Raw genomic sequence first — 131,880 nt, 5'->3', positions numbered from 1 at the left:
ACAGTGTTGTTTTAAATTTGTTAGTACTGTGTCGGGAGGCACATCAATAAGCTGAGAAAGTGGCAGGGTTTCTGGCATAACATTAGCAATGTGTATTTGGTTGTAACAGAGCTGCAACAGAAGTGCATTCAAGGTTGTGCACAGAATTTAGAGCTGCCGTAGTTTACAGCCTAGTGCTGCAGTAGCTGCTGTGACACTGTGTGCTAAAATATGGGCTGCAGCAAGAGAATTGCTATCATTAGGATGGTGTGCACCTGCAATCTTTTGCAGTGGTTGCACTTATCACAAGTTGCAAAGGGTATTTGCAATGCAAGGTGCAAAGCATAGGTAGTGCAAGGTTTGTAAAAACTGGATGCACATGCTGCAATGTACTACTGTTTAGAGCACATTCTTGGGTGTATTTCTATTTCGCTACTCTTGGTATCATGGGGTCATAGTTATATGCCACAGCTTCCATCAGGTCTATTCAGCATGCAGAAGCGTGTCTCCTTGAAGGAGTGACTTCAATAAGTTCTTTTATAGTTTCTGCTTCAGTGTGGGTTTTGTGGGTGCCCCCCCCCCCCCAAATAAAAAGGCTTTCATACAATGTGCCAAGGTTTGTCTGCAAATGTTGTTTACTTACAATTTATAACAGATAAACTCAGTGTTGCGGATCTTGCTGTGTATGATATCGATATGCAATATGTAAACCTTTTAGATGTAGCTCAGACTTGTTTATTGAAACAGCACGAGGATACAAAAACCAGTGGCGCTAAAGTCCAGCTCTCTTGAATTGGCAAATCATTAACCTCCCTGCCTTTCCTTTTTTTTTCGTCTCTCTTGTGTTTAATTGGTTCTAGTTGTGGGTCCAGCTTATTTTAAGACAGCTTCATATTTCATTCTACTGATCCTATCTGATTCAGTTGGGCCTGTTGGAGCCAACTAGTGTAATGAATTCCAGTTATGATCGAAAAATGGTAAGCGACCCTAATCTTTGACTTGGGTGTTTCTTAGTGGCACATCGCACCTCGGCATTGGTGTTCTTTAGGTTAAGCAAACGAACATCTCTTCCCCGGCACGATATGCGGGCAAGGAACGAGGGAGACCAAGGAGGAAGTGCATCACATGCCACCTGGCAGGGCGCAGCTCCCTAAGGAGTGGAGCCAGTGGAGTGCAAAGCACAACTTATGCTCCCTTTCAGGTGCTGATGTCCGAGCATGTAACGAGTGCGTGTGCACAGCTATTGCGACCGAGCGAGCAGGTGAGCACCGGGAGAGAGAGAGTGATGTCACATCTCTGCTAGGCAGATGTTCAGTCTATGCCAGGCCACTTTGTTGTGTTGGACTTCATTATTTCCGCTTTCTACTTCCCGGTTTCCAGGGATTTCGCCAATATTGTGTTTATGTGGCAGGTCTCAAAGTCTACTATTCTGTGCTTTGTGGCTCTATTCTGGAGATTCCGCCATTTTCGTCGATGTGTGACATAGACGCGACGCGTATAAAATGGTGTTGTGGGCCTATTTTGCTTTCGTAACGTGACGTTTTGCCTAGGAAACTAAAATGAAGGCACTGAACCTAAGGTTCTCGGCAAAGCAAAACAGTTTTTCTCGCAGTAAAAATAGAGCAGCTAGCTCAAAGCGCATGATTATTCCGTCTTCTTCAAACGATGGGGAAAATGTGGCGATGCGCATTCCTTTCGGCCGCCATTGCATATGGCTGTTCATTAGCATAATTCGTGTGGCTCCTCGCACCACAAATTATGGTGGAAAATATCTGCAATGGAGGCCCCAGGGCAACGTCATGCAATGTCAAATTGACGTTTACGAAACGGCCCTTCCTGTGACGTTCCCCACGGCATATTCCTTCAGCCAATCAGCAAGCTGACACGGCGCCTATCTTGGATCGCCACCACCAGTGCCTCTGCCACCACATATTCACGAAATTGCAGATGCATTGCACTAGCTCCTGTACGCTGCCGCTCACTTTTTTTTGAAGTGCTAAAGTCGCAATATAGCTGACAAGGGTCAAAAAAGTGTATTAGTCAATAAAATTTGCAGCCCCACGTCGCGTTTTGTCATCTTGATGAAAACGCAAAATTGCATTTTGCAAAACTTCCGTTTCCCGGCACAAATTTTCAGACACATAAGCTCTCGACAGCCAATCAGAGTCAACATTGCTGATAATGGCGGCCGTGCAGCTGCCATGCGTGTCAAGAATAGAGCCTTTGGTGTGCAGTAATGAGTGTGTTCTAATTCTAATTATTCCAGACACTTCACTAACTCAACTTGTAACTCAGCGTATGCTCTTGATATATCTATGAAGAAACCCATGAATTTCGTATGCTATTTTTTTGTGATTTATCTTGAATTTCATCCCTGGCCGTCTTGAGAGGTGAACCGGAAGGGCTGCTCAAGAAACGAGTGTCACTCGGTGCTCATACCACTAAAAAAATTGGCCCTCTTGGAAATGTCAATGGGTTTTACTTTTTGTAACTGGGTTTGTTATTGCATCGCATCCATCTTATGCAGGGCGCGAGTATATGACTGCTATTTCATGGGATGGCTTGGTGTCGAGGCATGCGAAATAACTTGTGTAGCTAAGAATGTTGGCACAGCTCACGACTTCTTACATCACCCTCCCATGAGTGCCTCTATGTTCAGTCATATGGATAGACATCTAGCCATATACTCATGTCCATTGTGCATGAAGTCAAAACTTCAATTTCTGTAGCATACCTTCTACCTTAAACATACTAAGACCATTGTGACTGGAACCACAACTTGAGAGTGCTCGTGCTTGTTCACCAGCTTCTCGGATACTGTAGCGAGGTCACTTTGCTGCAATGAACAAAAATGCAGAAAAATATCAAGCATTAGTGATTATCTTCACCCTTCATCTGTTGTAGGCTTTCTTCAATTTTCATTTTGCTTCTGCCACATGCTCAAATGTAAGGCTTGATCTAGGGCTTCTGTAAATATTGAAGGTGTCGGGAACCAGGGGCCGTATTGTGAAACAATCCACTTCGGCGATACTATAACCTCGGCGATAGTTCGCTGTCAGGCGCACGCTTATTGATTGCTTTAACTAAATCGGATGAGCTACGTTATCCGATTTTGCGCAATCAGCGTGCACTATGACGGCGAGATATCGCCGAAGTTGATTTCAGAATACCGCCCCAGTGCAGCCTTTTTCTAAAATACACTGATCACTGCGTACATGAAACAGATCCGTGCTGTGGCACTTCCACTACCGTGTATGTCAAACACCCAGAGATAAAGCCTCGGTGATCCACCGTAAATATAAACAGTCATTGAATCAACTTTAAAACAATCTTTTTCTAAAGACCACTGCTAATCTGAAATCACAGACTTCTCAGAGTGTAGGCTTTTAAAAGTGGAGGGTGATGGCAGGTAGGTTTGTTGTCCAAAACTTTGGAGCGCTGTAGTGTCTCAAATCTTCAGCTGCATGTGAGCTCACCTGCCTGTGCTTTTGGGATGTGTACTATACATACTGTTAAGTAATTAGATAATAAGGTAACAACATAGCTATGATGACAACTGCGTCCTTGCGTGATGTGAAGTTACTGGAAGAAGGCTACTGGTGCTCGGCATAAACGTGTTCGGCCTTCACTCACGGCTTTTTGTCCAAGTTCAACAATCAACCTTTGTCTGAAGAGGTTCTTTTGGAACCTGGGCAGGACCCTCGGCGGCATGATTTTCTAGACTCAAATTCTTGCACAATTAAGAGTAGTCTGGATTTGAGATTTTGAGTCTTCACTGTTCATGTCCATTCAAAACACCATTTTTGTCCTCAGTTTGCCCCCCATTGTCTTTTTAGAGCGCAGCACTTATGCGCCCATTCCTGCGACGAGCGTCGGCGTCGTACTTCGCAACAGAGTGAACAAGCACAGCGAACGATGAAAGCAAACGCGGAGCCCAGCGGGAGGTGAAAGACGGCGATAGCGGAGAGCGCGAGGAGGAAGCGGAAGAGGAGGGTATAGCGAAAGTGCGAGCAAAAAAAAAAAATCGTATAGTTCGCAAGACGGGCTGTGCGCCGACATTGGCTACGAGACGGCACTTTTGAAATAAAGCGCTGCATGAGCGGAGTTCGTCTGCGGCGACTGCTGTGAAGCGCACCTACGTGTCACCCACGCGCTGCCCCTCGCGATCTCCCGAGAGGCAGTCGAGCCCCACTTTGCTCAATTTGCAACGTGCCGCGCGAGACAGATTGTCATCGCTGGTCAATATATCGCGAAATGAAAAGGAGTATATAGCCGCGCTCAGATTTCGCATTAGGGAGTATCATAGCCATCGGTGATTCTCACTCCAATTCTACTTCTCCAGTGCTGAGTAGCTGGTCAGAACTTGCCCGATGACGAAAGCATTCCTCACCTAAATTCTGCCACTAGTACTGAACTACTCGTTGCAAAAAAAAAATACTTGTATTACAAGATTAAATAGCATGCTACTTGTCCAGTTCTATTTCATTTTTAGAAAAAGAGGAACGCATTGAAATTACCCTTTACAACGACGCGGATGGTTGAATTAAGGTTTCGTTTTCGCTCGACTCTGCGCCGCCCACGCTTTCGCGTTTCGTTAGTTTCGTTATTGCATATAGTGCTGCGCTGGTTTTGCTGGCTCGCGAAAGTCGCACAGACTGCAAGTAGCGGAGAATTCAACTTCCACGTGATGTCACGGGATGCCCGAACAGTCTATGCCACTTGACCAAAAAGGAGCTGCAGCGTCGAATCCGAAAACCCCTCAATAAAAAACAAAAGTAGCGCCATCCTTTGAATATTGTCGCCGTCCTCCTCCCCTATGCTTTCCCTAGACGCTTGGCGCTCCTATTGGCCGAATGCTGTCAAGCGCTTTTTTTTGCTTGTTTTTATGCGAAGCATATTACGAGAGCTCAACCCAGCTCCTCAGGCGCGGCGGTGTCGCCATGAAATCACGTGACACCGTGACGTCACGACAGAGGAGAAGTGGCTTTGGCTCAACTCTTGCAAGACGGGCTGGGTGGGAATCGAACCAGGGTCTCCGGAGTGTGGGACGGAGACGCTACCACTGAGCCATGAGTACGATGCTTCAAAGCGGTACAAAAGCGCCTCTAGTGAATGCGGTGTTGCCTTAGAAACGAGCTGTTTCTAAGGCGTGCGTCTCTTGCTCAGGCGCACATTTCGTTGCCGCGCCGAACGCTGCTTTGCTCGACGCTCACCGCGTCCAATGCGGGGCGCGTAGTCGCTGCCCTGTAGCCCATTGTCTTACACCCCTTGGCGGGTCGACGGGAACGCTGTCGCGTTCCACTCTTGAAGGCGAAGAAGTAATGCATGAGTTGTTTCTTCGTCTAGCCGAACCAAATATAGCCAAGCAACAGCAGTTCACCAGGCTAAACAGTGGTTCAACAACTAAAATAAAGGCTAGTATGCTTCGCATCCTGGGCTTAACCTTACCTAAGCCACAGCCATTTTTTTCTTCTGCTGGCATCGCGGTGCCAAACATTGCGAGCGGCATACGCAGACGCCACGTTTCGCGCCTCCTTTGTGCTTTTGTAGCGTAGTTCCGTGTTCCTGGAGCCGTGCCTAGGATTCACCAAACGTGAAACTGACGGCAAGCGACTCTTCCGGATTCGAAGGACACATTCACACCGGCGACTTGCGGAGGTCGCGCGACCATTTGCGACTCGCAATCAAAAAGCGACTGAAGGTGACTGATGTTCACACCGGTAAGCCCGGCTGAGCGCGACCCGCAAGTCGCAATCCCGGAGATTATCGTACTCAGCGAGAACTCTCGGAATCTACGCGGAATTTGAATGCGACGCCGGAGGAGGCTGGATGTAGACACACGAAAGCTCACTTCCGGTGCGCCGCTGATTGGTTTATCAGTTTTGCGACCACGGTCGCGCGACTGAAAAATCGCGCAGAGAGCGACTCGCCCAAAATGGTCGCTTTTCGAGAAAGGCGACCGTTTGCGACCATTTGCGACTGGTCGCAAAGCGACCAACTTGGTCGCGCGACCTCCCCAAGTCGCCGGTGTGAATGTGCCCGAACACGTAACTACGCTACAAAAGCACAAGGGAGGCACCAAGCGTGGCGTCGTTCCACCGCGCCGCGTCTGCGAAGCGAGACGCGGCGGGGGTCTGGCTTCAAAGAATCAGCTGGGTTGATTTCAACCTAACGCAATGGTCCCGGCTATGTGAGGCAAGTGAGCGATTCTTCGCTCATTACTAATCTCATATGCTGCTACTTGTGTGCGGCTTCGTTAGTATTTCGCTCTCCTAGTGCGGCATGTTCGCGGTACGTTTATTTGTGACTTTCGTGGCCGACTGCCATCAAGTCGTGGTCAAACGCACGTGCTTTTTGTTGACTGGGTCATACATTCCATGGCGTTGTCTTTGTGTGTCCTAAATGTATGCAAACAGCACCTTTTTGAGTGTATCGCCGTACGTTACGAAGCAGTGACGGTGCGGCGACCGTAACTTGAAAGCGATCTGCGATGCCGAGCATTCAGAAGCCTTCAGAAATTCAACTTAATGGTATCTTCGACTGGTCGCCTGTACGCCCCGAAACAGAGTCGGGTAGATCGGGCGTTTCCCGAGCTCAAAGGTAGAGGACAAGCGCGCAAGCCGAACGTGCGACTCGCTCTCGGAGGAGGAAATTGTCGATGCGAAACCACGTGACTACTGCTAACGTCCGATGATTCGCCTATCCAAAGCTCCCGGCGCTGCCGGAAAAAGCGGCGGACGTGCCGGCGGGACGAGCGTTCGTCGAGACGCCAGCATGCAGTGGCCTAGGTTGCCAAGGTTACGGTGGGCCGTCGCCAACAGCAGCGACGCGGCGGTGCGATGACGTTTCAATCTCGATGACTGCTCCGACGACAGAGCTCGGAGCGCCTCAGAGCGCTCCAAGATGGAGGAGAGCAATCGAGAGGAACCAGCCGAACGCAGGGCGCGCACCCTGTTTCAACCAGCCGAAGACAACGCCGCTCGCGAGAGCGCTCCAGAGCGCTCAGAAACGACCAGCCGAAGATAGCATTAGTTGAAGCCCATATGCTTGACTTGATTTAAATGACTCCTGGAGTTCACGTGCCCAAAGACGCTCACTGCGTTTCCTTTGGCGCGTTCACGATAGGCGTCATTTAGATCAAGTCAAGCATGGGCTTCAACTTAAGTTGCATTTCCGAATACGAAGGTTAGTGCCGACTGCAGATATAACTTCGCGCTTTGTGCTCCCAACGCTTATTTAGCGTTAAAGAGAGAGGCGCGGGCCCGTATCTTGAAAAGCGATCTGCGAAAGTGGCTGAATGCGGCGTTGCTGAGACGCTGCTGAAACGCTGTGTTCTCGCCGCTTCGTTGGCGCTGAAATGAGAGGCAGTACGAATAAGCAGAGCCAAGCAAACGCAACGATTTTGATGTTTTGGCAGCCAGTTACGATACAGCGTAAAAAAAAATTGCGATTCAAATGGGCCTCAAAAGCGCGAGCGACACGTAGCGACAGCGTTTGATTCGGAGAGCGTCTGCTAGTTCGGCTCCTCGTACGGTGAGCTAACGCCGGCACAGGCGGAGTGAGGAGATGGCGCTACCTTTATCTTATTTAGGGGCATTATATGTCTTTAAAACCCCTTGATAATTTTAACCTCCCCACGGTACTTTCCTCCTCAACTCTCCTCGCGCGCAAGCTGCGCACGGCACGCTCTTTCTCCTTGGCTGCTGCGGACGGGCCGCAGTATTCGATGGAGGCGCATGATTTTGGACCAGTTGTGCGCCCCAGGGGTGTAGAAAATTTTGATTAATGGTGATAACTGCATCGAGAATGCTGAAGGTAACTTTTTGAGGAGGTTGGATTGTTCTTAAAGCTGTATGAATGGGGCATACTGATGTAAAATGAGCTTTGAGGCGAATTCTATACTCCAAACACTTTTTTCTGCCACACGAAAAGATGCTTTACTTTGTGCATCTGATATAGCATTGATTATGGCACATCCCTCTGTGTTTGGCTTTTTTTTTTTTGCCTGTGCGCGCATGTGCACCGCAAGTATTATATTCAGCGTGCCTTCGTACAATGAATTAGTCGCGAGTGTATCGTCCGTCCATGTGTTTGTCTTATCAATGTGAAAGTAGCTGGTAGGATGGTTGTTCAATTTCAGTGCATGCGAGCAAGCGTGCGCGATCATGAGAACACCACCCTGCACATTGCCTGTACCCATGAGAAAAATAATAATCGCCCCACTCATGCGTTCGTAGCAACCCAATTCAAAGCAAATTCAAAAACTGAAAAATAACGTAGAAACTACACTGGGGTTGTCTAAGTATTTGTAAGCATACACCCAAATTTCAGTTTGGCTTATCCCCAAATTTAAGTTGGCCCACCCCTAAATTTCAAGTTGGCTCGTCCCCAGATTTCAACTTGGCTTATCCCCAAGTTTATGTTGGCCAACCCACAAATATAAGTTGGCCGACCTCCAAATTTCAAATTGGCCATACCACAAATTTCAAGTTAGCCCACCCCTACTATAAGCTTCCTCATGCGTTTTCTAAAGAACCCTGTACCTCTACGGGTATTCTCTTTTTATCTATCTTTTGGGGGTTAAATTTGTTCCTTATGGCTTATAAAGCTACCCATCATCAACATTTACGCTATTATAATGACTATATAAATGTCTTAAGTTTCCAAATTACGCACTTCTGTGCAAATACAAGGCATTACACTATTCCCGTGACGGGGCTGCTTACGCAGTGTATACGCATTAAAAACGCAATTATTAAATTAGGGGGTTTCACGTGCCAAAACCACCATCTGATTATGAGGCACACCGTAGTAGGGGACACCGGAAATTTTGACCACCTGGGGCTCTTTAACGTGCACCTAAATGTAAGTACACGGGTGTTTTCACATTTCGCGCCCATCTACATACGGCCGCCGTGGCTGGGATTCGATCCCGCGACCTCGTGCTTTACAGTCAACAACAACATAGCCACTAAGCAACCACGGCGGGTTAAAAACCCATGTAGGTAAGCTAGCGCTCATCACCCGCAATGCCACCGTTATACTTGGATGGATGGATGGATGCGAAACTTTAATAAGGTCCTGAGGTACGCGACTCAGCGCGCTGCGGGCCGCTGCCACGTTGGAACAGTCAGGCCTTGCCCGACCGCCGCATCGTGGGCCCTCTGGACAGCCCATAGTTGCACCCCGACATCATGGCTCTTGATAGCGGAGAGCCACTTGTCTTCATTGATTTCTTCTGTGCCTCGTAACGAGGGGCAACGCCAGAGCATATGATCTAGGCTAGCGATGTCATTGCAATGCCTGCAAGAACTAGTGGCATAGGTGTCGGGATAAATTTTGTGGAATAAAGCCGGGCTGGGATATGAGCCTGTTTGCAGTAATCTGAGGGTCAATGCCTGCGCTCTATTTAACTTCTTGTGTGGAAGGGGAAACTCTCTCCTGCCCAGATAAAAGTGCTGCGCAATTTCGTTATATGTGGTCGGTTGATCTCTATTCTCCACCGCCGCGGGCCGGCGTTGGAGTTCTCCATGGTCGCGGAAAGTGAGACCTCGCGCCTTAGAGTGGGCCAGCTCGTTGAGGTTTGTGGGGCCTTCCGTGATGGATCCCATGTGAGCGGGGAACCACGTGAGAGTGTGGGTGGTGATGCTTTTGCCGTCGAGGATGCGACAGGCTTCCTTACACACGGCGCCAACGCTGAAGGCGCGGATGGCTGCCCTGGAGTCGCTGAAAATATTGGCATGTCCGTCATCCAGGAGGGCCAAGGCAATGGCCACTTGCTCCGCCGCGCGCGACGACGTGCTTCGTACCGAAGCCGCGTTAACGGTCGAACCCCTGTGGTTGATTGACACTACCGTGAAATTGTCGCTGTTGCCATACTGGGCCGCGTCAACGAAGCAGCTGCCGCCAGGGAGTTCTGTTGCGCGGCGTAGGAGCGCCACCGCTCTGGCCTTCCTTCTTTCTACGTTGCGCTGGGGATGCATATTGCGCGGGGCGGGCGATATGATGATGTTATCTTTCTGCTCTTTCGGTAGGCCTTGGTAGGCGTCTTCGACAGTGGCCGGGGGGACGCCCATCTCAGTTAGGAGTCGTCTGCCCGCCCTGGTGCCGGAGAGCCTGAGAATCTGTGCCCTTTCTTGTGCTTCTGCAATCTCTTCCAGGGTATTATGAATACCCAACTGCAGGAGTCGGTCGGTGCGTGTGTAGTTTGGTAGTCCGAGCGCGCTCTTGATCCCCCTCCTTATCATGGCATTTAGTTTGTCTCGCTCGGCCCTCTTCCAGACGTGCATGGCCGCTACGTACGTAAAATGGCACAACAAGAAAGCGTGGACTAGCCTTAACAGATTCTCTTCGCTCAGGCCTATCCTTCTGTTAGCTACCCGCCTGATTAGACCGATGACGCTATCCGTCTTCTTTGCTAATTTGTGAATGGTGATGCTATTTGTGCCTGTCCCTTCGAGTGTCATTCCCAAGATTCGAATGGACGCGACTTTGGGAATGGGATCTCCGCAACTGGTGTAGAGATTAAAGTCAATTTCAGTGGGGGGTTTCCAGTTCTGTGGCTTGCGGCCCTTTCTACTTGGGCTGTAGAGAAGGAGCTCCGATTTCTTTGGGGAGCACCAGAGTACCGTGTTGGTTAAAACGCGCTCTGTAGTGTCGACAGCTTCCTGGAGAGCGGCTTCGACTTGTCCGTCACTGCCACCCGCGCACCAGACAGTGATGTCATCCGCGTAGATCGTGTGACCGATGCCCTGGACCTTGCCTAGATACCTTGAGAGGTCAACCATTGCGATGTTGAAGAGGAGTGGTGAGATGACTGATCCCTGGGAGGTGCCTCTTCTACTCAGCTCCACTGTCTCCGATTCCAAATCTCCAGCCTAGAGGATGGCGCATCGTTTGCTCAAGAAAGACCTGACGAAGGCATGGAAGGACGAGCCCAGGTCGAGCTTGGAGATGGCGTCGAGGACGAACTCGTGACGGATGTTATCAAAGGCATTCTCCAGGTCCAAACCAAGGATGGCTCTCGTGCCCCGAGTGCAGCGTTCCAGGATTTGGATCTTGATAAGCTTCATGGCGTCCTGAGTGGAGAGGCCTGGCCTGAATCCTATCATGTTGTGAGGGAAAAGGTCGTTGGTCTCGATATACTCGGCAATTCTGTTATGGATGGCGTGCTCGGCCACCTTCCCTACACATGACGTCAGTGAGATTGGGCGGAGGTTGTCCAGGCTCGGCGGTTTACCGGGCTTTGGGATTAGTATGACCTTCGCCAACTTCCATTCTTCAGGTACAATTCCCTGCTCCCAAATCCGATTTATCTCATCTGTAAGAAACTCGATCGATGCGTCCTCTAGGTTTCTGAGGGCCTTGGTAATGTGATCCGGGCCGGGTGCTGACCTACCATTGAGGTCGTGTAGGCGCGGCGGATTTCACTGATTTTGAAAGGCTCGTCCAGCGCGGAGTTCGGCTTCCCTTTGTACACTGGGTATGCCGCCTCATCGGCCACAGTTTTGAGCGGCAGGTACTTCTTGGCCAACATCTCCAGCATGTCCTTGACGACTTCTTTGCTTCGTGGAGCGCTTTAGCGAGGACACTTCTCTGGTTTGACTTGGTGCCGGAGTCGTCGAGCAAGTTTTTGAGAAGATTCCACTTCCCTCCCGTGCGCATCTGCCCGTCGATTGAATTGCAAATTTCGTCCCATTGCTGCCTAGACAGGGCTTGGCAGTGCTCGTCGATCTGCTTGTTGATCTCGGCTATCTTTTTTCTGAGCTTGCGATTCAAGCGTTGGCTTTTCCACCTCTCGAGAAGTGATTGCTTAGCCTCGAGAAGGTGTGCTAGCCTGCTATCCATTTTGTCTGTCTGTAGATCCGTCTCTATGGTTTTGGTGGTGGAGCAGACATCTTGCAGAATTAGTGCGCACCACTGGACGAGACTCTCCGGCTTTTCTCCACGGGCGGCGCGGGCCTTGCGAACCTCACGGAATTTTTCCCGGTCGGGCACCGAGAACGCCTTCTTTCTTTTCTGCTCCACTTGTAAGCTGGTGACCGTGATGTAGTGATCACTACCGAGGTCTATGAGCAGATTCGACCACATGGCTGAGCCAGCGTTTTTAACAAAGGCGAGATCCGGGACAGAGTCCCTGGTCGAGGAGGTGCCCCGTCTGGTGGGAAAGGCTGGGTCCGTCAATAGAGAGAGTCCCGCATCTCCCGCCTCCTGCCACAGGCTTCTGCCCTTGACCGTGTCGTGCGTGTAGTTCCACGCGTGAAAGGGGGCGTTGAAATCGCCGGCCACAACCAGGGGAGAGTTTCCGGCGAGTTTCGTTGCCCTAGTGATGATGGTTTTGAAACGTTGTCTGTGACCGCTCGGGCTGCTATATACGTTAAGTATAAAAATGCTAGAGGTATTGGATTGGCTTGGGATGACTTCTACTAGGGAGGTCTCCGTCTTGCTAGGCCGGACCCCTAGATCGTGTGCGACGAAAGTGAACTTGTTGCTGACTAATGTGCAGATTCCTCTGCCATCCCCACGGAGAGTTAGAGCTTTGTATCCCTGGAGTGAAACCTCATCAGTCATCGTTTCTTGCAATAATATAACACGTGGCTTTTCTTTGTGAGTGCGAACAAACTGCTGCAGGGTGCATCTTTTATGGCGGAGTCCCCTGCAGTTCCACTGCCAAATCCTAAATTGGGTGTGTGGCGCCATCCTATAGCGCCTTCCGGCGTTGCTACTAGGGTCTCGAGGGAGGTGGTTCTATTAATCGGTCCGGGAATGTGCAGTGGTGGCGGCGTAGGTACCAACGCGCCATCCGTGAAGTAAACTGGACATACGTGGGTTGACGTCCTGATGTCCATTTGCTGCACCTTGGACTCTATCTCTGGCATTCTGTTTTCTAAGCATTGAATTTTGACATTTTGCGCGTCTAACTTCTGATCCACGACCAAGAGTCGCTGATCCACTGCAGATAGTCGTTCGGTAATCTTCTTGATCTCGTAGCAGATTGAATTCAACATTTCTCTGACTTCGGACTTGTCTTCAGCCGGTACATTTTCGGGCATGCTGGGAACGGCCTTTCTTTTGGCTGGGTTGCCCGAGTGGCTCGTATCCACGACCATGGGAACGTCTGCGGTTTAGGGAGACGGGGTCTCGAAGGGGATGAACTAGGGACGAACGGCGTGAGGTCCCCGAGGGGTTTGGGGAGAGGGGGTCGCCGAAGGGATTCCTAAGGGGGTTGAACTAGGGACTGGGACGTGGTGAGGTTGATTAGCCTTTCTGAGCTCTGCTATTTCGGCTCGCATTAACTCGATTATGCTGCGCATCTCGGCATTTTCTTTTCTAAGCTGAGCTATTTCCGACGAACCATGCTCTGGCGCCGCACCCCAGTTACCTTTACGGCAGTTCTCCCTCCACTCCGCACCCTGTCTGCCCAAGTGGCGCCTTGTTTCCCAGCACCGGCTGGCTCCTCGAACCGGATCCTGTTCTGTAGGCCCCGGGAGTGGCTTCCCGATCTGGAGCGGCCGCGGGACCTGGACCTGGAACGGCTCCTGGACCTGGACCGGGAACAGCTGGACCTCGAGCGGTTTCTCGAGCGGGAGCGCCTGCTCGATGTTCTAGCTGGTTCGCTGTCGGCGCTTGTCTGCGCTGGTGACGGGTCTCGCTTCCTGGATTCCGCATTTCTTTCCCTTCTCCTCCGCCGAACGATGTACGGGAGTTGGAACCTTTGCTTGCAAATCTTGTCCGCTGTGGCGTGCGGGCCCCCGCAGAGGCTGCAAGTAGGCGAGCAGGTGTGGTTGTCGTCGGGGTTGTTGGCCCCACATTTCCTGCATAGCTTGTCCTCCGGCGCTGGGCAGACGTCGGCTCTGTGGCCTAGTCTACCACAGGCATAGCAGCAGTCGTGCTGCCTGAGGTACAAGGAGCACTTGACTAGCGCCGAGCCGTAGAATACGAAGTTGGGGACCTTGTAGCCGTCGAAAACGATGACTACCGTTTCGCTATTCTTGATTCGCTTGGCTCCCAGGGCTAACGGATTTCTCTCGTTGAGAATGCTTCTGTCCAGGTCGGCCTGGCTCTCCGACACATCAATTTGACGTATGACACCCTTACACGTGGCGTGCGGTGCGGTTTCGTAAGTGCTGAGTTGGTATACTGCTTGATGCCCAGGGTGATGCAATTCATTTTTAGATAAGCATCTGCGCTATCGCGAGACGCGGTGCTGAGGACGATAATATTTTGTGTTGCGTTGGGGCAGACGATGTCATGGCTAGCTTGCTCGGACGTGAGTCCTGCCGCGGCGGCGACGGCCCGACCAAGCCGAGCGGAGCCCGTTTTCTGAACATCCAGACCACCCCTGGGGCGGGCGATAATCTTCCAGTGTTCCTTCGGGAGCTGAGGCATTCGCGACGACTTGATGATCTTGTGCTTTAGGCTAATGGGCTTTCTGCTGCCATTGAGACGCTCGCGGTGCCCCTGGCTGCTTGCCGCTTCACGGGTGCTGTCGCGACGAGAGACGCGCAGCGCGTTTTTCTTGACAGCGGCGGAGCGCCAGCCGTGCTCTTCACCAAATTCTTCCGGCGGAAGATCGTCTCCATCCGTTACAACAACCATTCTCTCTGCCATGACGAGGCGGGGCTAACCCTGCCCGGCGAGCGCTGGAGGCCTTGCCGTCAGACTGAGGGGAGCGCGGCGTCACGGAAGAGAAGCAGCTCGAAAAACCAACGAAAAGGCCACCCACTGTAGAAACGTTGGTATCTGTGGGTTCCTTTTTTCCTTATGCATCCGTCGGTGCAGAAATCATAGAGATTGAGATGAATTTCTCAACGAAAATATCGAAGAAAGCAGGAGCCGGTGTGGGCACGACCGTACTACTCGGCATCTTCTTCTTCCTTCACCGATATACTTGCCATTAATTTTTTCAGGGCCTACATTCACTGTATCTATGTGACTGACGCACACATCGAAGTAGACTGGAAAGAAGGCTGCTCTACAAGCCGCTATTTGGATTTTCAGTAAAACAGGCAACGGATCTTAACAATCACAAAAAGTACGATCAAGAGGCCATATCGTCGCACATAATTGTTCACAGTGGAAAGCAGAACCTATAGTGATGCATTTTCGACTAAATAACAGGTGACAACGTGCGAGGTGATGAGTCCCAGTAGAATATTCAGCATACTGAGGATACCCCATTTTTATGCATCGTACAAATTGTCGCCGTAAAACGCTAATGAGCAGGCTGGAAGAATAAAATAAAAAATAAATGAAGGATTGGGGGATGCGCAGTTGATGCGAGCAATAAGAAAAGCGTACCGCGACGAGAGACAATTTTTCGAGCAAGAAATGGACATTATTTGCTACGAACCGTTGACGTTACCGAGCATCTTAGGTCCAATGCCCGGCCCTTCAAAACAGCGACGTGTTTTGGATTTATTGTTCAAATACCTATCAGAAATTGGTCTAATAGGAAAGCTTTAAAAATTGCACCCTTCATATACAAAAGCCTAAATTTACCCGCCATGTCGCCTGTAAATATTAGTATCAGGTCCACTCGGACATTTCATATTTATTTTCATCCCCTTTTCTCCCACTCTCTTCTGGAATCTTTTAATCCCATTCCCCATCCCTATACAGAGTAGCATGCCAACGGTTATATACGCGCCGGCAAAATTCTCTGTTTTTCTAATAAAGAGCTCTCTCTCTCGCAAATAACTCCGTTCTTTGTAGGAACAAAGTTCTTTCGGTCAATGTGCAGCCACTGCATCTTGCGCAAGCCGTCACGCTTTCCTTATGGTATCATAAAAACTGTATAGCCATCTTCAGGCGCCTTGCTGCAGTTATGTGTGCTAAAGCACGGCATGGCGCTAGCGTAACACCGCAGGAAACAGCGTGCAACGTTCGCTGCACGGAGCCAGCCGCGAGCTAAGGAGAAAAATGGCGCCGACGGAAAACAAGCAAAACGCAAGATCCGCGTGTTTCTAAGAGCAACGGCAAGGAGACCAATCGCCGTGCCGAAAAACGGAGGCAAAACTAGTTCCTGCGGGGGGACGCGCAAGGGGCGAGGAGGAGGCGAGGAGGTCGCGCGGCGGCGGCAGAGTTCAAAAAGTGACGGTACTTTCAAATTATCAAGGGATACAGCACCTATCCATAGTTTCACATTACTATAAGTAGAGGGAAATCTGGCGCTGCGATCGTCCAACAATCATGGGAATGATGGGAGGTACAGGCTATGGATTGGCATTTTGTTGACTGGCGAACTATATAGTCTGGCTGTGCCTCTGTTTTCTACATTACTGCTGCAGGATTATGCATTTGTACAGTAAACTGTTTTGTACATTGCTGCTGTGGGATTGGCCACACTGGACAGTAACCTTTCCATTGCAGTGAAGTACAGTATATAGCCAACGGATTTTTCCGGCTCCAAATATTCGGGCTTGATGGATATGCCGTAGTTCATACATGCAACTGCAGGGTTCCCGTAGAGCTAATGCATTTTCACGACCGATGTTTGGGCCGAATACGGCCCCAAAGTTTGATTTTCCGGACTAAATAGCTCATTCTGAGCAACCTTGACATTACCCAATTGTTGAAAGCCGCCATATTGGATTTTTCCCTGGCTTGGCCAGGATCATAGAGTTTCCTACGAAAATTTTTGTAGGAAACTCTATGGCCAGGATGGCTTTCAGTGAAGATTCGGAGGCTCACGCCATATATAGTTTCTCTATGGCTCAGGCTATGAATAGAAAGCACGCGCCATCTTCTGGTCTTAGAGGCCATACCCACTCTTTCTTAGCTCACAAAACGCTCCAGGGGATGGCACTTTTTCTTTCTTACTTTCATTCTTCGGTCAGCACTATCGTCATGATCACTTTATGCACGAACAGTTTTCTCTCTCTTTTTTTGGGGGTTCTGTTGCTGTTCTGCGCGTGGTGAGTCCACAGAACGCCTACGATGTCTTCAGAGCAGGTATGTTTCGGAGACGTTGTCGCATCGTTATGCGTGTTTGTGCGGGTTCGTATTTGTGAGATCGGCGCCACCTCCCGTGCTTTCACGAAAGCCAAGTGGTGCGAAGTAACGTCGCTCGATTCTTCAAATTTCCATGGCGATCTCCACCAACGGAGGCCGCGAACGCGGTGACGTTCTTGTCTACTGTATACGGAGACGTTACTCTTGCGCAAAACCAAGCAAATATGATCGTCTCGAAGCTTAGTATGAGGCAAGGCATTATTAGAGATTTTTTTTTTGGGGGGGGGGGGGGGGAGTGAACGAGTTTTCTGGACTGTTCAATTTTTCAGATTCTTTTTCGGTCCCCGTGAGGTCCGGAAAATCGGACGGCAGCACGGGCACCATATGAATAGATTTAAGTCTCTCTACATGCTGTTCATGGTTATGTTTAGTCTGGATATATTGTTGCCTATTGGGCTTTGTTGGTGAATGTTGCATTTCTGGATTTCAGAACCAGCAAGGCATGAACTTTACCACCAAGCTGCCCGAGACTCATCCTGTAGTCACTGTGTCACAAGCCACTATACCTCCAGTCACAACTGCCGCAGCTGTGGCATCTTCAACCGCCATGCCTTTGGTTGTCACCACCGCTCCTACCACAACTTCGGTTTACATGCCTCTGCCGGATATGCCTACTGGGCCTGCACTTTCAACATGTGTGCCGCCTCCTGGCATCTTCTCAGCTGGCATGCCTACTGTCAGTATAGCTTCAGCCAGCACACTGCCATGTTGTACACCACCTACCAGCATAGCTCCAGTTTCCATGCCACATCTTGGAGCGCCACTGGCTGGTACACCTTCCGATGGCATGGCTTTACCACCCACGGGCATGTCTCAACCTCCCGCTGACATGGCTCCCCCACTTTCTGCTGGCATGGCTCCACCACCCGCAGGCATGTCTCCACCTCCTGCTGACATGGCTTCCCCACTTTCTGCGGACATGGCTCCACAATCTGCGAGCATGTCTCCACCTTCCACTGGCATGGCTCCCCTTCCCACCATCCAGGCTTCTCCACCCACTGGCATGGTTCCACCTTCTGATATGCCTCCACGTCTCACTGGTATGGGTCCTGAACCTTCTAGCACGGCTCCACCTCCTGCTGACATGGCTCCCCCTCCTGCTGACATGGCTCCCCCACCTGCTGGCATGGCTCCTGAACCTTCTGGCACGGCTCCACCTCCTGCTGACACGGCTCCCCCACCTGCTGGCATGGCTCCACCGCTTTCTGGTATGGCTCCACCTTCTGATGTGGCTCCACGTCCCACTGGTATGGGTCCTGAACCTTCTGGCACGGCTCCACCTCCTGCTGATACGGCTCCCCCACCTGCTGGCATGGCTCCACCGCTTTCTGGTATGGCTCCACCTTCTGATGTGGCTCCACGTCCCACTGGTGTGGGTCCTGAATCTTCTGGCACGGCTTCACCTACTGCTGACACGGCTCCCCCACCTGCTGGCATGGCTCTGCCTCCCACCGGCTCTCCTCCTGCCCTTACTGTGAAAGCTCTACACCCCACTAGTGCGGCTCCAGCTCCCGCAGGTATGATTCCATCTTGCAAGCCTTTTGCCACTGTGCCTCTAGCCACAATAACACCCTATGTCATGATACCTGCAGCCACTTCAATGGCCCTCACGGCAATGTCTCCTGCTGCCATGGCTCCTGCAGCTGCACCTCCTGGTGGCATGGAATCACATGGCATGCACCAAACTACGTTGCCTCCAGACAATCTGAGTCAAGCCGGCACGACTCCACCAGCTCTGCCACCAGTTACTGTACCTCCAGCTGTCCTTCCTGAAGGCGACACTTTTTGCATATACCTTTCAGTGGTGTTCAATCCATCGGAATTCTATGGCCACATAGTGGAGACAGCAAACCCTACAGTCAAGGTCAGAAGCTTACTTCCTTTATGTTCTGACTTTTTGTTACTGCACGACACTATGGGCATGTCATGCTGTAGTAAAGAAAGGGAATGTTCAGCCTTACTATTACAATATTTTTCTGTTTCCAAGTTTGTAGTGTAGGGTTTCGCTAGTCTCTGTTGCACTTAAGGCCAAGGTATCTATCACGGACCATTGACTGCGTACCTACTGCACATCATGGCTTAGTTGGGATGCGGTGGTGCCACCGAATAAGGATGCCTGACATCTCTTATGTAGGCTTCCTCCAGGCCATTCTAGTGCATCTACTAAGCAAGAACTTGATTTGCAAATAAATTTTATAATTACATAGTGCATCTAATTATGATGTGCATACTTGATTAACAACCTCCTAGTCACTTTAGTGTGCAAAAGAAATTCGGGTTGGCAGAAAGCATGTATGTTGAAGCAAACGAAAAAGAGCCCTAGAGCTTCTTCTGAAAGATGAGAAATGGGTGGTGTCTTTCAAGAAATGGAATACTGATGGACTTTTTTAAATATACATAATATGAACATAGAAATTAGGAGTTAAATATATTCGTCCATCCCTTTCAACTCAACTGTTCTCAGCGGTGGGGGTGCCATTAATAATGCCCAGCCTATCACACTCCGCCGTTCTTTCTTTTTTTTCTTTTTGCGGCAAGCTGATGGCAACTTTTTGAGGTGGGCCTCAGACAGAGTTCCCCAAGGGTGACAAGGGACTAGTGACAAGAAACTTGACATAGGCTAACAACTATCCTTTTCTCGTTTCTCAAGTATCTTTGGCAGATCTAGAAGGGTGTGTATGTGCATGAGCTTCTGCTTGCGCAAGTAATTTGTGGTCAAAAATGATCGCTCAATTACTAATGCTTTTGGGCTGCCACCACCTGACTTGAGCTGGCAACTAGCCAACTGTTTAAAAAATGGTGAGGAGGAGCCCTCTGTTCGCAAAGAAAGGAAGGTGTTCTTACCTGCCATTTGTTTGCAGCTTCAGCCTTTTCTCATGGACTGTGTCACCCTCCAAGCTGAAGGGGTGGTTTAAGGCACCTAAGTATGAGGCCAAGTTAAAACAAAATATTTTAGTAGAAGAGGAAGAATACAAATCATAGTCTACCTTACAGAACACATATTTCTACTTCACAATTGTTTCGGGGTGTGAAAAATAATTTTTTTATATGTAGAATTGTTAACAAATTCATCTCTCATGCCAGCACTTGTAACATTAATGGTCACAGGTGAGGCTTTGATCTGTGTATTAAACCAAAATGAAAGAGGCCAGAAGGTTCTTGAGAACTTAATGATGAAATAATTTTAGGAAATGCACTCTTACTATAGGATTGCTTTGCTATAATGGGGAACTACATCTGAAGTAGTTGTACAAGTTTATTTGTAGTGGTCCATGGCACACCCAAATATGTGTGAAGTAAGTGTGTAAGTAAGTAATCATAATTGGAAAATGAGTTATGCTTGTTGGTGTACAAAATTTTAGGTTTACTATTGATTTCTGAACCAAACTAGGTTACTGCTGAATTGATGGCCGCTGAGTGCCATAGGAACAAAGTAGTCACAAATAGGTTCGTAATTATATGGAATTGAAATTTGTACTGTCCATGGAAGAAGAGTACACATTGGCACATTTCGACAAGAGATGCACAGCGGATATCAGCAACAAATGCAGCCGGGAACCATCAGCCCAGGCAGTGGAGAAACATGACACAGCACAACCACCGACCACAGCAACTTGCCCCTCAGATGCCATAAAGGTCTTGCACGGCAACATGTGCATCTCAGAAAGGTAGTGTAGTTGGCATTCAGTCACAAACTGGACCCATAACTTGGTTGCGTGAGATCAAGTGCCCTTAGCAGAGAAGGTCCAAGTACGAAAACAGGGAAAAGGCCAATGTGAGTTAGTTGCTTGAAAACGGGAAAAATGGTAAAAAAAGATCAATTTGTTTATTAAAGCAATGATGCACTTGATGGCATATATTTGTTGCAGGGGGGATATTTAGGCAGCCTTCATTGTTGCATAATTTCATAGAGAGCACAGCTGGTGACTGATGCATCTGTAGCATTAGTACAGATGGCCATACATACACACTGACTCGATGTATGTTTGCTGTCCTGTGTTAAGCCATGTCAAACAATGACAGTTTCCATGAAACAGAAGCCTGCAGGAGACCTCAAGAAAAAATGGAGCACATTAGAGGCAAATATTAAGTTAAGGTGATATATTAGTGTAGGAGAATCTCTAAGGCATCAGTATTATTGGGAACAAAGCCTTAGTAGTAGAGAAATTGAGGTAAATGCAGGTTACGATTACAGGCACCTCCAGGACATTCAAATACTTGCCCGATGACGAAGGCATTCCTCATTTAATTTCTCGCACTGGTACTCAACCACTGATTACAAAAACATGATTGCATTGCTTTATAAGATGAACGAAAATGCTTCTTGTCTAGTTCGATTTCACTTTAAAAAAAAAAGGAACTCATTGACATTACCTTTGACAATGATGCGGGCAATTGAAAGGTTTCATTTTCGCTCGACTCTGCATTGCCTGCGCTTTTGCATTTCAGTAGTTTCATTATCGCGTAGTACTGGGCTGGTTTTGCTGGCTTGTGAAACTCGCACAAACTACATGTAGCAGAAAATTCCATGTGATGTCTCAGAATGTCCAAATGGTTCACGCCACTTGACGATAAGCAGCTGCAGCGGTTAATCCAATGATCTGTCTTAGCTCGGTCTCCCTGTGGCCATGCATTTGCAATTTGTGAAAAAAAAAACAGACTACTATTTCTCGGGCGTTGTTTTACACACCGACGGCAGCAAAGCGCAGTGATGATGTACGCAACATCACCACTCCCTGGTTGGGTGGACGGAGATTCGAATTGCAATAACGGTATTAGGACCCTTCAGATGATACAGTAAAAGCTCGTTAATTCGAACCGCAAGGGGAAGCCGCTTCAGTTCGAATTAACGAAAGTTCGAATTAACGAAAGTTCGAATTAACGAAAGTGAAGGAGGGCAACAGTACACTGCGATTTGGAAGCAGTAGGGCATGTCAGGAATTCGGCGTGTCAGAAAGTGATGGCGTGTGCCGCGGGCACACGCCATCTTCAAGTTGAAGCTCTGGGTCCGACTGTGCCACACCACCGATGTCCACCGAAACGAACGTTAGCCGAAGCTTAACACCATCACAATTAATCGCGACGGCCGATACCTCCTAAGCTGAAAACAGAGGTGCACAACCAATGAAGACTGCCGAGACAAAGACAAAGACGCTGAACATGTGAAGGTGGCGAAGGCCCGGATTCGTTGGTTCTTGATTGCAAGCGCAGCTGCGACATACTTGATCCGCTGTGTTTTGGAGCTTGCCGTGCCATCTCCGCACAACATTAGCAGCTGTACAAGATTTGCAAAGCCTCCGACATTCGTAATGGGCAAGAAGTCTCGGAGGTTACGTAGAACGGAGAGGCGGCAGCCGCCGCTGCCTTCTGGCTGACCCCTTCCGATTTTGCCTTCTCTCGCCGTTCTCTCCGTTTCGGAGGCAATACAGCCTTGTGTGTAGGCAGTAGGCGCGTTTCTCTAGACGTGTGCCAGGCGAGCGTAGTTCGAATTATCCGTGAGGGAACCTTCTTGCGTTCGAATTAACGGACTTTTTATACATAGACTTCTGTGGAGCTTGGCCGGACCAAATCGTACAGTTCGAATTATCCATAAATTCGAATTATTGAAGTTCGAATTAACGAGCTTTCACTGTATTTTCTCATAAATGAAGCCTTTTCTTGGTACGAAACAGGTGTTGCGAGGTTTCTAATATGGTATGTCAACAGTTCACGTTGACATATTATTTGCCTTTAGTGTGCCTTTAAAAGTGGAACGCGATAGCATTCAGAGATCTCCGACTGCGAATTCTGACTGCTTCTCGCGCTTACTAGCAACTGCAGCTTATCTCACCGCAATGTTTGCTGGGAAACGCTGGCAGCAAAAGGTATGCATGAAGGTGAGCTTTTTGGTGGACACATGGCTGAAGGTTGCGCACAGCCGTGGCAAAAAATTACATCTTTTTCAGGTTTATGTTATTCTTTCGCACTTCTAATATTTAGTCTGAGAAGATTTCACATAAAAGGCATGCACTGTCGGTGTTTGTTTCATGACATTTGTTTGTGGGCTGTCATGCTCAAAATTCCAAGGAATAACTTTGTCAAGAATGTAAGATAAGGTATGAGCAACTTTAGTGATAAAATGGTGTGACAATATAACCTGCATTTACCACATGTCGTTTTATTTATTTATTTATTTATCAATACTGTAGGTCTTCTGCAGACCCATACAGGGAGCGGGCTTTCATCATCATAGGCATGTAATAATATACATCAAGTTCTCAAAAAGACAACAGGAAAACATGAGGTAGATCAGAACACTTCAACAACAAGTGCATCAATATTATATTACATACATGGTTACGCCTCGCGTACACGAAAACAGAAAATCTAGCATTATGTATCGTATGCTATACATAAGAATAATGTACACACGAAAATAATACAACACTACAAGATACTTTCTGTGGTTTTACAACAGGAAAAGTAGTTATACAGGGTCAGGAAAACAGGAAAAGTAGTTATACAGGGAAAAATGTACACACGAAAATAAAACAACACTACAAGATACTTTCTGGGGTTTTACAACAGGAAAAGTAGTTATACAGGGTCCATTAGCTGCTCCACTAGAGAACAAAACTGATCTAAATTTGGATTATTTACATTTATAGCAAGATGTGGCATATGCGTATACCTAAATATATATGGAAACTTTCGCTCACTCACAACTCTACCGACACCAGATTTTCTACAACACGGGGCCCTTTAATGGTTCAAACTTTTTCTGCGATAAGAGTCATTCGGTAAGTTCGAGTGTTGATGCATAATAACATTCAAATAAAACCTGTAAAGTATGTACTGCATTTTCTCCTTCCCGTACTGGTTCACATTTATAACTTAGTCTTGGAAAGTGGAACGTTCCCTAGTGAAATGAAAAAGAGCAAGGTAGCTGTACCATACAAAGGCGGAGATAGAAATAAAGTCGCTAACTACAGACCAATAAGTGTTATCTCCATTTTTTCAAAAGGACTAGAAAAAAATTATATCAACAAGAACAAAAAATTTTCTTGAACGACAAAAAATATTATCAGATGCTTTATATGGATTTAGAAAAGGCAGATCAACTGAGACCGCATTATTAACCATAAAGGATCATATACTACGCAATATAGATAAAAACCACTATACTCTAGGTCTTTTAATTGATTTCACAAAAGATTTCGATTGTGTAAGCCATAACATTTTATTACAAAAGCTTTCACTATACGGGATACGCGGTAACGCTCTTGAACTATTTAATACCTATTTGATGAACAGAAGTCAGACAGTATCAATAGGTGAAAACCGATCTTCTTATCTCGCAATTAAGACCGGTGTACAGCAAGGCAGCGTTTTAGGCCCATTCTTATTTAACGCATTCGTAAATGACATTCCCGACATAGACACTTCACTTAATTTCGTTATTTACGCTGACAATAGCACTGTTTTGTTTTCTGGTCCAGGTGCACAGGTTTTGGCAGGAAAATGCAACATTTTTCTTGAGAAGTTGTTTAACTAGTCCCAACTAGGTAGACTTGAAGTGAATCCAACTAAAACCAAAATCATTATGTTCCCTGCAAGAAACAAACCATTGACAATCGATCGTGCCGTTTATTATGCAGGGCATGAAATCGAATTCGTCCACCAACACAAAATACTGGGCGTCACTTTCGAGGCCTGTTTATCTTGGTATACACAGGTGAACGTAATCTGCAAAAAACTATCTCATGCAGCTGGACTGATGGCACGTTGTCGCACAATTTTTTCAACATCTGTCAAAATTCAAATATATCACGCACTTTTCCAGGCACATATCAACTACTGCAGTCTGGTATGGTTAACAACACACTGTGACAAATAGGATGAAAATCCACATGTTACAAACAAAGATAGTTCGATATATTGCAAACATTCCATACTTATCAAACACTGACGATGCATTTCAGACCTATAAGATTATGGCCTCTCATCACATGTACAACTTTCGTATTTTGCGCTCGTTCTATTTTTCGGCTAGCTCCATTCACGATTTCCTTACACACACTGCATTATTAAATCCCTCAACAAGTAACATATGCATGCGAAACACGGACTTGTAGTTTACACCGCGCTTCCGCACAAACTACAAGTTACAAACCCTTGAACGTAACTTACCTAGTATCTTAAACAGGTACAAGAATACCATAGGCTTTACTTTGAAACAGCTTAAAGAATATTTCGGAAACTTGTAGCCTTATCATAATGTTAATAATCAGGATGCAATGCAGACTGCACAAGTGTATTTATTTTCAGTCACGACTAAACTTCGAACCTATATTGCTACGGAACAGTATTTGCGATCACGAAGAGGCGAGCAGTGTGAAGACGGCATAACGATGAGAGGCTGGCATGGGCTGTTGCCTCTTGGCCAAGTGCAGCGTATTTCCCTGTAAATATACTTGTATATAGCTTTTCGTCTGCGTCTTCCTACGTAACATATCTGGTGGAGGTGGACGTTCCCTGTATCTCGTCCCGGACCTTCGCAGTGGACGGCACGTCGAGCCTTCCTTCATGGCTCCCGGCGACGACAACTCAACCCCACCGGCTCCAACACCTGCTGCCACTTCGACGACCTACATCACTCTCCCCACACCCCGTGATCCTGGCTATTCTCGGGCAAAGATGCGGAAGACATCGAGGACTGGATCAGCCTGTATGAACACGTCAACCGCAATAATCAGTGGGACCCTACTATCATGCTCGCCAACGTAGTCTTTTACCTCGGTGGCACACATCGAGTTTGGTTTCAGACGCACGAAGATGAGCTCACCAGTTGGGATTCGCTTAAGCAAAAACTCAGAGACTTGTTCGGCAACCCCTACGGTCACAAACTTGCTGTGCGGAAGGCACTTTCCGGCCGTGTGCACATGTCAACAGAGCCATATATCACTTACATTCAGGAGGTCTTGGCTCTGTGCCGCAAAGTTGGCGCACACATGACTGAGTCAGACAAGGTTTCCCACATCCTCAAAGGCATTGCCGATGACGCCTTCAACTTGCTCGTTTTCAACAACGTGGTGGCGGTAGATGCAGTTATAAAAGAGTGCTGCCACCTGGAACTTGCTAAAAGCCGATGTATTGACCAGCAGTTTGCCCGTCTGCCCAACACCCCAGCGACATCTTCCTGTGCCGACGCTCCTCGTCCCAACAACACTAGCGATGTCACCAGGATCGTCCGGCGTGAGATCGAGGCCACCTATCCGGCTGCTTTCGACTCCAGCCCTACCAACCCACCTACAGTCACGGTTTCCCTGATCCAGGCAATTGTCTGCCAGGAGTTCGAAAACATGGGTCTTCACACCGTCTGCTCAGCCCATCACCCTGATACCCACCGGGCTTCTTCGATTCCGCCCCGTCCTGCATCTTCTTACCCACCATGTTTCCGCAACCCATCTGAATGGCGCACTGCTGACGACAAGCCCATTTGTTATCACTGGCATCGAATCGGGCACATTTCTCGGCACTGTCGCAGTTGCTGGAATTCCCTGACCCGGTCTACTTATGCTGCCTACTCTCACCCCCCACGTGGCCCTTCTCGTCCCTATGGTGCACGCTTCGATAATGCCGCCACTGATTCTCCTGCGCCGAACCGCCCCTATTTTCTTTCGCCTTCGCCCCAACGACGACAGTCTCACTCTCCCCAGCCCCACCGCTCCTATTCGCTGACTCCCTTCGGACGCCGCTCCCAGCCGGAAAACTAGACAACGCAGCGCCTCGAGGTGATGCTGCATTGCTCCCTACGCCGCCAAATCCTCTACTGACGTTGCCCACTCATCTGAACCTTCTTGACGAGCAAGTTGATGGTGTTTCTGTGTCTGCTCTTATCGACACTGGGGTGCATTTGGCGGTAATGAGCGCTGACCTTCGTAACCTCCTGAAGAAAATAATCACGGACGCCTGTTGTCCGTGTCGCCGATGGCAGAATAGCCCCCGTAATTGGTATGTGTGCCGCCCGCATCTCCTTCGCCGATTGCTCCACTATCGTGCTATTCACAGCCATCGCCCACTGTCCCCACGACATCATCCTCAGTTTAGACTTCCTCTCCGCACATTCTGCTCTCATCGATTGTTCCGCCAGTACTCTCCGCCTTGAGCTGCCTGTTCTGGATCCCGCTGAACCACACCCCAGTCGCTTCATTTCTGCCGACTTCGTTCGCTTGCCACCTTCGGCACTGACTTACGTTGACTTAGTGTCATCCCCACCAGTGCCCGACGGTCACTACATCGCGGCTCCTATGCGAGACATCCTCCTTACACACGGGATCACCGTACCTCATACAGTTTTATCTACTACGGCAAATTGCGTCTGCCTGCCAGTGGTCAATTCTGGCTTGACGACACAAGTACTGCCACGCAGGATGTCTCTGGCCCAGCTTTGCTCATTCGAAGATCACTCAGTAGCATCTATTGCAGTAGACTACAATTCAGCCAATCCTCCTCTACCATCGCAGTCGGCAACTTGTACCATCGCCGACTTACAGAAAATGATCGCGCCCGACATGCCGTCTGAGCACGCTCGTGAGCTCTACCGCGTTCTGTTTTCCTACCACGATATTTTTTACTTTAGCAATCGTCCTTTGGCCCAAACTACAGCTGTTAAACATCGCATTAATACCGGCGACGCCCCTCCTATTCATCGCCGCTGGTATCGAGTGTCACCGGCTGAGCGTCAAGTTATTCATGCCGAAGTTCGCAAAATGCTTGCAAGAACATTATTGAACTGTCATGTAGTCCATGGGCGTCGCCTGTTGTACTGGTAAAAAAATAAGGATGGCTCATGGTGCTTTTGCATGGATTATCGGCACCTTAACAGGGTTACCAAAAAGGACGTGTATCCCCTACCTCGGATTGATGATGCCCTTGACTGCCTCCTTGGTGCTCGCCATTTCTCCTCTATTGACCTTCGCTCCGGCTATTAGCAGATTGCCGTGGACGATCTTGACCGCGAGAAGACTGCCTTTGTAACACCCGACGGTCTTTATCAATTCAAAGTGATGCCGTTCGGGCTACGTAACGCTCCTGCCACTTTTGAACGCATGATGGACTCCCTTCTTCACGGTTTCAAATGGTCCACGTGCCTGTGCTACTTGGACGACGTTATAATATTCTCCCCAACGTTCGCTACCCACCTTGAGCGCCTATCAGCAGTGCTGGATGTTTTTCGTCGAGCCGGTCTGCAACTCAATGCATCGAAGTGCCAATTTGGCCGTCGCCAGATTACCGTCCTTGGGCATCTCGTTCGACGCGAACGTAGTGCCACCGGACCCAGGCAAGATCCAAGCTGTTAAGCCCTTCCCTGTTCCGAAGTCTGTACTGATGCCAGCGGTCATGGAATTGGCGCAGTACTGGCACAATGCCAGCGCGGCCACGACCATGTTATCACTTACGCCAGCAGGCTTCTCACACCCGCGGAGCGCAACTATTCCATCACTGAGCGTGAGTGTCTGGCCCTAGTTTGGGCGGGTTCGGAATTCCGCCCGTACTTATATGGCCGACCCTTTTCCATTGTCACAGACCATCACGCGCTTTGCTGGTTATGCTCACTGAAAGATCCTACAGGAAGACTTGGTCGCTGGGCGTTACGCCTCCAAGAATATTTGTATTCTGTCGTCTACAAATCTGGACGACTACACAAGGACGCTGACTGCCTGTATCGCTACCCGGTCAACAAGCCTGACGGCGCCGACAGTATTACCGCCAACGGCATTTTCTCTGTCTCTGCCTTCGCTAACATTGCCAATGAGCAGTACCGAGACCTATTGCTGCGAGCACTCATCGAGCGTCTGCGCTCTACACCTACCGATGTATCCGTTCGCCGATATGTCCTCCAGGGCGGCATTCTGTACCGAAGGAACTTCCTCCCCGACGGCTCTGATCTTCTTCTTGTTGTGCCAAAACATCTACGACAGACTGTGCTCTTTGAGATGCATGACGCACCCACTGCAGGACATCTTGGGGTAACCCACACGTACGACCGTGTCCGCCGCCGCTTCTATTGGCCTGGTCTCGCTCGCGCCGTCCGACGCTGTGTTGCTGCCTGTGATCCCTGCCAGCATCGGAAAACACCTCAGGTACTACCTGCTGGTCATCTCCAGCCGATCACCGTCCCTGTGGAACCGTTCTTTCGTGTTGGATTAGACTTCCTCGGTCCCTTTCCCACGTCATCCTCCGGGAACAAATGGGTAGCCATCGCAACTGATTACGCCACCCGATACACTGTCACGCCAGCTCTCCCTACCAGTTGCGCCACTGACGTCACGGACTTTTTCTTCCGTGACATTATCTTGCGTCATGGCGCCCCGCAACAGCTGCTTACTGACCGTGGTTGTAACTTCCTCTCAAAAGTTATGGCCGACATTGTGCGTTTCTGCTCCATTCAACACAAGCTGACTACCTCATGCTGTCCTCAAACCAATGGCCTGACAGAGCAGTTAAACCGTACTCTTACCGATATGCTGTCCAAGTACGTTTCCAAGGACCACCATGACTGGGACATTGCCCTTCCTTACGTCACATTTGCATACAATTGTTCCCGGCAGGACACCGCTGGATTTTCTCTATTTTATCTACTGTACAGTCGCGAACCGACCTTGCCCCTAGACACGGCTTTTCCTCCTGCTGTGATCTTAACAAGCGACTATGGGTGCGACGCCATCGTCCTCGCCGACCATGCACGCCAGCTTGCTTGTACTCGACTGACGGCCTCGCAAACCACTCAGCAGTGTCAGTACAACGCCCACCACCGTGACGTACAGTTTTCGCCTGGTGCGCTCGTGCTCCTGTGGTTGCCCTCTTGTCACGTCGGACTTTCAGAGAAGCTCCTTTCGTGATACACAGGGCCCTACCGCGTGCTGCGCCAGGTGACGTACGAAAAATCTCCCGTCAATTTAACCTCGTCCTCTACTCTGGCATCTAGTGATGTTGTGCACGTCGGTAGGCTCAAGGCCTACTACACTGCTTCCGAGTCTGGCCTTTCGTCGCTCCGGAACGGTGCTTTTGCCGCCAGAGGTAGTGCTACGGAACAGTATTTGCAATCACGAAGGGGCGAGCAGTGTGAAGACGAGGACGACGACGATTAGAGGCTAGCGCGGGCTGTTGCCCCTTGGTCAAGTGCGGCGTATTTCCCTGTAAATATACTTGTATAGAGGTTTTCGTCTGCGTCTTCCTACGTAACAGTATTATTGCTGGAAATGGATATGTTTTAAATTTTTTACTGTTAGTATATCTGTGAGCTGTTGTACTCCAATTTCGGTTTATTTTGTGTATTTACAATGTATGCGTGTGTTAGTATATATGTGAAAGAAAATGTGCATGTCACCTGTATGTGTTATTAATGGCTATGTTTTTTATCATTAATCTGTTTCATCTCCAGAATGTCACCACTGCTAAAGGTTTCCAGGTTGCCTGGGCCCAGGCAAGCTGTCAAAATACAGCTTTTGCCCAGGTACCCCTACCAGAAAAGTCTTTTTTTCTGGAAAATAAAAACTGAAATGAAATTAAGATAGCGGAGCATGTATGCTGGCATCTGCTACCTGAAATAAGCCAATGCGAGGCAAACGCAAGTGTGTGTCGTCTGCAGTGATACGGCTCAAAAGATGCCAATTTCTCAGTAACGAAATGGTAGTGCCATTGATTACCATGCAGTGTGTTTTGCCTTGTTTTGCCATGGCAGTGATAGATGGCACCAGCTAGCTAGATGGCTCCACTGTTTTGTTGCAATGACATCGCAAGCTGCCTGTGTGGCATCATAAGCTAGGCCTTCATCCCTTGATATTGACATTAGTCTCAGTAACACCGCTGAGAAAATGCCCGAAGTTTGCTGCCGAGGTGAGATAAAGCATAGTGAATGTCTACAACACCATTCACTTCCCACATTTTTAGTGAAGAGGGCAAACAACTTAGAAACGTCTGCCTGCTCAACCTAAATTGGGCAGGCCTGAGCAGGTCAGGTTCAGCATGTCAAGTGATGTCGTAAATTCCTTTTCTTCTCTGCAAAGAAAGTCAGTCTGTGAGAGGTCTCAAGAAAAAAAGCGCTTTTGCAGCAAAATGATTTTAAACTCCTGCAGTGCAAACAAAAACATTCATCAAAGCTAAACTCCCTTATATGCATAGCTTATCTTCTCATGACTCATGGCACATTGCGGCACCTTGCCTTTCTCCTCCTAGCTTTAGTTGCAGCATCTGTGCTTTGACAGGAGGCCTTCGCAATGAGTGACCTGTAATTTGTGACACGTTTTGACTGTGTAAGGGCCAGGTTCTATTCTAACTTGGCCTCCTAGCATGGTTGCAGATTTGGCAGTCATCTAATAATAAAAAGAAAGCGGGATACCAAATTTTTGTGTGTGCAGTCCTTTGATGAAAGTGCAGTCAATGCCTTTATAATAAGCACTTGGGACCTCCAGAATCACTCACCATACAGGTCACTTCATTGTAATAATTGCACGCCAGACTGTTCCTAAAGTCTATGCATGTTCCGTAAAAAAACACTTATGTAGCATAAATTCAAGAGATACTTGGTGCAAGATAAGCCACTCGGAGGTAACTGCGTAGAATCAAGCTACATGGCATGCTATTGCTGTTAAAGTGCAGTTCATCAAAGTGTTTAGGTATTAAGCCCACCCGAATTCCTTTGTGGGTGGTAAAGTGTTACCATATAGCTATTGTGGAGTTCGGACCCACCTGCACAGTCTTTGTTGTGGTATCAACTAGTACTCCCTATACGAACCACAGCTTGCAACGGCAGCTATTGAGAACATTTACAGTGCCAGTATAGTGTGTGTGTTGTAAAGCAACAGATCACCCGTCATGAATGCCAAATTCCTTCATTGTACAGGAAAATTCATTGTAGAAGCATCATAACACATACGAAAGACAGAAATTCAGCCTGGGTATAATAAATGCTTCATTATGCAAGTTATTTCTTTGTACAGGGATTTGTTTTAGAAGTGTTCAACTAATACTGCTTGCTGTCACCACATACATTCCCATTGTAATCAGTGATAATATAGCATCATGTGGCATTCTCTGTGCCACGGCTTGAGCTTCTTGAAACTAGTATGCAATGCTGCAGTTTTTAAAAAATACCTATTTCATAAGATCAACTTAAATGTATGACTAGAATACAAAGGATAGCTTCAAATATTGGGGGAAGCACTGTGCCATTTTGAGTAAAGCTCCATGCTTAGATTGAGAGGATGACTGAATTCAAGAAAATATGGCAATCTGCACAAAAGTCTATAGATATGAGTATTTGAGTGAAGTTTGTATACAGGGGCATAGATTGCTCAGTGTGCTAGGAAATAAGTTGTTTTAATATTTGCAGTTTGTATTAACCTGGGAACAGTGTACCTTACATGTGAACTACAACCACAGTAGCATGCTTGCTAAGGTGAATATACTAAGTGTCATAAAATTCATTCATTGTGTTCATTACATGTCATTCACGTGTGATTTTATTCAGCCCTGACATCATTTTAATTATGGCTTGCAGTTTCAAAAATGTTTCTACCACTGCCTAGCCTAATTCCCTGAATATTTGCAGAATTTTTATTTATTGTAAACATATGCACCATGCTATATTTGAAGTGCATCCTGCTTCATTATAACTTATTGTGCTATTGCGAAATTTGTTTGTTATAGTGAAATAGTTTGCTCCGATAAACTTTATCAGCGTATACTTGTCACTGGTAAGCTAGCCTTGGTGGGATCTATTCATGCTTTGTTTGAGCCAAGTGTGCATAAAAAATCAGGTAGTCTCTCTGTGGTTAAAAAGCTTTTGTTTTCGCCCTTGAAATGCAGGTCCTAGAAGAGCTTAATAAAAAGCTGAACACATGCGGCACCAAGAGTGAGGCGCCAACGGACGAAATGGTGAACAAGGGTTCCTTCTGGATCTGCCTCTTTGTGGGCGACAAAAACTGGTATCGAGTTCAGGTGCTTGATGTTCTTCCAGGACACACTTGTGTGAGTATGGCCAATGTGTGTGGCGTAATGTACAGTAAAACCTCGTTAAACCGTACCCGCTCCGCAAAGGCGTCTGCGTCAGCAGGCGTTTGGTGTGTTGCGACACCACGTGCCCGAGCACATGAGGGTTGAGCTCTCCCGTATTTAGCCATATGTCGCTTAGCTGTGTCCAGGGAAAAGGGGATCCTGGGGTTGAGCTGAGGCTGAGTGTTTGAACCTTTAAGGCCCCTCGGCAGAGGCAACACACACGTTTGGCCTCGGCTCCAAGTAGATGGCACCCCTGGACTGACCCATCAAAGGTAAATCAGTAGTTGCCTTTTCCTATCCTCCTCTCCAATCTTTGTCTTTCTCTCTCACTTTTAATCTTTCCTGTGTTCTCCTCTTTGCTGCATTACTTCCGATTTTCTAGGCAGCAAGGGTTAACCTTGTGTGAGTAGCCTACCTAGGTTGTGTCATATTCAGCTAGCGTTTGCAGGACCTGTTTTTAAAGGCCCTGTAGCGTCCTCTTGTAGGGCTTTATGGTGGGTGGCTGGCATTACTGCTGAAAAGTACATATTCATCTATGCTTACTTCCTTCCCCCACTCCCTGATCGCCCTCAGAAAGGAGGGCGCACCGATGAAGTCTTCAAGTTTTTGGTCATCAAGAAAGATTCTCTCCCCCATTTCCATGTCATTCAGTCTGAAAAACCAAACAAACCAATGCGAACAATTTCACCATTCCTTGTTTTGAAGTCTGTTACCGACGTTTTTGGCACCGTTAACAAAGTATCCATGATGGCAAACAGTGATCTCCTCTTGGAGCTCCGTGACCAGAAACACTATGAAAAACTGCCATCTTTAGTGTCATTTGGGGATGCCCAAGTAACAGTAACTTCACACCATACTATGAATACCTCCCGTGGTATTGTCTCGGATGATGATCTGTTAGAGCTAACTGAAGCTGAGGGCTTGGAGGGCTTCTGTGGGCAGAACGTCATCAGCGTTAAAGGAATTGAGGTGTGAGAGCAAAGAAATCCACACCAAGCACACGATATGTACATTCGGTTCAAGTATTCTGCCCGAGTCCATCGAGGCCGGGCACATCAATCTCTGTCTTAGGCTATACGTGCCAAATCCCCTCAGATGTTTCAAATGCCAGCATTTGGCTGCAGTTCACAGAACTGCCAAGGCTGTCAAACTTGTGTGAAATGCAGTGCCCGCAAAAACACCTCTGAATTTTGCGAGAACTCTCTCCACTGTGTAAACTGTGATGGGGAGCACACTGCATACTCATGGTCATGCCCATCATGGAAAAAAGAAAAGGAAATAGTAACAGTTAAAGTAAAGGAAAACATAACTTTCAAGGAGGCATGCAGTCGAGTATCCTACCTGTTCAAGAACACCTTTGCTGATGTGACGTGTGAGGGGGTGGCGACGCAACAGCGTCCAGCGGCTCTCTGGCCCACAAGCAGTGAGCCGGCGGTGACGACGCCCCCCCCCCCCCCCCCCGGCGGCTACAGCTAGCACTGTTCCGCCGTCCCAGAAGAAGGGACCATCGACCTCCGAGTCGGTGGCTGCAAAGGACGTGTCGAGACCCTCACGTCAAAAGCAGCACTCGGAAGAGTGCGTGTCGAGAGCCTCGCAAGAGGCGATGGACACAACAACCAGCCAGGTGGTGCCGCCAGCGCCTAAGGAGCGGTGAGACTCGTGCAATCGCTCCAAAAAAGACAAACCTTGCGTCATGGCAGCTAGAAAGGGACGTGAGTTAATCTTCATCTCTTAAACACATTTATCATAATAGAGACACAAATACTACATTGGAATGTTAGAGGACTTCTTCGTAACCTTGATGACATTACAGAACTCCTACACAAACATAGTCCGAAGTTGCTGTATGTTCAGGAGACACATCCTAAATCTACACAAACTTTCTTTGGCAATACGCTATTTTCCAGAATGACCTAGATGACCCTGCTGCTGCGTCCGGTAGTGTAGCAATAGTTGCCGAAAAGTCTGTAGCTTGTGAACATCTGGCCTTTCAGACGCCCCTTGAGGCAGTGTAAGTTGGGACAATTCCTTTCAATCATTTGGTAACCGTGTGTTCCATTTATATACCCCCGAATCATCACCTCGAAAAAACTGAGTTTTATAACCTCATTGATCAGCTTCCCGAGCCCTACATACTCGTGGGAGATTTTAACGCTCACAACACGATGTGGGGAGACTTACGATGCGACGCCAGAGGTTCACTCATTGAATACATTATTTAAACTGTGGTGCATGCTTCCTCAATAAGTAAGAAACAACATATTATAATCGTCACCATAATTCATACTCATCAGTAGTCCTTTCAATCAGCTTTCCTTCTATTTTCCTTGATTTAGAATGGCATACAATAAAAAATCCATTCGGAAGTGATCACTTCCCAGTAACGCTGAACTTAGTAACCCAACATGGTTCCCCTCCACATGTCCCTCGCTGGAAACTGGCCTCAGCTGACTGAAAAGCTTTTAAGGAATCCACCTACTTATCACGACATTTTATAAATAATTTTACTATAGATCATGCTGTATCATTCTTTACCGCTTTTATCATTGACGCTGCTTAAAAGTTCATTCCTCAAACAAATGGCACTTCATTCAGACGACGAGTCCCCTGGTGGAATGATTGTAGAGAGGCATGAAGGAGACAAAGCTTGCGGCAAGCTACGTCAACATCATGCGGTGGAAAATCTAATAGAATTTAAACATGCTAAATATGAGGGAAGAAGGACGCGATGACAGGCGAAGAGGGCAAGCTGGCAGAGGTTTCTCTCATTAATAAATTCGTATACTCAAGAGGCTAAAAGTATGGGTCAAGTTGAGAAGGCTAAAGCGACAATAAATTCTTCCAATGCCCCTAGTGAACGATGAAGTGAACAGCTTGGAAGACCAAGCTGACGCTCTTGACGAACACTTACGAGCGCGTTTCCAGTTCTAATTATTACTCCGAGGCATTCCTAAAGCACAAACAAATAGCAAAACGCAAGGCCATGGACCGCAAATGCCAACAGAATGAATCCTGTAACTTCCCTTTAATATTGCCGAGTTGAGAACCTCCCTGACTGCATGTCAGAGCTCTGCACTTGGACCTGACAGGATCATGTACGACATGATTAAACACCTCCCCAAAAATACTCAAATAACGCTACTCGCACTTTTCAATGCTATATGGACTGCAGGGTACCTTCCTACTGCATGGAAAGAAGCCCTTGTTGTCCCGATTCTGAAACAAGGCAAAGACCCCACATTAGTAACAACATTAGTTACTGCCCAATCGGCGTCAAAAGTTGTATGTGCTAACTTTTTGAAAAACTGATAAACCGTCACCTTTTACACTTCCTTTAGTAAAAAAAAATTCTTGATCCATACACGTGTGGTTTTAGAGAAGGAGGATCTACAACCGTCCATCTCGTGCGCTTCGAAGCAAACATTCACGATGCCTTTGTACATAAACAATCCTTGTCCGTGTTTCTTGATATGGAAAAGGCCTACAATACAACTTGGCATTACAGAATCCTGCATGACCTGTTGGTGCTGGGCATCCGTGGCAATAAGCTAAACACTATAGGAAGCTACCTTCACAACCGTATATTCCATGTAAAAATAGGTAATGCACTGTCGCATACATTCATACCAGAAACTGGGGTATCGCAGGGAAGCGTACTCAGTTGCACGCTCTTTGTCGTTAAGATGAACACGCTCCCTACATCATTACCACCAGCTATTTTTTATTCCGTCTACATAGACGACATACAAATAGGTTTCAAATCCTGCAGCCTAACGGCGTGCGAGAGACTAATACACCAGGGTTTAAACAAGGTGTCTAATAATACCTGTGTCACACGGGCACATTTGGAAGGCCTTCCAGTCAATTGCCTTTGAAATGCCACAACTCTATCGACTCAAAGGAGTTGTCGCGCTGCTACACGGCACTTTTGAAAGGCCGTTGAGTGGTTAAGGCATTTCTCGCAAAATTGTGTGGCGCTGTGGATCGTTATTTTTGTTTTCATGTCAGGAAAAGTTAAACAACATTAAAACCATTTAAAAGCACTATAATTTATTTTATGTTTGTTTATACATTAAAAAAAATTTGTTTATACATTGCCATACATATATGTTTAGTTTTTAAGTTGTTGAGTAGCGAAACTGTGGCAACGTTTGCCCGCTCCATGCGGCTGCCGTTTTGGTGTGTGTTCGCACATGTCAAGTGGCAAAAACATTTTATTGAATAATGAGTAACACTCATATATAGTATTTTTCGAGCATTTGGTTTAATTTGTTCTTTCTAACCATGAGTACGAGCACACTGTGAACGAGAGGGCATGTTTGCGCTGTTTCCGCTTCCGTTGCTCAAAGGCCATCGAGATTTCGATAGAGTTATAAGGTGCTCCGTTGACTCGATAGGCTATTGACTTGGCGACCTTCGAAATCACCCGTGTAGTAGCTCGAACTTGACCTTTGAGTCAACTGACTAGCGGTTGGAAGGCCTTCCAAACGCCCGTGTAACACGGGTATAAGTGGGCAGACAAAAAGGATTTAATATCAACCCACCCAAAAGTTCTTATATTCTCTTTACAAGAAAGAGAGGCCTGGTTCCAGATCCTTTTGAAGAACTGTGTCGACAACAAATACCTGTCAAGAGAGAGCACAAATTTCTAGGTGTTATACTTTACTGCAGGCCTACTTTCGTACCACACATAACCAATCTTAAAAGTAAAATGTCTAAGAACAATGAACTTACTTAAAATGCTATCCCACGCAACATGGGGTAGCGACAGGAAGCGTTTATTAAACCTTTACAGAAGCCTAATTCTATCACGATTAGACTATGGTGCCGTTTTATATCGCTCTGCCGCCCCAAGTGCGCTGAAGATGGTAGATCCCGTCCACCATCTGGGTATTCGCCTGGCCACTGGCGCATTTAGAACAAGCCCTGTCGTAAACCTATACGTAGAGCCAGATGAGTGGTCACTCCATCTTCAGAGAACATACATCAGCTTCACTTATTCTCTTAAAATGCACTCTAATCCGGAACATCCATGCTCCACAACCGTTAACTAATTGACGTCTGCAACACTTTTTCCTAATTGACCCTCTATGTGACACTACCTTTCTCACGGCGTGCGAGAGAACTTATCAAAGAAATGGATGTCCCAATTCGCAAACATTGCCTAATGCCTGCAGTTAAGCATTACCGTCCTGAAAGTGGCAGGCGATAGAATGTGATGTATCCATTGTAGAGGCCACAAAGCATGTTCCTGAGCTCGCAGTACCTTTGCACTGAATTCTACACAGACGCTTCAAAGTCACATGCTGGCGTATCTAGCGCTGCTGTTGGTCCCTCTATTTCTAAATCTGATGTATTGAATCCCCTAACAAGTATCTTCACTGCAGAAGACCATGCAGTACTGTCTGCGGTAAAACATGTAAAGAAATTAAAACTTGACAGAGTAATCATATTTACAGGCTCATGAAATCTTGTAGAAGCGTTAATGTCTTTGCAAAAGAATGCAAATACTGTTTTTATTGAACTTTACTCAATCTTGTGCAACATTTATCTCATAGACATGTAGTGATATGCTGGGTTCCTGGCCAAAAAGGAATCGATAGAAATGTGCTTGCCGACGAAGTCGCCAAATCAATAGCATCGCAAGGTATTCGTTTTGCTGATGTCCCTGCCACAGACATGAAGCCTTTCCTACTAAAGAAACTGCGAAGCCACTCGCAACGCTTGTGGGATGCTGAAACGAGCAATAAGCTTCACGTAATTACCTTAAAAACCCGCGTATAGTGCGGGGTGAAAGTTTCGGGACGCGAAATGGAAAAAAAAAAAGTTTTATCCGCGTATAATACGAGTTGGGAAAACTCGGGGAAAACATTTATTTAAATTGCACTCCGCACTTCAATCGCTGTCTTCCTCAGCTGCGCTCTCTACGGATAGTTCCTTGTCGGTCATATCTTCCCCGAGGTACTCATCCTCTGTGCCATCGAGCGCGTTCGAGATGCCGCACTTCTTGAATGCGCGACGCACAAGGTCCTCTGGTAGCTGAGACGTCATCCCACCCGAGGTAGCGACGAGTTCAGTGCCGGATTCGCGCAACAGCCTCTTCACTGAGTCGGCCAAATGACAACGAAATGCGTCCAGCACGAGGATGGACGGCAACGAAAACAGTGGGCCGGACTTTATCCAGTGGAGCACAAGGTTCTCGTTCATCCAGCCTTTCTCATGACATCTCACGACCACATTTTTCGGCAGCTCCTCACCTTTAGGCACTGTCTTGCGCTTGAAGACGACATAGGGCGGGAGCTTGCGTCCTTCTGCCGCGCACGACAACATGACGGTAACTCGCGTTTTCTCGTTGCCAGTGAGGGGCGATGGCATATGTCCAGATAAACCGGCGTTTGGTCAGCATTGCCGATTTGCCCTAGCTGGAAGTTCTTGGACTTGCGCAGCGAAATGACGCGGCGCTGGAAAACCACAAGCAGCTCTTCGAACGATTCTGGCAACTTTTGCGAAATCGAAGTTAGGCGGCGTAGAGAAATCCAGTGCTTGCTCGCTTTGAAGGCGGAGCTCGGTAGCCCTTTTTCTCTTGCAAGCTCCTTAGCTTTTGTCCGCATAAGTAAGCTCCACGCTCACAGCTAGAGCGCGGCTCGCTGTTGGCGTACGAACTCCGTCAGGGCGAGTTCTATTTCCGGGAATGTCCCACTCTTCGGGCCGCGAAAGCTTCTTCGCGTTCCGCTGCACGCGAAAAGGGTTTCGTTCTGTCGACGCCAAACTGCCTCCCGGCCGCACTGTTGCCGATGTCCCGTGCGGCTAAAAATAACCTTTCTCTTGAAAGCAGCCAAGTACTGTTTTCGTAGGGCCTTTTCGTGGTCCGGATATCTTGGTCCTTCAATGCGGAATAAAAAAGATGCACTTCGGGAAGCGTGGTTTGCACGTGTGCAGACAAGGTGCACGTAAGCATAAAGAAACGATGCTGCAGTCATAGAGTTTTTTCTTTCTTTTTTTTTTTGTAGGAAACTCTATGGCTGCAGTCACGCAGCAATAACGAAACCAAGCCGTAGCCACGCAGCAATAACGAAATCAAAACTTCTAGCCCAAATTTCTGACGAAACTTTTTGTTCGCATCCGCATATAGTACGAGGCTAAAATTTGGGACGCTAATAATAGAAAAAACTCGTATTATACGCGGGTTTTTGTGGTAAGCCGAAGTTAGGCTGCTGGTCGCCAACTATGAAGACACGAACCTATTCAGTGACTCAGAATAGGACACACATTTGGCACCCATAACTTTCTTTTGACTGGTAAGGAGCCTTCAACCTGTGGCAGATGTGGTGACAGGCTGACCGTCCTCTACGTCTTCCTGGAGTTGGGAAGCTGAAAGAGAGGGTAAGAAATATTCTCCTCTTGCATACCGCTATTGTGTCCCTCTACGTCTGGCTAAGTTCCTTGGTAAAGAACCGCTTTTTAAGACCAAAGCAGCCCTCACTTTCTTGAATGATGTTGTCCTACATGTTGTAAACCCATTGAATTCATAGTGCATCCTCTCACCAGAGGATGCCACTGTGATAGTTGTTTTGTATAGCACATGCCTCCAGGCCCTTGCATTTCAAGGGCTCTGGTGAGGCAGTAGTGCTGCTCTAGCCAATGCTAGCATCTGACGTATCTTGTATATCACATTGTTCTTTCGCAATGCATCTTAATGCTCATAGTACATATCATTAATCATTGCCATAATCTTATTACACGTAGATTTTACGCAATTTACAGCGACCATCTTTAGGGCCCTTTACAGCCACATCACTTCAACTTCATACAACTCATCACTCTACTGTGAACTCATTAAAATGGCATGGCACTCTTTGACCAGATTTGGCCCTTGCGCCACTAAACACCACACATTCATTCATACTATCCATACCCGTTTAAACAGTAGTCTCATTTTAAAAGTAGTAAAGTCAAATCCCTGACTAAGCGGCCATTGAACATAATGCGTTTTGTGTCCACATAAACCATACCAGCTTATTGTGTACATATTAGCTAACACGTAGTGTTTGCACTTTGCGTAGTGCAGTCGAGGCAGTAGGTCGGCCAGGCAGAAGAACGAGCGTCAGAGATTGGAACGGCCTCCAAACGCAAACGCAGAGGGTTCTTGGAAGGGTGAAGCCACATTAACATCAAGGTTGTTTCGGCGTCGAGCCAGAGAGCGTTGTGGCTTGCTAGGGGTGGCCTGTGTTGTCGCTAGAGTGTACTAGACTATATTTGAGTGGGCGGAACGGCACTCTCCCACTGAGGTGCCGCGTGTGAGTGAGTGAGTGAAACAACTTTCTTTGGTCCACAATAGACGCGAGCAAACTCGACGTCACCTGGCTAGGCCCACTCGGGGACCATCAGGTGAAACCTGACAGCCCTCTGGACTGCCAGGATTTGAGAGGTCCGGTCCTGGGCCCTAATAAACTTCATAATTTCCTCTTGGGTGAAAGGGGGACCGGCAGAGGCGCAGCCCCACAGAACATGCTCGAAATCCGCATAATCACCACACAGAGGGCAGTCCGGGCTTGGGAACCGTTCGGGGTACATTGTGTGCAGCACCGCGGGGCTCGGGTAAGTGCTTGTTTGCAGAAGTCTGAGAGTGACTGCCTGGGCCCTGCACAGGGAGGAGTGCGGTAAAGGCAGGAGTCATTTTGACAGGTCATTATGTTTGCAAATCTCGTACGAGCAGAGAGGCTCGGGTCGCCCAGGAGGTGACGCGTTACCCAGCGCACAGTCAGTCAAACCTCGTGCAGCCGAGTGCGCCTCCTCGTAGGGGTTAATCGAGACAACCTCAATGGTTCCAAGGTGCGCAGGGAACCAGGCCAAAGAGTCTTGATGTCTTTAACACTTTGGATGACACGTAGGGCCTGGGGAGCCACCATTCCCATCTGAAAGGCCCTGACAGCGGCCTTGGAATCTGAATAAATCGTGTCATGTACACTGTCCATCAATGCAAGAGCAATAGCGACCTGCTCTGCAACGCTGGAACTGGAAGTGCGGATGGTAGCGCGGCTAAGGACTTTAGAATCACATTCGATGACCACTGAGGAGAAGGCTTCTTAACGTACGAAGCAGCGTCTACGAAGCATGTTCGGTCCTTGTTCAAGCGGGCACTGGCGAGCAGAGCTTTACCCCTGGCTCGTCTTCGTCCTTCGTTGTAGGTGGGATGCATATTTCGTGGCATGCGGTGTGTGTAAATCTTGGATCTTACTTCGTTGGGCATCTTCACAGTGTCGGGACTGACGACCGTGGGGTTACGTCCCAGCTTGCCAAGTCTGGCTCAGCCTGCTGGTGTACACCAGAGAGTCTGAGAAACTGGGAAAATTCTTGGGCTTCATTGATTTCTTCGAACGGGTTGTGAATTAATTCCCAAATTGAGGAGGTCATTTGTGTGCGTTTGGACGGGAAGGCCGATGGCAAGCTTGAAGACTCTTCTGATTAAGGCATTGATCTTGTTGCGCTCCTACATGAGCCAGTTGTGCATAGCCCCTGAATAGGCGAAGTGGCATAGCACGAAGGCGTGGATAATCCGGATCAGATTGTCCTCCCTGATTCCGCAGTACCTGTTGATTCTTCGGATCAGGCCGAGGGCACTTTTGATCTGGAACAAATGCGTTTGAGGGCGGCTCCATTGGCCCCGTTCGACTCGATAAACATTCCTAGAACCCTGATAGTTTCTACTCGCGGTACTAGGGAGCCCTTACTGGTGAATAACGCAATATGGCTCTCTGTTGCTGGCTTCCAGGACCGGTGAGAACCGCCTCTAGGCCTCTTCTTGTAGAGCAAGAGCTCTTATTTAGTGGGCGAGCACCTTAGCCCGGTGGGGATAAGATACCGCTCCGTCACATCGATGGCCTCTTGCAAAGCACCCTCGACCTGACCCTCACATCCGCAAGGGCACCAGATGGTCGTCCGCGTAGATCGTGTGGTTAATGTTCGGGATCTTGTTCAAGGCCCTCGACAGGTTGATCAGGGTGATGTTGAACAGCGAGGTCCACTAGACTCAAGATTGACGGGTTTTTGACCGACGAAATTCAGCTTGGGCTGAAGGTGCCGCGCGTGGAAAAATTCTGCAAGGGCTCTGCAAGTGAACTGGCTTGGTGCAAAGACTCGCTTCATGGCACCTTCAGTGTAATTTCGCTGCAGGCACTGAGACCAATTATGCGCATACGCTCTTATAATCGTGCTTTATTTCATCTGTAAATTTATATAGCCACCTTTTTGCTACATGGGTTATACAACATGACGTTTGTTGCACGGACGCTGGCGGACTCCCAGTTTTTCTCGCAGAAAGTCTTTGCAGTAAAATTGTTTATGGTTTTACTTGCTTTAGTGTGCCCGCAACTCTTGTCCGCTGGTACCAACTTTAGCTTTAGCCAGTTGAATTGCCATTTTTGACATTGTTTTCTAAAAGTAATACATAATTTTTTCCACAGAAGTCACCTATCTGCAACATGAAGCTACGTAAGAAACCTCTTTTGTTATCGTGTCATTTTACGAGCGCTTCTTGTTGGTAATATCGATCAGGGACATTCATCAAAGAAAACAATATTGTCACGTGGTAGTGACGGTTGAGAACACAGCAAGAAAACTGTGAATGGCAAAAATTAACTTTTATTGGGCGAACCTGTGCCCAGAAAAACAGGCTACACTCAATGTTCAATGAAAGTGGCAAATGGCAGCTGTCTTCTGTGGGTCGGGGTGTACTCCAGATTTGCTGATGATGTGGCCTAGAAACAAGCTCATCGTAAGCGAAGCGGCACTCTTCCGGCTTCAGAGTGAGCCCTGAGGACTTGATGGCTTCTAATACTGTCGCAAGCCGCGCCTAAGGTGATCGTCGAAATTTCCGGCGAAGACAATGATGTCATCCAAGAAAACAAGACATGTCTGCCATTTCAATCCTGCTAACGTTGTGTCCATGACGCACTGAAACGTTGCAGGCGCCGAGCATAGTCCAAATGGCATGACCTTGAACTCGTAGTGGCCGTCTGGCATGATGAAGGTGGTCTTTTCACGATCTCTCTCGTCGACTTCTGTTTGCCAGTAGCCAGACTTGAGGTCCATCAACGAGAAGTATTTAGCGTTGCAGAGCCGATCCAATGCGTTGTCTATCCGTGGAAGGGGGTATACGTCCTTCTTTGTGATCTCGTTCATTCGATGATAACCGACTCAGAAACGTAGGGTTCCGTCCTTTTTCTTCACCAGGACTACAGGAGATGCCCACGGACTTTTCGAAGGCTGGATGATGTCGCACAGCATTTCGTTGACTTGATGCTTAATATCTTCACATTCTCGCGTCGAAAGTCGGTAAGGGCTCTGGTGGAGTGCTTGAGCGCACTCTTTGGTTATTATGCGGTGCTTTGCAACTGGTGTTTGTCGAATCCTCGATGACGTCGAAAAGCAGTCTTTGTATCGTCGGAGAAGACTTCCGAGCTGTTGCTGCTTACTCATGGTGAGACCTGGATTTACGTCGAAGTCTGGTTCGGGAACTATGGTCGTCGGGGTAGATACAGCAGAATCCGAGAAGACAAACGCATTGCTGGTTTCCAGAAGTTCCTCGATGTACGCAATCGTCGTGCCCTTGTTGATGTGTTTGAACTCCTGGCTGAAGTTTGTAAACAACACTTTCGTTTTTCCTCCGTTCAGTCGAGTGATCTTGCGTTGCAAATTTCACGGTCTAGCAGTAGGCGTTGGTCACCCTCGATCACGCCTTCTACGTCGGCAGGTGTTTTGGTGCCGACGGAAATGACAATGCTGGAGCGGGGCGGGATGCTGACTTGACTGTCGAGCACGCTCAAGGTATGGTGGCTATGAGCGCTTGGCGGTGTCACTTGATCTTCTGACAAGGTTATCGACTTCGACTTCAGGTCGATGACTGCGTCGTGTTGGTTTAGGAAGTCCATGCCGAGAATGACGTCGCGTGAACATTGTTGGAGGATAACGAAAGTCGCAGGGTAAGTCTGGTCATGAACGGTAATTCTTGCTGTGCAGATTCCAGTCGGCGTGATGAGGTGTCCTCCAGCAGTCCGAATTTGAGGGCCTTCCCATGCAGTCTTAACTTTCTTCAACTGGGCAGCGATGGGTCCACTCATGACAGAGTAGTCAGCTCCCATGTCTACTAAGGCGGTGACTGCGTGGCCGTCGAGAAGCACGTTGAGGTCGGTGGTTCTTTGTCTTGCATTACAGAGGTCTTGGCGTCGGATCACGGCTGCGTCGCGTTGACTTGTGGTTGGTACGTGGCGTCATCATGTTGCCTTTCGTCGGCGTATTCTTTGCGTCCAGACTTCGTCGGGACGGCGGCGTTTCGTTATGTCGTTGAGGCAGTCATGTGATGTTCCGGCGAAGAAGAAGAAGACAGAAGAGACAAGAACAGCAGGAGGAAGAGAAAGAAGTGATCAAGATGGATACCTGTAAATAAATGAGTGTATTTTAACTCGTACTTTATATTTGGCGCAGCCGACCATGTGGCTTGAAGTGACGTTGGCAAGAAGAACAGATGGGCAGATGACCGTGAAGACCTACCAGCTTGACGGCGAAGATCCAGTGCTTCTTCAGGAATCAGCGACTTCATCGGAATTGCTTCGCATCATCACTGAGAAGAGTCAACTGAACGAAGCGGCCCTCGTTGAGAAAGGTGTGGTAAGAATCAATGCTTCTATGTCTGAATTTGAGGTTATGTTTCCGGGACATTCAAGGATAGATTCCAAGAACGAGACTGAGCACACGCATAACGCCTTGTGGCAAGCGCTGTTTCAGCAGCAGACCACGCAGTATGAGCAACAGCGACTGATTTTCGAAGCAGTTAGCGACTCACTAAGAGCACAGAAACCACATCAAGAAGAGTTCAAGCCCGATAGTTTCGATGGGGTGTCTAATGCCGCCAACTTGTGGCTCAGATTTTATGAATATGCATGTGCGCAAAACCACTGGACGTCATTGGACGACAAAGTGTGTAACATGCGCCGTTTTTTATCTGGTAATGCCAGAAAATGGTGGGACATGCGAATCGCAAGTCAATGCCGTGATTCATGGCAGAAGTGGAAAGATAGTTTTCTTTCTGCTTTTGAGCGAAGTCCGGTTGACAGATGGGACGACGCATTAGCTTTCAGACACAGAGAAGGGACAGTCATGGATTATTTTTTCGTGAAGAGACGTTTACTCTACATTGCTGACCCTAATCTACCGGACTCTGCAATCCTTCCCCTGATAATTCAAGGCATGACTAACGAATCGCAACGAGAGGTTTGTGTACACCGTCCAACCTCCACGGATGACTTACTTGCTTGCCTTAAGTATGTGTCCAGTGATTTTCTGATTCACGGTCCCATCAAAAGGCATAGTACTCTACCACTGAGCATTGACGCACATGGCGAAACGGTAGAATATTTTAATACCGAGTCCGACCAATGTGACATGATGGAAAATGTATACCTTCTGAAGTAAAATCTCCTATTTGTTAAAATGATGGTAAATGGAAAAAGTCTGGACTCCCTGGTTGATACTGGAGCATCTGTAAGCCTGGTAAATCAGGAAATCATCCAACCGAGCAAGGTGTATGAAGGAAGAATAGTTAGTGTTCAAAGCTATGATGGAAAAACTAGAACGTTGCAACACTGGGCAGAAGTAGAGGTTGAATTTGGTGGACATCACCTAAAAGTCGATGCCCTTGTCATGCAGGGTGTTGATTTCCTGTTTATTTTATCTAGGCCTGATATGAAGCGATTGAAGATGAATATTTCTTGGAGAGACGAAGTGACTATTGACGGATCATTTAAGCCTAACTTGCGTGGAATTGAAAATTCACATCGAAGAGTTAGAAATGCTGATGAGATACTGACAAATTTTCCCGAACTTATTTGTGTTGAGACGTACCTGCCAGCAGCAGATGTCTTCGAGGTACCGTTTAAGCTTCGTGACGTCACAGTAGTGCATAAAAAGCCGTACAGTCTTTCCCATGAGAAAAAGACCTGGCTAAAGGCCGAACTGCAGCAAATGCTAAATGCCGGTATTATAAGGCCATCAACATCCACTTTCGCGTCGCCAGTCACCATAGTACCGAAAGACGATGGCTCATTTCGCCTTTGCACAGATTACCGGCAGATCAACGGCCAGACTGACTTGTTTCCTTTTCCCATGCCCCGAATAGACGAGATCATCAATGAAACTGGTGGATCAAATGTTTTCTCTCGGATCGACCTCTGTAAAGGATACTGGCAGGTGCCACTACAAGAAGATTACAAGCAGTACACTGCTTTTGTAACACCTTTCGATATGTACGAGTACAACCGCTTACCATTCGGTTGGAAGAATTCTGGAGCTTGGTTTCAGAAAATGATGAATGGCATTCTTGATGAGTTCCTGGGAAAGTTTTGTAACGTATACATCGACGACATCATCATATACTCGCGTACAAGAGAAGAACATGAAAAACACCTCTCGTGCGTGTTAGAAGCCCTCAGCAAGTCAAAGTTAAAGATTAACAAGAACAAGAGTGAATTTTTTCAGACAAATGTTGTCTTTCTAGGAAGAGTTTTTGACGGCAAAACTAAAACAACCAAAGAGGAGTCTATACAAAGGATGAAGAAGCTCGTCAAGCCATATGACCTACACTCACTCCGTGTTTTTCTCGGACTCGCTGGTCATTTTCGTGCGTTCATTAAGGATTACGCTGCAAAGACACGATGCCTCACCAAGCTGACGCAAAAGGATGTGCCATTTATCTGGAGTGAAGAGTGCGAGAAAGCGTACGAGTACCTTGTTGAAGCTATATCGTCGGATCCTGTGCTTGTGCTACCTGACTTCAACAAGCCTTTCGAGCTGTGTACGGACGCTTCACAATATGGTACAGGGGCCGTTCTATATCAACGAGACACAAAGGAACAGCAAGGACGCCAGCTCAAGGTGATTGGCTATTATTCTTCTACGTTCTCAAAAACTCAAGAACATTATACGACCACAGAAAAAGAGGCTCTGGCTGTTGTGATGGCACTCCGGTATTTCAGAAGCTACATAGAGGGTCGTCATTTCCGGCTTTTCACTGACAACCGAGCGTTAACCTACCTCTTGAGATTAACCCAGCCCAACGGCAGAGTGGCGCGTTGGATCAGTGAAATACAACAGTTCACTTTCGATGTAAGCCATCGATGCTTGTGGGAAGGCACCGAAGACCTGACTTGCAATAATGGCAAATTTTGTGTGCCAGGAACTTTGGTGAAAAAGGTTTTGAAGCTGTACCATGACAGCCCAGAGTCAGGAGGGCATGATGGATTCTGGAAAACTTATTGGAAGATAAAAAGTCGATTTATCTGGAAAAATATGAAGGAAGATATCAAGAACTACGTGCAAACATGTTACCAGTGCCAAATTAACAAGGCCAAGTATCATCCAAGAGGGAATCAAATGGTCATCGCTAATCATTCCCAAGTCCCATTTGAAGTAATTCATCTAGATTTTGCCGAACTAAAAAAGCGAGGAGAGGGAGTCAGTAAGACTCAGGCATTCCTTGTCGCAATAGATGAATGCACACGCATGGCAGCTGCAAAGCCAGGAAAGGAAGACGCCAATTCTGTTTTGACGTTACTGTAGCGGAATATGTTCAAGAACACCAAGGTAGTGGTCTCCGACAACGGGCCAGCTTTCCGCAGTAAGAAGCTTCAAGAATGGGCCCGTGATAGAGGAATTGCCCTGAGATTTGCCACACCCTACCATCCGGAAGGAAACGGCCTAGCTGAGAGGCTCATTCGGGATTTGAAAACATTCATCGCAATTTACCATGATTTCCATGGAGGATGGAAGTGTGCCTTGGAAGCAGCAGTCAGGCACCACAATCATTCTCATACCATGGGATTAGGATGCACGCCTAACTTTGCTGCATCAGGGGAAGCAACTTGGCTACCAGCCGACTACGACCTTGGAATCGTTGGGAAAGTAGATCTGCAGGAAAGGCGCAAGACGGAAGAGGAGCTTGCACGCTACAGATCAACAATGAAGAGACACTTCGATCTGCGACATAGCCCAAAGATGCCTGTAATAGAGCCTGGAGATACAGTTTTAGTCCGGAGGAATTTAGATGGACCGAAGTCCAAATTTTCTGGGCCCTACACAGTGATAAAGACCCGTCAAGCAACAAGGAATCTTGAAATCGCTACCCTATTTGGGACCGGAAGGAAAAACTGAAATAGCAACAGTGGGAAATGTCATACCCTATCATCCCAGGAGGGATGAAAACCGAAGTCCGAGAGGATGTGATGTTCCGGCGAAGAAGAAGAAGACAGAAGAGACAAGAACAGCAGGAGGAAGAGAAAGAAGTGATCAAGATGGATACCTGTAAATAAATGAGTGTATTTTAACTCGTACTTTATAAGTCTCTTCGGCATCTCCGTCGGCGGTGGAGGATCTTCGTCATTTCGACGAACAGCAACCGCACCTCCATCGGTTGCTGCTTTTAGTTTTCCGGATATGGGCTCGCAGAGTGGCCCCGGGCTGGGCCATTGTATGGTCGGCGCTGCGGCGACAGGTAGCGGCCTGGTCATGGTGAACGGGACGGCCGTCGAGGGCTCCACTGAGTGGCGGCGAGGTAGTCTGCGATATCGCGAGGTCGTTCGCCAAGCTGTGGTCTCAGCACATTAACGGCGAACCCTCGGAGTCCCATCTCCCGGGATGGGTATCGACGGTAGATGTGCCCGGCTTCTCCGCAGTGATCGCAAAGTGGACTAGAGGGGCCGGGGGCGCACCAAACGTCAGTCTTCCTTGGAATGCTGCGTGGGGTGACGGGTTGGCGTGCTGGCGGCGGGGGTGGTGGCGGATGACAGAACTGTGTCGTCACTGGGCCCTGCCGTGGGCGCGGAGGGGGAACGTGACGGCGGGCTACAGCGGCGTATGTCATCGCTTGCGGCTGAGGCTGCGGCAATTCAGGGGATACTCCGAGCTGTTGTTGGAGCTCCTCACGGATGGCGTCGGCAATTGAAGCTACTTGAGGCTGTGATGAAGGGAACAGCTTCTGTAGCTCCTACCGTACGACTGCTCGGATAGTCTCGCGCAGATCGTCGGTGGCAAGTGACTGAACTCCAGCGTAGTTTGTCGAGTTCGTGCGGCGGTTCAATTGCCGGTTACACTATTCCAGTGTCTTCTCTATGCTGGTGGCCTCGCGAAGAAACTTGTCGATGGTCTTCGCTGGGCTCCATACCATTCCGGCGAAAAGTTCATCTTATATACCACGCATCAGTAGGCGGACTTACTTCTCATCGGACATTCCCGGGTCAGCGTGGCGGAATAAGCGGCTCATTTCTTCTGTAAAAATCGTGGTGGTCTCATTAGGCAGCTGCACTCGGGTTTCTAGTAGTGCTTGGGCTCGTTCTCGGCGTACGACGCTTGTGAATGGCTCTAGGAAGCCGCTTTGAAACAGGTCCCACGTCGTTAAGGCGGCTTCTCGGTTCTCAAACCACGTCCTGGCGGTGTCTTCCAATGCGAAAAAGACATGTCGAAGTTTGTCGTCGCTGTTCCGGCTGTTAAATGCAGCGACCCTCTCATACGTCTCAAGCCAGGTTGTGTAATTGTTGTGTAATCAGATTGCACAACGTTCGGTCACAGACAGTAAATGGAACCATCGATAACATTCCAGAAACTTCCGATACATGCAGGCGCATCCTGCGCTGTGCGATAACATTTGTTAAGCGGTGAAACGTGGTCGCCTGATAAAGACAGGCAAGTACAAGTGTCAATATTGTAGTTAAATAAACCAGGTTTATTAACTGCATGGTGGGGAGAAATGCAGATGACCAATGCACTTCCGCATAAATCTAAGAGTACATAGACATATATGTCTACAACATATATGTAAGAGAATAAAATATCAAGTATTCTAAATGCAGTGATTGAAAAAGTGAGGACTCCTTACTGGAATAAGCTTGTCTTGGAAATCACGAGAATCTATTAAAAGCTGCACCAGCCCCATGTGAACCAGTTGACTTTCCGAGAAAAGTAATCAAAATAATTATTGAGTGTTAATATGAACAGCAGTGTTAGGGAAAAGATATTTCCTATGTACTTTGACTGGATCGAGGATACCCGAAGTCTTTACCAATGTAATCTCCGTGGCTTATCTGGCAGTCTCCTTCAATGTGCCAGCAAGCAAAATGAAGTAAAACATATAGTCTAATTGAATGGCGTTTGCTATTCAGAGCTTGTTCGACTTCAGAGTTCTCTATTCAAAATTATCGAATAGCTGTTTTCGTTCGAATGTAACGTATAACATCACTTTTCGGATGTGTGGGAAGTCTCGGAATTCTTGGAGGTGAGTGGCCGATGCAAGTGAGGACTCTTATTCCGAATGATTCGGCTGCTGGAGAGTTGTTGCTGTTGAGAGTATTAAGGCGCGGGTGCGGTTCGGTTCTGCTGAACAAGCTCCTAGCTGTCATTCAATATAAACGCCCCGTTTTGGTGCAGCCTGTAAATCTGCTAACTTGATTCAGGCAAGAAAAACATTTCTATTTTATTTTTTACAGTCTTACCACCTCTGCAACCCATTAGAACGGGATACCCAATGTGGTACCACACTTCTTCAATGAATACAGCAGATCTACAAATATATACGTGTATGTGAGACATTTTGTTTGTTTAATTGCTTCATTATTGTCCTTATGATAGTTCACCGGATAACTGAATGCAGCCGTTTATAATAAAGAAGCTGCTTAGTTGAGGGGACGTACAGTTGCGATGGCATATACATTTAGGTATGAAATATGAGGTAAGCACAACATGTTTTTCTCAGAAATCAGACTCGAGAATAATTTCTTTCGTTTACACCCATAGAAAAAAAGGAAGGACGTAGCTACATCCTTATTTTTCTTTTTTTTAATTAAACAAATTCTGCCGTTTTATGTCTGGCGATGTGATTATGAGGCACCCTGTTTAGTTCTCACCACCTGGGATTCTTTGACTTTCATCTGCACAGAAGTACAGAAGTGTTTTTTCCATTTGTAGTTTTTTTTTTCTTTAAGATTACTTCCCGTAAATCTGAGTACAGGGCACCAGATGGGGCAGATATGTATTATTTGTTTGAAGCAGCAAGCAGGAAGTTTACATGTGTTTTTCCATCTGCATTTCACAGGACCTACTGCTGGAAAACTATATGTGCAAAAATACACACAAGAGATGCATGCTGCTTGAAGAACAAGGAAAAAAAAATTTTTTTCTCCTAAGGGCATCATACAATAACATAGTAGAATGAAAGCTGACACTGCAGCTGCGTTGCACACTCAGTCACCGAGTGTCATTAACAAAATAAAATGAAATAAAGAAGAGAAAAAAAGGCATCTATTCCTAAGGCATAAATACATGTCATATGCAATTATGAACACCGTTTGAGCTGTCTGAACTCATATACCAGCGCGCGAAGTTGTACGAATGACCCTTCCGAGAAGTATCACCAGCAGTTTCTGACAGCGCGCCCTTGATGCGGCCCGATCCACTTTGATCGTAGCGCCGCAACAGTATTTTTAGTCGCCACGTACCTCACTGCAAAGCATGCTCCACTCCAGCAGCTCGTCCTGCTCTACCGTATTTTAGTGCACTCTAGTTGTGGTGTCATGCAAGCTGGGACTCGCGTTGTGATGAAGCTCGGACAAAACCGGGTGCTCAGCATAAAAGAAAAATTGGACACCATTTGTGCTATCGAACGTGTCACGAAGTCGGCGCTGGCATGCGAGAGGGCTCTACCGTTGACTATGGTGTGTGGCATTTGGAATACGAAGGAGAAGATGCTTAGCAGTGCTGCTGGGACAGCGAAAAGATGTCGGCTACTAGGTTCAACTTGTCGAGGTTCAACTTTTCGCCATCATTGCCTCTGTTATTGCTGAAGTGTTGCCTAACGACAGTGATGAGGACGACGCAGAAAGTGACAGCACGCGCGAGTCAGGCCCGACAGTAGCAGAAGCTGTGCGTTATGTCAGCCTCATGGGGTGTTTGCTACGAAAGGGGGCTGGTGGAAAAGCAGGCTTGCAGCATAAGGGAGTTTGAGGCCGCTGTCGTCACTGCTAGGCCACCGCAGCATCTGCTTTGTGAAGGTAGCAGTCAGCGGCAAGTTGTCAACTGGGTAACATAACAGCAAGCAGCAGCCAGAACCTACAAAGTAGGGGAAAGAGGCAAATAAAGCTTTGCTGTAACTACATAAATATGACCCTGCATTACCATCGGGTGAAATTTCCCAATTTGTCCACCACAGTGGCTGGAGTGGGAAGACTGGAAGGATGCAGGCCAGGTCTCCCCCTCACTTCTTGCTGTGCCTCATTTTTGCTGCAGCAACAGGCAGAATGGTTGAAAATTAAATGAAAAAAAAAAGAAAGATAAGATTGCTTGGGGGTTGCAGGCTGCGGGCATATCCTTGATCTCACCAGGCTGCTTGTGTTGGAGCACATTTACGCTTGCAGTGGTGCTCCACTGCCTGCCCTGTAAATTCACTTTCACTGAAGCTTTTTGGTTAAAACCGACTTCCTGAAAAAAAAAGTAGGGATGCATACTTTTTTCTCCGGTTCTAATTGAAAATGCTGCAGCCTATTTATACGGTACCATTCTGAGGCTGCAGTACTAATTGCAGTTGTGAATTGGGCAACTTGAAGCGGTACTCTAAAACAGTACCAAAATGATATGACCAAGAAACACATGGCATTTAGCCACCTGGCTGAAAATGAAACTACCACAGGCCACTTCAACTGGCAGAAACATGGTACTTATCAATACCATGGAAAATCTCTTGTCATCTTGACTGATACTACAGTATCTTCATACATTCCATACAGTCTATGCCACACGTACAGTGTGTGCCGCTGCTTTGTACATGTGGTGATTCGCCGAAGGTATAGTACACTGGGCCATTGCACCAACATTATGTGCATAATGCATGAACCTTATTATTTTGCTTTATAGGGGAAAACAAATTATAATAGGGGCCTTGATACGTCGGTATTTTTTTTCTTCTGGTTAGTGTTTGTTAGTTATAACTGACTGTGTTTGCCGTTCACTTGATAAAATTATGTCAGACCTTGATCTAAAAGGCTTATCTTGTTTAGTAGGTTTAGTTTAGTTAGCTCATAATGTTCCGACAGCATCTTTACCCTGTCGAACTGTTCCACAAATCCAGTCTTTTGGGTGAGAATGTGCCATTCCATGGCAGAGATGCTACTACAGTGTAATTACTTGTTTTATTTTAATAGATATGCGAAATTTATCGAAACCACTAGTTTGTTCATATACATATAATGTAGATCATTGTACTGTGTTTGAATGATTAAAGCTCTACATCAGCGGGTGTAATTGGAATCTGAAATACTAATACTACATCATTTATCTCTGCTGCTGGTGAGCAGTTACTGCTATTTTGTTTCTGTCAACAAACATCCTCCTTCCCTGAGCCTGTGGAGATGGGTTTGCACAAGGCTCACCCGATGAGTGACGGTCAGGAAAGGGCACGACGCACCTCCGCTCCGCAACACACAAAGGCGTTACGGCAAGGTTTATCAACTCTCTGATACCATGCAGAGAAGGCTTTAGAGTCATATCACCAACAAGTATGGGTTTATTCACCCAAGATACAGCACAGTGTGACAGTCACGGCACTTATGGGCAAAAGCTCACTGTAAGACCGCTTGAGTACGTGCACCCGCTGCACCAGGGCTAACCGGGTAGTGGTCCACAAAGTGTGAGAACGAGAATTCGCGGAAGCAAAGGTCCCATATGACCACCTCATTGCAGGCCTGTGAGAATTTGCCGCATCGATGAAGAGCTCGGGGGAGAAAGCTCGGGTGAAGAGGGCGCCCAGGGGCCGCCACTCGGGAGGCCAACCAGGGCGCATGTAGGTGACACTTGGTCACGCGGTGACTTGACCCCAGAAGAAAGAAGCACAGTTTGCACGTGAAATTACCTCCAGTGCATTAGTGGTGTCCACCATGTTGCCGTTACTGTGGCGGTTCCCGGAGATCGAGCTAAGCACAAAGCACGATATGGGGGACAAGGCACAGGAAGGCACCTGATCCCCACAAGCCTTAGTCCTGTATGAAACTTATGAACTTAGTTTTTTGCTGTGTTTAAACAGTAGCTTCTCAGTTGGTTCCAGTTATGTTCAAAAGTGTATTTCTCAATCATCAAGAGGACAAAGGCTAGAGTTGCTTTAAAGTTTGGTGTCACAAGACACATGCTGTCAATTATGTAAAGGAGGGCTGGCAGAAAACTTTTGTCTTATTCTTATTTGTTTACTTGAAAGCTGTCAACCCAGTAGTGTTTACAAAAGTATGGAGCCTCAATTCCTTGAAATGGCAACAATACAGTAGAAACCCTGAAATACATTTTCCACGAGACTGCTAGAAAAATATGTAATAGCCAGGAAATGTATTAAGCAAACATGCTGTTAAAATGATGAGAATGAGCTCTTAAATAAGCTATATATTAAAGGAAAGACAGTATGAATGCCAGCAGCCAATTCGAACTTGACGGGGATTGTCTAAAAGTAAAAGTAAGCTGAAAAGGTATGTCATATTCTCAGATTATCACTTTCGGGTATACATTTACTTTTGCCAGATTTTGCATGACTAGCGTCAGATGCATCGGAAGCTTGCAAATGCACGCAAAGTACCTTGATCAGCCAGCTGCGCTGTGATTTTGCATGTATTCGCGGAATTTCATGCTTGAAAAAACACTTTTATGTAGCACTGGTATTGAGCAACAGAAAGGTGTATTGGGAGTTTTTCATGTTGCTCTGCAATTTTCTCATTGACACTTTCTTCTAATTATAATATTTGAGAAGTTGAATAATTAATCATGCCTAGTGTCTTAAGAATACCTAGTGCCTATGCCATATTCCCCAAAGGCAGGGGGGTAATATGGCATAAGCAGTAGGAATAGCATGAGAGAGTTATTAGTAGACCTTGCAGAACAGAATAATATGCGGATAATGAATACCTTCTTCTGCAAGCGGGATAGCCGAAAGTGGATGTGGAGGAGCCCGAATGACGAGACTAGAAATGAAATAGACTTTATACTCTGCACTAACCCTGGCATCATAAAAGATGTGGACGTGCTCGCCAAAGTGTGCTGCGGTGACCATAGGATGGTAAGAACTCGAATTAGCCTATACTTGTGGAGGGAACGGAAGAAACTGGTACATAAGAAGCCGATCAATGAGTTAGCGGTAAGAGGGAAAATAGAGGAATTCCAAATCAAGCTTCAGAACAGGTATTCGGCTTTAACTCAGGAAGAGGACCTTATTATTGAAACTATGAACAACAACCTTATGGGCATCATTAAGGAATGTGCAACAGAAGTCGGTGATAACTCCATTAGACAGGATACCAGTAAGCTATTGCAGGAGACGAAAGATCTGATCAAGAAACGCCGATGTATGAGAGCCTCTAACCCTACAGCTAGAATCGAACTGGCAGAACTTTCGAAGGAACTATCATATGGATAGAATTGAACATGCTCTCAGGAACGGAGGAAGCCTAAAAGCAGTGAGGAAACTAGGAATAGGCAAGAATCAGATGTATGCATTTAGAGACAAAGCCGGCAATAGCATTACTAATATGGATGAGATAGTTCAAGTGGCTGAGGAGTTCTATAGAGATTTATACAGTACCAGTGGCACCCACGACTATAATGGAAGAGAGAATAGTCTAGAGGAATTCGAAATCCCACAAGTAACGCCGGAAGAAGTAAAGAAAGCTTTGGGAGCTATGCAAAGGGGGAAGGCAGCTGGGGAGTATCAGGTAACAGCAGATTTGTTGAAGGATGGTGGGCAGATTGTTATAGAAAAACTGGCCACCCTGTACACACTATGCCTCCTGACCTCGAGCATACCGGAATCTTGGAAGAACGTTAACATAATCCTAATCCATAAGAAAGGGGATGCCAAAGACTTGAAAAATTGTAGACCGATCAGCTTATTGTCCGTTGCCTACAAAGTATTTTCTAAGGTAATCACAAAGAGAATCAGGAACACCTTAGACTTCTGTCAACCAAAGGACAAGGCAGGGATTCGTAAAGGCTACTTAACAACAGACCATATTCACACTATCAATCAGGTGATAGAGAAGTGTGCGGAAAAATAACCAGCTCTTATATATAGCTTTTATTGATTACGAGAAAGTGTTTGATTCAGTCGAAACCTACGCAGTCATGTAGGTATTACGGAATCAGGGTGTAGACGAGCCGTCTGTAAAAATACTGAAAGATATCTACAGCGGCTCCACAGCCACCATAGTCCTCCATAAAGAAAGCAACAAAATACCTATAAAGAAAGGCATCAGGCAGGGAGATACAATCTCTCCAATGCTATTCACAGCGTGTTTACAGGAGGTATTCAGAGACCTGGATTGGGAAGAATTGGGGATAGGAGTTAATGGAGAATACCTTAGTAACTTGAGATTCATTGATGATATTGCCTTGCTTAGTAACTCAGGGGACCAATTGCAAGGCAGGCTCACTGACCTGGAGAGGCAAAGCAGAAGGGTGGGTCCAAAAATTAATCTGCAGAAAACTAAAGTAATGTTTAACAGTCTCGGAATAGAACAGCAGTTTACGATAGGTAGCGAGGCACTGGAAGTGGTAAGGGAATACATCTACTTATAAGGCAGGTAGTGACCGCGGATCCGGATCATGAGTCTGAAATAATCAGAAGAATAAGAATGGGCTGGGGTGTGTTTGGCAGGCATTCTGAGATCATGAACAGCAGGTTGCCTTTATCCCTCAAGAGAAAAGTGTATAATAGCTGTCTTACCAGTACTCACCTACGGGGCAGAAACCTGGAGGCTAACGAAAAGGGTTCTACTCAAATTGAGGACGACGCAACGAGCTATGGAAACAAGAATGGTGGGTGTAATGTTAAGGGATAAGAAAAGAGCAGATTGGGTGAGGGAACAAACGCGAGTTAATGACATCTTAGTTGAAATCAAGAAAAAGAAATGGGTATGGGCAGGACGTACAATGAGGAGGGAAGATAACCGATGGTCATTAAGGGTTACGGACTGGATCCCAAGGGAAGGGAAGCGTAGCAGGGGGCGGCAGAAAGTTAGGTGGGCGGTTGAGAATAAAAAGGTTGCAGCGACGACATGACCACAATTTCTACATGACCGGGGTAGATGGAGAAGTATGGGAGAGGCCTTTGCGCTGCAGTGGGCATAACCAGGCTGATGACGATTATGATAAATAATTAAGACTAATTATGTAATTAGACGGAATGAAAAAAATAATCTGAGTGGTATCTCCAAGTGACGGCAAACATTACCTTGGTTCTGTCCAGCTACGTGGCATTTGTATATCTTTAAGGTTTGGCTCAAGTTACGGGAGACAGCCTATATAATTGGGCATATATTGTTTTAGACACAGTTTGAAGTCCCGAGGATTCTTAATTAACATAAGTTTATTGTGTTGGGATAATACACGGAAAGCAGGAAATGAGTGGCATAAATTATGTGAGAATTATTAAGTGTACAAGGTGTGCAACTTCAGCCATATGTAAGTGTTCATTTTTCTTGGTAACGTGAGCTGATAGGTCTGCATTAGTCACTTTGTTTCAGTCATTCAAAAGCATTGTGCATCTGGCTTGTGTTCACATGTTTCACTTCATGCAGCGGCGTTTCAGGGTCCTCTATATAGACTATGGCAACCGAAGCACTGTGCTTTGCTCCCATCTGCGACCACTGCCTCCTGAGCTCGCAAGCCTTCCAGCCTGCGTCCATCGCATGTCTCTGGCATTCGTGTGCCCCAGGGAGGGCTGCAGGTGGGATCATTCTGCTACTCGAGATTTTGTCAAGGAGACTGGCTTCGATGTTTCTCTTGTTGCTGAGAAGAAAGGTCACAGGCGCTCTGGGTAGGATACTATCACTCCTTTTATGATTGCCTACTATTATGAAACTGCCTTGTGCTTAGCTAGTGTTACATTGTGTTTCATGCTCATGGTAATTGCAGTTTTTATATGCGTGATGATCACAATGCACAGCTTTAAGATGGTTCATCATAGAACTGGTTTGACTGCAGGGTAAACTCGTTACATTGAAGCAGGCTATAGACTGTGTTATCTGCACTGTGACTGCGCTGTGCTTGTGGCCTCGAAATCTTCTGGTCATTAATTATTGCCACCAAGGTTTACTAAGGGAAAAAAGGTTTTTTTCCCCCTAGCTGACTACTTATAGTCACATGTGCATGATGTGTTCATATACAGGTTGTCCCACATAACTTGAGCCAAAGTTTTAAAGATGAAAGGCACTCCGGACGCAAGTTGAACCTAATGCATAATGTTGGCACTGGTCTAGAGTTACTCTGGCTATTCTTTTTATTTTCTCCTTAACTAATGGAATAGGTATGTTTAATTAATCAACTTTTTAGGTATTGGCTTCAGACCCCAAGTGTGAAATGCAAAGTTTGCACTGGTGTAGAATTAAGATTGTTTGCTGTTAATTGTGTTTCGTGTAAAGAAATTAGTTCCACTAACGATTACAATAACCTCAACACTAGTCTGGTCAATACACTATAATGGTGCGAATGACCCTTAACACAAGCAAATGTGTCTGCGTTCCAGTAACTTGCAAAAAAAAATTTACTGTCATATACCTACATATTAGGGTTTTCACCATTACAAGGAGTAAGTTGCTATAAATATCCCGGAGTGACACGTACCCATTTCAGACCTGTCTTGGAATCTTCATCTTGACAATGTTTGTTCATGTGCCTTCCGCAAGCTTTGTGTCCTTAAACATAAACTTAAAACTGCTCCCACTAATGTTAAGCTCCTCTGCTATACTGCTCTTGTGCGGCCAAGACTGGAATATGCGTGCACTGTATGGGATCCTTATACTGAGCGCAACATTGATAGTCTTGAACGTATTCATAGAAAGGCCGTAAAGATTATTTTTAATAAATGTTCCACATTAGGCTCACCTTCTGATTTAATGCAAGCAAATGGCATTCCCTAGCTATTACAGGTACGAAGACAAAAATTTAGCTTAGAATTTCTTTCCCAACTCTTGGAAAACAAACTAGCACTAGATGCGTCAACATATTTGTAACTCTTAACTAGCAGGCCCACCCGACACCATAGTGAAAATGCACTAACCCCACATTTTGCATGCACAGACCTATTTAAGTTTTCTTTTAAATATGCATCTATAATGATGGATCCATATTTCATCACCAGTGACTATTGTGTCCTCAAAAGCCGTCACCTTCCTTACCATAGCGATCCAAATGTTTTTGACAGATGTCCAGGCGCATTTGTTTATGCATCTTTGTCAGTTGTTTTGGGACCCATCTTGCAGAGACTTTATGAAACCCACTTATGTTGTGGGTGATTTTGTAGGCAGAACCATGACTAATTTGCAGACGATATACCACTTCATCAACGGTCACTCGTCGAACAGAACCATGTTACGTGCACGCTCAATGTTGTCATCATTTGTGGCTGTAGATGGTCGTTCGGCTCCTTTGTCATGCGTAACACTTGTGCAACCATTTTTTAATTTTGCCATCCATTCATAGACACTCCATTGCTGCAAAACACTGTCCCTATGTTATGCCTAAAGTCTTCGATGGCTTGTGGCCCCTGATACACCTTCTAGCCACAAAAACTGGATCACTCGTTCCTCTTTGGTGCAAACTTCTAATGGAGTGGCCATGATCTATGTGCAACAAAAGGAAAACTAATGGAGGAATTAGGCTCAAACTTTCATAGCATGACCACAACAGCATAACAGTAGAGGTTAGCATGAACAATGTAAGAAGAGTTATGTCAACATTGTGTATATTTTTTTAATTACCCTCGTATATCGAGTTATTGGGTGTGTTCAGATATGTTTGGCCAGCCATGTCCGGTGGCTATATTTAATTTAGGTTAAAAAAAGAATATTTTGCTGTCTGAGAGCCAAGAAAAATGAAATCAATCTTAGTTTTGCGAGCAAGAAGTGTCCTGACAAAAAACTCAAGGACGAAAGGTATGCACACACATTTACTTTTATATATTTTCATTCATTCCTGTTATAGACGTTCGTTATATACATTGTGTTTTCATTTTGCGATATATTGAGGCAATAAATTTGAGACCAAAATCACTGCACCGACTGGCAGTGGGTCAGTGCCGTCAGCGCCTTCATAAAGGGATGGTCAATATGGGGGAGCGCTGGCATGATGAGCGGCGACAGAGCCAGCTGTGGAAGAAGACAATGGTGGTGAATGCGCGAGTGGTGGTACGAGCCATTGCTGATGATGATAGTTCTTGCTCCGCACATGAAAATTTCAGAGAACCCAGCCATAAACAGCTTTGCTGTAAAAATATGGAAGTGCCCAGCCAATCAGAGTACATGGCATATTTAACACGATGGCGGCAGATGCTGCACAAACCTTTTTCGGGCAGCCGTCATGTGATAGCTGTCTGAGCTGGTTCACTGACAGCGCAGAGAGTGCGCAGACTGTCCAGGACTTCTGGTTCAAAAAAATGAACGTGATTCCGTCGGCTCTTGGGCTGGTGAAGCTGCCCGAGAAAATCGAATGTGGGACAGCAGTCGCAAGCAGTCGAGAACTGTCAGGGCTGGCTAGTTTAAGATGCCCAATGCTAATCCATCTTTACAACAATTTCAGGCCATTTGCAGCTGTTACATGCATTTTCCTGTATGTCACATGTGGTATAGGCCGAGTTCTGCCATTTGTGCCTTTTTTTCTTCTGGCCAGTTTGCCATAGGTCAGCAGCATAAACAAACTTTAACTCGTATTCACTCACCATGATTTATTTGAGGCTTTGCACTTTCTAACATTCACATACATGTCCCCTCACACTCACCAGCACTCATTGACGTTCACACTTGCGCTTTTGGAACGAGTGTGAGTGAGTGTACTCACGAGCGTGCCGACCTATGCTGTTAGCCTATGGTGAGGTGACATTTGGTTCCTTGCTGTTAGTCAGCTGACCAGCTGCATGTTTAACACTTTTAAGGTTGCATTTTTTTTAAAAAGTGTGTCCCCCCAGGATCAAATTTTTTTATTGGTAATTTAAGTTCTTTGAAGTGGCCTACTTTGAGAAAAAAAAAAAGTGACTAATTTTTTAGGTGACAGTAACGCTACAATCTTTTCTGTGTGTGCAGTATTATACATAGCTTATTGTTCAATACATGGATATATGGATGTTCTAAACTACCGTAATGAATTTTTTTTTTCAAATAATAACGTTCATGGAACTTATTTTTGTTTTAAGTAGGTCTGTCACAACTAGGGCGCACACGTCGTAACGTTCTGTTTCATTTTCCATTCTTGTGTGTTGTGCTGACATGCTGATCCCACCAAACATGGCGATGGCCTCTAAGCAATGTCCCAGCCAGAAACAAAGGTTGAGAAAAATGGAAAATGAAGTGCATCATTTGAGTGTACTGCTTTAGGAATTTGCTGCCATATTAAAAGTCAGGCATGCCATGTGACTGTTCGCATGCAGACTCCCGTGTGCTCACCTGTTTGAATATGAGGGAGAAACTTTTGCAGTAATCACTTGTTTGATCGCTATATGCGATTCTGCCAGTTTTCTCGCTTTGTGTAAGGAGACACGTGAGCGGCAACATTGTCGGTTCGCAAGTTACTGCCCATAAACAAAATAATCACGTGCCTATGAAAGAACTATACAGGCGAGCATCGCAGGGTAATTTTTTGAGATATAAAAGGTTATGCAGCTCGTTTTTCGGGAGGCTAATAACTCAAAATGTTTTGCACGACAATACATAATTTAACATGCTAAAGCAGGGTTTTGAGCACACAGCAGTAAACTAGGCAGAGCGGGAAAATTCCTTAACCACCATGGTGTCAGTCACATTAAGGAGGCCCTGAACTACTTTTTATCGAAGGGGGAAATGCATTTGAAGTTAAAGCAGGCTATTTCAGCAATACTTTGCTGCAAAAGTACTTCAATGTATTTAGCAGAAGTGGAGTTATTGGCAGTCAAACACCCCCTTCGCAGTACTTCCACTCCTTCAGTGCCTTGGATTGCATAGGCTACGGTGGAGCGTGGCATACCTGCAATGCTTCGCCCTACTAAACATCACCATGGCGCACATTTGAAGAATGAGCTCTTGCATTCGCCAGAGCTCATTTGACTGAAACGTGAGTAGTGTTGACACCATAGCTTGTGCAGTGCAGCATAATTGAAGTATTTCAAACAGCCTCTATCATAAAAATAATTTATGCATGACTTCTACAACATTTCTGTCATAAGTTGTTCTCGGCGAACTTCCTCAGGTGGGCATTATAACAACCTTAAAGGGGCAGTTGTCATTTTGATGTTGGGCTTTAGATTTGAAATGCAATAGCTAAAGTTGGTATGGTCTCTTGTAACATTGTAAAGGCAGCAAGGAACTCTAACTAGCAGCACCGTAATGTGCTTGTTCTCACATTTCTATATTCATGAACTTGTAAAAACACATTTACTTTTTAACTAATACCAATGCATTTCATTGGACATTTTGGATATTAAGATCTCAAAATTTGTGCAGTCCAAAGAAGTCGTTCTAAGCGGATACATCTTGCGAACTCGCTTGCTACAATTAGTGGATTAATATATGCACAGTTAAATAATTTAAGCGTTTTTGATTTCTCATAGGAATAATAGCCATCTCATTTAATAATTTAGATGAAGGGTTAGAATTGTGCTATCTGCCACAGGGAAGTTTTAAAATTTTGGTGCAGCTAAAGAAAAAAACACTTTGTATATGGTAGCAATGTAATGAAGTAATGGTTGTAACAAAGGAATCGATTCTGACTTTGCAAATTGTCACCCCACATTGCAACAAAAACTAAAGAGCTTGATGGCTGACATGGGCTTTCACCCATAGGCCAATGCACCACTGCATAAAGCAGTACAGAAAAGCGAAACTGGGTTGCTGGTAGTTCGATGCACTCTATCCAGGCTTACCAAAGCTGTGTGTTTTTGCGTAACTGAGGCAGTACATTAGTATTGCTATTGCCACCTTTGTAGCCAATGCATGGCCCATTCTAGTTAATTTTTAGCAATGCGGCTTTTAAAGTGCATTCCACAGAATAGCAAACACGACAACACATCTTGTAACTACCAAGTAATAGAAAGAAGTATGACAGTTCTGTTTGTATTCACGGGAGTCTAGATGTGGGCAAATTCCGTAAACAAAGACAGACACATTTCAGCTTTTTTTTTTTTTTTTTACTGTACTCTGCTCGAGCTGATACAACTCGAGCAGAGTACAGCCACGGATTACGTCGGAGTACAGAAGAAAATTTTTATGTTGACATGTTAGACAGAGTGAAATTTTGTCAGTCTTAAATATTTCAAGTAATGGAACGGTGTTAGCATTGCAGACGCTTTTGGCAATTTTACAAATCCGGTCAGTACTTGTATGAGGATGACATTGTGTCGTCAGGTGCAGTTTAGATGGTGAGGCTGTGGCAGTGCCACAACAAAAAGCATGAGAGAAAGTGAGTAATACTTGACTTAGGGGTTCAAGGCAGCATTGTTTCATGTCTTGTAGGATGTACCATATTTACTGGTATAATGATCGCACTTTCTTGTAAAAAAAATTGACGCAAATTCAGGGGTGCGATCATTACGCAGCTTAAATTTCCCACGAAAATATATATTTTTTTTCATCCTGCGTTTGCTGAGGGATGACAACAGGTCAACAAGCAGGCGGCATAGAGTTTCATTAATGCCTCCTTTACATTGGTTTCATGCAATAATTCGGCTGCCGCTCTAAAGTGCGGGACACCAGAACAAATATAGTGGCCGGCGGAGCAAGCAGAACGCGCCAAAAGCGATGTTTGTGCTTCTCGTGAGTACATTACGTGCATTGAAACAGTTTCTTCTGTATAAGTAATGAATGATATCGTTAATATCGGCAAATTTGCAAGAATAACATGGCCATGTCCACTTTGAGGAGACAGAAACAGAGATTAAAGGGACCCTGAAACGCTTTTGACGATTTTCTATAAACGTACTGAGTCGTTAGAGTAGGTCCTTCTGATCATTAATTGACACATCTAAGTGCTCTGCGTAAAGCGTGTAATTTATTATAAGGTTTTAAAAATGCACATCGCTGCCGATCTCAGCGCACTGCTCGGCGGAATTTTAAGCCGCCCCTACCCATATGACTGAAGTCACCCATATGACGTCAGTGGGGCGAGCTATCCGATTGGCTGACCAGGGCACGTGATCAATAATTTTTCCAACTTTATGGTAAACAAATGATCTTCGTTGTAGTTAGAATGTTAGTTAATTTGTTTTTATAAAAAGAAAGTAGCATAAACAGAATGCACAAGAACAATTTTTCAGTACACTTAAGCACTTCCGGCACGCAGCAAGTGTCGTCTGCTTGTGTTACAACGTACTCCATTTTGACGAGAGCTCCACGGTCAGAGTTGGTCTCAGTCTTTTCGCGAGCACTATGATTCGACTTTGTTGCCTTATGGACTGCAAACGTAGCGACTGGCAATATGTCAAGCTGCGACATCGTGTCCCTCTGCAAGGCAGCGTACGAGCGAACTGGCTGCTGCGCATCGGACTGCCGGTATCCGATCGGCGCCAGGATTTGCGCCGTCACTCTACACCGGAAGATTACTAACGCAATAGCGTTTCGCGAGTCCCGTATTAGGGCAAACGTAAGCTCAAGGGGACAGGGTCTGGCCGCTTGACTGTGCCGTAACGGGACGAGCCAAGATGAGCAGAAGGGCAAATGTGAATGGTCTGCACGGTGCAGCCACCTGGTGGCATGGAGCTCAACCATACGCAGTAGCAGCAACGAAGTTTATTCTTCTTTGCTGCTGGTGCGTATTTCTCGCAGGAGTGTAATCATCAACACGTTGTTTTTATAAATGTTTAAAATGTTTTACACTTAGCAATATTAGCGCTTTGTTTGGTTGGTTAAGCGCTGCGCCAACAAGTGTCTGGACCGTGCAGACCGATCAGGCCGCTCACGTACGTCTACGCCAAAGTTCCTTCGTCAGCTTGAGTTTATGCCTCCAGTCATTTGCCGAAATGACCAGCTTGCCTGTGGTTAACGGAATACCAGACACGTTCGGCGCTATGACAGAATGCTCACAACGCACGCTGCTTCGATAGCTCTCGCTTGAGGTCGACAGCCAAGCGGCTAGCGGAGAGGTTTCGCGCGGGCGGGGGTGGGCTCCAAAACCACCGGAAGTGGACGATGCGACGTCGCATCGTCACGCAGGACAAGTGAAGGCGGAGCTTAGCCCCGCTCGCTCGGCAAACGAGTTGAGGAGGAAAAGCATGGCTGGGGAGGAGGGTAACTTCTAATCGCTTGTAGCTCCATTAATACGTAACGCTTCACCTAAATTGTGGTGCGAATGTTCTACTTAAGCTGTACCCTACGCGTCTACAAAATTTGTCCGAACCGTTTCAGGGGCCCTTTAACTCTTCGAGGGTCACCATCGTTTATGTATAGCAGCGGAGACAACTCCTAAAAGGTCACGACCCCACAAGTATGGCTGTGACTGAACATTTGACAATGAACGTGCCGTTTTGGAACAACATAGCACCTAGCATCGCTCTGGAGGTGCTGCAGCATCTTCTGCCAAAACTTATATTTCTCCTAGCCGTATGGTGGCTGCCACCATGGTAGTTTGTGAGCATTCCCACATTACCAAATTTAATGCTGTGTGAGAGGACCGCAGAAGACTAGGTGGTGTGATGAAATTAGGAAATTTGCGGCTGCTAGTTGGAATCTGTTGGCGCAGGACAGGGGTTATTGGAGATCGCAGGAAGAGGCCTTCGTCCTGCAGTGGACATAAAATAGGCTGCTGCTAGTGCTGCTGCTGGTGATGATGATGATTTTACAATAAGTGGCATTCTTGCGCATGTCATTTTGAGTTACTCTAGACAGTAAAAGTTATTTCTGACTCGTTTTTTATCACACAAAACATTACCATGAAGTGTTCGCCCACATGGGTCTCCCGTAGGCGTGTTATTACTTTGCTTACAGTCAGGCTTGCAAACTGCTGATACTGCCACTTGTGCATATCTATTTGAGAGACGCAGAAGTGATAAAATCTCATCTAGCGATCTAACAATTGATTACGGCAAATTCCTTACTTGCTTCGTTTTTATGACGGGACATGCTACCATTGAGATTGCCTGCAGGCGCTCACATGGCATGCCTCGCTTTTGATATAATGCACATGTCCTGGGGTCATTCTCTAGCAATGCACTTAATTTTGCATTCTTCTGACCTTTCATCATTGATTTGAACGGGGCTTGGAGGGACACTGTGTTGCCGTCCTCCCTGGGAGCAAACCCTCGGCGTCTGATGCATGATAAAAGTGGAAAATTAGATGGAATGAGATTTGCTATAATATGGCCCTAACTCTGTAAAGCCTATTTAAACATAAAAATAAGTTTAGTAAGCTTTATTACATTTGTACAAAATTAATTATGCTAGTTTATTCTTGTATACAACAATAAATCATCCATAAAACTGCGCACTCTAAAAAATTTTCCTGACTTTGTCACCTAAAAAATTATTTGCTTATATATTTTTCAAAATAACTCACTCTGAAAAACAAATATGCGATAAAAAATGTGAGGCACAAAGGGTTACATATAAATACCTGAAGTAAATGCTTATTATTAATCTAAATGTGCAAAATATACATTCATAATAATCATATCCAATGAAAAGAGAGAATTTTGCAGAAACGTTTTTAAGTAATAGGGTGAAACTGCAATACAAGAACACTGGAAGTGAGCTGCACCTCAAGCCACCTATGGATTCATTTGGAACTCGTACAGACAATTCTCGTGGGATGTGAAGCATTGGTGCACATGGCATTTGCTTTACATTACCTGTATGATATAACACTGCAGCCGGGAATCTTGTATCGGTCTCTCTCCTCTGACTGTGTTTTCAAAAGAAAGCGAGTCTCATGCCAAACTTCCTCTTCCTGTGTCTCCGCTTTAATTCAACAAATGATGTTTACTGCCTGAAATTCAGTGTTGGCCGAAAACACTTAGCCAGAAACACCCTACTCAATACCGAAACTCACCAAGAAAACATTTTTTTTTTCTGCTGTACTGCCTGAAGGCAGCTCTTCTCTATAAAGGTTAATGTTGTAGCAGCAGTAAGAGCTGTTAGTGTATTCGCTCTTTGTGAACAAATGCTATTTGATGCTTTTTGTACACTGGACTGTTTTATTTACTGATTTGATTTGTTTTTCTTCTAGTTATGAAGACATCATGGAAGTGGTGCTGTGGAAGAGAAATGGTCCAACAGCAGTAAACATCAATGCTTTGCTTGTTGAGCGAAACGTTGCCCTGCTGAAGGCTACAGAATAAATGGGGAAGTTTGTGCAATGGTCATAGTTATGTTGCCCCCCTCGCCCCCCACCACTCTTTCTTAGAAGGTGTGACAGAAGTCTGTCATAAATAAGAGCCTGTGCCCAAGTTTTATCTTGATGTTACTCAGTTCTGTGTTCAAGGTGCAAGCATGTATTCTGTGTGCATGTTTATTGTGCCCTCCTCCCCCTCTCCTTTTTATTGATACGAAATACTTGAGTTACCGTATATAGCCTGACAAAACTTCTACTGGTTGCCTACAGAAGAAAAGAAAGTGTTCATATCTGTAATTTAAAGTTCACTGTTATTCATCCTCTTGGTAATTAATAATGTGAAATTATTTGAATGTGATAGCCGTGTCAGCATTGGGAGTGAACACTGTCGAAGGTGTTACTATAGGTGTGCATGCCCTTTGAGCTATGTAGTGCAGTTCAGAATAAGGAGGACCTTACATATACTTACCATTCATAAATAGTTTTCAAATTATGATTGTGGATTTCAAGTAATCTTTATTTTTCATAATTGCTTGAGATTACTATTGGCTTGACCACTTTTTCCTTTACTTTTTTCTATGTCTATTGTATGCAGCCATGAAAATAAGTTCATTGCAGAAAAGCAATGTTTCAGCATCTTCTGAAGGCTTCAGTGAGGGAGTGAAGCTTCATTAAAAGTGTTGAAGACCACGTATCTTTCCAATAGCAGCCAGCTGACAGTGTCGACGTGCTAGTTGTGAAATAGCCAGTCTTTAATTTGGTTGTATTTTTCAAGCAGTCTGTTGGCACACGCTCTATTAGCTCTGTAAACAAAACAGTCATATATAGCCTTGTTAGGGAATAAGATGTACAAGCTGGAGACATCTTCATATCACACATACAGTGCATAAGGTTCAGAATGTCGTATCTTTAAAAGCATCTTTACTGCTGGTCTTAAATGTGGCCAATTTGTGATTTGCCAAACTTGGCAAAATTACATATGCCATGAGTGTCTGTGATACACCTCACGGTGCTTTAATTTATTGGATTATGAAAGCCTCCATACCCCCCTCTCCTCCTCCTCTTCCCCTTTGCCCTATTTTTTTCTGTGCAAGTCCGTTATATGTGAAGTATTAAGTCACATTCCATACTAACAGATATTAATATCAGTTTAAACAGGTTGTTCTCTACTTACCCCATGTTTTGGTCAGCTTCTCCCTGAAGAGGCATCCTTTTTACATATCCGTAGGGTGTGCTGAACTTTACCTCTTCATGTTTTGACATTCTGCCAAAGGAAAAACACACAGTGTTGTGTGCTGCATCCACAAGGGCTACAACTGCCAGTGCTTACCCTCTTTGTTGTTGCTCTAGTGTCTGTAGCGCAGCACATACCTCATGCCATGCATAGTGAACATCTTCATTTTCAGTCAAGCGACTGCAGATTGCAAATCTGAGAACAAAGACACCTCTTAGCTTTGTTGGGGTCAGATAAATAGTCCTGCGCTTGTGAAGTATCTGCAGCAAATCTTCATTGTCAGCATTGGAGCCCTGTGAAGCAAAGATTAGGTTATGTGCTGAAGTGTGGCTGTTATGAAATGCATTTATGCCATTCAAATTTATTTATATTAATATCAATTTCATTTGTTTTTGGAGAAGTCTTTATTTGTAATGAAAAATAAAGTGGGAAGGTTTTATGAAAAAAAAAATGTATTTATCTCATTTTTGCAAGTACAACAGCACAGTAGGAGCAGCAAGTTTTTACCACCTGCACAAACTGTGATGTTAGCCAAATTGCCATGTGACCTACATAGTTACCAAGTATAGTTTTGGCAGAATTCAAGTATTCAAATGAGTAAAAGAAAGAAAAACGACTGCAGCAGATGGGAAGATACAAGAGCATCTTAACTTTAATACTGCTTACGCATTTGAAGCCAACAGCCAAATGTGTGCAGAGGCGATAGTATATACACAAGAAAGAAATTGACACAAAGAAGCAAAAACAATTATAGTGGATGAGGTAAACTAAAACAGTGCTGTTTTAAATTTGTTAGTATGCTGTATTGGGAGGCACATCAATAAGCTGGGAAAGTGGCAGGGTTTCTGGTCTTAGTATTAGCAACGTCTATTTAGCTGTAACAGAGCTGCAACAGAAGTGCATTCAAGCTTGTATGCAGAATTTAGAGCTGCCTTAGTTCACAGCCTTATGCTGAAGTGGCTGCTGTGACACACTATGTGTTAAAACATTGGCTGCAGTAAGAGAACTGCTACCATTATGATGGTGTACACCTGCAATCTTTTGCAGTGGTGGCACTTATCACATATTTCAAAGGCTGTTGTAATGCAAGGTTTAAAGCATAGGTAGTGCAAGGTTTGTAGAAACTAGATGCACATGCTGCCATGTACTATTGTTTAGAGCTCATTCTCGAGTGTATTTCTATTTCCCTACTCTTGGTAGTCATAAAGCCCCTGCATCCACGCGCCACCGCCGCTTTCTTAAGTAGCGACAACCTTTGTATTGCGCCGCCTTTTCTCCTCACACCAAATCCGGTTCCGGCATTTCCGCTTCCTGGAGTTGCGCTGCGGGAATTTCCGCGTTGACAGCTGTTAGCTAGACGATGGCGAGACGCCCGCGCGTGCTTAGCAGAGCTGTGGCAGTCACCATAAGAAGAATGCAAAGGGGACAAGCTGTTGTATTCCGCTGAAGTAGTAGTTCGCGGTCAGTTTTCCAAATGCACGAAAAACGGCAGTGGTCTCCTAGCGCTCAGGCACTACATTCCACTGTACGTTGTCGCTCGTGCCACAACCGGTCGCAGGTTGACGCGAAGCAGCGATCACGAGCAGATCGCTGGTTAATTTGGGCGATGGTTCTTGGATGGAATCGCATTCACAGTTTCAACCGCAGCTGGTGCAATTAAAGCCTCTCCAGCGATGGGAATGTAAACAAAGCTAAAAAACAACACGTCACTTCCACTCGGAACAGGAAGCTGCAGCTACGTAAGTTCCGCTTGGCGCCGGAAGCTAAGGGGGTGAGTGGGAGAGGAGCGTGGATGAAGAGGGCAAGTTGGCGGTACCTAACCTGGTCGGCGGAAACGTGTATGGAGGGGTTTTAGGTAGTCATGGGTCATAGTTATATGCCACAGCTTTCATCATGTCCATTCAACATGCAGAAGCATGTCTCCTTGAAGGAGTGACTTCAATAAGTTCTTTTATGGTTTCTGCTTAAAGGGCCCCTGAAACGGTTCGGACAAATTTTGTAAGCGCGTAGGGTACAGCTTAAGTAGAACATTCGCACCACAATTTAAGTGAAGCGTTACGTATTAATGGAGCTGCAAGCGATTAGAAGTTACCCTCCTCCCTAGCTATGCTTTTCCTCCTCAACTCGCTCGCCGAGCGAGCGGCGCTAAGCTCCGCCTTCACTGGTTCAGCGTCACGATGCGACGTCACATCGCTCACTTCCGGCTGTTTAGGAGCACGCCCCCTCCCGCGCGAGACCTCTCCGCTAGCCGCTTGGCCGTCGACCGAGAGCTATCGAAGCAGCGTGCGTTGCGAGCATTCTGTCGTAGCGCCGAACGTGTCCGGTACTCCGCTAAAAACAGGCAAGCTGGTCATTTCGGCAAATGACTGGAGGCATAAACTCAAGCTGATGAAGGAACTTTAGCGTAGACGTACGTGAGCAGCCTGATCGGTCTGCACGGTCCAGACACTTGCTGGCGCAGCGCTTAACCAGTCAAACAAAGCGCTAATATTGCTCTAACCAAGTGTAAAGCATTTTAAACATTTTTAAATCAACATGTTGATGATTACACTCCTGCGAAAAATACACACCAGCAGCAAAGAATACACTTCGTTGCTGCTACTGTGTATGGTTGAGCTCTGTGCCACCAGGTGGCTGCACCGTGCAGACCGTTCACATTTCCCCTTCTGCTCATCTCGTGGCTTATCCCGGCACAGTCAAGCGGCCAGACCCTGTCCCCTTGCGCTTGCGTTTGCCCTAATACTGGACTCGCGGTTTGCAGGTCGCTAGGTTTGCAGTCCACAAGGCAACAAAGTCGAATCATAGTGCTCGCGAAAAGACTGAGACCGACTCTGACCGCGGAGCTCTCGTCAAAATGGAGTACGTTGTAACACAAGCAGACGACACTTGCTGTGTGCCGGAAGTGCTGAAGTGTACTAAAAAACTATTCTTGTGTATTCTCTTTAAGTTATTTTCTTTTTACAAAAACAAAGTAACTAACATTCCAACTATTACGAGCATCATTTGTTCACCATAAATTTGGAAAAATTATCGACCACGCGCCCTGGTCAGCCAATCAGATAGCTCGCCCATGTGACGTAATATGGGTTATTTGCATCATATGGGTAGGGGCGGCTTAAAATTCCGCCGAGCAGTGCGCTGCGATCGGCAGCGATGGGTATTTTTAAAACCTTATAATAAATTACACGAAAGTCGTTTCAGGGTCCCTAAAGGGACCCTGAAACGATTTTGGCGATTTTCTACAAACGTACTGAGTCGTTAGAGTAGGTTCTTCTGATCATTAATTGATGCATCTAAGTGCTCTGCGTAAAGCGTGTAATTTATTATAAGGTTTTAAAAATACCCATCGCTGCCGATCGCAGCGCACTGCTCGGCGGAATTTTAAGCCGCCCCTACCCATATGATGCAAATAACCCATATTACGTCACATGGGCGAGCTATCTGATTGGCTGACCAGGGCGCGTGGTCGATAATTTTTCCAAATTTATGGTGAACAAATGATGCTCGTAATAGTTGGAATGTTAGTTACTTTGTTTTTGTAAAAAGAAAATAACTTAAAGAGAATACACAAGAATAGTTTTTTAGTACACTTCAGCACTTCCGGCACACAGCAAGTGTCGTCTGCTTGTGTTACAACGTACTCCATTTTGACGAGAGCTCCGCGGTCAGAGTCGGTCTCAGTCTTTTCGCGAGCACTATGATTCGACTTTGTTGCCTTGTGGACTGCAAACCTAGCGACCTGCAAACCGCGAGTCCAGTATTAGGGCAAACGCAAGCGCAAGGGGACAGGGTCTGGCCGCTTGACTGTGCCGGGATAAGCCACGAGATGAGCAGAAGGGGAAATGTGAACGGTCTGCACGGTGCAGCCACCTGGTGGCACAGAGCTCAACCATACACAGTAGCAGCAACGAAGTGTATTCTTTGCTGCTGGTGTGTATTTTTCGCAGGAGTGTAATCATCAACATGTTGATTTAAAAATGTTTAAAATGCTTTACACTTGGTTAGAGCAATATTAGCGCTTTGTTTGACTGGTTAAGCGCTGCGCCAGCAAGTGTCTGGACCGTGCAGACCGATCAGGCTGCTCACGTACGTCTACGCTAAAGTTCCTTCATCAGCTTGAGTTTATGCCTCCAGTCATTTGCCGAAATGACCAGCTTGCCTGTTTTTAGCGGAGTACCGGACACGTTCGGCGCTACGACAGAATGCTCGCAACGCACGCTGCTTCGATAGCTCTCGGTCGACGGCCAAGCGGCTAGCGGAGAGGTCTCGCGCGGGAGGGGGCGTGCTCCTAAACAGCCGGAAGTGAGCGATGTGACGTCGCATCGTGACGCTGAACCAGTGAAGGCGGAGCTTAGCGCCGCTCGCTCGGCGAGCGAGTTGAGGAGGAAAAGCATAGCTAGGGAGGAGGGTAACTTCTAATCGCTTGCAGCTCCATTAATACGTAACGCTTCACTTAAATTGTGGTGCGAATGTTCTACTTAAGCTGTACCCTACGCGCTTACAAAATTTGTCCGAACCGTTTCAGGGGCCCTTTAAGTCTGGGTTTGTGGGTTCCTCCCAACAAAAAAGGCATTTGTACAATGTGCCATGGTTTGTCTGCAAATGTTGCTTACTTATAATTGATAACAGATAAACTCACTGTTATGTATGTTGCTGTGTATGATATCGATGTTGCGGAAAAACCCAGCTCTCTAGCTCCAATTTGCAAATCATATTTTCAGCTAATTCCGTTAACCTCCCTGCCTTTCCTTTTTTTTCATCTCTTGTTGCCAATTGGTTCTAATTGGTTATAATTGTAGGGTCAGCTTGTATTAAGACAACTTCGGATTTTATTTTGCTGATCCTATCAGATTCAGTTGGGCCGATTGGAGCCAGTTGGACTAACGGGTTCCACTTGTGATCGAAAATGGTAGGTGATCGACCCTAATCTTTGACTAGGTGTCTCTTAGTGGCACTCGCACCTCGGCATCGGTGTTCTTTAGGTTAAGCGAGCGAACGTCTCCCCTCTGGCATAATATGCGGTCGAGGAGCGAGGGAGCCGCCGAGGAGGAAGCGCAGCGCATGCCAGCTAAAACCCCTTGATAATTTGAAAGTAGCGACACTCTGCTCAGGGCGCTTTCCTCCTCGATTCTCCTCGCCCGCCGGCTGCGCACGGCCCGCTTTTCCTCCCTGGCTCCCGCGGACGGGCCGCAGGATTCTATGGAGGCGTGTTATTTTGGGCCAGTTGCGCGCCCCAGTGGGGTTCAAAATTTTGAGAAATGCTAGTAACAGCATTGATAATGCTGGAGGCAACGTTTGTGAGGAGGTTGTTTTTTTTCTTAAAGCCGTATGAATGGGGCATACCGATGTAAAGGGAGCTTTGAAGCTAGTTCTATACTCCAGACAATTTTTCTGCCACATGATCAGATGCTTTACTTCGTGCGTCTGATCTAGTATTGCTTGTGACATCCCTTTGTGTGTGGCTTAATACGCGAAAGCCTTAGACCTCTGTTTCAAGGTCCCGTTGTGAGCTACAGAAAATATCACGGGACCGAACGAAGGCGGGAAGCGAACTAAAGCATGTGCAGCCGCGTATAAGAGATGATTAATGATTAGCAAAGTAATGATAGATTAGTGATTGGAGTAAGATGAATTCGGATGTATTAAGGAGGATTAAGGTGGATTAAAGTCGATGAAGGTGCATTAGGATGAATGAAGGTGCATAAAGGAGGACTAGGTTGGATTAAGGTAGATGAAGGTGAATTAGGGTGGATAAAGGTGTGTTGAGGTGCATTAAGGACGATTATAATGGATTAGGGTGGATTAAAATGCATGAAGAAGAATAAGGGTGGGTTAAGGATGAAGGTGCATTTATAAAGATTATGGTGGGCTAGGGGGAATTAAAGTAAATGAAGGAGGCTTAGGGTTGATTAACGAGGATTAGGGTGGACTAAGGTAGATGAATGTGGATTCGGGTGGATTAAGATGAATTAAGGACGATTATAGTGGATTAAAGCGAATGAGGAAGGATTACGGTAAGGAGGATTAAAGTGCATTAAGGAGGGTTACAGTAGATTACGGTGCATTGAGATGACTTTCGTGGATAATGGTGGATTGTAGTGAATGAAGGAGGATTAAGGTCGACGAATGTGGATTCGGTGGATTAACGTGCATTAGGAGGATTATGGTAGACTAATCGCTCTTAATACTCAATGAACCCTAATTCACCTCAGTCCACCTTAATCCACCTTAATGCTCCTTCATCCACCTTAATCCAGCTTAATACTCCCAATCCACCTTAATACAACCTAATCAACCTACATCGCCCCTAATGCACCTTAGCCTACCCTATACGGTCTTAATCCTCCTTTATCAACCCTAATCCATCATAATCCGCCTTAATCCCCTCTCGTCCACCCTAATCCTTATTGACGCACCTTAATTCAGCTTAATCCGGCTTAATAGTCCCAATCTACCTGAATACACCCTAATCCACATCTATCAAACCTAATCCATCTCCACAGTCCCTAATCCACCTGAATATACCCTAATCCATCTTAATCGGTCTTAATCCCCCTTTATCAACCCTAATTAACCTTAATCCACATTATTCGACCTTAATCTTCCGTTATCCACCTTAATCCCCCTAATCCTTGTTCACCCACTATAATCCACCCTAATCCGTCCTAATACCCTTTCATCAACCCTTAATTCACCATATACCGCCTTAATCCTCCTCCACCTACCTTAATCTTTATTCATGCCTCCTAATCCTTGATACGCTCTAATCAACCTTAATCCTCCCTAATCCACCTGATGTCAATCACTAATTCATTAATTAACTTGGGTAATCGTTCTCTTATACAGGGGTAGACATGCTTTGGGTCACCTCTGGCCTTACCCTCCCATGAGTGCTTCCCTCCCATTACCCTCCCATGAGTGCTTCTATGTTCAGTCATATAGACAAACATCTCGCCAAATACTTAAAAATATTGCGACGAGATGTGTACAGGGTCCAGAATATTTGGCTGCGTGTGTTCAAAAAAGATTTTGCACTCACCACTGCCCTGTTCTTGCTCAAATTTTGCAGAACGATCGCATTTTGTTGTCTGCTTCGTTTAGTATTGGGAGCGAGGAGTTACGGAGTCGCCATCTGTCGGAAGCGTCTCCCTTGCGTAGTATGAGGGATAGCGCGGCGCGCTCCTCATAGGTTTCGCTTACGGCGCTCAATAAAAACAACACGCGGCAGCCCTCCTGGACATTTATGTAGGTGCTCTCAAAACGAAGGAAGTTTTTGATTGTCGATATATTATATCTTGGGCAAACTGAAAGGACAGAATCGTTTACAGACGCCATCTCTTTACCGAATACGTAACACCACTGCGCGCGGTCGCCGCGATATGGAGTCTCCCGAACCGGCTCTTTGCGTGAACGGTAGGCAAACGCTGAGAGTAAGCTATGTGAAATATGTTCGTATAGTAGGCTGTCTGTATTACCAAATGGGGCATAATAAAGTGAAGCCTCAATGCAGCGATCGCACGGGTTCGCAGCGACCGACTGCGCGTCTGCATGCATGTCCGCGCACAATGTTTTGCTTTCGCTGTGAGCGCGTTTTCGCACCGTGCCGTGAGCTTTAGGTCCCAGAATATGAGCATTTGACAGTACACTAGCAACCATTGTTGCGTGGACGCTATCAGAACTGTTCAAAAATAATTTCGTTATAGAGACTTCGACGCCTATACGGCGACTGTATAGCAGGTTGCAGGTTGCCATTATCCCTCAAGAGAAAAGTATATAATAGCTGTGTCTTACCGGTACTCACCTACGGGGCAGAAACCTGGAGACTTACGAAAAGAGTTCTACTCAAATTGAGGACGACGCAACGAGCTATGGAAAGAAGAATGATAGGTGTAACGTTAAGGGATAAGAAAAGAGCAGATTGGGTGAGGGAACAAACGCGAGTTAATGACATCTTAGTTGAAATCAAGAAAAAGAAATGGGTATGGGCAGGACGTACAATGAGGAGGGAAGATAACCGATGGTCATTAAGGGTTACGGACTGGATCCCAAGGGAAGGGAAGCGTAGCAGGGGGCGGCAGAAAGTTAGGTGGGCGGATGAGATTAAGAAGTTTGCAGGGACAGCATGGCCACAATTAGTACATGACCGGGGCTGTTGGAGAAGTATGGGAGAGGCCTTTGCCCTGCAGTGGGCGTAACCAGGCTGATGATGATGATGATGACGGCGACTGTGATGTGCCGTCGCGATGATTTATTCTGTTATTCTCAATTCTTGGACATTTCAATATTATTTTGCGAGTTGCGTCGCACTGCATGTTTACCGGCCTTCTCAGCGTGCGATTTCCCTCTGCTTCTTTTTCGTAATCCAGTGCATTAACTAATAACACAACCATTACCATATGCCATGCCTTTTTTTAATGCTCTTCTTACCGCTCCCTTTCCATTCCAGTGAACTTGCCAAAATCTAGTATCAACAAGTTCATAGACCTAATAAAGCGTCATGACATTAGCCGGGCAGCGGGCGGGGGCGAGAGTCTCAGTGCGCGTTTTCTGCTACTCACCGAACATCGCGAAGTCCCGGCGCCGTAGCAGAAATCTTCCTCGCATTTGTGTTTGCTGCACACCCAAGTTGTAGCTGATGGCTGTCTGCCGATTCTAAGTTTCGCCAGCCAAGCTTCACGCAGCTCCTTGCCCTGCGGCTACGTGTGAATAAGGCTGACACCGGGCTCCGTTGCGTACGTCCGGCACTGCGGCACCGAGGAGAAGCCTACCATGCTGCACGCCTCCAAACTCCCTCACTATCAACGGACGTTCGCATGACGTTAACGTATACTCTGCCACCGGAGAGGAAGCTATCCGAGGGGTTATACACGGACTTCCACCCCGAACGCCACCGGAGACCATCACAACGAACATATGTATACGGACTCAAGGCGTCGAACTCATCCAAGCAAGAATGATCGGAGAAACAAAGAGTGCCGCCCTTACTTTCTGCGGCCCGTCACTACCTCGGGTGGTGTACTACAACGGAGGCGAACTCCTGTGTCATCCTTACCGTGCTACTGTTCAGGTGTGCAAAAATGCCATGGAAAAGGGCATCGGACAGACGTCTGTCCACAGCCCGACCTGCGAGTGTGCCGAATTTGTGGACTCAGAAACCCAGTGGACGGACACCCGTGTGAGCCAAAGTATGCCTCGTGTGAGGGTGCCCACGTCACCGGGGACCGCAGCTGCCAACGACGCCTCAAGCAACCGAAAAAAGCTAAAGTCAGAAAGAGCACTGACAAGCGCAATGAAAGGCAGAAAAAACCTCGCTGGTTCGCCTCAGAGGATGAGGAATCGGACTACACAAACGGCCATAGGAGCGACCAACGCGACCGACAGGGAAGGACGAGATCGCCATCTCCACACCGACTAAACGCTCGGTCCAGATCAGCGTCACCTCACCGGAGCAGATCCCGCTCTCGAGCACGAGAGCGCGTCCAGGGAGGAGAAGCAAGGCAGACGCAACGAGCATCCAGAGAAGCACCGAAGGCGGCCTCCGTTCTGACAAATCCACAGGTAAACTGGGCAGCGGTCGCGTCCTCCACAACCACACCTATCACACAAAACGAGGAATACAAGAAAATAGTTGCCGAAAACAGAAAACTTAAGGCAAGCTTGGATAGCATGAAAAATGAACTCGAAACACGTAAACGACAAATGGCAAGCATGATGACGCACGGAGGAACCCATAAGACAAACGCACCCGCACGACTGTCCAACACACAGACGAACCCAACACAGACCAAACCACTATCACAAACGCAGCCTATAGCACAGATGCCTACACCCATCACTCATCTGGAAGGGAAACTAGACAATATGTGCGCACAAATGCAATTATTTTTTGCAGAGCTTCACAATCTAAGGCGGTATGTCGACGACTCGCTCAAAGGAGTAAAAAAAAAAAACGCGAAAACGTCGTAGCAGCCTTAGCCCGGAGAAACGAGATCCAAAGGTCACCGTAACCACAGACACAGAACATTTCGAGAGCCCATACTCTGGCTAACTACACACCTACACACCAAGAGAATCTCGTAATTTGGCAGTAGAACTGCCGATCACTACATAACAAACATGCTGCACTTACACAGTATATCAAGGCGGTGCTCGTCCCACCTGACATTATTTGTCTTCAGGAAGTGGGGAAAATGCGAATACCTATTGGGGGCTACCGTTTTTACAGCGATTCGAGCTACCCTGAAGTGGCAGCATTGGCCCGCAAGGACCTGATAATCACTGTCGGCATAGCACCTGGCGTAGAAATCCACCACCAAATACTCACCATTTGGCCAGTCAAGAAGGGTCGTCCCAAGTGCCTGATAACCAACGTATATAGCCCCCCTAGGGATAAGAGGGCCGATTTTTCATTAATTTTAAGTCACGTATCTACCTTGCTCTCAACTAAAGACCAACTAATCTTTCTCGGAGACTTTAACGCTTGGTACTCCGCATGGGGTTATCAACGCGACACCGCCAAGGGCTTCAATCTACGACGAGAAACTCAATCCCACGAACTTGTACTGATTACGCAGCCAGGCACTCATACAAGGATAGGAAACAGCGTTGCCCGGGACACCACGCCGGACCTTACGTTTGTCAACAATGAGACGGGGGTCACCTGGTGTAACCTGGACGAAACGCTAGGTAGTGATCACTATCTATTGTGTGTCAATGTTAACACAGCTAAAGTTCGACAGCCCCTAGGGGTGGCCAGGCTCACTGATTGGAAAAGGTACAGAGAACGACACCAGGCTGCTTCCTCATTTCCAGCCATAGCCGCAGGTTGGACAGCTTTCCTCAAGGAGGCCCACGCTGTCACCACGAGAGAGATCAAGACCACAACGGAAGCACCAGCAGCAGACAGCCATCTCGCCCACCTCTGGGAGGCCCACAGAAGCCTCACCAAACGCTGGAAGCGGCAGCGGCGTAATCGCAAACTTAGGCGCCGAATAGCCCTGCTGGCAAACGAAGCTAACACCTATGCGAAGGAGCTGAATAATCAAAATTGGCGCAGCTTCTGCGACTCTCTCAGAGGCACCCTCAGCACCAAGAAGACCTGGGCCATTCTTCAGTGCATGTTAGACCCAACTAGCACGCGTACCGAGACGTCTAACGTCATGCGGCGGCTGTTAGGAGAATACAAGGGCTCAGAACAAGAACTACTCGAGCACCTAAAACGCACCTACACCGGCGCTGCCCAGACATCTTCAAGCGTTATGAGAGAATACCAAGGACAGGATAACTCGAGCTTGGACGGCTCCATCACCTTCTCAGAGCTCTGCGCAGCAGCAGAAACCTTCAAGAAGAACACTGCTCCTGGACCCGACAAAATCACCAATGCAATGCTGCGCAACCTTAGTGACGTAGCCCTACAGCACTTAGTCGACTTCTTCAATGAACAGGTCTGGCGACCGGATGGAAGACTACTGCGAGAATGGAAGGAGGCAGACATCGTGCTTATACCAAAACCGGGCAAGCCGCGCGAGCTCAACCATCTCAGGCCCATATCACTCACGTCTTGCATGGGCAAGCTCTTTGAACGAGTAATTCTAACCTGACTCTAAGCCCACATCGAACGAAACTCACTCTTCCCTGAATCCATGTTCGGTTTCCGCTGGAGAATCTGTGCACAGGACGTCTTTCTTCTATTAAGAGATGAGGTGCTCGATCCTCCTCCAGGAAGCATGGACAGAATCCTGCTAGCACTCGACGTCCATAAGGCATTTGATAACATCTCACACACTACAATACTAGACGGACTAGGAGATGTCGGGTGTGGATAAAGAGTATTTCATTACGTTCAAGACTTCCTGAGCAGCCGCTCCGCGAAAATAGGACTAGGTTCAGCACGTTCTGCCCTGTATCGCCTACCAGATAAGGGCACTCCTCAAGGATCCATATTGTCACCACTTCTTTTTAACATCGGCTTACGTAGAATGGCCCTGGACTTACAGAAGAACCGGGACCTTGGCTGCGCCATATATGCAGACGACATTACACTCTGGGCCTGCAAAGGGTCCTACGGAAACCGACAAGACACGCTTCAACAGGCCATCAGCACCATTGAAAACTATATGAGGCGAGCAGGCATGAGGTGCACTCCAGCGAAATCGGAGTATATTCATATTAGACCTAGACATACCCTAGCGACCAGGGCTCCGGATCTGCAGCTCACCTTATAGGGAGAGCCCATCAGGAGGGCATCCCACCTGCGCGTACTGGGAATGTGCATTCAAGAAACGGGCAGCGTTAGCATAGCGCTCTCCAATCTCAGACGCACTGTTCGGAGCGTAACTGGGCTTATTAGCAGAGTTGCACGCAGCCGAGAAGGCATGACCGAAGCAGACACCACGCAGTTAGTAAACGCCTTCGTCATTAGTCGTCTAACGTACGCTCTGCCTTTCCAAACCACGCGGCGTAACGACATCGAACATGCGGATAAGCTCATAAGAATCGCCTGTAAAGCAGCACTCGGCCTGCCTGAAAGCACAAGCACGATCCGACTGAACGAATTAGGAATGATGAACACTTTCGAGGAATATGCAGCGGCCACTCTAATGGCGCAGCGTGAACGGCTAAACACGATACCTCAGGGACGCTCGGTTTTACAGACTTCACTATCCACTGACACCACAATATTGTGGCGACGAAACAATCCTACTGCCATCTGAAATCCGAGAGCGGATCCACGTGGCGCCGATCCCCCGTCACATGCACCCAGTCCATCATGCGGCACGGAGACGCGCGCGGGCAGCCACCTTACTAAGGCGGCGAAGCGATCCGGATACTTACTTTACAGACGCGAGTTCGTATCACAAGAATACAGGCACCCTCAATACATTTGCAGCAGTCGTGACCAGCCAAGGACGAACAACCGTAGCAGCATCTATACACACGAAATCGGTTGCAACGGCCGAAGCTGTGGCCATAGCCCTGGCTATACGCGCCGCGTAAGCTAAGGGCCAATCGGCCTACGTGCTCACAGACTCGCAGGACGCCTGTCGCCTCTTCCTTGGGGGGGGGGGGGGTGGCTTTACCGGGCTGCGTCTTCCGCATCCTAGGAACGGAACTCACCATGGATTATTGCGTGACCTGGAACCCGGCGCACACAGGGATAGCGGGGAACGAATGGGCGGACCGCTTGGCTCGAGGGATGACAGGCCGAGCTGCGGGCCACACCGCCCGAGAAAACACCTCGACACCCGGTGCGCCAAGAGAAATCCCCGAATTACAACGGCTAAGCAGGCGAACCAAAGCCCTTCCTCACTCAGACCTAGACAGGAGGCAAGCACGGGACTGGCGCCGCCTGCAAACAAACACTTTCCCACATTTATACAGGCTACACAAAATGTACCCAGACAAATACAGCAACACATGCCCGTGGTGCGAAGGAACACCGACATTGGAACACATAACATTCCAGTGCGCGTTACGTCCGGCGGCTGCCACCTCGCCGCTGCTAGACAACACTCTATATAACTGGTCGTGGGAGGCGCGACTCGCGGAAGTGGAATTGGGAAGCCAACTGGCGACCCTTGACCAGGCCCGGCGAGCCGCTGTAACCAGTGGGGCCCTGGATGAGGGGCTCCACCCACCATAACCAAACAGCCTTTATTAGAATAAGCGTTTACTCTCTCTTTCTCTCTCTCCAAAGGCAGCCACTACCTATTATAGTACTTTAAAATGTTGTCAAGCAGACACCCAAGGAGGTAAAGCCTCACCACTTAATCAGAACGGCGGCGCAGGTGGGATTTTAAACTTTCGTTTTCAGCTCGCTTCGGCGCTTCCGAAGCAGCCAACGCGGCCGTTGTGTCCACGTGATCCCTCATGCTACGTCACGCCGACGGGGGCGCCAGGTTTTCCAGTGGTGGAGCTCGTCCCTAATAATACTTGGCACGATTTATCGCGTGTTTTTAAGACGAAAATGAGAACCTGTTTTCGCCTATGGAAAAAATGGCGTCTGAAAAGCCAGCCCTGGCACAGACTTGTGTCGCCGCCTGCCGGCAGCAGCAGGAAGGAGTTGCTGCCGTGTAAATGGCCGCTTTTAAAATGCCGTTTCGTCTGCGAAGCAGCTCCTTCCTGCTGTTGCCGGCAGGCGGCGACACAAGCCTGCCTGGATGGGTGGATGGATGTTATGAGCGTCCCCTTTGGAACGGGGCGGTGGGTTGCGCCACCAAGCTCATGTTATTATACTGCCTAATGTGCTACCTAGGTTAAAAGAGAAAAAAAAAAAACACTATGAACCCCCACAACCAAATTTTCTGATCCCCTATCACGAACTTTGCTTTTGTACGTCTCCGTTTTTTGTCGTTTCCCTACTTCCACCAATCTTCCAATCGCCTCTTACAAACCTCTATTGCGGGCATGTTTACTTTTCCACTGCTCTCACTGAACCCAAGGGTTTCAAGGAGGCCAGTGGCGCGTTAATCGAACGCTGGGCAGACGTCTTCACATTCTAATGAAACAGGCTCCATCGTTTCCCTAGCTTTACCGCAGCAAACACATGCTTCCTCTTCTCATATTGCGTGCCCTAAGGGAATCTCTCCGCGATGTCGTCTTCGCGCCGGACAAATCGGCTCCGTTGACGTGGCGGCTGTGCTTGCTCTGCGCTTAGGAATCGCTTTCCTCGGTTCTGGCTTCTCCTGCTTTTGGGGCTTAGGTCAAGTATCGGGTGGTATTTTCTTTGGTCAGCTTGTAACTTCACATAACCTTTATATATATATATATATATATATATATATATATATATATATATATATATATATATATATATATATTTCTGATGTGTTTTTGTGTTAGCCTTGCTTGATGTCTGTAGCATCAGCTGGCTACGGGGCTACCCCGTGGTCAGCCTCGGTAGCTCCTCAGGAGCTGCCGCTTGAGTTTTTTCTTCGCAGTGGAGCCGGCACTGTTCCTGTGGCCACGGTGCCGACCGACGGAGGGACGATCAATATGAAAAACCCAAAAACGATTCAGGGCGAATTGCAGAAGGCCTCACCCCACTTCCGTCAAATCACAGAGGTCCGTCAATTCGGCAGAGGTGGCATACTATGCTGCTCGCCGGACCACACCTGTGTCAAAGAACTGCTGAACTGTTCCACATTCGCTTCCCATCCGGTGAGCTGTTTCGTACCACCACACCTCGCATGCTCCAGAGGCATTGTACGAGGGGTGGACGTCACTTTAACCCCTGAGGAGATTTTAGAAATGTTCTCGGTAGCTGGTGTTATCTCCGTTTACCGGTGCAGTCGAGTGATTGATAATAAGAAGATACCAACAGAGTCAGTCATAGTTACATGTGCTGGAACGATGCGGCCCACAGAAATTAAGGTCTGGCCCCTAATTTACAAGGTAGAAGCTCTAGCTCCACGCATTCTGCAATGTAACAAGTGTTGGCGATTTGGCCACAGCGTCAGAGGCGCAGATCTGCACCCCGCTGCCGTACGTGTGGAGACAGCCACAGTTTTAGTGATTGTTCCTCCAAAGAAGAGAAATGTTTCTGTGGTGGTGGTCATTCCGCCAACTACTCGAACTGTCCTGCAAGATCACAGGAAATGCAAATTGTAGATTTAATTGAAAGGAGACGTTGCTCGCGCCGTGATGCTGTTGTTGAGGTCCAGGGTAGGTCTAAGGGATATGCAGGAGTGACAGCCCGTCAGCAAATGGTTGCAGACTCAGCCCTTTCCGATTCTATTGCGACAATGGTCGAAAAGGCGTTGTCAAAAGCTATGGAACGACTAACATCAAACCTGTCGGAAACTCTAGCTCAAGTGTTGACATCACAAATGATTCAGCTTTTCACTCCTTTAGCGAGTTCTAATGCTAGCTCGCAGATTATTACACAGACCCTAACATCGAAGGCTGTACAGCTAATGGATCCCTCATCAGTTATTGTACAAGACGCAGACAATGCTGTGCCATCCACTTCAACTCAGCAGACCGACAATGGATGCTTCTCTGGATCAGTGTCGGAAAACAACCAGGATGTAGAAATGGACCTCCCGACTCTTAAACGCACAAGATCACCTAACGATAGCTCATCGATCTCTGTCCCGCACTCAAAAACCAAAAAGTTTGTGAAAGATGGTCTTTCCAAGTCAGATTCTAATCCTGACTCTTCCAGCTATGATCCTCAATCAAAACCAACAAAGTACGGTAAAGACAGTCTTTCGAAGACAGATTTTTTAAAAGACAGCATTTTAGAGCAAGCGGTTTCTAAAGCAGGCATTAATTCATCATAGGTTATTTAAAGGTATTACAGTGGAACTGCCGTTCCGTTATTTCTGCAGCTACTGATTTAATATATTTTTGCTCACAACTTTCTCCCGACATTATCCTTTTGCAGGAAACTTGGCTCTCCAATGGGCAAGATTTTCATATACAAAATTATCGTTTATTTCGATTGGACCGTCCAACGAGAGGCGGAGGACTTGTTTTCTTGATAGCAACTAAAATATGCCACAAAGTAAAAATTTCCTACCAGTATATGTCTACGGAGTGTGAGATACTAGCAATAGATGTAACTATTCCTGGTTGTTCCCCATTTTCCTTAGTTAATACATATTTTCCCACAGGCGTGCATGATACTCGGTTCCTCGATACCGTTGTCAACTCTTGTAGGAAAGAAATTGTGATAGCCAGAGACTAATTCGCATCATGTATCTTGGGGTTTCAAAACGGGCTCATGTGGAAAGCGATTATCCGACTGGGCAATTAATCAAAATTTTTGTTGCTTAAACACGAAGTCAGCTACCTTTATTCAGGGTCTTTCTAAATCGGCATTGGATCTAACATTTGCCAGTTCAGGACTTTCCGTAACTTCCTGGTCTACTGTCGACTCAGCTTCAAATAGTGATCATCTACCCATTAGGTTTGACATTGTCTGCCCTGTTATTCCCCTGGAGTCTCCGACACGTACCTTTGTCAACTACCGGAAATTTCAGAGTATCTTGAAAACGCTACTCAGTTCCCCAGAAAATGCTACCGAATGACATCAAAGCCATGAGGCTTTGCGCAGTAGTCAAAAGTTCTTTTAAAAAGTCCCAATTTAATGTTAAGATAAACAAAAATACAACCTCTCCTTGGTGGAATTCGAATTGCACGCGGGAATATAGAAGACGAAAAGCCGTGTGGAAGAAATTACTTTACAATCAGTGCCCGAGTAACTGGAGTGATTATAAATTTGCAGCTGCTGCGTTCAAGAGAACAGTTTCGAATGCCAAACACGAGTATGACGTAAAACATCATGAATTCCTCTCTAAGCCCAGCAACAAAAAAGCTCTGTTCAGATTCCTTCGATATAGAAAATTCATGCCACCACCAGCGAATACTCAATCGATAATACTTTCACCACGCGAGTTATCTGCTTCTTTAGAATTCATATAGGAAAGGGCTTAGCATCACGTTTGCCGATTGGGCCACTAAGACCGCCCATCGCTGATGACTTCGTGGAAGTCACAGTGTCGGAGCTCTCTAATGTCCTTAGATCTCTGCCTGCCTCAGCTCCAGGTGCTGACGGCATTTCCAATGCCATGCTAAAAATGTTGTTTGAAATGTCTTCTGATGACATTCTCAACGCAGTTAATTATTCTCTAAAAAATGCTTGGATTCCACCAGAATGGAGGAAAGCCAAAGTAATTCCGCTGCTTAAAAAACAAGGAGCTGGCTACAACCTTGACAACATTAGGCCTATCTCTCTTACGTCAAATATGGTAAAACTAATTGAAAGAGTTTTATATGATCGTATGATGGATTATATATCTGAAAACTCGTTGCTGAGCCCAAGTCAAATAGGTTTCCGGCCCGGTCTCTCCATTTGGTGTGCGCATGTAGATTCGGAAAGCCGCATCCAACTTGTTCAGCATAGAAAAAAAATTAGCGCTTTAGTGACACTTGACATAGCAAAAGCTTATGACAGCGTCGAGTACTCTCTACTGTTGGACACATTACAGTCCTACAGTTTTCCTAAATATATAACGGCATGGATTTTTGAATTTCTGAGAAACAGAAAATTTCATTGTTTTCAAAACGGATTTTCTTCAAGATTGTTCGATCAGACAAGAGGGGTGCCTCAGGGGGCTGTTCTGTCTCCTATACTATTTAACCTGTTGATGAGTTCAGTACCACTGCACCAGGATGTGAATCTCTATGTCTATGCAGATGATAGTGCATTTTTCGCGACAGCTAGAGACATCAATTCCCTTCACCTGTCTTTGCAAACGTACCTCTGTACTCTACAGACGTGGCTTCACAACCTGCACCTGTCACTAAACGTAAACAAAAGCGCAGTCCTTGTTTTTCCGCTTTCCAGGCCGTTACAGTTATCATTAGTATATGAACAGAGAACTATTCCTCAGGTAGAGTCGCTTAAATACTTGGGTATGACATATGACGGAAAACTGAACTGGCGTTCTCACATAGAAAATATTGGAACGAAGGCGACACGAGCCGTAGGTTTACTACGTAGAGTCAGTAACCGACGCTCTGGTATGCGAAGTGACACATTAATTATGATTTATCGTATGTATGTACGACCGATCCTAGAATTTGCTTGTGTTTTGTTCTCCGGAAGTGCAAAATATAAATTAAGGCCCCTTGTTCTGTTAGAAAGAGAAGCTCTTCGACTATGTTTAGGTCTTCCTAAATTCGTTGCTAATAATATATTATACCAGGAAGCGCGCCTACCTACTCTTCACACACGATTCCGCATGCTTACGGTTCAAACCTACTTAAGAGCTTATGATTCTTCGCCACGACGTGGACAATATGCATTTATTAGTGAACCAGGTCCATTTTTTGAGACCACGTGGTCACGGTTCCATACCCCGCAAGTTGTATTTGTGCAAGCGCAATTAGCACCTTTAAATGTTCGCCTTAGAGAAATAATTCCGCTCCCTAGGTCTCCGAGGTCACTGAAAATTGAGTTTGCAGACATTTTTCCACACAATGCGAAATTTCTGCCCACAACATATTTGAATGACCGTTTACAAGATTATTTGGCCTGTTTCAAAATAAACATAATTGCGACCGCTGCTTCTTCGTGTGAAGAGAAGGCAGGTGTGGGTATCTACTCACCATCCCTTAATTGGTCTTTTTCACTTCGCCTACCCGATTACACATCTGTTTTTCATGCCGAACTTCTGGCAATAGTTCTTGCCTTGCGGAAATTACCCATTCATATTGCAAGAGTTATTATCGTCAGAGATTCTCTATCTGTATGCAGCGCACTTACTGCGTCTACAAAGTCGCCAACCGGAAACACGTTTTATTCATTAGCTCCGCCTAACTTAAGTTTAGTGCATATAGTATGGGTCCCTGGCCACCGAGACATTGATATAAATGAAAAAGCCGCTTCCTTAGCAAGAGCTTCTTTAGTAGGTCCTGTGCTATTTGTGCTACCGGCAACTGCGCACATTACTGCAGCCAGATATCGGAGATTTTCTTTGAGCGAGGACAAAAAAGCTTTGTCATTAGCAAAATCTTCAGATTTTTTACACTTAAATTATTCTTGGAACCGGCAATGGTGTCCTAACCGGAAATTTGAAGTTTCATTAACTAGGCTGCGTTGCCGTATTCCATCACTTAATTTTTACTTGTACAGATGTGGTCTGGCGGTATCCCCTCTATGCTACCTCTGAATGAACCAGAAACTATAGATCATTTTTTATTATCATGCCGGTGGTTTTCTAATCATCGAAAACTATGTCTAGAAATTCCATTTCGAAATTTAGGATTACCTTTAAGCAGCACTGTTATACTCTCCCTTGGGGCAACAGTTTTGGCATATAGCCACAGGAACGTTTGCCTAGCCCTTTATAATTTTCTATGTGGCACAAAAAGAATGCCTTGTTAATAGTTTTTAGTTTGAAGAATTGATTTATTTCTACTGCAGTTTAGAAAAATCAAAAAGTAAAAGCACAAATTCACAGTTCAAATCTTACTATTACTATTCATAATTTAACTTACTCAAGTTTAAGTATATCCTTTTTTTAACATTCCTATCAACGCAAGGCTTACTACAGTATTGATCAATACTTCATCTCATGTATTCATAGTTTATTTTACATCTTGGATTATTTGTTTTCCTTTCTTTTTTTTCGAGTTATTTATTTATTAACCAATTTATTTTATTTTATGTATTGAGTCATATTACCACCCGATTCGTGGCCTATCCCCCTCAGTGGGTTTGTGCCATTACCTGAGGCTTCATCATCATCATCATCATCATCATCATCATCATCATCATCATCATCATCATCATCATCATCATCATCCCGATCTCGCTTCGAAAAGTAATGAGCTTCCCTTTGAGTTATCATAAAAAAGTTTCTTTCCGGATTTCGTTTTTTCCTCTTAAGTAGTTACTCATAGCAGGTTTTTTTTCCATTGTCGCCACCCGTGAGATTATTTCCGCCTCTCTGACTCTCCGCTTAACGTTCTTTGTTGCTGTGTTGCCCAGCCTACAGGCCGCATATTTGCTGGTAAGCTTCCTAGTTCTTTTCCTCCACTGTGAATCAATGTTTTTCCTGTACAGATACCTCAACACTCTCCCAGCCCATTTAGGGCCAAACAATGAAACCCTCCTTTCCTCTGTAAGGAAGCCTTCATTGCGGTGAGGCTACCTTATGTCACTCTGAAAGCTTCCTTGCTGAGGCGCCCTCGGTGAAGGCTTCCTTGGTACTTCCTCAGCATAAGGAGCCAAACAATGAAACCCTCCTTTCCTCACTAAGGAAGCCTTCATTGCGGTGAGGCTACCTTATGTCACTCTGAAAGCTTCCTTACTGAGGGGCCCTCGGTGAAGGCTTCCTTGGTGCTTCCTCAGCATAAGGTAACTCCAAAGCTACCTTCATGCGTCCTTACGCCGCTCCTGGCCCTGAACGAGCGCTTCACCTCATTGCTTAACCACGTGGCATTCGCTTGCGCATGCGCACTGTCGCCCACCTGCGGAGAAGCGCGAGCACGGTACGTCTTGCCAGGCATGTTCGTTTCAGTCACGCGTGCGGCATGAAAGCATTGCTAGGCGTTGCTAGGCGTTGCAAGACGCCGGCGTGCCAGCGTTGCAGGAGCACATCAAGTTTTGCACTGTAATGCGCAACTTTTTTTAAACTTTAGTAAACAAACTAGAAGAAAGTGTCCACGCTTCTCTATATTAGCTATTCAATTTAAAGATTGTGCGACGATACAACAATTTTTAATAGAATAATGGTGTTCGCGGAAAGATTTGAAGAAATAATCTCGAACCCAGGCACGCGGCAACCGCTCCTCAGGTGAGGACGGGTTAAGGGAGCTTTCAGAGTACGCTTGCTTCCTCCATCGGTCCTTCGCTGTAAGGAGGCCTCACGTAAGGTTAGGAAGCGCTCGAAGGAAAGGAACGTATCATTGTTTGGGCCATAGACTTTTTCTCCCGGTATATTTCCCATTTACTGGCTACTTCATCCTGTGGTAACTGCACCTTCTTTGCCTGCCTGCGCTCTCGGGATGCTTTCTGTTGTCCGGCAATCGCTTCTCGTATCTCCCTGTTCCACCAGCTTTTCGGTTTCTTTTTTTTCCTTTCCAACGAACATGTTGTTTCTCTTTTCGTATTACTGTCGTTATTACACTTAGAAGCTCACTATATTCCCACTCTTTACTTGGCCATTTGCCAAGTTCTTCCTCTACTCTAGTGACTATATTTGTTATTTGTTCAACGTTCAAATTTGGACTGGCCATTTTGACTGGCCAAGGCCGGCTTTTCAGAAGCCATTTTTCCCATAGGCGAAAACAGTGTCTCATTTTTGTCTTAAAAAACAGGCTACTAATCGTGTCAAGTGTTATACTAAACGAAGCAGACAATAAAATGCGATCGTTCTGCAAAATTTGAGCAAGAACAGTGCAGCGGTGAATGCAAAATCTTTTTTTGAATACACGCATCCGAATATTCAGGACCCTGTACACTGTGCACGAAATCAAAACTTCACTTTCTGTGGCATACCTTATATCTGAAGCATACTAAGGCCATTGTGACTGGAACCACAACTTCAAAGTGCTCGTGCTCGTTCACCAGCTTCTCGAATTCTCTAGCGAGGTCAATTTGCTGCAAAGAACAAAAGTGCAGAAAAATTCAAGCATTAATGATTATCGTATGCCTTCGTCTCCTGTAGGCTTTTGTCCATTTTTTTTTCAGTTTTGCTCCTGCCACATTACATGCTCAGATGTGAGGCTTTATCGAGGGCCATTGTAAATATTGATTCGTGTTGGAAACCAGTGCAGCCTTTTTCTAAAATACACTGGCCACTGCGCACATGAAACAGATCCGTGCGGTGGGACTTCCTATGCCGTGTACATCAAACATCCAGAGATAAAGCCTCATTGGTCCACCGTAAATATGAACAGGCATTGAATCAGCTTAAAACAATATTTAGTTCTAAAGTACAGACCACTACTAACCTAAAACCACTGTCTTCTCATTGTGTAGGCTTTTAAAAGAGGAGGGTGATGGCAGATAGGTTTGTTGTCCGAAACTTTGCAGCGCTGGAGTGTCTCAAATCTTCAGTTGCATATGAACTCACCTGTTTGTGCTTTTGACCAAGGATCTGTACTGTACATACTGTTTCAAAAGTAACTAGATAATAAGGTACCTACGATGACAACTGCGGCCTTGCGTGATGTCATGAAGTTACTGGAAGAAGGCTGGTGCTCGGCATAAACGTGTTCGGCCCTCACTGACGAATTTTGTCAAAGTTCAACAATCAACCTCTGCCTGAAGATGTTCTCTTGGAACCTGGGCAGAACCCTCGGTGGCAGGATTTTCTAAAGACGGTCCTCAAATTCTTGCACAATTAAGAGGGGTCTCGATTTGTGATGTTGGGTCTTCGCTGTTCATGTCCATTCAAATCACCATTTTTATCTTCATTTGCCCCAAAAGTCTTTTTAGAACGCAGCTATTAGGCGCCCATTCCTGTGACGAGCGTCGGCGTCGTACTTCGTATCCGAGCGAACGATGAACGATGAACGATGAAAGCAAGCGGAGTGCTGCGGGAGATGAAAGACGGCGATAGCGTTGAGAACGCGAGGAGGAAAGCGGAGGAGGAGCGTATGACGAAAATGTGAGAAAAAACGAAATGCCGCGCAAGACGGGCTGTGCGGCGACAATGGCTACGAGATGGTGCTTTTGGAAATAAAGCGCTAAAGCACTTTGGGAATTTTAAAGTAGCGACACTCTCCTCCCCGCTGCGCTTTCTTCCTCGATTCTCCTCGCGTGCCAGTTCCGCGCGCTGCTCACGGCACACTCTTTCTCCATAGGCGTCCGCACGCCAAGTTTCATCCTAGACGCCAGCGCTCGTTTCTTCCCTGGCGGACCGATTTCACCTCCAACGGGTGTACTTTTCCGCCGCTTCCTTTCAACGTCGCACCCGCGTTCAGTTCGCGCTGTGCGCTAAACGTCTCTTGTTTGCGACGGCGCCTCTTCGGATGACTGGAAATTATTATTCTGTTGTTAACTGTCGCGACAGTAACGTAAACACGAAAGGATTGATGCCACCAGTGAAATTCTGCCGATCTCTTTCACTGATCTCTCGTGAGTGTATGACGGTTTTTACATGTAATCCACGCGAATCTCATGATTACTGGGTGTATAATCCTTTTATCCATATAAAAGCTTTCAGTTGTTCGACCAGCGCTTCTCCTGTCTTTCTCGTGTTTCGTTTGTGTGTGCGCTGCCCAAGAATGGAAACTACTTCTGTTGCATGCGCTAGCAGTGGCCGAAGTTCACGCGTGCCGAGAAATTGAATATATGCACGATGCATTGAACATGACCGGAGTTCATTCCTGCATCACCATTGCACCGATCGATCGAGTTACTGGACGATACACGCCCGCGTCTTGGTCGCGCCGGCATTGCTGAAGCAGAAATGATTACTAATACTTTCAACCGCCGTCTTTTGAGCACTGTTAAAAAACGGCCAAGCTATTTACATTGCTGCATCTATACTATATTGTAGGGGACGTACTAGTTAAAGTTGTGTGCGCATGTTGTACTTTTACTACGCGGCGATATATTTTGTTTATTTCCGCACAGTGTCGATGGAAGTCCGTTGTCGCCATCAGAGACAACACGAATTTGTAGCAAAAATTTTGTGGGAAACTGAAATTTTGTGGGAAACTGCAAAAATGACTTCAGCTAACACGCATCGTATTTGCCGACGATTTTTCCGACGGCACATACGATGTCGTTTCCAATTACCTGCTCAGTGCCACTTACATGGCTAAGCAGACGCTGCCCTTTCGCCGCATTGCAGCCATGAAAATAATCGTCAAGCGTACCGATCTTTTTAAAGGCAAATAGAAGCGTGTACATCGTCCTTCCAATAAAACGTCCACGCGCACACACACGTAGGCACACACCGCGCGCTGTACGAAACGTGCCCAAACACGCGCAGTGCAAGATGCAATCAAAGCGGTGTGAACGAGAGATGGGAGAGGCGTACACGCACTAGTTGAATTTTGCCCCGCATGCGGCGCTCTCACGCCGGCGCAGCAGCGGTGCCGTTCTTGTCTATGGCTCCCGCGGACGGGCCGCAGTATTCGATGGAGGCGCATGATTTTGGGCCACTTGCGCTCCCAAGTGGTGTAGAAAATTATGAAAAATGGTGATAACAGCATCGAGAATGCTGAATGCAACGTTTATATGGAGGTTGGTTTCTTAAAGCGGTATGGATGGGACATACTGATGTAAAAGGAGCTGTGAGGCGAGTTCTATACGTCAGATATTTTTTCTGGCACATAATAAGATGCTTTACATCGCGGATCTGATTTTGTATTGCTTGTAGAACTTCCCTCTGTGTTTGGCTTTTTTTCTTGCCTGTGCGCGCATGTGCACCGGAGGTATTATATCCAGCGTGCTTTCTTTTAATGAATTAGTCGCGAGTGTATCGTCCGTTCGTATGTTTGTCTTCTCAATGTCAAAGTGTCTTTTCCGCTGTGGTCTCTAGACTAAATAGGACGGTTGCGCAATTTCAGTACGAGCAAGCGTGCGCGATCATGTGAACACCCCCTACACATTGCCTGTATTCGTGAGAAAACCAAATAATAATCTTCACCCACTAATGCGCGCGTGGCAGCCCAATTCAAAGCAAATTCAAGAACTGAAAGATAATGTGGAAGCTCTACTGGAGTTGTCTAAGTATGCGTAAGCATACCTCCGAATTTCAGTTAAGCCACCCCAAAATTTAAGTTGGGCCACTTCCAAATTTCAAGTTGACCAGCCCCAAAATTTAAGTTCGCCCACCCCCAGAGTTCAACTTGGCGTATCCCCTAATTTAAGCTGGCCCACCCCCAAATTTCATGTTGGCCCACCCCCGAACTATATTTGGCCCACCTCAAATTCTAAGTTCCCCCCACGCTCAAATTCAACTTGGACCACGTCCAGATTTCAAGTTGGCCCACCCAAAAATTTCAATTGGCCCACCTACAAATTTAATGTTGACGTCACCCCAAATTTCAAGTTGTCCCACTCACAAATTTCAGTTGGCGCACCCCTACTATAAGCTTCCCCATACATTTTATAAGGAGCCGTATGCATCTCTATGGGTACCTATTTATTATTTTTTTGGTGGGGAGCTTTGAATTGTTCCTTATCGCTTATGAAGCTACCAGTCATCTATATTTGCACTATCATAATGTATAAATGTCTTAACTGTGCAAATTACGCATTTCTGTGCAGATACAAGGCATTACACTTTTCACGTGCAAGGCCGGTGTACTCGCCAAAGAATGCTTACGCATTAAAAACGCATTGTAGACCAGCTGGCGCTGATCACCCGCAATGCTACGGGCATATTTGGCATTAACTTTTTTAGGGCCTACATTCATTGTACCATGGGACTGATGCACACATCGAAGTAAGCTGGAAAGAAAGCTCCTCTACCAGCCGCTATTTCGATTTTCAGTAAAACAGGCAACGGATCCTAACAATCACGAAAAGTGCAATCGAGAGGCCATATCTTCGCACATAATTGTTCACAGTGGAAAGCAAAACCAATAGTGATGCATTTTCGACTAAATAACAGGTGACGACGTGCGAGGTGATGAGTCCCAGTAGAATATTCAGCATACTGAGGACACCCCCATTTTTATGCATCATACAAATTGTCGCCGTAAAACGCTGATGAGCAGGCTGGAAGAATAAAATGAAAAAAAAATGAAGCATTAGGGGATGCTTTGAAACGAGCAACAAGAAAGGCTTCATAATTACCTCGTGAACAACACTGTTCTTTGTTGGAACAAAGTTCTTTTGACCAATGTTGTGCAGCCACTGCTTGCGCAAGCCATCACGCTTTCCTTGTGGTATCACAAAAACTGCATAACCATCTTCAGGCTTCTTGCTGCAGTTATATGCGTTACAGCATGGCATAGCGCTAGCGTAACACCGCAGGAAACATAACGTGCAACGTTCGCTGCACCGAGCCAGCCGCGAGCTAAGGAGAAAAATGGCGCCAACGGAAAACACAAGCAAAACGCAAGATCCGCGCGTTTCTAAGGGTGACGGCAAGGATACCAATCACCGTACAGAAAAACGGGGCAAAACTGGTTCCTGTCGGGGGACGCGCAAGGGATGAGGAGGAGGCGAGGAGGTCGCGCGGCGGCGGCAGTTTAAAAAGTGACGGTACTTTCAAATTATCAAGGGACTTTATAAAGCGCCGCATGAGCGGAGGTCTGTCTGCGGCGACTGCTGTGAATAACGCCTACGTGTCACCCATGTGCTGCCTCTCGCGATCTCCCAATTAGCGAGGCAGTCGCGCCACACTTTGCTCCATAGGCAACGTGCCGCACGAGACAGATTGTCCTCGCTGGTCAATATATCGCGAAATGAAAACGCGTATAGAGCTGCGCTCAAACTTCGCATGTGTGCACGAACTTGAGTATTGTAACCGTCGGTCATCTTTTTCTTACTCCAATTCCACTTCCCGAGTGATGAGTTGCTGGTCAGAACTTCGAAGCAGGCCGACCTCGCAGCTTGTGCTTCATGCTAAACTCTACCCGCCGTGGTTGCTTAGTGGCTATGATGTTGGGCTGCTGAGCACGAGGTCGCGGGATCTAATCGCGGCCACAGTGGCCGCATTTTCATATGGCAAAATGCGAAAACACCCGTGTACTTAAATTTAGGTGCACGTTAAGACCAGGCGGTCGAACTTTCCGGAGTCTCTCACTACGGCGTGCCTCATAATAAGATCGTGGTTTTGGCACGTAAAACCCCATAATTTTATACTAAACTCTCTGCAGCACGCTAGTTAGCCGTGACTAAGCTTCTTTCTCTATTGCTCACGGCATGTACTCGAGACCGGCCGTGTCTTAACATCTGTTCAGCGCTCATGGCTATTTTGCAAGACCCTTCCTCTTTACATTTCTTTCGTTTCTTCGTAACCTGTTGTGGCAATTAAGGCCGTCACCAGCAGGTTTTCTGGAGCGGTAATGCAGAGCACGTTCACGGGCTCTTCTGCAAAAAAAAAAAAAAAAAAAGCAGCAGGCGCCTTGTGGTCGTTGTATGCACTTTGAAACGATCGAGATGCCACGTACGTGAACGGAGACAAACCCCCATACATTGCAATGAAGGAGGCGAGCGGCGCTTACTGGGATCGTCTTTTTTCGAAGGTGGTATCGGCTCTCCGCACGTGAATTCGCTGCTTAAAGCTTGCAGGTCTGTTATGGTTGTGCGCGTTCCACCCATGTTGATTTGTCCTCTAAAGTAGAGATCAATGGTTCCATGAAGTGCATTCACTGCGCCCGATTACAAAGAAAGGGCAAATAAATTGGGTTAGCGTCGGCGCGATGGGTTGCGTTAGACACCTGTGGCTCGGACTCCACGCTCCGCACGGCCATCAATACGGCACTCGGACTACCACTACACTTTTCTGCCCAAAATTAGGCTCCTCCGCGTTTGAGTATACGCTTAATCGACGAACTCAGTGACGCTCATTGTAATTGCCAAATCCACCGCCACACTCAGTCGATGCAAGGCCCATCCTCTCCAATCGGTTGCTCTCTGCGCCCAATCTCGCGCACAAGCTCCGCTGTCCAAAGCGTCAAAAGGACGTGACGCCACCCGAGCAGCTCACATTTCCCAGGCAGGACGGTGCGGCGTGCTTACTGCAAGACAAAACTATGGAATAAGTTTCGCACAGCAAAAACCAATGTCCCTGAGAGGGCGCACAATTCGAGGAAAAAAGAAAGTTAATGAACGGCGACGTTACAGAATCACAACCCAAACTACAGCGAAGCAGAGTTCGAGACAAAGAAGCTGCGGCGTCCGGGATGCTCCTTAATTCCTGGACAAATAGGCTTTTGAAGTTTTATTTTGCCGGTTCACCAACATCGACTTCACGTGACAATTCTACAGAAATATAGAACGTATGACCGCTCGCGCCTTTTCCAACTGGATCGTGGTTGGGCTATTTTCGCTTCGCTCTTTCTCTCTCTCTGCAGCTCGTATACCTGCGGATTTACTAGAAATCAATTGGGCGAGTTGGTACAGATGCACGGCAGAAAACAGCGCAACTGCACAAGGACGAAGAAAGAACAGATACACAACAGCGCCTGTGTGTGTCTATCTTTTCTTTATTCTTTGTCCTTGGGAAGTTGCGCTGTTTTCCTTCACTACATGCAGAAGTCACTTACTCGTCGGATGTGTGCCTGCAGGCCGTTGATCCCGTAGCATCTAAACACAAACCACAGCTTTAGGGAGCGGAATCGCCTGCCCAGAGGTATTGTCCAGTGCTGAAACGACAGCAGGGAAGATGTGAGATGCAGCATAATATTTTGACGGCGCCAAGTCTTCGGGGGAACGAACTCTTACCCTGTAATCGGGAACTTTGCCGCCCTCGTTGTCATGCCTCAGATACAGCGGGTTCACCTTGAACGCTTCTTCGATGTCAGTTCTTTTTCTGAACCTGTCAAAACAACGTGTAGTGACTAGAAGTACAGGACTATCGTGTATTTTTGCTTCGCATAGTGACTACTGCGTGAATGCACCGTTCAGCACTAAGGTGGAAGCAAGCAAGCGATTTTATGCGTGCGTACTCGTATACGCACGTTTGTTCCTGTGCGTGCACGCTTGTGTTTATCACCAGTTCATACTAAATAACACTTTGTGCGTTCGATAAGTACGAGGCGCAATCAATTAAAAAGTACAACAGTTCAGCTATAATTTAGCTGTAGAAGGTTGGGAGGTGGCTAATAGACCTGTTTTGTCACATGGTTTGGCTCTTCACTAGACGGATTTGTGCACGCTGGCCTAACATCCAGATGGGAAATTCCACTTGCCTGCATCGCTGTCGACATGAACGCCCATTTGTACATGCGCCAGGGACAGGCATCGCTAGGTAGTCTGTATATTTGTGGGGGAAAATACGCGAAAATACATAAAGAAACGACGAGACGGGACGTTTCTTCAGATATTTTCGCCTCTTTTCCCTAGCAAGAAGTATGAACCAACTAGCCCAGCAACTGTGAGCATAGTTTCTGGATATGAATACCAAAGATTCCGCTAAAATGTATTGATGTTAGAACATCATGGGGGCGTGTGTAATGGCAGATGAACAGGCGATCAAGGCAGAAAGCTGGGCTAGTTGGTGTGTCATCATTATTCAAAAAGGCTAGCGCGAATAACAGGGACACAGACAACACAGACAGGGACACAGAAATTCGTCCTGTTGTCTTCTCTGTCTGTGTCCCTGTTATTCGCGCTAGCCTTTTTGATTAAAGATGAACAGGTGTTCGAACGGCACAGGAAGCTGTGAAGTGGACAGTCCCGCTCAGTTGACGCATGTACCTCAATCTTGCCAAGCTCTCCCTTCGATGACGCAGACTCGACATTGGAAGTCACCCCTACTTAACCTGTCTGTCACGCGACGTCACGACAACTGCGAGAGCTCCCCATCTGATATGGCGTGTACCGACTGATTATGCATGATATGACAGAAAAAAGAAAAATAGTTATTTCTGATTCGACGCCTTTTCGCCATTAGCCCCCGGCTATTGGTCAAAAGTTTTCGGGCTGCACCCACTTCACCTGTCAGTCACGCGACGTAACAAAACACGAAAACCCACCGCGTCAGAGTGACGTGTACGCATTAAAGATGCATCAATATGCCGAACGGAACTGAATTTTCTTCTGAATAGCCGCAGGCTGCCCCGTTGCGAAAGGAGTAAAAGATGGCTGCCGCCGATCGGTCAGCCACTGGCTACTCGCACTTGCCGGAGAGCATGGGTTTATTTGCGTATAATAAAACTTCTTGCGTGGCCGCGTAACGTTTTCGAGCACTTTCGGCACGCTTACGACCTCATTCTGCTAACTCTTTTTTGCTGAGGATGCGTTTTAGCGTCGTTATTAAGATTCCGTCGCATGCCACCGCAATTTTCGACCAGCCACCGCAAGCTAAATAAGGGAAAGCGGATCGATTGCAGACGTCGGCACCACCCTCTTAATCCGGTTATCGACTTTCCGTGCAGTGGCTCGACCCTATCGAATCCATCTCCACTTGAGCATGCTGCTTGCCTCTTGTCAGCCAATTAGATAAGACAAGCCGCTCAGTGTAGGCAGTGTTATTCGTTTTTCAAGCAAACAGCGACCTCCTATGAACGAGGAGAGCGTATGATTGGTCTGTTCAGACAGCCCTACGGGTGACCGCCCGGGGCTTGCGTTGGCGGTTACGCAAATTTGACGTCAGGAGATTGGAATAAAAACATATTGAAATAGTTTTACGTTATAGGGCCCCTGATTGCCTTCATGCGAGACGCGGGGATCTTTGACACGACACGTCCCTGATCTTGACTCACAGGAGGCCGAGGCGGAACAATTGCCGGCTATGTATGCCAGGCTAATCCCGCCTGCTGCAACACCACCACCGCCGCCACCACCACCACACCACCACCACCACCACCACCACCACCACCACCACCACCACCACCACCACCACCACCACCACCACCACCACCACCACCACCACCACCACCACCACCACCACCACCACCACCACCACCACCACCACCATTACCACCATACACCCAAGACATTCATCCATCGAGAACTATGCAGCATGCACATATTCTGGTTCTTTGGCCTTTGCCGTTTGACACAGATACTACGCCGGGGAAGTATACCTCCAGATTTACTCAAAATAAATCGATTTTGCACTTGGCCGTCCATGACATCGCCTTTTTTTTTGTTTTCTCTAATTGCATCGCGTTCGCTTTTTGTTCGTAAGCGGGTACTGACGATTAAGCAGACTGCGCAGTGCGCGTGGCCTTAGCTGTATGCACTCGTGAAGCGCCGCAGGAAGCGCTGCTTTAAATTCGATACAACTTTCACATCACATTTTCTTTCGGCTGCTGTAGTAGTTAATGTGTAACTAATATGTGTGAGCCTGTATCCGCCGCTCCACTTTCAAACTTTTCGTGCATGAAAGTACGTGTTAGCAATAAAGTGTACAATCGTCGTACAAATCACTCAACGAAATATAATGCAATGAGAGCACAAGCACAACTTTAAGAACGAAAGATAGAACATCTCACGTAGTTAGCTCAGTTTCGGCGCTGTACGAATTCATGTCTCGGAACGGCGCTATCATGTCGAGCTCAGTGTAACAAAACTGAAAAAAAAAGAACAGAACAGAGACTTAAAGAATGTGCCTCCAAAATAATATTGCAGCCGTGATTTGTTTTGTCTCCTTTTTTCTATTTTTGATATGGTGTGGTGTAAATGACTTGTTTTGACTACTTATCAACGCTGTTCGTTACTGCAGTTCGTATCGTTTTCGTATACCGCTATTCTTTGCTTCTCACCGTTGCGCGAGGCTCAAACGCGGCGACTCGCCGTGGTTGCTTAGTGGCTTTGGTGTTGGGCTGCTAAGCACGAGGTCGCAGGATCGAATCCCGGCCACGGCGGCTGCATTTCGATGGGGGCGAGATGCGAAAACACCCGTGTACTTAGATTTAGGTGCACGTTAAAGAACCCCAGGCGGTCCCAATTTCCGGAGTCCCCCCAATACGGCGTGCCTCATAATCAAAGCATGGTTCTGGTGCGTAAAACGCCATAAGCTAATTTTAATTTTCAGCCGCGGCAATGGATAATGCTACTGGTAAGTAACGCTGCTCTTGCTTACCACATTGCGGAGCAGTCGACGTTAACCAGGAGCCACTTGTGCGGGTTCATACTGAACGACGACACGTGCTGAAACGGGACAGAGAGATTTAGGAACACACGCAAGTGCTGGCAGGATTCTCGCCACTCTTCTGTAATGACTTAAGAGAAACGGCAAGTGCAACCTCGATTCCTTTCATGTAGTGTCGATATTCTGGGCATATAAACGAGGACCCCGCGTATGCAGCGTCCACATGAAGCCACAGGCTTTCTTCATCACCTGCGAGAACGAAAGAAAGAAGGAAGAGAGGAAGAAGAAATAAAGTCAGCTGTAAAAATGGTTTTTGAAGGCCTTTTGAACTTTTGGTATGGCTGCTGTGCTCGGTGAAAAGCTGAAGTACTTCCGCTTTGCTTCGGTTACGTCTCTGTGAGGAAAATCATGACATGCACTGTTGCATCCGGAAAGGAAAAGACAGATAACTTGCAGACAACTCCTATCTCTTCGAGGTTGTCGAACGCACAGGAGTTGGTTGTCCCCAAGGTAGCGACCATCTGAAAAAAAAAGAAAAAAAAAGAGAAAATAAATAATGGAATTGGGCGCTGTATTAGTGCAGGCGCGCGAAAACCCAAATGAAAGGTCTACCGTTTATAAAACCACCGAGGCATGCGCTCCGCAGGGATGCACAAATCGTGCACAAAATGACAAATACGCACGATCCCAGTTTATTGCATCAAAATCAGCCACAGCCTAGGTGTGTGGTGTTTGCAGTAGAACCAACTTCGGCGTCGTACTTAATGAATTTGGCAGGCGTCATGACTTCACAAGGACGAAATGCGCTTATAGCCTTGTGCGCTGCACTTTCACTCCATTTTCTTGATTTTACTTTCGTGCCTTTGTATACATGCACTCGCTTATTTTTTGCCAATCACCTCCTGTCGCCGAACTATCAACGCATACAAACCTACAAAGGGAAAGAAACGACTATTTTGAGAGCGCCGCTCTCACAGCTATACACGCCACAGGACGCAAGCGTTATAGGGTGCCTACATTCTGGAAACATACGCTTATTCATCGCACCACAAAGCTGCAGTTAGCTCAGTGCTAAACGTAAACACAGCGTCATCCTTTTTTTAAAAGCTAGAAATATATATTGGCCCAGAAATATAGCGAACTCCTAATGCACGTTAAGGGCCCGGTGCTGCAGGAAATCCGGCGTCCAGATTCGGGCGGTGTTTCTGCGAAGCGATTTTCGAACCACCGATACCGAGGCCCTCCATGTGGCGCAAGGAAGTTCATGGACTAATTGAATTTCTCAACCTAAAATATGTAGAAAAATCGTCAAGTACGACTTACACACAACGTACAGACATGATAGCGTCGGATTGTAACTTGAAAATACGCGAAAACTCAAACAAACCCCTTTTCCAGCGTTTATACCATTCATAGACCGGCCACGGCGCCCGAGATTTGCGCGCGCCGGCGCGCGAAAATCTTGGAGGCCGTGGAGCGGCGCGCCTGCTTCCTTATAACACCTCCAGATGGCGCTAGCCTCTGCCGCATTGCTACCCGCGCAAGAGGCGGCGTTTCTGCCAGAAAGCCCACCTTCGTGCATAGCGTTCGCCGCCAGCGTTTCCCGGTAAACATTACGGTTATATACACTGCAGTTGCCAGGAAGCGTGAGAAGCAGTCAGGGATCTTTGAATGCTATCGTGTTCCACTCTTAAAGGTGTAGCATAAGCGTCCTCCAATTTTTTTTTCTTTCCGGAGCATGGAATAAAGGAATGTTTGAAAGGGCTGGACGAAAAAATAAAATAAAATGTAAGTGTGTGCACGTCTGTCTTCGTGTGGGCTTTTGGAATGTCACACCGTACGCGCACTACTTCCGTCGGGCGTTTAGCTGCATGTTGTTTTGGAGTCGTGTACAGGTTAGATGGGCACCAGTATGCGGCCATGTGGTGGTAACAAGTGGAGACCTATGCAGTCTTTTTGTCAAAAGTTTCGAACTCACTGCGCATGTGACTGGACCTGTCGTCGGGCCGCTTACTGGCGCATCTATAGAAATTTTTCGTCGCTCGAGAATACCACACATTGAAAAAAGGGCGGTGTTTAATTCCCCCCCTCTGTCTCTCCCTCGAGTTTTGAAGCGCACAACGTGGTATATACAGGAGTCCTGTAACGTGACATGACGACATGTCACTCGCGGAGTGGCTTAGAAAACTGCCGACAAAGACAGTACGTAAATCGTGAATAAGCGATATGCAGCAGCAGTCGACAGCCTCGTCGCTCCTTTCGCATGGTCAGCCTGCATGGTCGGCCCTATATAGAGAGCTTATAGTGAGCTTGCATTGAGCCAGCGTATAATGACGCATAATGACGTAGAGTACGTTACCGCCATGGGAATGAAGCCCAGGCGGCGGTCCTCTTGGACGACGGCGCGCAGCGTTGGTCCCCGCACTGCCAGTTGGTCGTCCGTGTTGAGCACGTGGAAGCGCACGCTGGCCAACAAGGCGGCCCTCTCCACCGACGAGTGGGCCTGCGAACCACAGCTAGAGCTCATACCCGCCGTGCTTACTTCCGGATCGTAGCTATATAGACTGTACACGAGGCGCAATGTGACACTGGAATTATTGCTTTATATTTATTCGCAATACCTTACAGGCCCCTCGGACAGAGCACTGAATAAGGGAGAGGGGGGATTGCAGAAATAATCTGTTATTAGAGTTGTAAGATAAACAACGATAGTGGGAGTAAAAAACAAACAAACAATAAACAGCTGTGGGCAGAAAAAGCAAGGCGCAGTGAACATCATTATACATTCTTATAATCGAAGTGTTGCTGCAACATTTCGCGGAAGCCAGTTGGATCAGATAAGGCTACAGTATAATCGGGAAAGCGTTTCCAAAGGCAGCTGATACGAGGAAGTGCAGATTGATTGTAACATTGAGAACACGTAGAAAATTAGTACCTATCACGGACTAACTACAGGAAACAGAAATTAACCTTTCAGGTACCATTTGTCATCAATCAAACTTCACTAGATGTGGAATTCTAGACTTCAGCAAAGGTGTTGAAAAATAATATCAAACAATATTTGAGTGAATACCCTATATAGTTGTACTCGCTGTAGTAGTACATGTAGTATTGTACATGGTATTGTATGTAGTATTGTACATGGCGTAGGACAAGGTTTTTTGTGATCCTTTCTATGTATATTCAGTTGTTGTATCGATGCCTCGTCATAGTTGTTTTCTATATGCATAACCAATGTATTTTCTGCTATTTTATATCAAGGTGTGTATTTGATTTACACGCGTATTTTGTTGTTATATAGCCACGGCGGCCGCATTTAGATGGGGGCGAAATGCGAAAACACCCGTGTACTTAGATTTAGGTGAACGTTAAAGAACCCCAGGTGGTCGAAATTTCCGGAGTCCTCCACTACGGCGTGCCTCATAATCAGAAAGTGGTTTTGGCACGTAAAACCCCATAATTTAATTTTGTTGTTATATATGCACTGGATGTGTGTGCTGCTGTTTGTAACAGGGAGCCAAGGCCCAGTCAGGCCTACCGCCTTTTGCATTGGCTTCCCTTTTCGCTTGAAATAAATAAATATCAAATCAAATCAAAATCCTATGATGCAACCACATATGCGCCTGAAGCTTATTTGCACATTACGCTGTTTAAACGTGTCGGAGTTTCCAGTGTGAGAGGAAATGATGAATTAAAACAAAATATTGTGAAGAAAGCACAGAATAAGGTTGATGGAATAGAGATGAAGAAACAAAAAAAAAATTTGGATGGGGCACCTGCTCGTCCCACCCATACTGGAATAAATACTGAAATAAATGGAATAAGTGTACTACGCCGAGGGCAGGCACCGCATGGGTAGCACACACAGAGACAGCTGTTTGCATGAAGTCGTTATGGTCCATGTCTACGCTGCGTTTGTTAATGGACTTCCCACACTGCAGATAACGCAGTCCGGCGTCACACGACAAGCTTGTGAAGCCGGACTTTAAAATTCGTGTGTGTCATTGCAAACACGAAGCTGTGCTAAATCATCGACTGCTGCACATTCAAATTTATGAGCCGCACGGCAATGTTATGTGCCGCAAAACCACCGGCGATGGCATGTTAGACATCAAGTCAGCTAGAATGGATTTATTGCACCATCCGTGTGTATCTGACGTCGTCATCAGCCAGTATCAGCGTTATCATCATAGAGTTACGTCATCTGCAGGGCCCAGGCCTCTTCCAGCATTCATTCCAAATTAGCGATATTCCTGCTGAATGCGACCTTTTCTTGTGTTTGGTAACAAGAGACGTTCTTTGTGGACTTTGCCTTTCTGTATTTTGACTATAAAATAATCCGAAGTTGTTTTCTTCTTGTTTTACTTGCGGCCCCACGTGTGTCTAGCACGCCGTTTACTGATGCCCGGCTTTTACACTTACACAGGAAACAAGCGGTATTACCACTGTAATTGTCAAATGATAGCTTGTTTCTTACTACTTCTATATTGTGTACGCGCGGGTGTGTGTGTCAAGTTCGGAAAAATGAAAACAAAAAATCGCCGGCCTGTTCAGGTGCATTATCCAAAGGAGGGAACTATACTGACGTCGTCATCAGCCAGTATCAGCGTTATCATCATAGAGTTACGTCCTCTGCAGGGCCCAGGCCTCTTCCAGCATTCATTCCAAATTAGCGATATTCCTGCTGAATGCGACCTTTTCTTGTGTTTGGTAACAAGAGACGTTCTTTGTGGACTTTGCCTTTCTGTATTTTGACTATAAAATAATCCGAAGTTGTTTTCTTCTTGTTTTACTTGCGGCCCCACGTGTGTCTAGCACGCCGTTTACTGATGCCCGGCTTTTACACTTACACAGGAAACAAGCGGTATTACCACTGTAATTGTCAAATGATAGCTTGTTTCTTACTACTTCTATATTGCGTACGCGCGGGTGTGTGTGTCAAGTTCGGAAAAATGAAAACAAAAAATCGCCGGCCTGTTCAGGTGCATTATCCAAAGGAGGGAACTATACTTGCTCGTCAAATGTCAATTTCCAGAGAGCTAACTAAAATATTCACCAATTAATTTATTTAATTTATCAATTTAGATTGGATGTTGCTACTACGAAATTGTATCCCGGCAGTAATCTAGTCGGCTTAGCATAAATCCCCAGACGAGCACCACTTTCGAGACATCTGTCCTAAAAATGTGCTGCAAAAAACATTGGCGTTCCAAACAATTTCCCAGAAGCTCCTCCAGCAGTTTGGGACGATCATTACTGGAACGGCAATGTATTTCTTAGCTGATCTTGCGGACGCATAACCCGAAAGTAGTGCTAGTCCTCGGATATATTTTAATGAGACATTTAACGTATTGCTCGAATTCAATTTCGCAATTGCAACATGTGCCCTATAAAGTGAACAATTAAGGACTTTATTTGTGAATCTGTTTGATTAGCGACATGGACATTGCGATTACTTGTGCAATAATGTCCGCCTCTTCATGCATAATCCACTTTAACAGGCTGAAGTGCGCTTTCACGGTCTACATAAGAAAAAGAAACGATGGCCGGTATATATTTTTTCTGACATATCTGCACAGATGTATCACTGAACAGATGATACATCTGCTTGTACATGGTTTAGTGTCTAATTATTTGGTGTCGTCTGGTTTGTTGAGCTCTTTCGAAACGGGGCGAAATTCAAAAACACTCGTGGTGCTTAGATTTAATTGCGCATTGAAGAACTCCAGGTGGTCAAAATAATCTGGAGTCCGCCACTACGGCGTTGTGCTTTTGGCACGTAAAACCCCATAATTTGTTTAAGGACAATGTATTTCTTAGCGAGTCACCCTCACTTTTCCATCGGGTATTTCTATTTCTAGCTTTCTTCGTTGGCCTATCTTGAATATAGCGCGGCCTAAAAACGTGGGCCGATCCTAACGGTAAGGCAGTCTGAAAACGTGGACCGTTCTCGTGGACATGTGCAGTATAAAAATGAGGGCCAATCCAAAAGGTAGTGCGGTCTAATAGAGTGGGCTGATCCCGAAGTTTGTGCAACCTAAAAAGGCAGACCATGCCTGTGGGTGCGCAATGTAAAAATGTGGGCCTATCCCGAAGACACGCTAAATAAATTGAAACAGCCCGACGTTCTTCCTATTGCGTTCACTCGATAGGTGACGAGATAGAGTGTCATGCGCAGTGACTCCGCCCCATTCTCACCGCGAACTTGTTGGGGAAGATACAGTTTTTGATTGAGTTCAACTGGAGGTTGAACCGCTTGCAACTTTTTTGTTTGGCTGTTTTAACAGATGTGTGGGCGCATGCACAATGTTTTTTTGACTGCTGTATGCTTGCTAGCTGCAGCCGTGTGGGCAGGTCAATTTTCTGTCTACTAATACCACGTATTTATTTATCTTGCCCAATGTGCAGGGTTCACAGACTCGTCGTTCTCAGTGTTATTACCTGTCTTTCGTGTTTAGTGTTTCCTGTTGCACATATGCGTATTTCTCTTGCTTGTTCGTGCTTTGTACTATAAAGATTAATTAAATTATGGGGTATTACGTGCCAAAACCACGATCTGATTATGAGGCACGCCGTAGTGGGGGACTCCGGAAATTCGGACCACCCGGGATTCTTTAACGTGCACCTAAATCTAAGTACACGGGGGTTTTCGCATTTCGCCCCCATCAAAATGCGGCTGCCATGGCCGGGATTTGATCCCGCGACCTCGTGCTAAAAAGCCCAACACCATAGCCACTAAGCAACCATGGCGGGTTCACAATAAAGATTCAGTCGCGAGTCAGCGCTGTCTGTGTGTGCTTCTCTGCTTTGTTGCGCTGAAATTTCAAGATGAATCAAAACCAACTATAGCCAGGCTTTCAGTTCCTTTACAACCGTGATGTTACCAAGTCAAGAAAGGGTAGTTAGCAACGTGTAGGGACATCCGGTTGTGGTTGCCATAACAAAAGAAAAGCAGGCGTACAGTTGCTTTGCCGCAATCACTGAAGAAACGGTCTTAATCAGAATCAAAGTATGAGGAATTTTACTACTTCACTGCGTGTGAAAATCGGTTTTTTTACAGCTCTTTACTGATGCAAATGCAATGGCATCGCTAGCGGCCTATAGTGCTAGGACTATAGGTGGCCTTACGCTGAAGTTTTCCACAATTGAGAGCAGCGCCAGAACAACTATCCTAGCGAGTGAGGGGAGAAAAATGAGAGGGACGTGATTGCGAATTTGCGGTCACCGCTTCGATTGCTTATATAACGAGGCAGGAGTGCCCGAGACTTGCAAATGTCCAAGTGTGCATGCTCTGCGTGAGTTGCGCATGTCTGCGGTCGAGATTAGAAGCGCTAACTTTGCTGAACTTAAACTCGGCAAAGCTAGGTGTGTAACGCCTAGACGAGCGATAAAGTGTATGGGTCGACCATTGTCATTCGGAATTTCGGCGACGCTGGGGTAATAATGATGATGATGTTGATGATTTATTGGCATCCCCTTTGAAACGGAGCAGTTACATATATATAGTCACCTAGCCTGCTTGAGTTAACCAGGTATTCTATACATGGTTTTCATTCTAGCATTTTTCTATACATCTAGTTAATCTTTCTTCCTCTTCCTCAAAACTTCTTTGTCTACCTTGTACCGCTACCTATGCTTGTAATGGATGCAGTCGTATCACTCTCTTCCCTTCTTTTTCTCCACCAATACTGTAAACGTCTCTCGCTTATCTCGACTGCTGACCGGTTGATTATTATTTTCAGACTGGTCCACTTTAAATCCAAACCCGTCTGGAAGGTGTACGCTACCTACGGGTCTCATTGGGTGAATTCTCATTCCATTAGGATGTGCTGAGTGGTCTCCGGACTTTCGCTACAGCAGCCACATGTCTTATGTTATTGCGAATATTTCTTCCGGTATGTATTTGTCGTTAGGCAGCCAGCTCGAGCCTGAAATAGCAAGGCACTGCCTGTTGTGTTATCGTACAGATTTTTCATTTTAATTTCTCTCTTCCCGTTCTTGTAAATCCCTATGGTGTTTTTTGTTTCCATTCTTTGCATTTAATCCATTGTGTTTGTTTCTCTCACTTCATTTTCGATGACTCCTGGTTGTCTATTTATACTTTCAATTACCCTGTACTTGGTTGGCAGTTTTCTTGACCTCTTCCTCCGTTCTGTGTCCACACGTTTCAGGTAGATATACTTGTGCACAACCTCATATTTATTGTGGCCCCAAAGTGCTCTGTATCATTATTGCTGCTTTTCGCTTCCCCTTTATTTTGAGATTATCTTGGTGTTTGCTTGAGAAAGTCTTCTTCGTTTATGTATAGGCCAATGTATATATATTGCTTGACTATGGATAGTCAACAGCAAGTCCATAGTCAACTATGACTATGGACTTGCTGTTGAATCGATACCACGTGATCACCCGTCTCTTGTTCCCAATTTCTATGGGCTAAACTTAAGGCCCAGATTTGTCGCTGCGTTGCCACGCATATTCGCAAGTCTCTGTATATCTCTTGCGTTGCCAGTCAGTAGCACTATGCCGTCCGCGTACATCAGTCCACTCTGTTGCACAATTTGCCCATTACGAATGTAAAATGGATTAACCCTAAATCACTGTTTTTAATCGTCTTTTTGTGCCCTTAACATAAAGCGTGACCTTTGGAGACAGAGGACATCTTTGCTTCAGTTCTCGGCGAATTTCCACTTCACTGCATTTTTGGCCATCCCATACAAATTGTATTCGGTTGTCTTTATATACAGTGAACTCTCACTTGAGTAAACTTCAAGGGACCCATGGAGATGGTTCACCTAACTGAAGGTTCACTAACTGAATATTCACTAGAATATGGAAAACCATAGGACACAGCAGGCGTCGGGTCAAAAGTGTGGAATGCAGTTTATGGAGCTATGTAAATCAATATATACGAAGTGCGTAACAGTTACGTTGCTGCTTATCTCATTTTGAAAAAAAAATATTAATTTGCACTGGTGCTGTTAAAGCGCAAGAAGTAGCAAAGCCCTCCACAGAGTCTATGTTTTTGTGCACGTCCTCTGGCACAGCTAGTTGCTGAGACAGGAAGTCTCGCAACTTTACAAGGCATCCTACAGCCTCGGCTAGAGTTACAAGATTTCAATCTGCCTCTGCCATTGCATTTTCCTCGTCACAGTCTTCTTTTTGGGACGAATACTGGAAACAGTTTCCAGAACTGATAGTTCGGCACAGGTAACGAGCTCACTGTCACACTAGACATAGTCTTCAAACGAAGTGTTGCTGTCAACATCCAGCTGGTGACAGACTTCTGTCCACATCCCGGGGTTGATCACCTCATTGCGTTGTTCCTCTTGCTCGCTTTCACCGCACATAGGCAAAAAGCACGATTTATGCCAGCACTTTATAATTGTAGCCGGTGTTACTGTTACGCCGCTGGAGGGGGCGGCGAGCATCGGCTACACCAGCGCTGCAGAGCGCACAACTTCCTTTAACTGATTTCAAGAATGAGCCCGGGTTTAGTGATCCAAGTTCGTTCAACTGAAAGATTCGCTATTAATAAATTCGTTTACCTAAAGATTTTTGCACGGAATACATAGGAAAACCACCGAGGATATTCTAAAGGTTCGTTATTCTGAAATATTCATTAAACCGACGTTCGTACAACTGAGCGTTTACTTCCCACAGCTGCTCCACGAAATCGTCATATATATGTCTTCGCGCTTGAGAATATCCCATAACAATTATCTGTCTACGTTGTGGTAGGCTCCCTTAATATCTAGAAATTCTATCCATAAAGGCCTATTTAGAGTTACTGAGAAAGAGAGAAGCTACTTAAATCTCTATGCACTGAGTTAGTACAGTTAGTATTCTGTACTAACTAGTTAACTGTACAGTTAGTACAGTTAGTATTCAGAAATGCACCTTGACTTGAAGGCCGTGCTTGACTTGATGTGAACGACACCTGGTGCGAACGCGTCCAAGACGCTTATTGTGTTTCCTTTAGTGCGTTCACAACTGGCGTCATTCAAATGAAGTCAAGCGTGGGCTTCAAGTTAAGATGCATTTATGAATACAGGGATTATTATCAAAGCCTCTGCCTGCTCTGAACCTATTCAGTACTTCCCTCAGTATATATTTATTCTCCACCCACTTCGACAGTTCTAATTTTAGGGCTTGCATTGCCATTCTATAAGTCACCAACGTTGCTGTAACTGGCCTGTACGAGCTTGTCTTATCCTTTTCACTTTCGCCTTTATAGATAAAGTTCACCTTGCTTTCACGCCATCCAAACGCCATTTTCTTCGTTTTAATCACTTGCACTGTGGCACTAGTCAGCAGTGCCTTGCTGTATGGACCCAAGTTTTCGATTAGCTCTATTGGGATTTCATCATGTCCTGCGACCGTGTTAGTAGGGACATTTTCTTCTGGTTTATTCCAGTAAAAGCTTTTTATGCTAAATTTTCTCTTCTCAGGCTTCTTTGTTGTTGCTGGATCTGTTTGAGTCTGAACTAAGCTTTCTTTCAAGCCGAAGTTATGCCTAATAACTTCTCCGATATACTGCAGCGCATCGTCTCCTTCCAATATGTTATCGTCTTTATCCCTTATAGCCGTTTGCGAATTTTTAGTTGGAGCTTCGCGTGCTCTTACATGGTTTAGAATCCTTTTGGTGCGCCTTTGTCTCTTTTGAGAATGTTATGCACCCATTCGGGGGGGGGGGGTTCACTTGTCAATTTAATTATCTCTTGCACGAGCTCACACGCCACCACTTTCTCAGTATTTGTTCCATCTAAGGAGCACCTCTTCTTCGTGTAATGCCAGCTACTATTGCGAAAGCAATTATATGGGCATTCCAGGCGCATTTATGCCGTTGTCGTCGGCATCGCCGTGATGTTCCGTATAAAGTTCAAGGGTGATAACGTCGTTGCTATGCGCCGTATGATGTATGTGCGAGTGAAAGCTTGCGAAGGTGAGCCCACTATGGCGGCTGAATCTCGCGCGCGCAAGGGAAGAAGGCGGGGAGGAAGCGCGCAAGGCAGCGGGGGAGGGGAGGCAACAGCTGCGTATGGCGCGGCCGCGCACAGCTGCGCGGGACCTATCTTGAAAGCGATCTGTGATGATTACAGTCTAGGTTCGCCGTGGGCTCATAGCTTCGTGTTCGCTGTGTTCTCGCCGCTTACTATGTGTTGAAACGGGAGGCAGCACAAAGGTCAATTCGCTCGCTGCCGCCGCCGCTCTTCCTCAAGCCAGCGTTTCTACAGCGAGTTTCCACGCTCATCGAATGAGATGTTTGTCTGCGCGCGTGACACCATGCTTGTTAATTTAGTTCGTAAGGTAATGCTTACGCGTTTAAACGGCCAAAATAGATATCATCTTTACTTCGTATAGCTGTCTACTAATTTGCTATCGCAATCTATGCCTCGCCTTCCGGGCGAAATTGCAATTTTTTTTTTTTTTTTGGGGGGGGGCTTCTCGATGCTTCTTAGACGCCTGCTTACGCTCATCTGTAGCTTGCTTTATTTTCTTGTTCCACCACTTGCGGGATTTCTTCCAACAGTTTTTTTTTTTGCCGTGTCTTATCTCCCGCTGCATAACGTTTACCAGTTGCTTACATTCTCATACTGTTGTAGGAAGCTCCTCCATTTTCTTCTCTATCTTTCTTGCGATCTCTGTTGTTTGCTTTTAATTATTTTTTAGGAATTCCGATGCTAGTGGTTCGTGTTTCGCTTTCGTATTTCTCTCAAATGTTAAGGTTAAATGTTTACGATCACTACCCAAGTTATATTTTCCATGTTCATCTATCGTAATTTGGTCTAGCCGTTCGTAGACCGTTTCTGAGCCTAAAGCGTAGTCGATACATGACTGCATGGTTCTGCACTGCCACGTTACCTGTTCATGACACTTACTCTCCCTGTTAACTACTATACAGTGCTGTCACAGATCCACCGCTAGAGAACCGTTGTAATCACTATGTCCGTCTAAATCCTTCATGTGCGCATTGATATCTCCAACTAATACCACCTGGCTCGATTTCTTGAACTCGTTAATATCGCTTCTAGTGCAATCAAACAACTGTTTATTTTTATCTCTGCTATCACTACCTGTTCATAGGTAAGCTACTCCCAGCCACGTCATTTTTCGTTCCCATGTGCCACTAATCCATAAATGCTCCCTAGAAGTCTATTTTATCCCTTGCCACTTCATACCTCGCCTAATTAGCATGCCTACACCTCCGCATTTCCTTGACCCAATCATTCTGTAGCACTTATCCCATACAAAATTTCGAATAACAGGCGGCTGATTCAAATCTCGTAAATGCGTTTTAGTCAAGGCGTACACGCTAATAGCTTCTTCATTCAGCTGTGTTCTAATTTCGAGCCATTTTTCCTGCTTGCGACCACCCTGCATGTTTACAATAAATGAACGCGTTTTAGCGCCCTCTGGTCGGCGCAAGGTGCCTATTGGCGATTTGTAACGTTTTTATTTTGCGAACGCTGTTGAATGTTGTGCGTATATCACGGCTCAAAACAAATAACGGTTTATTTATGTTCCATCGACGCGTATCCTGCACTATCCGTTTATCAGGAGGTGGTATAGAGTCCTACTGCATCACAGTAAACCGGAAAAACCAGGAACGTGTGCAAGTGTGGAGAACAGTTTCTTAAAAGTCACATAGCACGGCGCGATTAACATAGGTTGCTCTTTTACACACACACACAAAAAAAAAACGAAAAAAAAACGAAGCTTTTCTTCCAAGCGCCGAATGCGATTGCCGCTCGAAGCGCACCACCTTCGAAGGGGCATGGTCTTGATCACATTATAGCTGTATGAAGTTGTAACGATACCTGACAGGAGGCGTAAACGACGAGTTTGTCCCACACTTGGGATGGCTTCAGCGACGGATTCTGATGCAGCAGGAGAGTGGTGACCTTGGTCTTTGCGGCGAGGACCGCCGTCAGGGTGCACTCGCTGGCTGTGCTCTGGGGAAGCGAGAGGAAGAGACAGCATCGCGTTGGACTGTGTGAAGAATCGAAGTGAAGAACTTTGGAGTAGCGAAAACTACCCATTTGAGAGAGATGTTTCAGTCAATATTATTCCCAAGGAGGCGCAAAAGGGCACGTCTGGTGTGCAGGCGACGCGGAAACTGAGGCGACTCGATTACTTCTTAGTTTGTGAGGCCCTATATCCAATAGAATAAAAATTACGTGAGCGTACCAACAATGATGGAATGTGCGCACTCACCGAAGCTCTTTGGGGGGATCGACCTTCTTGTCATTCTAGAATACTCGCTTCTGAAACGCCGCGAGGTTTGTCATGCAAAATGACCGTAGTTTGTCATCTAAAACATTCGGAACGGTACCTCAAGAAAGCAATCAGTTGCCTATAATAAAGCCCAATCCAATGCTTGAAATATCTACTTGTGAGTCGCGACGCCATAAAAGCGTGGTTGTATGTCTTCTCACTTTAAGTGCCCCCTTTATTGGATGCAATTTCATGGAGCGCGTGAGTGAAAGGGAAATTGTGCTATACTTGTATGACGCCGCCACCGTTGATACCAGGCGTGGAGAAGAGGAAGTCACTCGGAAGATCGATAGCCTTTCCCAGCCAATCCATGACCACCATTTCCAGTTCGGTGTTTGCTGGGCTCGCAATCTGGAACGTTTCCCGGAAAATGTGAGACACTACGTATTAAAAAGGTGAAAAAAATTCTCCTGATAACGGCACCGACAAAAATGATGGATTTTTTCGCAGTCTACGTATGCCAATCTGGAACTCGGTGCGTTCATAAACCTCTCAGTGAACATCGGAATTTTAGGTTTTTCGAAGTTTGTAGCGAAGAAACTCGGCTCTTTAGCCAATAGCCCATCTCTTTGGGGGCCTCCCCGCACTGTGTCAGTCTCTTGCATACTCACGAAATCGCTCCCAAGAGTACGCTCCAAATACGACTGTTTCTGAACCGATGCGGCTTACTTCACGAAGACGTAAAATTACTATTTGAACATTACTTTTGCGATAGTTAAGAAATCGCTTCTGCATAAGGTTAAACAAAAATCGGATTTTTATTTAAATTGAGTAGCATACGAATTAAATGTACATGACGTGCGGGATCTAGAGGTCTGAATTCATACTGTCTAAGTGAGATCCAGTACGGTTGCCAGAACATGGCCTCCAAGATCGTCGCGTGGGGCGAGCCTCGCCAGGTCTCATTCGCCGCAGTCAGAATGCATTATTGCGTGTGCCGCTTGCTAGCAAACGGTTCAGAACGCCCAACACGTAATACTTATGGCTTGTGCTTACGGCTCATACGGACGGTGCGGCTACAACTTCGCATTGACTTCTACTGAGAATGTGCCAAGGTATACGCCCTGAAATTGCGTTTCGGGCTCACCCACTCGTATATTAAAGACAAGACTACAGGCAGGCATATATCAAAACGTAGCCACCGTACGGCAAACATACTGAGAATAAACGGGTCACTGAACTTGGCAAACACCGTGTCGCGCAGTTGTATTCACGACAACTTGTCTGATTATATATACTGACGTGTGTTGTCGGTTCCTTGATTGCCGACAGCTGACCGCAGATTCCTGAAACTGGTAACATTATACCAGGTGCTTCAGCGTAGAGTGCTTTATTTTTTAAAATACCGGAACAGTGGAGACACGTTGAGACAAAGAGGTCATACTATTTCGACAGCGCGCTATATTCGAGGCAGCGAGTGCGAGGGTTTATGCGCAACTCACCAATAAACTGTAACTAAAATTTATTAATTAGCATTTTGATAAATCATTTTAGCGCGCGCCTGCTTTCGACAAGTTCATCTCTGAAACCTACCATAGAGCACCGTGGTATTCGACATAGTTTTGCCTGCAGTGATGAGGGAAAGCTTTGAGGAAAGATACGCGCGGAATGTGCTTCGAATTCTAGAGACGTATATCTGAATACCTTCCATGCCATGCAAAATGTTTGAAAAGTGAAAAGTACCCATGTAAATCCGACTATAGCGAACGTGGAGCTGAGCATGTCCGCAAGAAGCGAAGGCGGGCTTTGGCCTGTGGGGAAGTAGGCATGGAAATGTGGTGAGTGCCAGTGGGTCATCTGCAAGAGAAAGAAAAGAAAGAAAAAAACGATATAAATATATGGTACTGATCGCACCAACACTCATTAATCTTTATCTAGCAGAATAGCACAATGTGATATAATTATGCAAAATAGAAGTGAGGCGTGCAGACAGGACACAAGAGTAGAGAAGTGGACTACACGAACGCCGACTATCGTGCTATAGTGTCAGAGAAAGGGACGTGGCAGGCCCTCACTTCTATTTTGCATAATGAATCCTTACCAACTAGCTCAGCTTTCTGTCGTTCTAAGCTTCATGTGATATAAATTAATGTGAGAAACAGCGGGTTGGTTGCCAAAGCTCGCTTTGCAAATCTTCCTCAGGAATTCTTTAACCCGCCATGGTTCTTAGTGGCTTTGGCGTTGCGCTGCTAAGCACGAGGTCACGGGATCAAATCCTGATCGCGGCGGCCGCACATCCATGGCGGCGAAATGCAAAAACCCCTGTGGTACCATGTATTGCACGGTGCACGTTAATAATGTCAGGTGGTTAATGAACAAAGGTGAAAATAAACGTGGTAGTGACCAGTGTTTCCGGTACCGTTAGTCTTCGGCTGATGAACGATGTTCCTCGGCGAATTTTCGGATATGTCGACTTCAATGTCTTGACGTCAGGACTTACCTAGGATACCTTGGTGGATTAGTTTGTGCTTTTTCCGTTAACCTTATTGACTACGAATAGCCACACAGTGCACAGCCACCCTCCGCGGTAGCTCTCTAACTATGGCATTCCGCTGCTGAGCATGAGATCAAGGATTCGATCCCGGCCACGCTGGCCGCATTTCGATGAAGGCGGAATGCAAGAAAAAAAGGGGGGCCCTCGTGTACCGTGCTTTGGGTGTACGTTAATAAAGAAACCCAGGTGGTTAAAATTAGTCTTGAGTCCACCACTAAGGCGTGCCTTGTAATCAGACTGTGGTTTTGGCATGTCAAGCCCCAGAAAATAAAAGTATTAGTATTAAAAAAAAAAAAAGACTGCACCGCTGACTAGCGGGAGCATCAGCTGAAAATAACAGAAATAATGACCTCTCTTGTTTGCAGACCGCATGTTCTAACTTCAAATTTAAGTTGTTTTTTCAGAGGTTAATATTCAGGGAAAGAAAAAAACTGGAAGGCGATTCAACCTCTAGTTGACGTCGATAAAAAACAATGTCTTCCTGAGTGAGTTGGGGGTGAGAATGGGGCTAAGTTATTGCACTTGTGTCACCCCTCGTGCGAGGGGAGTAAGAGGAGCGTCGGACTGCTTAACTTATTTTTACTGCACTTTCTTCGGCATCAGCGCACATTTTTAGACTGCGCATACCCACGGGAATGGACCATATTTTTAGACTGCACTACCTTCGGGATGGGCCCGCATTTTGCGACTGCATATCTCCAGTCTCGGCACACGATAGAGGCTAGAAACACACATATGCAATACGGTTAAGTAGGGGGTAACTCGCCTAGGAAGACATTGTTTTCAAAAGTAAAAGCAAGTATGCACTATAACTTGTCGGAACACATCACACACAAAAAAAGGACGATTGCCTGCGTGAGCGACAAATCTATATCGAGGTATAGCTCAGAGGTATTCTTCCTGGATAGCTCGGTTGGACGTCAATGTATTTTACAGGCTAACTGCAAAGTGCACTTAATTATGTATTCTGGCGCTAAGCAGACATTTTATTTGAGATGGTAGTTTGCGATGGTCCAGTCCATTTCTCCTTGTGTGATGCCAGTTTAGCCACCCAGTTAATCACGTTAACGTCAGTACTTTGACAAGCGTAGCTCCAGCGCCTAAGCGTAAGTCGGAAAGCCGCGTAACCTCGTGTCAATCCTCGCTTTATTCAATTCCTGCCTATTTTAGTGGTTTACGACACCGGTGTTGGTAAGGTTCATGCGCTAGAGCGTTTGCCCAGTGCATTGAAAATTCCGAACCTGTTTCCTTTTTGTACTTTTTTAAAACATTTCCACGGATGCACGCCGTGAGCAATCGACAGAAAAAAGAAAAGAAAGTGAACGACGTAATAGCCTTTTCGACCATGAGAAAACGCGGCTTCAAGAGCCGCTTACGCAGCTCACACGCAATCCCGAGTGGTCTAGCGCTTGCCGCAGCATTTTCACTGCGGCGCGAGCTATAGGTTACAACCAGCGCTTTTATTGTACAGTGCTTCAAACATTGTAGTGGAGCTCAGCCACAAACTTTCATAGACTGATGGCATGAATTTCGCAGAGATGAGTTTTAAGCACTGATAAACTTTCCGCCGGTGATGCAGTATTAGCTGCGGGGCCTGTACAATGTTTCTCGTCAGCTAAATTGTGCGTGCTAACCGCCCTCTGTACTCTTTCGTAGTGCTACTCGTGCCGTGCCTAAAGCGTGGCCGAGGCCCCAAAATCAGGCACACTTAACACCAGAGGATGACCACGGTGGTACAGCGCGTTCTATTGAAAAATGCTCCGAAAATATTTGTTGTGAGCCCATCTTGCGCATATATAATTGAGGCGCTCTTCGTCAGCTGCGCTTTTGGTGGCGGCGCACCATTTTTTTTCATTTCTAGTTTTCCTGTACAAGGCTCCCACAGGGACTCGAAAATGGTATCACCCTAGTGCATGGCCAAACCCTCGAGCGACTGCACTAATCTTTTCTGTCGTCGTCGTCGTCGTCGTCGTCGTCGTCGTCACCGTCATCGTCAACTTACGTTTACTGAGAAATGAAGGCCTCTTCCATTGGTCTCCATCCCATGCCCGCAAATTTCCTAATCTCATCGCACCAGCAAATCCTCGTCCTCGACTGCGCTTTCATTCCCTCGGCGCCCATTCCGTCACTCAGAACAGGCCATCGGTCGTCTGGCTCGACGCATTACACGACGCGCCGAAACCATATATTGCCCTCCTAAGGTCTTAATGAATGTATTGTATTGGCAGTCTATTGTCTAAATATGTTGAAACACAGAGTATCGATCGCACTAAAAAAATGTGATTTCGGAAACTATTTCCACTACGTCGGAAACATCACCTCGGCTGACAAGGTGCTGCTCCATCTAAGGGTTGCCCACCTGTGGTGTCATGACACCTACACCACGCAGTGAACTCAAGAACCGTGGTGCAGGTCTGCGCGCCGGTGAATAGAGACAGTTGCGGCGCCGCGCACTTCGCAGTGGTGTATTTGATTGAGTAAACAACACGTGACAGTGAAGCATGCAGCCCAGTAAAAAAAAAAAGAGACAAGAAAAAGAATAATTGAGCTCAGTGTGGCTTTTCAATGGGACCCAATTGGTTCCAAATTGACATCATTGAAAGTCTAGTTGGCAACAACTGGACATTATTAAAGGTTCAATTGATTGCAAATGAACATTAATGGAGCTTGGTATGCCATTAGGTTCCAATTGAACCTAATCGAAAGTAATCGATGAGCAATACCATGAAGCAGCAAAACAGTTGGTAATATACAGGTTGTCCCACATATCTTAACTGAGCCAAAGTTTTAAAAATGAAAGGCACTCTGGACGTAAGTTGAACCGAATGCATAATGTTGGCACTGGCCTAGAGTTACTCAGGCTATCTTTTTATTTTCCACTTAACTAACGGATTACTTATGTTTAATTAATCAACGTTTTAAGTATTGACAGCAGACTCCAAGTGTGATACGCAATGTTGTAGAGCACCATGAGAAACCTCCCAATAAATTGTTTACAACACGATATATCTCACGTGGTCCTTTTTTGCGCGTTCCAAAGAAAGCTCGCGAAATATGAAGAAATACCACGTGACGGGTTGCTTGCGCACTGTTATTGTGCGATGGATGCATGCGATGGATGCACAAGGTCGGCTGCAGCGAGACTGGCCCGCGACAGGGCCTTATGCCTGGTGTAGGTAACTGGGCTTGCGGCTCTTATCGCATGGCGGTGCAAATGCATGCTGCTGGCCGAGCGTTGCCGAAACGATAAAGCGTCTAAGGCCGCGAAAAAGAAAAGACGAAAGCAGCATTTTGATTCTGCTTGAAAGAAGGAAATGGCGAAGCGCGTGGGAACGATGGAAGGCGATGACGGCTGCTACAATTTTGCATTTGTATACAAATGACCTTGTAGTAGTTTTCGCATTGAAGGATGATGCTACAACTTTAAACCTTAGGGTTCGAATAACAGCGGATAAATCACACAGGGACAAAACTAAGTAATGGTAAATGAAACCTTGGCTATATTATAGCAAGATTACGCATGTCTTCTTCAGACGGTGACTCTTTTCGCACTGGTCCGTCTGCTCTCCTTCTCACACTTACTGTCCACCAGACGTTCTTTTTTGATCTCGCACCCCGCACGTGCGCATCACTTCGTGGTCGCAGTATCGGGGGGCCGCGTCTCGCTTCACACTTGTGCACCGTGACCGGCGCGTCAGTCCCTGAGAGAGTGCGCCCGCCGGCTGTTCCAGTTTACCCGATGCAGATCACACCTTATGTACCTCGTCTGAACCAATCCCAGCGCACTGCAATATATCCAGTGCTCCTAAGGCGCCCGTATCCCTGCGTGTTCTCCACAGCAACGCTATTTGGCTGTGACCAACGTTGAGCAGCAGATATAGCTTACTCCAATGAGGAAAGACGGATATGGTTTTGGCTCTAGGTGCGTCAAGTGGACATAGAAAGCGCGCAGTTGAGCTCTTTCAACGCTGGCATCCAGGTGCGCGTCCGAGCTCAATGACGATTGTGCGTGCATATGAAACGCTGAGACTGACTGGGACTTTTACGAAGAAACGACATAAATCTTCAATCCTGGGAGAGGACGTGGAGACAGATTTTCTGTCAAAGTTTTCTTCAGACCCACAAGCAAGTGTTCGTAGTGTGGGGGCTGAAGCTGGAGGGTCAAAGTCTTCAGTGTAGAGAGCACTCAAGAAAAGGCAACTTGCATCCGTACCACGTGCAACTGCACCAGATGTTGGAGCCCCGCGATTTCCAAAATCGAAAGGACATTGCAAACTGGATTATAATCAAGACGAAAGAGGACCAAGGCTTTGTCAACAAAATACTGTGGTCCGATGAAGCTACCTTCTCGCGTAATGCCCAAGTGAACATCCACAACGCTCACTATTGGAGCGACGAAAACCCTCACTGGGTTTTGAAGACATGCCACCAATATGAGTGGTCGGTTAATGTGTGGTGTGGAATTTACGGTGGCACTATCATTGGCCCCGGGTTTTTTGATAACACGCGTACAGGTGAAAGATACGTCAACGGCATCCTTGATGAGGCATTTGAGGATTTTCTTTGCCATGTTAAATTGGCTAGGATCACGGATATTCGGTATCAGCATGATGGTGCTCCCGCGCACGGCAGCACCAAAGCTTGAAAATGGCTTCATTAAGTATTCCCGCAGCAGTGGATTGGACGGCATGGGCCCATTGCTTGGCCAGCACGGTCGGCAGATTTAACTCCCCTCGGTTTCTTTCTCTGGGGCAAAGTCAAGGATCACGTATACCGGACACCAACCACAACATCAGAGAACCTAAAATATAAGATAACACAAGTCTGCAACTCCATCCCTGGTACCATGGTCAAGAACGCCTCGGAAAATGTGCCTATGAGATGCCAAATGTGCATTGCAGCAGATGGTGACCTCTTCGAACACGCATTGTAATCAAAGGGTGCTTTTTGGATTGAAGGTCACTGGAAAATCATTCCGGCCCCCCTAACGCCGCCTCCCCACCCAACCCCATTACACTACGTCGGCAGGCTGCCAGCTCTTGCCCATTTCAAGCATAATAACATAATGCTATGTTCTTGTTCTCTTTGACGCTTTATCGCTTCGGCACCACTCGGCCAGCAGCAGGCATTTGCGCCTTCATGCGATAAAAGCCGCATGCCCAGATACCTACACCAGACATAACGACCTGTCGCGGGCCAGTCTCGCTGCCTCAGCCGACCTTATTCATCCATCGCACGCTTGAGAATAGCACAATAACAGTGCTCAAACGCCCCGTCACCTGGTATTTTTTTTTTCATATTTCGCGTGCTTTCTTTGGAACGCGGAAAAAAGGACCACGTAAGATATATCGCGTTGAAAACACTTTATTGAGAGGTTTCTCAAGGTGCTCTACCACTTTGCGTATCACACTTGGGGTCTGCAGGCAATACATAAAATGTTGATTAATTAAACATAACTAATCCGTTAGTTAATGGAAAAATAAAAAAATAGCATGAGTAACTCTAGGCCAGTGCCAACATTATGCATTCGGTTCAACTCGCGTCCGTAGTGCCTTTCATTTTTAAAACTTTGGCTCAGTTAAGTTATGTGGGACAACCTGTATAATAGCACCATTATATATTTGAGTCTTCAAATAAAATATCTGTATTTTTGTGTGACAAATGGAGAGACGCATTTAATTTTTTGGGAAGTTCAAAATCTGCTTTGAAACTTTTCCAATTTCTCTTGAACCACTGGTAGCACTTCACAAACCAAATTTTGCTTACACACACACACACACACACACACACACACACACACACACATACACACACATGTATATATATATATATATATATATATATATATATATATATATATATATATATATATATATATGTATATACTGTCTGGTAGAGAAATCTCATAGTTAAATGGTGAACGGTGAGTGTCTCATTGAAGAGAATCGCCATACTGGGTCGATGCATGAGTGAGCTTCTCGAATGGGCTTTCAAGTATAACCGAGCTGTATCAAGAATAACCAACCCACCAGTTCTTTTTTTTTTCATATTGGGCCCGCATGAGTCTACCTGAAAGACCAATTGGGTCCAGTTGGATCCAGTTTGTCCTAATGGGTCTAATTGGTCATTTGCGTTCAAAAAGCGATTGGCACAATTGGAAATCACAATTTTCTTTTTCTTTTCTTTTTTTGTCTGACTTTGAGGGGAGACGAGGAAACGAAGAAGTACATTGTTCAACCGCCTCTTATGTAATTCTAACTTTTGCTTACCTGTAAGAAACATTATCTCATTTACTCTCCTATGACTGTCCATTCACAACGCATCACGCTACCACAAGCAGATCGATATACTGGAGCATTTGCCGCGCAGCGATCGCCACTAATAAGAAGCACTTTTTTCATTGAAAGAAGCCTGCTGTGCAGGCTTCATTTGCGGATTTCTATCTCTTCGTCCGCTTATGTATGTAAAACGTGATTACTGACATATATAGTTAAAGAAAACACGTACAGAACTGACAAAAATCACAAAAGGGAGCCGTATACAAAAAATGTCAGTTTCACCCGAAAGGCGAAATATTGATTGCGATAGCAAACTCTTAGACAGCTATCCGAAGTAAGGTTAGTCGTTTTATCGCTTTAGCTGTAGAAGTTCTCTTACTAACTAAATTAGCAAGCACGTTGTCACGCGCGCACAGGCAAACATAAACGCATCTCACTCGATAACCGCGGACACTCGTTGTCAGAACGCTAGCGTGATGAAGAGCGGCAGCAGCGTCGAGATAATTCCCCTTCGTGCTGCCTCTCGCTTCAACGCGAACTAGGCAGGCGAGAACACAGCGCACACGACTCCATCAGCTATCTCAGGTCGACTAAACTGAGACTGACCGGGTCACGGGCAACCAGCTATTCCTGCTCTGCGTCATATATATATATATGGTACCTGCTAAATGTCTGAACAAATTTCTTAGGATATTCACGGTTGCATACGCTACTTCTTGACTACGCTATACTTCCATGACTGCTACTATCTCTACTGAATCGGGCACCTTATCGTACTCTATAAGGACTATATGGAGAAGTTAATTATATTCCATAGTCTCCTCAATTACCTGATAAATGACGCTGATATGTGATCCATTGTTGAGTATTACGTTATAAAGCCGACTTGCTTTCTCTATTGATTGAAGTGTTGCCCTGCTTCATTCAAAATTCTATTCAATAAAATGTATTCATCCGTTTAACAATCATCCTTTAATCGATTAAATTATATAATATTCATTTGTGCCGGTTTAACTGCGTTACATTTAAAGAAAATAACACGACACAGTTTACATCGGACAGTTCCTGTCGCTGTCAGGCCATTCGCGCATGGTATGTTGGTGAAATATGCACTGAAAGAAAACAGATGTGTTCTGAACAATTTGCCTTCTTGTCCTTGTTTGGTAGCACTTCAGGTTTGGTGAAAGAATGTTGTCGCTGAGAGAGAGAGCAAATGATAAATGAAAGGTAGGGAGGTTAACCAGGACTGAGCCCGGCTGAAGCAACGTTTCGACAAGGGGGCGACGTCTGCGTCAGGGAAGCATCAGAATAGCAGTTACTGTCCTGACGCGCGGCAAGTCACCTTGTCAAAATGTGCACTCCAGCGGTATTCCTTATTCGGCGACTTTAATCATTTTAAGCCTCCATCTTCACGGCAGGTTGCCTCTAAGATAGGACGCGCACGGCCGCCCTCAGCCGATGCAGCTGGAGTAGAAAAGCTTATGCAACTTGCACCTTGCTCTAATTTGTATCAACCTTAATCCACCTTAATTCACTTTAATCCACCTTGCTCTAGCTTGTACCAACCTTAAACCACTTTCATTCACATTAATCCTCTTTAATCCACGTTAATCCACTTCAATTCACCGTAAGTAATCTTTTTGTAACTTACTCCGTATTACTACTGACGTCATACAAGACGCTGATGACGTACTTTAGGTACCGCTTGTCGCGGACAACAACGTCGACTTTGTTGCCTCATATGGGACATATAATCATTTCGCATTAGTAAACGAAAGGCGCATACCACACAGCAGAGATGAAATAAGCTTCACCCGCCGTGGCGGCGTAGTGGTTCCGGCGATTCGCTGCTAAGCCCGAGGACGCGGGATCAAATCCCAGTCGCGCCGGCCGAATTTCGATAGGGGCTGAATGCAATAATGCCCGTCTACCGTACATTGGGCGCACGTTAAAGAACACCAGGTGGTCAACGTTAATCCAGAGTCCCCCATTACGTCGTGCTTCATATTATGGTTTTGCCTCGTAAAACAACATAATTTGATTCATGTCAAACAAGCTTGTATGCGTTCGTGTGTGTATGTCACCTCTTCATCGTTTTCTTTTTGTGGACACGGGCTGAGGAAATTGATTCCTTACTTCGCTTTAGCACAGAAATCTTACCACGCTTTATCATGTTCACGTCACGGACATGGCCCGTTATTGCTGCTTTTTGTTTCGCTCGTTAAGAGAATTATCCAGATTCAACGCAGATGTTCAAGTTCATTGAAACGAAGCTTTAGTGCAGCGGTTAAATAAATGCTATACAACAAACGGTGATCGTTCTATGCAGCGTATAATCTCATGCAATAGTTATGTTTGGGCACCGCAAAGGTCACAATTTGTACATCTGTTGTGTCACATTGGAGCATTATGTTGTTGTTCAAATGTACTTATCATCCGAAGTTCTCCTCTCCTCTCAATTATTATCGTCAGGGGTTGACGAGACCAAGTGCATATTGCTTCACATACAAGTGAATATGCGCACATTTAAAGCTCATATACCCCTTGTGTCACAGCGATACATACCCATTCTGGAGCATCAGCCAAGAATAGGTGCATACCAAGTGGCACATATCGAATGGCTAAATCAGAGAAAATCAAGCAAATCAAGGAAGCCGTTGAATATGATGGCGTTATTTCACTAAGAGGTCCGTGTGCTTCGGAGACGTCTATGAGCCGACATTATGTGTTCAGGTTATATGTATGTAGGATTTTTTTTCATTACGCAGAATGCAGGTGCAGTATATAATTTCACCTGGGAGTGCCCACACCCTCCGGGCAACTCCCCTATTCCTTCACCTTAACCTTCCTCCTGGGAGACTGCGCTGACCAGCTCAGACCCGCAAGAGCAGCGAGGGCTGATCCGGTGGGCACGCGGATTGGCGCGAGCCAATGGGGCCCTGAACTAAGGGCTCCATCCTGCGCAGCTCTCTCTCTCTCTCTCTAACGCGCACTACTCTGGTAGTGAGCGTACGGAGTTCATGTAAGCCCGTTTACTGGGACACCCGCCGCTTTAGCCAAGTGGGCTGCTCAGCTCGAGGTTGCAAGTTCGAAGCCACGAGGGGCGAGTAGCAACTTACCCCGGGCAGGATTACCCTTTCGATGTCCTTGAAGATGTCCTCCCACTTCTCGGGCTCCTGGGGTGCCTCTGATGGCACCAGGGCAGCCAGGTAGCCGGGTGCCACGTCGGGCAGCACAGGCCGGTTCCTCAGACCGTTGAAGTACGACAGCGCAAACTCCAGCAGCTGATGGCCAGCCTCGCGGAACTGCTCGTCGTCCATGCCGCTGGCGCGTCAGTGCCTTGCACAGAGAAATTTCAAGGATATCTCGGTCTTTGTCGAGTGTTCAGAAACCGACGCGCTCCGTTTTATTCTTTGTAGGACAGCGCATAATTATAGTAGGCTTCTAATTAACCACCGTCATCACCAGCCTATTTTATGTCCACTGGAGGACGAAGACCACTCTCAGCAATCTCCCATTACTCCTTTCTTGCGTCAGCTGATACCATCCTACGCGTGCAAGTTGCCAAAATTCGTCCTACCATCGAATTCTCTGCCGTCCACGACTGCGCTTCTCTTCTTGGCACCCATTGTGTAACTCTATAGCGGACCACCGGTTATCCGCTCTACGAGTCGCATTGCGTAGTCTCAACTACAATATACTCGTGCACCCGTTTGCTCTTTAATCCACGCCGCTGTCTTCCTGTCTCATAATATTACACCCCCCCCCCCCCCCCACCCTCCCACCTCTCACTGCGCGGTACTTAACTGCTTCTCAAGCTGCTTCGTTATCCTCAGAGTTATCGCTTCACAGGTAAGCAATGGCAGAAAGCAATGCTTGTGCGCTTTTATTTTCAATGATGACAGTAAATAGCCGGTCATGACTTGGCAATGGCTGCCATATTTAAAATCACGTTGGTCTTCTGACCCGCCGTGGTGGCGTGGTGGCTTTGGCGTTGGGCTGCTAAGCCCGAGGGTGCGGGATGAAATGCTGGCCGTGGCGGCCGCATTTCGATGGGAATGACATGCAAGAACGCCCGCGTGCCGTGCATTGGGTGCACGTTAAAGCAACCCAAGTGGTCAAATTTAATCCGTACTCCTTAACTACGGCGTTACTCATAATCATATCATGGTTTTGGAACGGAAAACCCCAGAATTAAATTTCTTTTGTTGTCTTCTGGACAGTAATCTTCAACCCTAGATTTAGATCTTGTTGATTAATGTCATCTCATCATTTGTTGTGAGTCACCTCCAGCGTTGCAGAACAGGGCAATGTAATCAGCAAACCGCAGATTGCTGAGATGTTTCGCGTCGACCATTACACCTAGTCGTTCAGTCAAGATTAATATTTATTTATTTATTTATTTATTTATTTATTTATTTATTCATTGTACCTATCACTATTTATTCTACTTGTAGCTGGGTGGCTAGTTGGCAATTCATCTCGGTAGCAGTTTCAGGGCGCAAAAAAAAACTACAAAAAAACAGTTACATACGCGCACGCACTCACACATATAAACATCCGAGAAAGGACCTGCCCTTATCGCTTCATTCAAAATCCTGTTCGATAAAATGTATTCATCCGTTTATCATCCTTTAATCGATTAAATTATATAATATTCATTTGTGCCGGTTTAACTGCGTTACATTTAAAGAAAATAACACGACACAGTTTACATCGGACAGTTCCTGTCGCTGTCAGGCCATTCGCGCATGGTATGTTGGTGAAATATGCACTGAAAGAAAACAGATGTGTTCTGAACAATTTGCCTTCTTGTCCTTGTTTGGTAGCACTTCCGGTTTGGTGAAAGAATGTTGTCGCTGGAGCCACGTTTCAACAAGGGGGCGACGTCTGCGTCAGGGAAGCGTCAGAGTAGCAGTTGCTGTCCTGACGCGGGGCAAGTCACCTTGTCAACACGTTCACTCCAGCGGCACTCCTTAGTCGGCGACTTTTATGCGAAGCATATTACGAGAGCTCAACCCAGCTCCTCAGGCGCGGCGGTGTCGCCATGAAAACACGTGACACCGTGACGTCACGACAGAGGAGATGTGGCTTTGGCTCAACTCTTGCAAGACGGGCTGGGTGGGAATCGAACCAGGGTCTCTGGAGTGTGGGACGGAGACGCTACCACTGAGCCACGAGTACGATGCTTCAAAGCGGTACAAAAGCGCCTCTAGTGAATGCGGTGTTGCCTTAGAAACGAGCTGTTTCTAAGGCGTGCGTCTCTTGCTCAGGCGCACATTTCGTTGCCGCGCCGAACGCTGCTTTGCTCGACGCTCACCGCGTCCAATGCGGGCGCGTAGTCGCTGCCCTGTAGCCCATTGTCTTACACCCCTTGGCGGGTCGACGGGAACGCTGTCGCGTTCCACTCTTGAAGGCGAAGCAGTAATGCATGAGTTGTTTCTTCGTCTAGCCGAACCAAATATAGCCAAGCAACAGCAGTTCACCAGGCTAAACAGTGGTTCAACAACTAAAATAAAGGCTAGTATGCTTCGCATCCTGGGCTTAACCTTACCTAAGCCACAGCCATTTATTCATTTTAAGCCACCATCTTCATGTGAACTACTATCATTGCGATTAGCATGCTTTGGAATATTCACCCAGTTGGTGGTGTATGTTCGTCCGTTTGTTTGTCTGTACGTATCTAATCTCTCACACCAACTTGGATCACTAGGTATGTGCCACTTGGCATTTGTCATTATTCAACGCAAAAAAAAAAGAATTCTTCCAAATTTTTTTCAGTGCTGGCCGTAATCGAACCCGCATCAAACGGGTTCCTCAAGCATAGCAGCCAGGCATCTCCGACGCAACTCGCGCATCACATCTCGCGGTGGCGCCACCATAAATGATATTACTAATTTACTAATATTACTTATCGGATTACCGTTGCCAGTAATCTCCAATGGATTGACTGCACCACGAAATTTTTCTTCTTCATTTTTTTTATATTTCCAGTTTAATAGCGCTTTAAGCCCTGCTTGATTCTCACGCTTTTATTTTCTGAGCTAGCTGAAGATAAAGAGAGAGAGAGAAATAATCGCGACTAAATAATTAGTTAATTAGCAGACAATTATTCGAATAATTGTTCAACCCTTTCTGTGCTACGAATTAATTTTTATTGCAATGGCAATTATATGAACGCTCCAGGCGAACTCCCGCCGTCGGCGTCGCCGTCACCGTGAGGTTCAGTTAAAGTCCAAGAGCGATAAGATCGTGGCCGCGCGCCGTATGCTATGTAGGTGCGAGGAAAATCATTCGAGGATGAGACGAGAAGGATAGTGGCTTGGTGAGGCAGCGTCTCCTTGCGCGCGCAAGGGAGAAAGGAAGGGAAGGGGCGCGCCGACTTATCGCGCTCGGGGGTGGGGTGTAGCGCGCTTCTTCGCTTTTATTGCGGCCGCGGCAGCGCAGGAGCGGCCTCGAGCGTTCTGTCTTGGACTCAATTTGCGGTGGGCTCGAGGGATAACCGGCCATAGATAGCTGATGGTGTCGTGGGCGCTCTGTTCTCATGCGCCTAGTTCGCGTTGAAGCGAGAGGCAGCACGAAGTGGAATTCGCTCGCCGCTGCTGCCGCTCTTCGTCATGCTAGCGTCATGACGAGTGTCCGCGATCATCGAGTGAGATGTGTTTATGTTTGCTTGTGTGTGGCGTGACACCGTAGTTGTTAATTTGGTTAGCAAGCGATTGTTTTCAGCAGTTCATACGGCCGATAAAACTACTAACCTTAATTCGTATCCACATTTTCATCCGGCGAGGCGAAAACGGCGCGCGGCAAGTCTTTCCTCCTATCTGGCTTGTGCAAGCCGGCGCGACACTGCCTGAATGCATTGCTGTCGCGTACTGTGGAACGATTTGAGATGTTTTAGCTCCTTCTCCGTGAAATTTACTCGATGTTAGTTCATACAAGGTCTTGAAAGAACCACTGTGCGTTATCATCCGCGGTGTGTGTATGTGTTGTAAGCTATTTTGGCTGTATAGGATTTCCACTCGACCGAGAGAACTGGCGTTTGTGAATTGCCAGCGTGAACTGGAAAATTTTCTCACCATCTGATTGCTTGGGGCGGGAATTGAAAAATAAGTGTTCGCGTACTGCCAAGCTAATGCAACTTCGAAACATCTAGGCGCTAATCGTTTTACAACATTTGCGTCAGCCGTCGGCATCTTTCTCACACATTTCATGTCTACTAGACTTGAAATCACTATGCTATGTCTACGTTAACCTCCTGTATAAGGCCGATGGCATTGCTCAGCACAGCGATCACTGCGGTTGGTAAACCAGTATGATACATGTATAAGCTATGTGCCTTTTTTACCCAGTAAATCAGTAATATAAAGGGCATTCCATAAAGAGAATCCGGCGGCTGTTTATGAGTACACAATTGCCGCAAGACGGGAGAGCGTGTCGTAGACAACAGGCTGAACAAGACCGAACAAAAAGAAAATCGGTTTTCGTCGTCTGCCTTCGAAGAAAAAAACAACAAGCTAACGCCGCAATAAGGTGTTGCAGGGTCATGCAGCATGCTCGGCTCATGCGCTGTATAACAAGCCGATCCCAGCTGCTGCCACTGCTTCGGACGCTCGCGCAGTCCGCAGCCGGTCGCTCGACTATTCGATAAGAGTGATTCACACTGTACAATATGCTGTTATTACTAACCTAAACTATTTTATTCGTAGACGGAAACCTCGTCCAGCAAACGAGGTAGTCAGGCAACGTATGGACAGATAACAATTTGAACGCTAGTGAAAGTTAGCAGCACAACTTATTCCGTAGCAGAGTGATATCCAGTCTGTGAGGATCGTCATGTTTCCTACCTACTCGTTGATGCTAAACCACAGCTTAGACCTACAGTGAGGATGCAGCAGTAAGGTCACATTGGCAAAACGAGTTTTTACGAATACACAACTGATCTCCGATGCTGATTATAGGCTCAAACACGCACACACATCACGCTCTGTGCTCCGTGTGCCTCAACGTCGCAGAAACTCCGGCCATATC

At 46.4% G+C, this 131,880-nt stretch overlaps 2 protein-coding genes across 2 annotated transcripts; one reads left to right on the top strand and one right to left on the bottom strand.

Moving 5' to 3' along the window:
- Nucleotides 1-16,795: 16,795 nt before the first annotated feature.
- Nucleotides 16,796-68,407, top strand: LOC135906029 (uncharacterized). The gene is made up of 6 exons (XM_065437172.1): nucleotides 16,796-16,932; nucleotides 17,423-18,509; nucleotides 18,585-18,856; nucleotides 32,845-33,006; nucleotides 58,677-58,915; nucleotides 68,278-68,407. The coding sequence occupies exons 1-6, from the start codon at nucleotides 16,918-16,920 to the stop codon at nucleotides 68,387-68,389; spliced, it is 1,887 nt and encodes a 628-aa protein (XP_065293244.1). The 5' UTR covers nucleotides 16,796-16,917; the 3' UTR covers nucleotides 68,390-68,407.
- A 141-nt stretch (nucleotides 68,408-68,548) lies between these two features.
- LOC135906030 (aromatic-L-amino-acid decarboxylase-like) lies at nucleotides 68,549-127,169 on the bottom strand. The gene is made up of 14 exons (XM_065437173.2): nucleotides 126,969-127,169; nucleotides 116,761-116,874; nucleotides 115,306-115,428; nucleotides 114,621-114,755; nucleotides 104,162-104,305; nucleotides 102,257-102,323; nucleotides 101,957-102,051; nucleotides 101,794-101,861; nucleotides 98,487-98,580; nucleotides 98,309-98,407; nucleotides 91,629-91,730; nucleotides 69,713-69,909; nucleotides 69,557-69,646; nucleotides 68,549-69,185 (listed from the first exon to the last, which is right to left on the bottom strand). The coding sequence occupies exons 1-14, from the start codon at nucleotides 127,167-127,169 to the stop codon at nucleotides 69,113-69,115; spliced, it is 1,602 nt and encodes a 533-aa protein (XP_065293245.1). The 3' UTR covers nucleotides 68,549-69,112.
- Between the last annotated feature and the right edge of the window lie 4,711 nt (nucleotides 127,170-131,880).

This window comes from Dermacentor albipictus, chromosome 1, assembly GCF_038994185.2.
Source record: "Dermacentor albipictus isolate Rhodes 1998 colony chromosome 1, USDA_Dalb.pri_finalv2, whole genome shotgun sequence".
NCBI classification, from domain to species: Eukaryota; Metazoa; Arthropoda; class Arachnida; order Ixodida; family Ixodidae; genus Dermacentor; species Dermacentor albipictus.
Note: the sequence above shows the minus strand (reverse complement) of the source record. Positions and strands in the feature narration are given on the sequence as shown.

What these genes read in the sequence shown, in the direction of transcription:
- LOC135906029 (XM_065437172.1), top strand. An exon ending in CAGCAAACCCTACAGTCAAG is followed by an intron (nt 18,857 to 32,844) that starts GTCAGAAGCTTA and finishes CTTGAAATGCAG; the next exon opens with GTCCTAGAAGAGCTTAATAA. An exon ending in AAAGGTCACAGGCGCTCTGG is followed by an intron (nt 58,916 to 68,277) that starts GTAGGATACTAT and finishes TTTTTCTTCTAG; the next exon opens with TTATGAAGACATCATGGAAG.
- LOC135906030 (XM_065437173.2), bottom strand. Translation starts at nt 127,169, where the DNA reads ATGGACGACGAGCAGTTCCGCGAGGCTGGCCATCAGCTGCTGGAGTTT. An exon ending in TGCAGGCACACATCCGACGA is followed by an intron (nt 91,731 to 98,308) that starts GTAAGTGACTTC and finishes TGTTCTTTGCAG; the next exon opens with CAAATTGACCTCGCTAGAGA. An exon ending in GAAGCTGACCAAAACATGGG is followed by an intron (nt 69,186 to 69,556) that starts GTAAGTAGAGAA and finishes TTTTGTTTACAG; the next exon opens with AGCTAATAGAGCGTGTGCCA.